This window comes from Mesoplodon mirus (genome assembly GCF_964341445.2).
Source record: "Mesoplodon mirus genome assembly, chromosome: 7".
Lineage (NCBI taxonomy): Eukaryota > Metazoa > Chordata > Mammalia > Artiodactyla > Ziphiidae > Mesoplodon > Mesoplodon mirus.
In genome coordinates, this window is record NC_138983.1 from 95288421 (window position 1) to 95432599 (window position 144179).

Sequence of the window (144179 nt, forward strand, 5' to 3'; positions counted from 1 at the left end):
CCAGGGGAGTTTAGGCTAGGTGTTAGGCACTTTCCTCTGAGCTATAAGTACGTGCTTGTCCTAGAGATAGGAGAAGTTGTCTTTCTCCTTTGGATAAAGGGTATTAACTAGCATGGACAACCACCGAGATGACCAGGTGAATTTAGGATGTACTCTGAAAGAATGTATGCCATTTTTATGGTGGTGTCAAGTCTATTCCCATGAGGCAAGTTCCCGTTTATCTTGAGAACCTGTATGCAACAGATTTTATCTGCTGAGCTATAAAAAAAAAGGTGAGGTTGATTTCATTTGCACAAACATTAGTGGTTCACCTGTGGGTGCACAGCACAGTCTGGTTTAATGGTTATTCAACAGTAAAACCGTTTTCTTTATCTCTACATTTGTGGAGAGGATTTTCTCGGTTGGCGAGAGATTTTATTTTTATTTTTATTTTGTGTGTTCGTTAATTAATTAATTAATGAGACTGTGCTGCGCAGCATGCGGGATCTTAGTTCCCCAACCAGGAATCAAACACGTGCCCCCTGCAGTGGAAACTAGGAGTCTTCACCACTGGACCACCAGGGAAGTCCCTGGAGATTTTATTTTTAACTTTTCCCCTAGCAGCTTTTAAGGAACAGTTGGCGAAGAACACAGTTATATTATTTCACCCCCAGTGATAAATAGTGATAAATCATTACCCTTCTGATTCCATTTTTGAAAAATGATATTTTTACCTAACATAAACAGTATCCTCTTTAAGAGGTAAGATCCCAGGTATCTGTTTTCTGTTTTCGGTTTGTGTGTACGTTCTGATTTTCGTAGTTTTTAATGTGTTGGTTGTGTAATCTAAACAGCTACAGTTTCTATTTTCCTTTCCTTCCGTGGGCAATATTAGTTTGTGTCATGGCTGGGCATTTATTGTATTCTAGGATTTGAATGAAAGTTGTAGCGTTTCAGTTAAGCGAACATGATACCCTCCTTCCCCTCTCCTGGTGGTGGGGGAATCTCAGATGTAACCCGAAATGTCCCAGGGCCGGGAAGGGACCAGGGACCCTGGAGACCATCACACAGCCCCCACTTGAGGCCACACCTTTCCTTGATCCCTAACAGGAGTGAAGACAAATGGGCAATGGAGTCCCTGGTCCAGGCGGCACACCCTCGCAGCACAGCAGCACTTGAGCGCCAGATGAGATGGAGACATTTCATACGCTCACTATCTTGACGGCACGGAGACTTCTGGGAGGCTTCTGGAGTCCGGGTACTTGTCCCGCGCTCCTGGCGGGCTTTGGCAGGCGGACTTCGGGCGTCCGCCTGCGCAGGTGCGCCTCATGATGTGTGCGTGTTGGCGCACGCGCACCGTCGCCGCCCCGCCCCCGCTTCCTATGCGTGCCCAGGTCGTCGCTGGCCGTGGTTCCCCCGTCTTGGCCTCTTGCGGGCGAGCATTTCGGGGCCTGCGGGACGGTGCGCTGTCCGGGCCGGCCGGCAGCCCGCGGGAGCGGGCTGTGCGGGCGAGGGTTTGCGTGGGCCGGGCGGAGGCTGGAACTGTGACCTCCGAGCTCGAGCCGTGGAGCCCGCGTTTGGGCCGGAGTGGCCGGGCGGCCGGCGGCGGTGCAGTGCCCGACCATGTGCAGCGCGGGGCCAAGCGAGGTCCCGGGAGGGACGTGGGCCCAGAGCCGGCTCCTCTGGCCCAGTGGTCTCGGGAGGCGGAGCGGAGGGACCCCGAGAGAGGAGCGCGCCCGAGGAGCAGCCCCCGGACCGGAGCCTCGGGAGCCCGCGGGGCCGGTGAGCGAGTCCCGACGGGGTAGGTGTTGCGTTTGCAGGCCTGTAGTTGGTTGTGGAGCCTGCGGCCCTTGAAGAGCAGGGCTTGGGGTAGCCCGCCCTGGGCCCCGCGGTAGAGCCACCTGGAGGGTTTGACCGCTTCCCGGAGGTGGAGGGGCCGGGCTGGAGGACAGGGCCTGCTGCTCCGGATGGGGTTCCCCTGGGACTTGTGAGCTCTGGGTGTCCTGGGGGAGCAGGGTCCACAGGCTCGGCCGGGACGTGCCGCGTCTTCCCCTCCGTCCAACCCCGATCCTCCACCTCCTCCTCGTCCTCCCCCTCCTGTCGCCCTCTCGGCATCTCGCACGTGTGTCTCGAGGCGCGTCAGCACCTTGGTTGTCTACTGTAAGCGTCTGCCGCCCCCCTGGGTTGTGCCCTGTGGAGTCGCCCAGTGTAATCGGTGCAGGACGAGTCTGCAGGGCTTCTGTCCTGCTGCCTCGGGTGAGGAAGGAAGCGATGGGGCCTGAGGAGGGAGATGACTTGTCCTAGACCCTCACCGGGTGTGCACGTGGGGTCGCTCACAGGACTCCAAACTCCTAGGGCAGGTGTTCTGTCCACTTAAAGTCAGTTTTAATAAAAGATGTTTTTGAGCGTTGCACTTAAGTTTGTAAAGTTTGTACAAATCATTGCAAGACTGAAACGCACCTGAGTGTGTTCCTTTATTCTGGGTATCCTGTGGATTTTCTGATCTAAGTTGTTAACAGACTGAGAAGAGATAAACTATAAGCGTTTTTTAATTTCATATTTAATGACGGAGGTTTATTTTAATAGGATTCAATGTACACTCGCTACGGAAAAATAAAGTATCCCCTCAGGTACCACAGCCACGTGGGAGCTACAGACCTGAGGGTGGTTGCTCCCTCCTTATTCTCACAGGCCCTTCTGAAGGTGAAAGGACGGGTCTCCCACAGGTGTCTCTTGTGGAGCGCGAGGCGGGTGCTCGTGCATCCCGAGCCGCTTCAGTCGTAGCTTCACTGCCTGCGTTTTCCTTCTCCAGGTCCGCCTCCACTGTCACAGTCCTGCACGTTGTTCCAAGAGCAGCGGAAAATGAATCAGCCTCTGGTGAGTTTGCTGTTTATGTGTTTACCTGCTGCTGTTCTTTTGTGATAACACCTTGGGAGGCGAATAGTTCAAAAGTTAAAATGGGAAAGTAGGAGTAGGTAAAAGATGTGGTTAGACAAAGCGTAGAGGAGCAGGTCAGCACCAAGTGTTTCTGGCACGTTCTACGTGTAGATCCCAGGATCCTCTTAGAGCCACAGTACAAGCCTCGTGTTCTTGACATTTGTGGCAAAACACCATCCCTTGCTTGACTTACACGGTCCTGCCGAAGCTCTTTTGTTCTCGAGCATTAAAAGGTTTCCTTGAGGATCCCGCTGTAGGCCGCGAGCCTTCCTGAGCAACAGCCCCTAACGTGTTGACGTTGGTGCCTTCCTTGTGCTTCCTGTAAGCCGAGAGCATGCTGTCCAGGGAGCACTCAGTGCATATAACTTGTCTGTTCGGTAGAACACCGTTGTCACATAGGTACATTGTTTTCAGTGCTCAGTCGAGGGATGCAATGAGGATCATCTGGAAGAACAGCCTTGTCACCCTTCCAGTAAATTGAGCTCTTTGTCTCTTACAATCTCAGAGGGTCGCGTTACACACCATGCAGTGAGGTCTCTGGCAAAGATTCTTGTTTCCCAGCTGAATTGTATCGTGCAGCCTGCGGTCTTGGTTCTGCCCCTCCACGGAACCTGATCCGGTTGAGGTGACCTGGCATCCAGCATACAAAGCAGTGGAGATTTGCCAGTCGTCACCTCAGACCACTGTCGCCTTGCCATCTGCAGAGTCTGCTCTGTTGGTTTCTGTGACAGATCTCTCCTTGCTGTCTTCCTGACTGATTCTTTCTTCCGCCCTCTTTGTGTGTTGTCTTTTCCCCCTTGGTTCATGACTCTTCAACCCGTCTGATCTCACCCTCTGGTGCTTTTCACCTCCAACTCTGTCGGTTCTCCCACCTGGACCAGATAGATGCCTCTGTCCAGCCACTTGCCAGCATCTCTATGGAGTTGGTCCAAAGGGCACCTCGGATTACTAGATCCAGTAGATCCAGAAATGGTTATTTACAGCTCCCCTGCCCCTTGCCTTGTCCTGTTGTCCCTGGCGACTCATCGTTGCATCATCCAGCCTGTCACCTGCCCAGAAAAATGAGTTCATTCTAAAGGCCTTCTCCATCCTCTGTTACCACGTTGTAGTGTGAGGCTTGTTAATGTCGTCTTCTAAATGGTTTTTATTCGTTCTCCTTCATCCCATACTTGCTACCATTAAAACAGCTTATCTTTTCATTCCTGTAGTTACAGAAACTTTTCTTCTGTGCCGCTACCTCTTTCGTCCAGCAGCTCAAGTGTATTCTCCACGCTGAGTATTTCTCCTAAAATATGAATCACAGCATTTTGTCTGCATGTGGGAAGCACTTTAGAGGTTCCCTGGGTGACTGGACAAACGAGGTTGCCGTTCTGTGGAGCCATGAACCATCGAGCCCAGCACTGGGGGGAGATCGTACCTCGCTGATGATGCGTTTGGATGGATCTGTGGGGTAAAATCCTGATCGGAGAGGCTTAGGAGAGAGGAGTGGGAGAACTGGGTTTGTTCTGGTTCCAACTTTTTCAAGACATTTTGCTGAGACGGGGAAAATAGAAACTGGACAGTAGCTGGGGTAGGAGCTGAGGTCCGGGGAGGATGTTGTGTTGTGTTGTGTTGTGTTGTGATGGGAGAAATAACAGTGGGAATGATCCAGTAGATGCGTGTGGGGGAGGGGAGAGCTGCTGCCCGTGGTCCTGGAGTGGGGAGGGGATGGCTGAGCAGGGTTGCAGGTGGGGAAGCCCTCCGATGGCTTCTCTGTTCTCAGGGGAGCAGCTCCTCAGCTGAGGGTGAGGGTGAGGTTGGGGGTTTGAGGGGAGAGCAGAGCTCTGGGGCCCAGCTCCGTCGTGACCATCAGCACACAGTGCGTCCAGCTGGGAAGACTGCACTTGCCTCCCTGCCTGAAAAGCCGTCTCCTTTCTTAAATGTGGGAGTAATTACTCTCTGGGGAGCCTGTGTAATTACATGGGTGCTTCTCAGCTCAAAGCGAATTGAGTGCCAGTTCTGGCCACGGACATTTTCTTCTCTGCTGATGGAAGGGTCCCCAGAGGAAGTGTCCTGCTTGCCTGGCTCTTGGCCTCGAGGACCCTTCACACCATCTAGTGTTGTGTCTTTTATCTTTGACATAAGCATCAAATGTCTTCAGGTTGTGCATGTGATCTTAAGAAGCAATTCCCTGCTTCCAGGAGCTTCTGTTCTCCTCGGGAAAGGCACTTCACAGACGTAATTACAGGAGAGGACGGGAATCCTGCCCGTCGATACGTAGGGAACTCCAGAGTGCTGACAAAGCAGAGCCTGCTTTTATTTATTTATTTATTCATTCATTTTAATTTTTTATTTGTTTACTATTTAACTTATTCAGTTTCAGCTGGGTTGGGTCTCTGTTGCTGCGCGCGGGCTTTGTTCTCTAGTTGCGGCGAGCGGGCGCTACTCTTCGTGGCGGTGCGTGGGCTTCTCATTGCGGTGGCTTCTCTTATTGTGGAGCACAGCTTCTAGGCATGCGGGCCTCAGTAGTTGCGGGTCGTGGGCTCAGTAGTTGTGGCACGCAGGCTCTAGAGCGCAGGCTCAGTAGTTGTGGTGCACGGGCTTAGTTGCTCTGCAGCATGTGGCATCTTCCCGGACCAGTGTTCGAACCCGTGTGCCCACCATTGGCAGGCGGATTCTTAACCAGTGTGCCACCAGGGAAGTCCGAGAGCCTGGTTTGAAATGCATTGTCAGAGCACGTGGCTCAGTGACTCGGGGAACGGGGACGGCCCTGAAGTGCCCAGGACTTGGGTAGCTGCAGAGGTTGGCGAGGCTCTCAGAGCAGCGTGAGGTGGACTGGATGAGGCTCCTGAGGTGCTGGTAAGGACCTCCTTCCTTAGAATGTGGGCCTCCCGTCAGGAAGAGCGGGACGTGAAGGCAGGCAGACCCTGAGTTTGACTGAAGAGCCTCCCCTCTGTGCTGGTTTTGGTTTCTTCCTGTGGAGAAACTGAAACCTTGTAATTGGGACAGTGAGTCATCTGATCAAAAGATGTCATGTGTAGAGACTGTGGACGGCATGAAACGCGGGGTGGGGTGCAGTGGGTGAAGTCAGGGGGACTCTGGGCTCCAGCGCGATGCCCGACAGGAAGGGGCGAGGCCGCGGCGTGTTCCCGCTCATCCTAGGCCCCGGTAAGCAGTATGGACGTTCCCTTGGGGTTTTTCTGAATCGTGAATGAGGTTGAGAGTATTTTCACGTGCTTAGAAGCTGTTTCTTCTTTTTAATTGGTAGACAGCCTTTAGAGCAGTTTTAGGGTTATAGGAGAACCAGAATCGAGCAGACAGCGCTTTCCTATACCCGTCCCTCTGGGTTCCCTCCCTTGGTAACATCTCTGGCCTGTGTGGCGTGTCATCTCAGTGATGGATCGGCATTGACACCTAATTCTCCCCTGGAGTCTGTAGTTTATATCAAGGCTCACTCTCTGTGTCCTACTGTTCAGGTTTGGACAGGTGTGATGACCTGCAGCCACCACTGCAGTGCCACCCAGAACCATTTCACTGCCCGAAACATCCCTGGGGGCCACCTGTTCACCCGCCCAGTGCCCCCAAGCCCCCGACAGCTGCTGGTCTTGTTACTGTCTGTGTATTTTTGCCCTTTCGAGAATGTCACGTAGTTGGAGTCCTTCATTCTGTGGTCTTTTCAGACTGGTGTCTTTCTGTTTTTGTATGAAGGGCCTGTTCATGTCCACTGCCCGTCTTACTGCCCCAATGCTTTCCTGTGGTTTTTTTTTTTTTTTTTTTTTTCTGTGCGCGCGCCTCTCATTGTTGTCTCCTCTCCTGCTTCGGAGCTCAGGCTCCGGACGTGCAGGCTCAGCAGCCATGGCTCAAGGGCCCAGCCGATCCGCGGCATGTGGGATCCTCCTGGTCCGGACACGAACCTGTGTCCCCTGCATCGTTTGGCACTGGAAGGCTTCCAGAAGCCTCCCCCTTCCATTGCAGCTGAGGAAGGAAGCAGCTCCTCAGCTGAAGGTGTGGGTGAGGTTGGGGGTTTGAGAATAGGCAGTTGGAAGAACTCCTCAGTCTGGAAGTCACGATGTGGGAGGGAATCTGAGTAGCTCATGTAACGTGTGTATAGATTATTCACTAAATCTTGAGTTAGCTCTTAAGATTGAGAAGAAGCAGCATTGGGGAATAATAAGCGAGCTGTCCTCCACATCCTAAGACACGGTACCAACTGAGACTATAAATCTGCAGGTCCAGATTCATTCACAGATGGTAGGCTGATGGGAAGCTGTTAGCCAGAGTTAGGGGGTTAGGGAGCAAATCCCCAACTTAGATTCTGTAGAGGGTAACAACCTGCCTCTCTCATGCAGGGGGAGATGGAATTCTCAGCTCAATGCCTCAGGACTCCGGTCCATTATCATGGCTGTTGTAATCTGTTTCTGAAGTGGTCTTTTCTACAACATTGAAAAAAGTGACTGCATTATCCTGAACATTTTTATCAAGTAACAAATCAGCTGATATAAATGCATAAAGTTGGCTGAAAGCAGGCCAGGATTTCAAAGCCCCTTCGGCATGTCTAGGTTGGGCACACGTCATGGAGCCTAAGAGTTTATTTAGATGGGGAATCTTAAAAAGCTGCGACTAAAAGTGACCATGAAATGATCCAACTTTTAAGTTTGAAAAAGGCTCATTCTTTTTCATATGTAAAAAAGCATTAACTGAGTCATTAAATGAGCTTTTAAAAAAGCCTCCTGTCAAGAGAGTGACAGATACAGAACTTTAAACCCATGCCTCTGGGGCCAGTGCTCTTTCTGTCATAAAATGTTTCTCCCTAACATTTGATGAATCAAAACATACACACACACACACACACACACACACACACACACACACACACAATGTTAAGACCCAGTGTTCACTCTTCAACTTGTTTTCAGCCATATGGAAACTTTATGGATTGAGTCTTTCAGATATTATTTCAGAGCAGATAAGCCAAACGCTGTTTCTCTCACCTGGCTCCAAGCCCTGTTTAGTCTTCTCCAACTGGGTGTAATTATTCACTAGGGATCTCACCTATTGTTCAACACTCAAACTTGTGATGGCCATGCTGTGGACTCCATTGTCTTGAGAGGAAAGTTTACACACCAAAACATTTGGGTGGGTGAAAGGAACACAGGAGAGGAGACTAGAGGAAAGGTATCGGTAAATATGTAGTGAGTTGTTGCTTTTCTACCTTGATTATGCCTGAATGGCTATTTTTATTAACATGAGCTTGTGCTACATGCTTGATGCATGACACACGCAGACTCCCTTAACTTAGAACATAATTGTGGCACATGTATCTCCAGCTACAAATATAGATACCAAAGAGCCTAAGGAGCTCTGAGAGTCACATACCTTCATTGATTTTTTTGACTTTTTCTTTTTTTGTGAGAATTGAATAGAAATAAAAGCTAAAAAATATCCCTTATTCACCTAGCAATTTCTTCTCATCTTCCTTTTCTCAGGTAACATCTCTAGGAATCCTCCCATACCCAGGAAAAGATAGTTTCTCCTGCTCTTTACAATCAAAACCCCCTGGGCAACCCTTTCTCATACCTTTTATAGTAGAGTGTTGAATTGTGGATTTACTTGTCTGAATCTTCTTTAACCTGTGAGAAAATTGAGTGCAGGGGCTGAATCTTCCAACAGTGTATCTTCCAGTGCCAAGCACAAAAGAGTCAACTAACATGTGGCTTTAAAAAAAAAGTATCTTGGGGCTTCCCTGGTGGCGCAGTGGTTGAGAGTCCGCCTGCCGATGCAGGGGACACGGGTTCGTGCCCTGGTCTGGGAAGATCCCACATGCCGCGGAGCGGCTGGGCCCGTGAGCCATGGCCGTTGAGCCTGCGCGTCCGGAGCCTGTGCTCCGCAATGGGAGAGGCCACAACAGTGAGAGGCCCGCATACCGGAGAAAAAAAAAATTATCTTGTACATATTGTAAGTGTTCAATACATTTGTACATCAAATACATGAAATAATCAAGGCTGAGAAATATGATAGGAAAAAATTAACATTAAGGAGGATTTATAAATTAGTAGAAAGGGGATTTTAGGGAAGAAATCATGATTTAAGATTATTGGTTTTTTTTAACCTGGTATATGTTGCGGATTGCTATAGAAGAAAAGGCAGTTCAATACTTTGAAAATGTGTGAAGTCTATATTCATTAGTTCATCAGCTAAAATAAGGTGGTATGCCCATAGCTGCTCATCTTTCAAAAATTTTCATAAATGTCAACTTGTTGAAAATATTTTTGAAACTAATTTTTCTTTACCTTTTAAATTCTCTTGGAATTAAACATGGTGATTTACCACTAAGACCTTCAAGATGTATTAACTTATTTAGGCCACCATAATAAATTTGAGAGAGTCTTTGTACAGAGATGCATTTTAAAAAACACAGTTAATCACCCAAAAGTAATTTATAAAGGAATGCAAATTTTAACCATTACTCATAAAAAAAGGTGAAAAAAGGAATTAAATTCATAAAAAGTTGAACATTCCTAAATCTTCATCCCCCTACTCAATTTTCTTGTAGTTCACAGTGCTGCAGAATTCCTAATGCAGAAATCCTCAATTATATCCAGCACTTTTTGGCTTTTCCCTTTTCTTTACAAACCCTCCATTATTTTCTTTTTCTGTTTTTTAAATATCTTTTTTGGAGTATAATTGCTTTACAATGGTGTGTTAGTTTCTGCTGTATAACAGAGTGAATCAGCTATATGTATACATATATCCCCATATCCCCTCCCTCTTGCGTCTCCCTCCCACCCTCCCTATCCCACCCCTCCAGGTGGTCCCAAAACACCGAGCTGATCTCCCTGTGCTATGCGGCCGCTTCCCACTAGCTCTCTAGTATTCTGTACTTGGTAGTGTATATATGTCCATGCTACTCTCTCACATCGTCCCAGCCTAACCTTCCCCCTTCCTTGTGTCCTCAAGTCCATTCTCTATGTCTGTGTGTTTATTCCTGTCCTGCTCCTAGGTTCATCAGAACTTTTTTTTTTTTAGATTCCATGTATATGTGTTAGCATACAGTATTTGTTTTTCTTTTTCTGACTTACTTCACTCTGTATGACAGACTCTAGGTCCATCCACCTCACTACAAATAACTCAATTTCGTTTCTTTCTATGGCTGAGTAATATTCCATTGTATATATGTGCCACATCTTCTTTATCCATTCATCTGTTGATGGACATTTAGGTTGCTTCCATGTCCTGGCTATTGTAAATGCAGCTGCAATGAACATTGTGGTCCATGACTCTTTTTGAATTATGGCTTTCTCAGTGTATATGCCCAGTAGTGAGATTGCTGGGTCGTATGGTAGTTCTCTTTTTTGTTTTTTAAGGAACCTCCATACTGTTCTCCATAGTGGCTATACCAATTTACAGTCCCACCAACAGTGTAGGAGGGTTCCCTTTTCTCCACACCCTCTCCAGCATTTATTGTCTGTAGATTTTTTGATGATGGCCATTCTGACCGGTGTGAGGTGATACCTCATTGTAGTTTTGATTTGCATTTCTCTAATGATTAGTGATGCTGAGCATCGTTTCATGTGTTTGTTGGCAATCTGTATGTCTTCTTTGGAGAAATGTCTATTTAGGCCTTACGCCCATTTTTGGATTGGTTTGTTTGTTTGTTTGATATTGAGCTGTGTGAGCTGCTTGCAAATTTTAGAGATTAATCCTTTGTCAGTTGCTTCATTTGCACATATTTTCTCCCATTCTGAGGGTTGTCTTTTCGTCCCGTTTATGGTTTCCACTGCTGTGCAAAAGCCCCATAGCAGTATTGTGAGTGTCACTGAAGCAGACTTGGGTCCACTTATCCACGTGCAATAAACCCAATCTCCTGACACTGGGTTGTGGTGAAAGAAAGTGCCGTGTTTTATTGTAAGGCACCATACAAAGAGTCCGGGACAGCTAGTACTCAAAAAGCCTCATTTTCCTGATGGGTTTCAGCAAAGTGTTTTTAAAGGCAAGGTGAGGGAGGGGAGTCGCAGGGTATGTGATCAGCTTGTGCACAGTTCTCTGTTTGGTTGATGGTGAGGTTTCAGGACAGTGTCACAGGGGTTAACGTCATCAATTCTTTGGCTCCAGTAGGCCTGGGGGCTATGTGCTCATGGTCATTAAGTAGTTAACCTTCCATTTGGTGGGAGTTTTAGCATCTGTAAAGCAGGAAATGTGCATCAAATACTGTTATCTATGTACTTCAGAGAGGAGCTAAAGTAGAGGATATGGGGGAGGGTTCTATCCTAGGAAGGCCCCATAGGGTCCTCCTCTGTTACATGAGCCCTGATGTTCTTTCCAAAATCCTCTTAAAGTTGAAGACAGACAGATTGGATTTCCATTTTTTTGCTACCAAAAGCATCCTAACTTATACACTTAGCATAAAAATACTCTACTAATTTGGTACCTGCTCAGAGGTCTTGCTCAGGGCTGTACACAACTCCAGCTTGTGTCATTCACATTGACATTATTATGAATGGTACCCACTGGAGTTGTGCAGTCCCCAACTTTCATAGTTGTAAAAGGCTGTGCTGCTTTGTATCTGCTCATCTTTCCAGCTCCCCTTCAGTTGTCTTACATATGTGAGCTACAGTTGAGTCAGTTCCAACTACTTTTGCTCTCCAGAGGAACCATGGTATTACTTGGGCTTTTTGTGATCACTTTGTTCCCAATGCCAAATACAGATTCTTCACAGTTTGTTCATCTGACAGAGTCGTGTTTATTCTTTGATGGTCTTCTCAGATATCACCTTTACTCTAAAACTTTTCTGGTCACATCATTTTCCTGCCATAGACCCTAGGCACTCATAGTAAATGACTTTATCAAATGTAAACATAGCACTTTGTGTACATTTCTATCAATGCATCTGATGATGGTTTTATGTTAGTCTTCTGTACTGACCTATGTGCTTTTTGAGCAAACAGATTTTTCTAATTGTGGCCTAGTAGAGGAAACCCTAGCACACAGCAGATGCTTAAAGGACTCTCTCTTTGTGGACTGTTTAATGTATTCATTAACACTCATAATTCACTGAATGAACCAAATCATTTAATATTTACAGTTTTCCACAGCAAGATCTTTTTCGACCCACCGCCTAGAGTAATGAAAATAAAAACAAAAATAAATAAATGGGACCTAATGAAACTTAGAAGCTTTTGCACAGCAAAGGAAACCATAAACAAAATGAAAAGACAACCCTCAGAATGGGAGAAAATATTTGCAAACAAAGCAACTGACAAGGGATTAATCTCCAAAATATACAAACAGCTCATTCAGCTCAATATCAAAAAGACAAACAACCCAATCAAAAAATGGGTGGAAGACCTAAATAGACATTTCTCTAAAGAAGACCTACAGGTGGCCAACAAACACATGAAAAGATGCTCAACATCACTAATCATTAGAGAAATGCAAATCAAAATGACAGTGAAGTATCACCTCATACCAGTCAGAATGGCCATCATCAAAAAATCTACAGACAATAAATGCTGGAGAGGGTGTGGAGAAAAGGGAACCCTCCTACACTGTTGGTGGGACTGTAAATTGGTACAGCCACTATGGAGAACAGTATGGAGGTTCCTTAAAAAACAGGATAGAGCTACCATATGACCCAGCATTCCCACTCCTAGGCCTATATCTAGAGAAAATCTTAATTCGAAAGGATGAATGCACCCCAATGTTCACTGCAGCACTATTTATAATAGCCAGCACGTGGAAGGAACCTAAATGTCCATCAACAGAAGAATGGATAAAGAAGGTGTGGTACATATATACAATGGAATATTACTCAGCCATAAAAAGGAATGAAATAGTGCCATTTGCAGAGATGTGGTTGGAGCTAGAGATTGTCATACAGAGTGAAGTAAGTCAGGCAGAGAAAAGCAAACATTGTATAGTACCATTTATGTGTGGAATCTAGAAAAATGGTAGAGATGAACTTATTTGCAAAGCAGAAATAGAGTCACAGATGTAGAGAACAACCTTACTGTTACCAAGGGGGGAAGGGGTGGGTGGGATGAATTGGGAGATTGGGACTGACATATATAACTACTATGTATAAAATAGGTAACTAATGAGAACCTACTGTATATCACAGGGAACTCTACTCAGTGCTCTGTGGTGACCTAAATGGGAAGGAAATCTAAAAAAGAGCAGATATATGTATATGTATGACTGTTTCACTTTGCTATACAGCAAGAAACTAACACAACATTGTAAAAGAACTATACTCCAATAAAAATCAAATAAAAATTTTAGAGTTTTCAATCCCCCATTATCACATATATCCAGATGCAGCAATATTTACTTCTTCTATCAGCTGCCAATGTCAACTAAAAAAACCCAAACAATAGCAGCATAGTAAGGAGAAACTTTACTCAAAAGGGTAAGTGCGAGGAGGGGCCTATTGCAATTGGGGGAGGAGAACTATTGCATTAGGGAGAATGCTGTGACCGTAAGATCTGCAAGCCTCTCAGTGGTTAATCAAAAGGGGTTTTTCTTCTCTTGAGAGGAAGTAACAAGGGTATTAAGTGTAGGGTGTGGGAAAATGGGATAAAAGAGTAGCTTGAGTGGATGGTAGATCAGAGAATATTTTACCCTGAGGTCAGATGTTCTTAGGAGAGATTATATGTTGACTCAGTCTGACAGTGTGTCAGAGTTCTGGAGCCTGGAGGAAGGAGTGAAACTTTACAGTTTGATTAATAAGCAGTTTGTTCCAATTGATTAGTAGGAATAAACACTTCAGATGATAATTTATGAGACAAAAAAATGGCAATTTGGAATATCTTTGTCTGGCATTGCCATAGGTAAACAAGAGGAGGCATCTGTGGTGGTTCTTAGGAATAAGCTGTTTTCCACAACACAAAGGGCAGAGGGATATCTTAACTTTTGCTGTTTTCCAGGATTCGAGGGCTCAGGTAAAATTCCACATTGTCACTAATAATAGTTTTCAGTATCGAAGGACACAATTAGACTATATAAAACTTTATTTTCTTTTGCAGTGGTCATCACACAGCCAAGCAAATGTATCCACTTGTTAAATTTAATTACCTTTTATCTTAGAGAGTTCCCCCAAATTAAATAGGTCGGAAATTTTTATAAAGAATCAAATATTGCTTTCCTATCTGAAAAGTGTGGACTGAGTATCAGAGACTTATCAGATTCCTTTCAAGCTAAAGTCACCTTCATTCACTTGATAAGACTGTAGAGGGGGCTTCCCTGGTGGCGCAGCAGTTGAGAGTCCGCCTGCCAAGGCAGGGGATACGGGTTCGTGCCCCGGTCCGGGAAGATCCCACATGCCGCAGAGCGGCTGGGCCCGTGAGCCATGGCCGCTGAGCCTGTGCGTCCGGAGCCTGTGCTCTGCAACGGGAGAGGCCACAACAGTGAGAGGCCCACGTACCGCAAAAAAAAAAAAAGACTGTAGAGGGCACAGTTGGACTGAAACAAAGCTTGAGTGAAAGAGTGTGAGAACTTTATTACACCTAGCTAATACCCAAATGTGTGCTGTCAGTGATTCATATCTGCCTTTCAGAGCAAAGATCTTTTAAAAAATCTTTTTGAAAGAGGGTTTTCTTATTTGTCACTTTACTTTCTTTTTAATTAATCCTAACAACATTTCATGTGAGAAAGTGTGTTTGAAGAGATAGAATTATAAATGAGTCCAGCATTATTGTTATAGTCCCTGTATTAAAATATTACTGTAAGCTAAGGCAAGGAAGTCAAAGATAGTAGATTAAGAGAAAACTGCTGGGGCAATGAGCAAGCATTATTAAAAACAAGTGACAGGTTTGTATTACTCTATTGGAAGTAGCATATAGTAGTGGAAAGACTAAGGAATTAGTTGGGCTATCCGTAAGCTATTTGAAGCACAGCTTTTCCAAAGCTAAGTAAAGTTTTCTCTAATCATCAGCTAATTTGTGGTTTCAAAATCCTGTAGTGTTCTTGATGCAGTTACCACCAAAATGAAGCATGCCCTTCTTCCTAATGGTCTAGTCCTCCCCTTCCTTGTACTATATGTGCAAAACAAATGACATATACGAACTCTTTATGTTCTCTTTTCACCCTGCTTTCATTCCACATTGCACCAAGATTTCATTTTCCACATCAGTAATGGCTTTATAATTTCCAAATTCAAAGGTTTTTCTTCTGTCTCATTTACCTTAAAATCTCAATTGCCTTTGATTTTTTGCTCCTCACAGATGACTCTTATCTTTTTGCTGTAATTGTGTTGACTATGTACTACCTGTTACTCTTTTCACATATTTAGCAAATCAGTTTGTTACTTTGAGTGCTTCTTTTTGATTTTTCCCATTCCACTATTTTGGGAATTCACCATACTTCTGTATTTTGTGTGCTGGTTCTCCTCTATCAGACTATTGATTCAATTTTATGTTTCCAGCTAAAACCTGCCATTGGATTGGCTATTACCTCAGTGGGAAATGGCTATGGTATCCATGTAATGTACTCTCACTAAAGCCCCAACTTTGTATTGCTAATTGCCTTCTAAATATTCATAAATGGATGTCTTGCTATTCCTTGAAAGATAGCTATTCAAAATCATTTTTCTCTCCAAACCTAGTCCCTCTTTCTGATTTTCTCATTCTTCTATCTCTGCCATAGCCTTTAGATAGAAAAAAATTTTGACTGTTTTTTCAACTAACACTCTGTAGGCTCCTTGCTATCCTCCTAGGCCAGGTCTTTGGGCCAAGGTAACTAGTCTCTGGATCCATTAGAAAGTCCAAGGGGGCAGAATTTTCTTTATGCTTTGTTCATTAATGTAGCCTAATCACAAAGGATGATAACTAGCTCAATTAATATTCATTAATAAATGAATGAGCCCAAATACCCAAAGTTAGGTTCTCCTATTATTTATTTTACATTAATTACCAGATGAATATTTTTAATACCACTTTTGTATTGCTGCTTTTCTAATCAGAAACTTCATTGAGTCTATTTTGTCTCTTTTTTTCTGACTTTTAAGATTGTCCATTTTTCTATTCTAAGGAGGTCCTAAGAAAGTGAATTAATGTTGTGGGTAAGAGTGAATGTACTGGAGTTAAACAGCCTGAGTTTGATTATTGTTCTTTCATTTACTAACTGGGACAGATATTTAATTTTTCTGTGCCTTGATTTCTACGTCTTTAAAATTGAGATAATGATCACTGGATTGATGTTAGGATGAAATAAGTTAGTGCGTCTTAAGCACTCAAACAGCGCCTGGTATTTAATGAATGCTCAATATGCATTATTATTATTATTATTATTAACCTCTACATTTGAAAAGCATCTGTACAGTCAGTGACATCCAGATGTTTAATAGAACATATCCCATCTTTCAAACAAAATTTTACATGTAATCCCAATAACTTTATGAAATACAAAATAAGTGTGGCTTTGATTATTTGTACCCTCCGCTCTTTCATAAACTCATAAATGTCCTTGACAAAATCCCCAAACTCCAAGAACTACAATTTAAAAACCACTGGTCTCAGTAACTTTTTTTCTTTTTTTTTAATATTTATTTTTTTGGCTGCACTGGGTCTTAGTTGTGGCATGCAGACTTCTTAGTTGTGGCATGCGGAATCTTAGTTGCAGAATGTGGACTCTTAGTTGCAGCATGCATGCGGGATCTAGTTCCCTGACCAGGGATCAAACCCGGGCCCCCTGCATTGGGAGCACAGGGTCTTACCCACTGGACCACCAGAGAAGTCCCTGGTCTCAGTAACTTTTGATGTAAGTATTTACTGATTGACTAAGTCATGTTGAAAACCATTAGATTGTAGAAAGAGCAGGCATTTTAATAATACATCTATTATATTGCCTGTCTCAAGTGAGGGTATTATAAGACAAGGAAGTTACATTTGAAAATATTATGTAACACAGACAATTTATATCTATTTTAGTAAATTTAGATCAAAGGAATAAACTTTTTTTATAATAAATGAGGGGTAAGTTTGAATTACAAATCATACTTAAGGAATCAAAGTGTTGTGTTATTATAATTGTCATATATAGAATAAATTATTTGCCCTTTGAGCATTTGGAGATGACTTAAAACATTATTTGTTTCTGAACTAAGCCTATAAGATGTAAAAAGCATTTTCTAAATGATAATATTGATACTAACAATACTTATCCTTTTACTTTCAACTCTGTAAGCTTAGTAAAACTTCAGCCTTTATTGATATCCCCATATCTAAAAGATATTTATCTCTACTGCTATACTCCCATGGTTTGTTACATATGTGTGTACTCTAACACCATCACAGTTTCCCCCACAAGCATATGCACTAACAGAGTTTGTATCCTATCTATCTAGTTTCCTTTAGGGTCTGATAAGGCCAGTTGAAGATGCTTCCTAAATGCTAATTGGGTGTATTGGCAGAACTCTTGGTTTTAAGCAACATGATATGACTTAGATAACTTTAAGAAAATGAATTTATTACAATGATATAGAGTAGCTCACAGAATGGTTTGGAGAGTCAGAGAACCGTGGGTCTAAACTATCAGCCAGGAGAAATGTCTAAACTTATTTCATGGTCTGATGTGGTGAAGATGAGATTGCCACTACTGCTGGATTACTTGATTACTCTGCAGATTGTAATGCTGAGCTCACAAACACAGAATTTAGATGCTGCTGGAAAGAGGATATTGCTTCCACTAGGGTTCTTTTGTGTGACCAGAATCGATTCTACAATTGCTGTTTTCCACTCACTCACTGGCAGCTTTTAATTGCAAATCTGGGGCATATGCATCCAACTGATAGAATTCCGTTTTTGCGCTAATGCCCTAGTTTCAAAGGAGGCTGAGAAAACAAGTACTTGAGATGTTTAGCTTCTATGGTGAAAGGTGGGTTTGCCTCATAAAGTGGGAGATTCCTAAAACATAGGGAATGGACAAGGTTCATGCAATTTATCTGTGACTTTCAGGCAGACATGGGTCTTGCCAAGACACTTTGGATAGTCTATTTACTGATCTGTAGGTTCTCTGAGCATGATGTCATTAAAATAGAGGATAAGTGTGATGTCAGAAGGTCAAGGTCCCTATGAACTAAGCTGTGATGTAGAATGAAAAAGTTGAGACAATACGGTGAAATTAATACTGCTGCCTAGTGATTTGCAAGCAAATTGTTCTGGTGTTCTCAGCTTTTTAGAGTAAAGGAATAAAAGCATGTGCCTAATCAATAACTATCGATTACTTAGAAAGCAAAGCAGGTTCCTTAGAACCTTATTGATTTGTTCTAGTGAAGAGACCACATATAGAACGGCCTCAATTTGCTGTCTCTAGCTGATCAAATTTATAAGTCTTCTGTTTTACTCCTGAATACTCTGACTTCTACACGAGACAAATTGAAATTTTAAAAGGGAATATGATAGAAATCACCAACCCTGAATTTGTAAAATCTTCAGTAGTGAAACTAATCACTGTGATTCTCTTAGGGATTTAATCATGCTTTTGACATATTATTATAATAAATAGAGGAAGCTCTTGGGGCTTTTATTGGGCTCTTCCTAATAAAAATACTATTCCCTGAGACATGCAGCCAAGATGGTGATTCTGCTTGTGGCTGAGTGTACTACTTTAATGATATACTAAGAAACTAATGAAATATTTATGGAATTTTGGGGCATCCTATTAGACCTACTGGGAGGCAGACTTAAGTCAAACTGCCATTTATCATTTCATCTTCATGTCTCCACCCTGACTAGTGGAGAATAGTGGTATCGAAGGTACCAAGAATCAATACAGGGAAGGGTAAAGAGGTTGGGATGGGAAAAATTGACTTCCATTTTCTAGGTAACTCTTCTTGGCTAAGTCATTACATGTCTCCAATCATGGCGAAAAAAAATGTTACTATATATCGTAAAATTGACTTCTCTTTAGAAAGATGGCAAGTGAGGGTTGGAGAGTCCTTTCTTTATTGGAATCTACCATTATATCCTCATCCCGCTACAAAGAAGTCCAGTTCTTTTTCAGTCAATGCCCCATTCCAAGATGCCAATTAAACTCTCATAATAAAGCAGTCATCAGAATTAAATGTTTAGTGTTATTCTATCTCAACCTGTGGATGCAAGAAGTAAGTCTTTTATCACATTCACAGAAAGTTAATGATATTTTGGCATTATCTTGAGCTGGGAATTTAAGACTGGAATATTACATTCTTATTACATTGGTTTATCCTGTTGTCTTTATTTTAAATTTATTTTATTAATTTATGAAAAGAAATTTTATTGTGGTAAGAAAACAATATGTGATCTACTCTCACATTTTTAAGTGTATAATACAGCCCCTGGCAACTATCATTCTATTCTTTGTTTCTACGAGTTTGACTATTTTAGATATCTCATATAAGTGGAATCATGCAGTATTTGTTCTTCTGTGACTGGCATATTTCACTTAGCATAACGTCTTCAGGTATATCTATGTTACTGCACATGGCAGGTTTTCCTTCTTTTTTAAGGCTGGACAATATTCTATTGTATGTATATATTACATTTTAAAAATGTATTCATCCATCAATGGATATTTACGTTTTGTCCATATCTTGGCTATCATGAATAATGCTGCAGTGAGCATGGTAGTGCAGAAATATCTTCTAGATCTTGGTTTCAAATCTTTAGACTATCTACACAGAAGTGGCATTGCTGGGTCACGTGATAATTCTATTTTTAAGGTTTTGAAGATCCTCCATACTCTTTTCCGTAGCAACTGTACCATTTTACATTCTTACCAACAGTACCCTGTAGTTCCAATTTCTCCACGTCCTTACCAATACTTTATTTTTTTATTTTTATAATAGCCATCCTGACAGGTTCGGGATGATATCTCATTGTGTGGTTTTTTTGTTTGTTTGTTTTTTGGGGGATTTTTTGGTCTGCACTGTGTGGCATGTGGGATCTTAGTTCCCTGACCAGGGATTGAACCTGCATCCTCAGCAGTGAAAGCACAGAGTCTTAACCACTGGACCACCAGGGAATTCCCTCATTGTGGTTTTGATTTACATTTTCCTGATGGTTAGTGATGTCGAGCACCTTTTCATATATCTGTTGACCATTTATATATCTTCTTTGGAAAAATGTCTGTTCAAGCCCATTGCCCATTTTTAAATTGGGTTATTTGGGGGTTTTTTTTGCTATTAAGTCATAGGAGTTTCTTATAAATTTTGAATATTAAGCCCTTATCTGATACAGGGTTTGCAAGTATTTTCTTCTCTTCCATAGGCTGCCTTTTCATTTTGTTGACTGTTTCCTTTGCTGTTGAGAGGGTTTTTAGTTTGATGTAGTCCTACTTGCCCATTTTTGCTTTGTTGCCTGTGCTTTTGGTGTCATATAGATAGGACATCATTGCCAAAATTAGTGTCAAGGATCTTTTCCCCTATGTTTTCTTCTAGGAGTTTTACAGTTTCAGATCTTATGTTTAAGTCTTTAATCCATTTAGAGTTGATTTTTGTGTATGATACAAGAGTCCAGCTTCATTCTTTTGCATGTGGATATCCAATTTCACCAACACCATTTGTCAGTTCTGAGAAAGAACAAAGTTGGAGGCATAAGAGTTTCTGATTTCAAAAAATATATTACAAACCTACAGTACTCAAAACAGCATGGTACTGGCAAAAAGACAGACGAATGGAACAGAATAGAGAGACTAGAAATAAACATATGCACATACAGCCAACTGATCATTGACAAAGGAGCTAAGAATACAATTGGGAAAGGATGCTCTCCCAGTGCCCTTAGAAGTAACCATGACACCCTACAGATTTGGAATATTCAGGGCCTCCATACTTTTTTAAAAGATAAATTTATTTATTTATTTTTGGCTCCATGGGGTCTTCGTTGCTGTGCACGGGCTTTCTCTAGTTGTGGCGAGAGAGGGCTACTCTTCATTGCAGTGTGCGGGCTTCTCATTGCGGTGGCTTCTCTTGTTGCAGAGCACAGGCTCTAGGCTCATAGGCTTCAGTAGTTGTGGCACACAGGCTCAGTAGTTGTGGCTCGTGGGCTTAGTTGCTTCCCGGACCAGGGCTCGAACCCGTGTCCCTTGCACTGTCAGGTGGATTCCTAACCACTGCACCACCAGGGAAGTCCCAGGACCTTCATCCTTTTACATGTGAGTTACTACTTGGTTTTCCCTAGTCAGGTCACTAGTAGGCTTTAAGTTCCAGGAGACTCTAAGGTTGATTTTTCTCAATTTGTTTCTTATTGCCAACTAGGGATTTACTGTCTCCAGTGCCAACCAGGCTAGATAAGTGATGGCAATTTCCCCTATATCCTCAATGATCTGTTGTCTCTGATCTCTCCTGGTATCAATTTTTATGTTAGAGCAATAGATGACTTACTCTGGGTTAATTAAGTAGAAAATAAACTACTAAAAAGATATTGGACAGTTTATGGAATCTCTAAATAAAAGATTCAAGAACCAGGATTGGTGTTTGGAAGTTTAAACTTATGCCTAGGAATCATGCTGTAGAATTGGTCCAGGGAACAACCTAGTGCAAGAGTCACTGGGCAGAGACACTTCAGCTAGAACTACAAATATCAATGATAGGGGATGCTAAATACAGTAATATGAATCACTGATACATTTGTTCTGGATACTGAAAACAGTGTGTGCTTTCCACTTCCCAGAATATATTCTAAGCAGTCTTTTCTTCTTGTCAGTAGCTTCTAGTCCAGTCTCCAGAATGGATATAACTGATTGTCAGAGCTAAGGTCATATGCTAGCCTATGGCTTTAAAGGTTACTCAGAGATTAAGTAGCTGGCATTTTCAATCTCAATAACGAGAGACAGATTCTTCCTCATAAGATGGGGATTTCCATAACTTATATATGGGTTCATACACTGGACAAAAACGAAGAGTAGAACTCTCCATTAGAGTTTATTCATGAATAAATACCACATAAGTCATAATTTTCTTTACAATAATATTTTGGAAACAAGAATAAGGAAGTTATATATATATATATATATATATATATATACACACACACACACACACACACATATATATACACACACACACACACACGCATATATGTATATATGGGTGTGTGTGTTTATAACTTCTGACTTTATATAAAGTAGGCCTTTGTTTTTTACTGTGACTGTTCTGAATGCAGAATGGGGATTCTTTTAGTTACAAAGAGGAAAATGAAAACTTTTTTCTGAACTAAACTACATGAAATGTGAACATGAAGATTAACATCATCTCTGAGGCAGGAACCTCAAAATTATACTCCTTCTCAATCAATGTTATTGTCAGTTCTTAGTTTTATTAATTATTAAAGGAAAATATATATCCAAGACATTACTGCAAATAAATATTTTAGAATATGTCTGGCTTTTCCTGTACAGTGAAAGCATTTGTATAATATGAAATGTAAGAACAGATATTTTTCCAACGTAAGTTCTCGTTGCTCATTCTCACATATTATAACCATATGTAATTACTGTTAAGTGAAAAGCCTGAATTAGATGAGTAAATTGTTAGAGCCAGTGGTAAGAAAATTATTATATATATTTTTTAGCACAGTATTTAAATTTTATATTTAAGAAACTTTTGAGGGACTTTTCATCTAGCTAGTAAGTGAGTTAATTAAAAACAGAGGAACGTTGTGAAGAGTGACACCATGGTGTTTTTAGAATCAGAGGGGTATGAATTCAAATTATTCAATGATAATTTTTGAGATCCTACCACAGCCAGGTACATGGCTTTTACATTTTCTCTAGGAATTTCATTTTCATCATCTAAACAATAGATATAAAACATTTAACTAATGAAGTTTTTGAGAGCAGAGCAAATCTTCAAGGCAAGACACAAAAAAGGTGAAAACCTTTCCAAGTAACTTGACTATGTTCCAGAGCAAAACTCAATAATATTTATAGAAATACAAAAATATTCATCACTACTACAAGGCAAAATTAATAAGTTATGGCATCCAACCAAAGACTACCAGGCATACAAAGGGTCAGGGAAAGATGAACTATAATAAGAATAATCACTTGAGAGTGACCCAAAACTGGCCCAGATGTTAGAATGAGAAGATAAGGAAGTCAAAATAGCTTTTATAATTGTACCACACATGTTAAAAAAAGTTATGTCGAAATATAGAAGATATAAAAAAGAACCAAATTTAACTTCTAGAGATGAAAGCTACAGTTATTGAGATCAAAACAAAGCAAACAAATCATTTGATAGGTTTTGTGTGTTTGAAAGTTTGTTGTTTGAAAATTTGTTACATTTTTTCTACCAGTTAGACCTGGTAGAAGAAACAGTGTTTCTGGGTAAGAGATGATAAAAATACCAGTCCTCCAGTTAGTTCACTGTCACTCTCAGAGAGCTTAAAAGAGAACTCAGTGTGGTCGAACAGTAGCCCAGAGAATAAGTTGGAGGGGGTTATTGCTGGAAGTGACAAAAGTAAGACATGGCTTCCACTTTGGGGTGTCTTCTGTTGTAAAAGAGGCAAGAATGAGGATGAACCTTAAACTCTTCCCATGCTGAAGCCACAGAGTGAACCCATCCCATGTTATTAGAGGCCACTGATATCAGATGCAGAAGACCAGGATCATAACTGCTAATGGGCAGCTAATTGTGCTTGTAGTCAGAGGAGGGTCTCCCTCTTTTCCCCTTTTTCTTTTTAATTCTAAACTCAGGGTTATAATTAAACAAAACAGGAATTTAGAGAAGAGCATGTGGGAAGCTTTTTGGCTATTTGGAGTTGTTGCTTTGAACAAATATCCCCCCAATAAAAATAATAACATAATAATAGTAGTACATGAAATGTCCATATATTGACTTAAATGAATTCTTTAAAATTAGATGTAGTTTTTGGTCTAGACTGCAAAAGCATTAAATTTCCCTTGTAGCAGTTACTGAAAAAAAATTAAACATTTAAATTTCTTTACTTCATCAAGATTGAATTTCTCAATCAAACCACATATGATTAACCTGGTTTTCCAATGTATCTTTTATAACAGACACATAATCTGCTAATAAACATGGCATTGTTTTCTAAATTATTTTTAATGACATACATGATAGAACATGAGAGGATCTTGGCCCATTTAGCAACCCCCATACTTTTATTTTAATGGAACATATAGTTTAGGTAGAAAATATAGCCTAGTGGATTTAAAAAAAATTATCTTTGGAAATGAAAACTAATGGAACTGAAAGATTATGTATAAATTAGAGACTATAAGGATTTGATTTATTTGAAGTACAGAGTCCTTAAATTGTGCTTCTGGTTAATAAACTGGCTTTAGACATTGGAGAAAGGTCTGTCATTTCTTCTACTACAGTCTGGTATTTCAAGAGCTACCAAGAAAACACTGCTGAATGGCTTTAGGTCTCAGAAGTTAAGACACAAGAGAAGTCAGATATCACCACTATGATGGTAAATTCCCTCTATGCAAAACAATTTTTAAAAATTCCACTTCTCTCATTAGAATACCACAGTGCAGAACTTCCGTGGTGGCGCAGTGGTTAAGAATCCGCCTGCCAAGGCAGGGGACATGGGTGCGAGCCCTGGTCCAGGAAGATCCCACATGCCCAGAGCAACTAAGCCCGTGTGCCATAACTACTGAGCCTGCATGGCACAACTACTGAAGCCCACGTGTCTAGAGCCCGTGCTCCACAACAAGCGAAGACACCACAATGAAGAGTAACCCCCACTCGCCGCCACTAGAGAAAGCCCACGCGCAGCAATGAAGACCCAACGCAGCCAAAAATAAATAAAAATTAATTAATTAAAGAAGAAAAAAGAATACCACAGTGTAATGTCATCATCTCCTCAAGAAAAAGTGCCATATAATTCTGTTCTCTGTCTTCAGTGTTATGCAGTAAGACAAGATCTGTTTTCTCCAAGTCCCCCCTCCCTTTTTTTGGTTATTTCCCCCTCCTAGAAGAGAGCCTTAGCTTAGATGAGAAAATAAAGTTTCTATTATCATAACACCAAATAAAGGCTATCAACATTTGCAAGGGAAATTTTGATTGTAGATGTTTAACTGCAAGATTAAAACATATTTCCGTAGGACCTTCAAGGTACCTGACCTCTCCCACAGCGTATCTTGCTGAGAAGATGAAAGGAGCCTATTGACTGCTGATCAAGCCTTGCAGAGTAAGAAGACAGCTGAAAAAACCAAGGTCATGGTGAAGAGGAGAAAAGTTAGGGAAAACCTACAGAGATGCAGCTTTAAGCTGAAACCTGTATAGACTTTAAATGGAAAAGAGGAAAACACTATCCATGCTCTCCACTGTTCTCTATGTGTTTTGTATTGTAAAGTAGGCTTTTCTTCTAGTAACAGACCCACTTTCATGCTCTTCCAGATATTCAAGTCTACATAAATAAGGATTTATATACTTGTGGTCTTGTCTGAGATTACTGTACTGTGACATAACATATGGCTGTGCCTCCATCTAAGACTCCCATAGAAATTAGCCAAGAAATACTCCACCGTTTATCTAAACTACCAGATTGTTGCTGAGGAAGGGGAGTGCTCACAGCTTTTGTAAATTGATGTAATGAATACTCTTTCAGCAGGGGAGTAACTTGAGAAAAGTAGTAATCTTGGCCTGGAAGCACTGGCCGAGAGAATGCCTGGTTTAACATGAATGCCTAGGTTAATGCTTTCTTGTGAGTTTATTAGTTTCCCATAGGAAAATTTCACAAGCTGTTATCAGGCTATGAAGAGAGGGAAGAAGTCTGGGGAAGGTCATATGTGTGTCTGCATCATCCAAAATGGATGATAGAAGGGAAATTAGATTGTTTATGAAGACGGAGGAAAAGTCCCTGAATGATATGGCAATATTGATGGGGGCAATGCAGTTGATACAGTATTTGGCTCCAGCTACATTTGAAACAGGGCTTGAAACTAGTGAAAAGACAGCCAGTAGGTACGTGAGAAGAAGAATGCATTATTTAGGAATTCATGATTCTCTGCCATTCTCAAATAATTCATTGAATAATTAATTGAGAGGATGGGTAAGGGAAATTGATTAAGCTTTAGAGAAACTGATATAAATTATTTAGTGGACAGTGTATGTTATGATTGATTTAAGAGATTTTCAAGGGTAATTTTGACTTTACTCCCTTAAACACTATTTTCCACTGATTTTAGCACCTAATCAAATATCAGAGTAATATTTGACTCCAATTTATGGACAGATTTGAATATACAAAATCTTAAGTAACCTAAGAATGGAAGGCAAGTTTAAAGAGAAGTTATAAGGTATGAATACAAATTTTTCCTCTCAATAAGCAGTGCAAAAGGAGAACTACAGCTGTAGAACCCTAGAGTTTGTAGAGCTTTTCAGTGTGATTGAGCCATCAGAGATCAATGTTTTATGGTACCATAGTAGGAAATCCTATATTATGATATCGTAGTATCGAAGTTAGTAATCTTATTCAATTGTGATGGTATTTTAAAAGACTAAGAAGATTAGGATGTGTGTGTGTTTGTACTAAAGGAAGTTGAAGAAGAAACTATTAATCATTAATTTACTGTATCCCAAATTCAGAATTCAGAAGTTGGCATGGTATCGATTCAGGAATTTTTTTGTCTGTGTTAGATTTAAGGAAGGAGTGAATATTATTTGATACCCATAGGAAGACTAAACCTAAAGAGAATATAAATACTTTTTTCTAGGGAGATTTTTTTTCCTTTGAAAAAATGCTTCAGGGTAACACTAGAGTCTAAACTCTTTGGGGACAGTGGCTATTGGTGAGAGTATTTGGAAGTGTAGGTATAGTTAAATAATAAACTTGATTCTTGGAGTTAAGGACTCTGAAAAAGCAAGAAAAGTTACTTCTCTAAGGGCAAGATCACCTTAAGGAAGTTAATTTGAAAATGTCATTTAACAGGTGTGAGTTTTGACACACTTCAGTGAATATGTGCACCATGTTGTTTATTGACAAGGGGAAAAAGAATTACTATGTCATTAACAAGACCACTTCTTACCAATCTGAAAGAACTAAAGATATTTGGAGAGTTCAGATGGTATTATAATTGATTCATCCAAGATTACTCCTAGAGTGAAATAAGTGGATTGGCATTCAGCATCTATTTGATCTATAGTCATTTCCCTTTATTCGAGGTTTCATTTTCTACTGTTTCAGTTACCCACGGTCAACCGAAGTCCAAAAATATTAAATAGAAACTTCCAGAAATAAACAATTCATAAATTTCTGAGTAGCGTGATGAAATCTTGTATCATCCATCCACCCACCGGGGTATGGACCATCCTTTTGTCTGGCGTATCTCACCCCTTAGTCACTTAGTAGCCATCTTGGTTATAGAACTGACTCTCAGTATCACAGTGCTTGTGTCCAAGTCCCCCTTATTTTACTTAATAATGGCCCCAAAGCAAAAGAGGAGTGATGCTGGCAATTTGGATATGCCAAAGAGAAGCTGTAAAGTACTTTCTTTAGGTGAAAAGGTGAAAGTTCTTGGTTTAATAAGGAAAGAAAAAATCATTTGCTGAGGTTGCTAAGATCTATGGTAAGAATGAATCTTCTGTATGTGAAATTGTGAAGAAGGAAAAATAAATTCATGCTAGTTTTGCGGTCACACCTCAAATTGCAAAAGTTATGGCCACAGTGCATGATAAGTGCTTAGTTAAGATGGAAAAGGCATGAAATTTGTACAATAAGATATTTTGAGAGAGGAAGGGACCACATTCACATAACTTTTATTATAGTATATTGCTACAATTTTTACATTTCATTATTAGTTATTGTTAACCTCTTACTGTGCCTATCTTATAAATTTTATCATAGGTATGTAAGTATAGGAAAAAAACACAGTATATATAGGATTTGGTGCTATCTGCTGTTTCCTGCAACCACTGGGGTCTTGGAATGTATACCCTGAGGATAAGGGGGCTACTGCATTTTCTAGTATACCTTCCTAAGGCAGAGGTTAGAAGTTAAGAAAAAAAAATCCCAAACCCTCTTTCAGCTTGGGATCTTTATATAAAAGAAATTCCACAAACTCAGTGCATTTATGTGAGACTTGGAATTTGAAAATAAGGAAAGGCAGTTATCCTGGTGCTTTAGCTTTTGTGGCCAGCAAGCATCGCTGTGGAGACATAAGTATTCATCTGTAGCATCATTCCTGTGTACTTAACTCCCTAGGTAGTAAGCACAATAGCTGTTTCTCTTTGTGAGTTTAGATGGAAAATCTATAGACTCTATGTACATTTAATGAAAATTATGAAGCAGTAACAATTGTTACAATCACACGGGTCAAGAAATGGAACATTGGCAACAACCAAGAATCCCCTCCATGCCTTGCATCATCACAAAACCCTCCCATAGCACAAACAATAACCACTTACCTAACTTTTATGTTAACCCATTCATTGTTTTTCTTTGTAGATTTATTACTTATGTGCACATTCCTGTAATACTGTTGATAGATATTTGTGTTGTTTTCTATTTATGGCTGTCATGAACAATGCTGAACAAGATACATGTTTATATATGTATCCTAGTACACAGGAGAACACGTTTCTCTAGGGAGTGAACTACTGGGTTGCAGGGAAGTTTCAGGAATGAGATGCTGAGTCACAGAGAAAATATGTCCTTAAACCACAAGATAATGACAAGTGGTCAAATCAACTTACACTTCCAACAGTGGTGGTGACTCATATTTAAATTCCTTGACATTAGTTGTTATCATTTATTTTAATATTTCCTATCTCATCTGTGTGTAGTGGTACCTCATTATGGTGTGAATTTTAGTTTTCATGATTACTAGTGAAAATATAAATATTTTACAATTTTAAATATAGTTATTGGCTTTTGGGATTTGCTGTTTTTTGAAGGGTCTATTGAATTTTTGGCCTACTCTTCTGTTGGGTTATTTGCGTTTTTATTCTTGCTTTTAAGAGTTTATTTCATTTTTTAATTGAAGTATAGTTGATTTACAATATTATATTACTTTCAGATGTGGAACATAGTGATTCAATATTTTTATAGATTATACTCCATTTAAAGTTATTATAAAATATTGGCCATATTTCCTGAACTGTAAATATATCTTTGTAGCTGATTTATTTTACACATTTTATACCTCTTTATCCCCTACCCCTATCTTTTTTTTTTTTTTTTTTTTTTTTTGCTGTACGCGGGCCTCCCACTGCTGTGGCCTCTCCCGTTGCGGAGCACAGGCTCCGGACACACAGGCTCCGCGGCCATGGCTCGCGGGCCCAGCCGCTCCGCGGCATGTGGGATCTTCCGGGATCGGGGCACGAACCCGTGTCCCCCGCATCGGCAGGCGGACTCTCAACCACTGCGCCACCAGGGAAGCCCTCCCTTACCCCTATCTTGCCCCTTCCTCCTTCTCTTTCCCCACTGGTAACCACTAGTCTGTTCTCTATAACTGTGAGTCTATTTCAGTTTTGTTATATTCATTCATTTTATTTTTTAGATTCCACATATAAATGATAACATACAGTATTTGTCTTTCTCTGTCTGACTTATTATTAATCATAATACCCTCCATGTCCATCCATGTTGTTGCAAATGGCAGGATTTCTTTCTTTTTCATGGCTGAGTAATATTTCTCTCTCTGTGTGTGTGTGTGTGTGCGCGTGTGTGTGTATCATACCACATGTTATTTATTCATTTGGCTGTTAGCAGGCACTTAGGTTTCTTCCATATCTTGGCTATTGTAAATAATGTACATAATGCTGCTGTGAACATTGGGTGCATTCATCTTTTTGGATTAGTATTTTCGTTTTCTTTGGATATATACCCAGGAGTGGAATTGCTGGATCTTATGGTAGTTCTAATTTTAGTTTTTGAGAAACCTTCATACTGTTTTCCATAGTGGCTGCACCAATTCATATTCCTACCAACAGTGTACTAGGGTTCCCTTTTCTCCACATCCTTGCCAACATTTGTTATTTGTAGTCTTTTTGATGATAGCCATTCTGACAGGTATGAAGTGATATCTCATTGTGGTTTTGATTTGTATTTCTTTGTTGATTAGTGATGTGTATCTTTTCACGTGCCTATTGGCCACCTGTATGTATTCTTTGGAAACATGTCTATTCAGGTCTTCTGCCCATTTTTAATTGTTTTTTTAATATTGAGTTTTATGAGATGTTCATATATTTTAGATATTAACCCCTTATAGGTCATATCATTTGCAAATATTTTCTGCCATTTAGTAGGTTGTCTTTTCATTTTGTCAGTGGTTTCCTTTTCAGTGCAAAAGCTTTTAAGTTTATTTAGGTCCCATTTGTTTATTTTTGCTTTGGTTTCCTTTGTCTTAGGAGACAGATCCAAAATAATATTGCTATTATTTATGTCAGAGTGTTTTGCCTATGTTTTCTTCAAGGAGTTTTATGGTTTCTGATCTTGTATTTAGGTCTTTAATCCATTTTGAGTTTATTTTTGTATATGATGTGAGAAAGTGTTCTAATTTAATTGTTTCACAAGTAGCTGTCCAGTTTTCCCAGCACCACTTATTGAAGAGACCTTTTTCCTATTGAACATTCTTGCCTCCTTTGTCTTAGATTAATTGACCATAAGTGTATATAGGTTTATTTCTGGTCTCTCTATTCTGTTCCATATGTCTGTTTTGGTGTCAGTACCATACTGTTTTGTTTACTGTAGGTCTGTACTAGAGTCTAAAGTCAGGGCGTGAGATACCTCCAGCTTTATTCTTTTTAAGTTCTTTTCATATTTTGAATAGTAGTCTCTCTATTGGTTTTCTATGTTGCAATGATCTTTTCAGGTCTGTGGCATGACCTCTCTTTTAACTATCTTTGTGTTTTCTTTTGTTGGAAAATATTTCTTAATTTAATGTGGGTAAATACATCAATCTTTTCCTTTAAAGCTTATACTTTTTTCCATCTTTCTACTTTGTGGCTTAAAGATAGCCTCCTATATTGTCTTTTAAAATATGTTTGGTACCATTTCACATATAGGTCATTAATCCATCTGGAAATAATTTTGTTTACAATATGATACAATTTTAATTATTTTTTCTTTATGGATACCCTAGTGCTCAGCATTTTTTAATTGAAAAGTTTGTTATGTCTTTGTTGAGGTGCTGTGATACCTCTGTTATACAGAGGTGCCATATGTATGTGTGTGTGTGTGTGTGTGTGTGTACATATATATACATATGATTTTGTTTTAATAATATATGTTTTGGTTTGTTTTTCTGTGTCTCTATTAAGTCTTCTTTTGGTTCATTTGTTTGTCTCTATATCAAAACTGCACCCTCTCTGTTACTGTAGCTTTATAAGAACACTAAATATTCAGTAGAACAAGTTTTCCCACATTTATATTATTCTTCAAGTGTGTGGTGGGCTTTTGTAATCTGTATAAATTTTTAAAGAAGTTTTTCAGGTCCAAAACAAAATCTTTGGCATTTTCACTTAGATTTTGCTTACCCTATAACTTAATTTTTAGAGACTTAACATCTTTTCACTATTAAGATATCCAACTTATAAACACAAAATATATCTCTATTCATTTCTGATTTCTTCAAGGTCTTTGAAAAACTATTATAATGTTGTCTGTAAAGGCTTTGTATATCTTATTGGATTTATTGCTACTTCAGCTTTTTGGTGCTATCTAAAAGGATTTCTTTCTTTTTAATATTACTTTCTGTTTGATGCTATTATATAAAAACACAATTTATTTTTATTGATTTTTATCTAGAAATCTTACAAATCTTACAAAAACTCTTACAAATCCTAGCAATTTCCTGTACATTATTTTGTATTTTCTCTGTACACAACAATATCATATATAAATAGAACAAGTTGTGTGTTTTCTTTTCTAATCCTTAGACATTTTAGTTCTTTTTCTTGACTTTCTCCACTGGCTAAACTCTCAAGTACAATACTGAATAGAGTGGTGACAGGGGGCATCCTTGTCTTCTTCCTGATCTTTAAATCTTTAATCATCTCACCTGTATCTATAATGTTACTCTATGGTAGATAGCTAATTTTCATTTAAGAAAGTTTCTGTTTCTACTTTGATAAGATTAGCTGCAGGTTTTTGTAAAATCATACATGACTGCTGAAATTATAAGAAACTTTGGATTTAATTTTGTGTATCTTTAATTTTATTAATTTTGTTATGTAAAATAATTTTGGTTGTCTGTCATGAAATTAGCTTTTTATGTTGGACTCAGTTTGCTTATATTATATTTATCATCTGTTTTCCTGGGTAAGGTCACCTCTAATTATCCTTTCTTATACTGTCCTTTCCTGTCTTGAAATGAAGAAAATATTAAAAAGTAGTTGAATAGTGTTCCCTCTTTCTATTCTCAAAGAGTTTGTGTACTACTGGAATTCTTCCTTTCTTTAGAACACACTAGTGAAAAATCTTGGATTTCAGCTTTCTTCATGGTGAGAATAGTGAGTGCTGATTCAGTGTCTGTAATGTATAAATGTATGTATAAATTTCTATTTCTGTTTGAATCTATTTTGATATTATATTTTTCTAGGGGACTGTGATTTTTATAAAATTTAAAATTTATTTGAAAACACTTTGTTCATTTTTTCCTTTGTAAAGTCTGTAACATGTATGTGATATATGACCCTTTTACCTTTCTGATATTGGCTTCTTGTCCTTTCTATCTTTTTTTTTTTTTTTTGGTCTTCAGAAGACTCTCAAGTAGATAGCCATTTTTATTAGTATTTTCAAAGAGCCAAGTGTTAGCTTTTGAATTTATATTGTTTATTTTCTATGTCATTAATTTCTGCTCTTGCATTTATTATTTACTTCTTCCACTTTCTTTGGGTATGTCTCTTGAAGATAGCACATAGTTACATGTAATTTTATACAATCCGACACTTATTTTCTTTTCATTTGGAGCAGCCAATCCATTTGCATTAAATGTAGTTACTAATTTGGTTTAAATCTTCCTTTTTTAACTACTTGTCTAAATTCTTTCATATTTTTCTTTTTCTTCTGGAATCGTGAAATATTTATAGCAGTCTACTTTGACTCTATTAAGTTTGAAACTGTAAGCTCTGTTTTATTATTTAATGACAATTTCTGTCAGAATTTACTAAATATTTATAAAAATATTTTTATTTTTATAAATATTTTTATAACAAACCTTGCTGGGAACCTGTAAATCAATACTTGTAATCTGTGTCTCTCTCTCTCTCACACACACACACACACACATATTTGAAAGGAAACTTATTAGAAATTAATTAAGTTTGCAACATAAGAATTAAATAGATTGTGCCATAGAAGAAGAGATAATTAATAAAACAAGTAGGACAAACAGAAAACAAACTGTAGAGGGTATCAATAATCTCCAACTTGTAGGAGGACTCACACTTCACACTATTTAAAACAATAGTGGTAGGACAGTAAAATGGCGTCACTCAATTGAAAACCATCTAAGCAGTTCCTCCAACAATTAAACATGAAATTACCATATGACCCAGCAATTCTACTCCTAGATGTATACCCAAGAGAAATGAAAACATATGTTCACACCAATTGAACAAGATTGTTTATAGCAACATTTTTCATAGTAGCAAACAAGTGGAAACAGCCAAACTGTCCATCAACTGATAAATGGATGAACAGAATTGGTATGTCCATACAATGAAATATTACTTCGCTATAAAAAGGAATGAAATACTGATGCATGCTATCACCTAGATGAACCTTCAAAATATTATGCTAAGTAAAAAAGTCAGTCACAAAAGACCTTATATTGTATGATTCTCTTTCTATGAAATGTCCAGAATAGTGAAATCTACAGAGACAGAAGATAGATTAGTGGTTGCTTAGAGCTTGTGGGAAGTAGGGTGGGAATACAGGGAGGTGATGCCTAAAGAATATTAGATTTGTTTTTTTAAGTGATAAAAATGTTCAAAATTGACTGTAATGATGGTTGCCCTTACATGTGAATATACTCAAAATCACTGAAATATATAAATAGGTGAATTCTATGGTATGTGAATTATATGTCAGTAAAAAATGGGATCTAAACTGACAATAGAGAGGATCAGTAAACTTCAATTTTGTTTCTTTGAAAATATAAAGAATGGTATTTTTTTATGTTCATAGAAGAGGAAGGCACAAACAAAACTATGAAAGAATAGGGGTTTTACTTACATATATTTGGAGTTTTACTAATTATAGGAATAAAGTAAAGAGTATCATGCCATTAATATGAAAATTTATAAAAACTTGAATTAAAAAATAAAATTAGCAAAATTGTCTTAAGAGGAAATAGAGAAACATAGTATACTAACAACTTTTACATGAATAGGATAGTCTGGTCAAATGTCTAGAAATCAGCAAACAAAAACACCAGGACCAGACATTTTAAAAGTGCTTTGCAAATCCTTCAGGGATCAAATTAACTTTTATCTTATATAAAATTTTTCAGAGAGTGAAACAAGAGGGTATACTCACTTTTTCAATAAACAATAGCCAAACCAAAATAAATAAATAAATAAAATATACAACACATCCATTTATAGAGATCAATAAAACTATTCCAAATAAAATATTAACACAAGATTAATTTATATGTACAGAAGCAAAAGCCAGTGGAAAATATATTTGAAAACAAAAAAAGAGGTGGAAAATGTCTGCATACAAAATACAAGAAAATCTGTAATCTCTGAACTTGCTGGATACAAGACTGACGTTCAAAAACCAATAAGAATTTAAAATATTAGCAACAACCAGTAAGAAAATGTACTACTATTAGTAAATACTATTCCATTAATACTTTTACTATTAAGTAAAAATATCATTCACAATAAAATAATAAATATCAGGTATTTGAGAATAACTATAATAATGTGAGTCAAATATTCATGGAGAAAATGATGCTTTCTGAAAGGATGTAAAAAATTAAATGGAACACTTTATAATATTCTTTGTAAAAATGAATCAATATCTTATACTTGACCATGCCACTAACTTGTGTATGCATTGCTATCACAATGAAAATTGCAATAGATATTTTCATAAGCCATGACAAGCTAAATCTAAAGTTTATATGGGAGAGAAGTGTATTAGGCAGAGTTCTCCAGAGAAACAGAAGCAGAGCCAATAGGAGATGTGTATGTGCAAAAAATCTGCAGGGCAGGGCAACAGGCTGGAGACCCAGGGAAGAGCTGATATTGCAGTGTGAGTCCAAAGGCAGTCTGCTGGCAGAATTCCCTCTTTCTGAGGGGACGTCAGTCTTTTTTCTATTAAGACTTTCAACTGATTGGGTGAAATGTTAATCTCATCTAAAAAAATTCTTCACACAAATATCATGAATAATGTTTGACCAAATGTCTGGTTACCGTGTCTTAGCCAAGGTGTCCATTACATATAAGTAGGGAGTTGAAAGTAGCCAAAAATTTTTGAAGAAGATATGAAAACATTAAGAAACATGAAGAAAGGGCAACCTATGCTACCTGATATAAACACTTAAAGTCATATTAATTAAAACAGTGTGGTACTGGCACAGCAAAGGTATAGACAAACAAAATTGAACAGAATATAGGGCCCAGGAACATAGATTGATTAAAAAAAAAAGACTAATGTGGTAACATTACAGATTTGTGGAGAAAGGATGAACCTTTTAATAAATGGTGTTGAGATTATTGGAAATTCATATGGACAAAGGGTTAGACCCCTATCTTAAAAAATGAGAAAATAAATTCCAGTTCAAATCAAAAATTAAATATGAAAGAAAAAACATGAATACTTTAAAAGCAAAATATGGATATAGCTTTATGAAATCAGGGTAGGGCAAGGTTTCTTAAAGACAACATTCAAACAATCACAAGGTATGAAGAAAAGCTGAACAGATTATATGACATTCATATTGAAACATTTCCACAGCAGTATAGACAAATGGACAAATAAAAACACAAAAGAATAAATCTGGGTGGCCACGAAACTTATAAAAGAAAGGTCAGCCTCTCTATCATTAAGGAAATTCTTATTTATCTACATTAGAAGCTAGGTGCATTGGAATCTTAATGTAGTGCTGTTTATAATAAGGTGGATGTTACCTAAATTCCCTTCTTAAAGGTAATAAATAAATTATGGTTTGTTCTCAAAAGTAATATTATACAATAGGTAAATTGAATGAAATGTTTTTGTGTGTATTAACATGGGTGGATCATAATAACATAATGTGAATTTAAAAAATAAATTGCAGTTACAAAAAGAGTATGTAGGTTTACAAATATATGAACTGAAGGGATGGGTGTGTGTGTGTTTGTGTGTGTATGTGAGAGAGCGAGCGACAGTGTTTACATGAGTTTTTGTGTGTGTTAAATAAGAATATATATGTAGTCAGATATGGCAACATGAACATAGAATGTTCACATACCTTTTGGATAGAGATCTCTCTAATGATTGGGGATGATCTGAAGCGAAATGCAGGAATCAGATCTTTGGAAATACCCGTCAGGCTCCACGTGAAGTTTTGAAAAATTTACCACTTTAAGTAAACATTTTCTTCTCTGAGTCTGTTAAGATTTATTGCAAGTTCGATCTAATGAGCTGTATAGTAGAATGAACTTTTCAAAGTATGCTTGGTGAGGGATAGATTTCAGATCATTGATTGTTCCCCTAAAGACTAAGGCTATTTGGTGAGGAGGCTCCAAAACAAGGATTTTGTCGATATATAAATCTGTTTTCTTGAAGAGCTAATTCTTTGTAGTTATGACAGTATAATTTATTGAAGCTTTAATTTGTGTTTGTTTTCCCCAATAACTCTATTACCACCACTTCAAGATGGTAGTCAACATTTGCTGTTAATTACTTCAGGGGAGATTTGTGTTAGGGTGAAAAGCTGGTGTTTCCTGGAATTGACCGATTTTCCTTTGTTCTTTGAAAAGCACAAATACTTTGAAAGAATAATGTTAGGTGAGAGAGAGAGAGAGGAAACAGAGGAGAGCCATTGAGACTCCAAAGGAAGAGGGATAGATGTCCCCGAGGCTGGAGAGAGGGACATATCTTCATGTAGCAGAAAACTTTAAAGCCACCATGAAAGTTCAACAAGATGTATCTTTTGTTTAAGGCCCAAATACAGAGCCTCTACCACACTTTCTAGGGTTATTTTAAGCCTCTAGAATGTTCATGTGACCTAACGAAAGAAATGGATTCTTGAATGATGACAAATGGTAGAGTTTCTTCTTTGCCTGATGGGATGAGGGCTTACATTATTATTAAATTTGAAATAAAAGAAGTAAATGAGCCTCTTCTTTTTTTTTTTTTTTAAGATGTTGGGGGTAGGAGTTTAGTAATTTATTTATTTATTTTTGCTGTGTCAGGTCTTCGTTTCTGTGCAAGGGCTTTCTCTAGTTGTGGCAAGCGGGGGCCACTCTTCATCGTGGTGCGCGGGCCTCTCACTATCGCGGCCTCTCATTGCGGAGCACAGGCTCCAGATGCGCAGGCTCAGTAGTTGTGGCTCACGGGCCTAGTTGCTCCGCGGCATGTGGGATCCTCCCAGACCAGGGCTCGAATCCGTTTCCCCTGCATTAGTAGGCAGATTCTCAACCACTGCACCACCAGGGAAGCCCGAGCCTCTTCTTGACCAAACACTTGAAATTCACTTTAATGAGAATACCAATATGGTGTTGTAGAATAACAAAATCTCATGCAAGAAGGGAGCCTAGTGATCACTCCATCCAGCCTACCATTTTGTAAATAAGGAACCTGAAATTGATCAAATGTGAACAACTTGCCCGAACTTAATATTCTGGTAATTAATCAAGCTGCGATTCAAACTCAGGTCTTTTGATTCCAGGTCTAGTTTATTTTTCCCATTATATTAGGCTTTGTTTAAATAGATACAATTTTTAAAGTACATGATACCTTTACTCACTGTGGGACAGTATTCCAACATGAAGGTTTTATTTCTATTTGCCTTTCCTTGAACCTAGGACAGTTGAGGAACACACACACACACACACACACACACACACACACACTCAGTAAATCTTCATTGCTTGGACTATCAATCCATTGGTATTTTAGCGTTTCCTTCAGAGATATGATGCATCCTAAGAAGCTATATTTTCAAATAGCATAGTTCAGATAAATTATCTAAATGTGTGGGGGTTAGTTCCTGAAAATCTATTTCTCAGTTAATTGCTAGTTAATGTTTTTCTATTTTTACCACCTTAATCTGCTGTCCGTTACCTGGACTCTTAAAAAGGGCCTTCTAAAGTTTCTTCTTGAATCCTTGTTTACTTGTCTATAGGAAACTCCCCATAGACAATCTTTTTTTTTTTTTTTTTTTTTTGTGGTACACGGGCCTCTCACTGCTGTGGCCTCTCCCGCTGCGGAGCACAGGCTCCGGACGCGCAGGCTCAGCAGCCATGGCTCACGGGCCCAGCCGCTCCGCGGCATGTGGGATCTTCCCAGACCGGGACACGAACACGTGTCCCCTGCATCGGCAGGCGGACTCTCAACCACTGTGCCACCAGGGAAGCCCTCCCCCCATAGATAATCTTTAAAAATTAAATTAGATCATTTTTCTCCCATGTTTAAGCCTCCAAACTCAACTCTGCATTGCACTATCCTATTGTAATTGAATAAAATCAATATTTCTCACCATTGACTAAAAAGCTTACATGATATGGCATCTCCCAAATACTCCTTTGTTTGGTCCGCTATGACAAAAATACCATAGACTGTCTTTTTCTGTCTTATATCACTTATATATGGAATCTAAAAAAGCCAAAGTCATAAAAGCAAAGAGTAGAATGGTGGTTTCCAGGGGCTGGGGGTGGGGAAATTGGAAAAATGTTGGTCAAATGATATAAACTTGCAACTGGTATTGATAGATAAATAAGCCCTGGAGATTTAATGCACAACATAGTGATTACAGTCAACAATACTGTACTGTAAACTTCAAAGTTGCTAAGAGACTAGATCATAATTATTCTCACCACAAAAAAAGAAATGATAATTGTGTGACATGATAGAGGTGTTAGCTAATGCTACTGGTGGTAATCATACTGCAATATACAAATGTACCAAACCAACAAGTGTACACCTTGCACTTACATAATGTTATATTTCAACTATATCTCAATAAAAAATACTATAGGCTGGGTGGCTTAAACACAAATATTTGTTTCTTATAATTCTGAAGTAGTATTTCCCCCAAATACTACTTCACTATTGAGTTGTAAGATCATCTTACATATCCTGGATGCCAGTCTATGTTATGTATATATCTATATCTATATCTATATCTATATCTCATGAATATTTTCTCCAATCTGTGGCTTGCCCTTTCATTTTCTAATGGTGTCTTTAAAAGTGCAGAAATTTAAAATTTTAATGTAGTTATAATTTTTTTATAATTATCCAAATGCTATTTTAAAAATTCTGAGGTAACACGGTTTTAATTATAAATTGAAAAGCAGATAGTATAGGTATGTGATTTTGTATCTCACGCAGAATTTGGCAGTCTGGTAGCTTGTGAATATTTTCTGTTTGTACTATTATTGCATGTGTGAATTTATTTACAATAAATATACTTATGTGATACATAGAGAATATTTAAATTGTCACGATTTGCTATTTCCCCATAACATTTCTCCTCTCAATACTCTGAAGACTTGAAATGTTTACTTTCTTAATTGGTACAAGGCCTTTGTTGAGGTGGGGGGTGGACGGGAGAGAGATATAAAGAATGTAAAGAATACAAATAATAGCCCAGGCTATTCTCTATGAGGAAGAATGAAAGAGGGCAGAGGGGTAAGAAGGATAGGGAACAATAAAGGAAGGGTGAGGACAGGAGAGAAGAGGTAAAAGGAAAGAGCAGTCACTATCAGGAATGGGATTTAGGAAAGGGAGTGTGTAACAAATCGTTCGGAATCCTAGCTGTGTGCTGCCTCCATCTTTAAAACAAATCAACATGATCTTCAGTGCTTTCTGGAGGTTGGTTTCTGTTTGTGTGCATTATCATACTTAGGCTGTGATATATTTGACATCTTAAATTTTCATGGAGTTTATTTCCCACTCTTTGACATCTATGTATCTTACTGACACAACTTGAGTACTCCCTACTTTTTCTCATGTCCAATCACCATAAACTCATCAATACAAGGGACTATCATAATGCTTTTGTGATATCCAGATGACTAATCTCCCTATGGACTATAATATTATAGACATCGGGAGACTTGGCATAGCACTCAAGTAAGACAGAGTTTGAGTGTACTTCTGTCTCTGTCAGATAGAAGTGAACTGCTCCATTACCTTTGCTGTTTGATGTGGAGACAACTATTCACCAGATGAATAGCTGTGTATCAGGAGTTAGAGATGTTTTGATTTGTTCCGGAAAAAAAGGCCCATAAAATCCAGCAGCTTTGATTAGAATTAGTACCTCATTATCTTATGATAATCAACAATCATTGTCCATGACTTATTTGCCTTTTTTACAGGCCAAACAGATTATTTAAATGGGGCAGGTGATGGAGATTCCCATCTGCATGGTTATTTTAGTCTCTGCCAATTCCCCAGATATGTGCTATTGCTATTTTTTGGTATCGTTTTCATGTAGGGACAGTTCCAGGAGCTTCCACTTGGCCCTTCCTATGTATTTTTTTCCAGTTGTGGCAAAATATGCATGACATAAAAGTGACCATCTTAACCATGTTTAGGTGTACCATTTAGTGGCATTAAGTCCATTCACGTTGTTGTGCAACCATCATTACCATTCATCTCCAGGACTTTTTTCATCTTCCCAAACTGGAACTCTGTACCCATTAAACAACACCTCTCCATTCATCACTGCACCCAGACCCTGGCAATCAGCATTCTATTATCTGTCTATATAAATTTGACTACTCTAGTACCTCATATGACTGGAATCACGGTATTTGTGTTTTCGGTTCTGGCTTATTTCATTTAGCATAATGTCTTCAAAGCTCATCCGTATCGTAGTGTGTGTCAGAATTTTTTACCTTTGAAGGGTCATTAATATTCCATTGTATGTATATACTACATTTTGTTTATCCATTCCTCTGTTGATGGACATTTAGGTTGTTTCCATCTTTTGGCTATTGTGAATAATGCTGCTAAGAACGTGAAATTACAAACATCTGTTCAAGTCCCTGCTTTTAATTCCTTTGGATATATACTCTGAAGTAGAATAGCTAGATCGTATGGTAGTTCTGTTTAATATTTTGAGGAACTGCAATGTAGAAGGGTTCAGATTTCTGCACATCCATGCGAATACTTGTTACTTATTATTGTTTTTAATAATAGCTATCCTAATGAATGTCAGGCAGTAGCCGTTCTTAATAGCACTGACCTTGGTTGAGAGTTCTGTCATTTTCCAAGTATGTGTACTCCAAAAATACATTCAGATATGGGGAAATATAGTGTAGGTCACTGCACAAGATTTCTAGTGAGGTGAACTTGTGTCAAAATTCCAATTATCACATGGCTTCCATAAGCCCTATTATGACCTGAAGACCACAGTGATGTTTTGGAACCTCAGGTGTGTAAATTTATCTTAATAATCTCTGAAAAATTCTGAGTTTTCCACTTTTCTTTCTAAACATTCCCCCTGGAAAATTGTAAACCCCTTTGAGGTAGACCTGGAGGAAAAAAATAATCACACTCTATACTTTTGACAGTGTTGCAGCAAAGTTCCTGAAGCTGTTGTAGCCACCTGATCTCTGGTTTAGGTCTGGGCGAGGCTGTAATTTTCATTCCTGGAAAATCAATGCAGGTTTCTGCTCATTGTGCTTGAATTTTATTTTCATTTATACAGTTCAAGCCTGCTCATCAATGTAATTCCCAGTGTAAATGTGATTAATCTGTTACTGCTGGAAGTCACTTTGGGTCAAAATACTGCCACTCTGCCCTGCTGACCTTTATGATAATTGCACTCACCTTGTTTCTCATATTAAATGCTACCACTTAACCTCTGCTACTTTGTAACCCAATGTTCCTGTTAAAAAGCACGGGGGGGCTTCCCTGGTGGCGCAGTGGTTGAGAGTCCGCCTGCCGATGCAGGGGACACGGGTTCGTGCCCCGGTCCGGTAAGATCCCACATGCCGCGGAGTGGCTGGGCCCGTGAGTCATGGCCGCTGAGCCTGTGTGTCCGGAGCCTGTGCTCCGCAATGGGAGAGGCCACAACAGTGAGAGGCCCGCATACCGCAAAAAAAAAAAAAAAAAAAAAAGCACGGGGGCCATTTCATTGGTGCTATCCCGCATTGTCATCTTTAGCCCACAGAAGACAGATGCCACAGAGGTTTAAAAGGATGCTTGTATTTCTCTCATCAAAGAATGTCTTAATGTCTTGAAGAAGAATGTTATCGGTGACCTCTGAGGGGGCATAACTATGGGATAGTTGAGTGGGTTTTACATAATTAATCCACTCCAACATTCTCATTTTAAGTACATGGATTCCTTTGTCTACATTCTGTCAGATAAATTATGGCATCTTGCCCTCTTTGAATGTTGCTGACTATTGAATCTATGTTTCAGTCAGCCAAACAAGCCAACGATTAGAGCCAATTCCATCAGCTAGAGCTAATACTTTGAATCTCAGGTAACGTCTTTATAATAAATTCAACCCCTTGCAACTTTATATTCGATCTTTCTCAGTCTAACACTTATAAAATATATGCCAGGGCTTCCCTGGTGGCACAGTGGTTGAGAGTCCACCTGCCAATGCAGGGGACACGGATTCGTGCCCCGGTCCAGGAGGATCCCACATGCCGCGGAGCGGCTGGGCCCATGAGCCATGGCCACTGAGCCTGCGCGTCCGGAGCCTGTGCTCCACAACGGGAGAGGCCACAACAGTGAGAGGCCCGCGTACCGCAAAAAAACAAACAAAAAAACCCAAAAAAAACATATGCCACACACACATTCTACAGGTTTCTGCTGATACACGTTAGCAGGATATAGCATTTCTTTTGATGTATATGCTGACTCCTACCAGGGTGGACATTATACTTGCCTCCTGGGGCCTGGTGGAATCTGACTGTAGTTATTAGGATGCAGTAAGTGCTGATGTGGGTGGGTCTTGAGAAAAGTAGAAATTTCCTTGAAAACTAACCTATTTAGATGAGGTCTTTAGAGATATGTTAAGTAAGGGAAGGTTAGTTTCCTCAAATGGGGAGGAAGAAGGGTGGCTTCCTTTGGCGAGGAAACCACAGGAAGATTTGGGTTAAAATTTTTCATATTAATCTGAGTCTGCCTACCTGCACTTATCCTAAATACTCAATATATCCTTATCTTAATACCCAACTCTTCCTGATCAACGTCCTGATATTAATCTGTGAGGCTTAGCACAGATGTACGTTGAACTTGCATTTTAATTCTGCAACCCACACTTTTAGATTTGAAACTTGATCCTCAGCCATGTCTGCTGTGTGGCTCTAAGACATGAGAAAATTTTAAGGCCCTCAGTGTGGCTCTCTGTGTCTTCCCATGCCTCGATCTGAGAGTTTAAACACCTAACACCTTTTAACATTAAGTGTAAACATTTTCATTTTGTAAGCTCTCTGGTGCTATAAGAAGCAGCTAATGGTCCCCGTGGTGCTTGTAGGTATTACTGCTGTAATAGACAAAATCAGCTGCCGCTTGAGATGTAAAAGTATTGTCTTCAACTGGCAATATGTTCAAATATTGCTGGTAATTTATTTATTGCTTCCACTACTCGGAAGAAGCACTTGTCTTTGCATTGGCAATGGAGTCACTACTACATTCAAGCTCAAAACCTTATTCCAGAGTCCCATCTTGAGCATCTTTTTCCTGGGATTACTCATGCAGGACAGGAAATCTGCTTCAGGAAGTTTAGAAAGTAGATTTTAATAAAAGGAGCTTGTTTCAAAAGTTATAAAAGCTGGAGTCAAATGAAATAGGAAGGCAACCTAGAGTTTGGAAAGACTGAATCCCCTAAGCAGAACTGGAATGAATGTAGAGACTGCTGGTGGGTGCTGGGAACATGGAGGGAGAAGCCCTTGAGCAGGAATTGGACGCATGAGGGAGACGAAGCCTCAGTTGTATGTACAACTCAAAGAAAGAGGGCATTCTGGGTTCTCCCCTATCCCCTTCCTCCAAACTCTCACCAGTCCTTCCTTTACTCAAAATTAATTGGAAGCTAATTGTCAGTGAATCCTGGGAAACCGAGTTTTCAGGAGTCAGTCCTCTAAAATAAAAATCAGAGCTGGAAAAAGAGAAATAGTCTTTAAAAATTATTCACACAAATATGCCATCCCTTTACAATAACTTCTCACATTCCAGTTCACTTGTTCAAATACCCCACCACTATGATAGTACTTTGACGCAAGTCTGTTTACTCCCTTGCTTTCTCCTGATACTGCCTTTGTATCTCCCCTTACTCTCTTACATTCCAGTGTCCATTATCTAATAGTGTGTTTGTCCCTAGCCCTGTTCCAGTGTCTTTTAATTATGCTGGATCAACCCAAACCATTGCTTTCTCTTTTCTTGATCTCCAGCTTTCAAAGTCTTCCCAAGTAAAGTGTATAATAGTTTAGATTGTTTGCTTTATAAATTCATGATCACTAACCTAAAAGGTCCTTTAATATTGCCCTTTAATTCTGCTACATTAATCTGGACCCATCATTTCCCACTCTTTACACTTTGTTCTCTCTTTCTGCACTATTCTTTTTTTTTTTAATCTTTATTGGAGTATAATTGCGTTACAATGTTGTGTTAGTTTCTGCTGTATAACAAAGTGATTCAGCTATTGCACTATTCTTAAATGGCATGTCCCCACCATTTGCTATAATATCAGGAGATAATCTCTTTTAATTCACAGAAAAGAAAAGAAAAAACATTAGAACTTTCCTGTTAATTAACATAATAGAGTTACTACATCTGCTGCCATCTTTATCTCCTTTGGTAATTTAACAGAACAGAAGCTCTATTCCTACTAAACCCAATTCCCTTACTCCTGATTTGGATTGCATCACCTTGCAGTCTCTAAGGATCCTTATTTTGTTCAATACCTTCTCTAATCTGGATCTTTTCCACTATCTTTCTTAAACATTCTAAAATCTTCCAAATTGGGAAAAATAATAAAGAAGAGTAAAGCAAAAAAGAAAAGCAAAACCAAACTCACCTTTCTCCACCTGACTTCTATTACTAATTACCACACTATCTCTTCTTCAAAGGCACAGTTTTTAAAATAATTCTTGAAAATGTTTTTCTATATCTTGGCAATTGTGAATAATGCTTCAATGAACATGAGAGTGCAATCTTTTTGATATCCTGATTTCAGTTCTCTTATACATATATATACACACACACACACACATATATATATATACACATATATCCATTCAGAAGTGGGATTGCTAAATCATATGATAGTTCTATTTTTAATTTTTCGAGAAGCCTCCATACTGTTTTCCATAGTGACTCTATACCATTTTGTATTCCCACCAACAGTGTACAAGAGATCCAATTTCTCCATATTCTCCCCAGTACTTGTTACCTTTATATTTTTGAAACTAAGCATCCTAACAGGTGTGAGGTGATATCTCTTTGTGATTTTGATTTGCATTTCCCTGATGATTAGCGATGCTGAGTACCTTTTCATATACATTTTGGCCGTTCATATGTGTTCTTTGGAAAATGTATATTCAAGTTCTTTGCCCATTTCTTGATCGAGTTATTTGGTTTATTTGCTACTTAGTTGTGGGAATTCCTTATAAATTTTGGATATTTACCCCTTACCAGATATATGATTTGCAAATATTTTCTCCCATTCCATTGGTTACCTTTCCATTCTGTTGGTTTCCTTTGCTGTGCAGGAGCTTTTTATTTTGATGTAGTTCTACTTGTCTATTTTTGCTTCTGTGGTCTGTGCTTTTGGTGTCATAGCCAATAAATCATTGCCAAGATCAGTATCAAGAAGCTGTTCCCAAAATGTTCATCAACAGATGAATGGTTCAAAGCATGTAGTATATATTTACAATGGAATATTTTCAACTTTAAAAGAAGAAGGGGCAACAGGGATGAACCTGGAGGACAATACGCTAAGTAAATAAGCCAGTCACAGAAGGACAAATACTGCATAATTCCATTTATAAGAGGTATCTAAAATAATCAGACTCATGGAAGCAGAGAATAGAATGTTGGTTGCCAGGGGCTGGGGAAAGGGAGAAATGGGGAGCTGTTGTTCAACAGGTATGAATTTTCAGTTATACAAGATGAATAAATTCGAGAAATCTGCTGTACAAATAGTGTCTGTAGTTAACAATAGTGTTAAGCACTTAAAATTAGTTAAGAGGGTCAATTTCATGTTAAGTGTTCTTACCACACACAGAAAAAATGGGACACAAGGAAGCTTTTGGAGGGGACAGATATGTCTATTACCTTGATTGTGTTAATTGTCTCATGGGTTTATGCATATGTCCAAACTCATCAAATAGTATACATTAAGCATGTGCCATTTTTTGTGCATCAGTTATACCTCCATAAAGCTGTTTAAAAATGTTTCTCTATATTTGATATCTTCACTTTATGACTTCCTTCTCATGCTTCAACCCACTCCCAATAGAATCCATCTTTTATTACTCCAATAAAAAGGTACTTCATAAGCTATTTCCAAATCCATGGATGCGGCGTGAAAATTTTATCTCCTAGTTACTTGACCTGTAAGTAGGATTTGCTTCTGTCTTTGAGACTTGATTTTCCTTGACCCAAAAACTCCTCTGGTTTTCTTCTCATCTCTGCGGCAGTTCATTCTCTATCTTCTTTGCAGGTACGTATCCTTCTCCTCAGACATTAAATGTTGAAATTCTTCAAAATTCAGTTTTAGGCCATTATGTCCTCTCACTCTGGAACTCATAATATGATTTCACAGAAACACACAGCTTCAGTTACCAACTCCATAAAGTTTGGACATTTGTGTACCTGAGACCTCTAATCTGAATTCTGTAAATCCAGTTGCCTAATTAACATCTAAATCTGTTCATTTAAAATATACATAAAGCTAAATACTCATGGTCTCCCTAAACTGCCGAATCTCTCCTCCTTCATTTTCATTTGTCTTAGTGTGTAGTGACATCATTCACCCAGTTGTATAAACCAGGCACCTAACAATAATCCTTGAGTTCAACCTCTCGCATCAGCCACTATATCCTATCCATTATCAATCTTATCCATTTTACTTCCTAGATACTTCCTTAATCTATCTAATGTCCTCTATCTACTCATCGTTGTAAGTGGTAAATTAATGCATGAATATACATTTCCTCTAATGTCCTCTACCTACTCATCGTTGTAAGTGGTAAATTAATGCATGAATATACATTTCCCTGATTGCTTTGCTTGGTACCTATAGTTTTTATGGCAGAAAAATTTATATTAAAAAAAATCCGTTCATCTTCCGTATATTTTCCCTTCTGTTCCTCCATCCTCCTGTCCCCATTTCAAGCAAGTATACAGGACTCCCTAGAAACCTCTTCCTCAGGAAATATGCCATTTCTAAGCATCAAGGTGCGAAGGAGGAGATTACAAGGCAGTTGGAGGATTAAAAGCCAGTGAGTACAACAAGCACTGCCTGACAGTACCTTGTTACTGGATAGAGCCTTGGAGCTGCACCAACTCATTAGAGGGATGTAGTTGAGAGAGATATAGGGAAGGCATGTAATAAGCATGAGGTATCTATCTCATCAAATATTTCAGCATCCCAAACATTATAGAGGAACATTTATAAATGGGACATAAAGGTACAGGTGTCCCGGTCTCAGAAGACCAGAAGGACCTCCACAACACTTTCATGTTACAGGGTTTTTATACCACTTTGGTTGTATAAGGTACCTCTAATAATGGCTGAGTCTAAATTCTCTACTTGCTCAGTTATTTAAAGAATTAAATTCATTTAAATCAAGTAAAGAAACAGTAGGTTTATAGCAGCTCATAACTGCTTACTTTTTTAAAAAAATGTATTTATTTATTATTTTTGGCTCTGTGTTGGGTCTTCGTTGCTGCACGTGAGCTTTCTCTAGTTGCGGAGAGTGGGGGCTACTCTTTGTTGCAGTGTGCGGGCTTCTCATCACGGTGGCTTCTCGTTGCGGAGCATGGGCTCTAGGTGCGCGGGCTTCAGTAGTTGTGGCGCATGGGCTCTAGAGCGCAGGCTCAATAGTTGTGGCACACGGACTCTAGAGCGCAGGCTCAGTAGTTGCAGCCCATGGGCTTAGTTGCTCCGCGGCATGTGGGATCTTCGGGAACCAGGGCTGGAACCCGTGTCCCCTGCATTGGCAGGTGGATTCTTAACCAGGGAAGCCCCTTAACTGCTTACTTTATGTAGAAAAGCTGTCACCAATATATGGCAAGAACTTTGCTTGTATAATTTACACTAACTGGTATAATACACCTTCTACAAGAAAACTGAACAAGAATGAACTAGGGAGCAAAACATTTTTATCCTTTGAGCCATTCTGTTTTTAAGGGTTCTTGTAAGCTCTGATGTTTTATCTCTGAGAGAAAGAAAAAAAAATTTTTTTAATTGGAAATTTAGAGATTTTTTTTTAAAACTTAAAATGAAAGATCTTGGTAGTAATTGAGTGTATAGTATTGTGTCATATGTTTTATTATTCATTTTATAGAACTAATTGCCCATGTGTTCCTATAATAGGAGAGGAAAAAATAACGGTTTTAGTCCCAGTATAGATATTGCATGATAAAAGGAGAATGATGACCATCTCCATTTCCAAAGGGAGAACAGGAATTCAAAACATGCTATGCCATAAATCGTTTAATTCAGCATTTTAAAATATTTTGAGCATTTTGAACTCAATGTTTTGCAACTTCTAAAAAAGTATAATGTATATACATAAGTTCCACACATTTAAAATGAGTTGTTAAATTGTTAAGACCTGACTTCTTTCTCAAAATTAAGGTATGCTAGTCGGACCTGAGAATAGCCTCCAGAGGGCGACCAAGTTTCATCCCTGCACACAACTGCATCAAAATTTAACATTGCTTCCAACAAAAGCAAGGACTTTCTAAAGTTAAAATTTGAAAAGCCAGTGATAATAGTTAATCCTTGAAAAAATACCATGACCCAAAGTCTGAATAGCTCTGCAAATATTGGTTGTTTCAGAAGGAGACCACCTCTAATTTGATGGTTTAGTAGAGCAAGGGCCTTTGAATCTAGACAAATCTCACAAAGCTACTAGATCAGCAAAACTTGTCATCAGTTCACGCATGCTCTGATTTTCCTGCTCACTGAAGTCTACCTCTTCTAAGCACCTTGTATTAGCAGGGTTTGGCTCTTGCATTTCCACAGACGTAAGGCCTTAAATTCAAGGGTCAGCTCTACAAATGGTTGATATATTACTTTGTAAACGGAGTTTCATCTATGGAATGGGATAAATATCTTCCTTATGTCTCATTGTTTTGTGAGTATTAAATTAGAGAAATATATGAAAACACTTGACACAATGACTGGTAGGTAAACTTACTTCCTGCCCATTTCTTTTGCCCTCCCTTTTTTTCTCCTTAAATTGAGAAAGATAGGATCTTATTATGTCATTCACTTCAATGTTTTAGTGCTATATCACTCTTCCATTACTTTTCCCCAAAGTATATTTTTAAAAATCTCACAGAAATAAAGTAGTGATTAAGTTTAAATAATTGATATTTCTCAATCCCTAGACAGAAGTATATCTAATAAAAGTAGGTTTGTTAATCCTTGACTGATAATGACTAGAAAATAAAGAAGTATTTCTAATTGGGCAGTCCATCCAATTGGCTCTCACCGTGTACCAATGGATTATTTTTTTTCTACTTATTTCATCTTTATTAAAGCTACAACACAGAGAACATTAGTTGAGTTTACTTTGTAACTGCCCTTTCTCATTATTCCTGACCTGTATCTAACTAGCAGACAGTTACTTTTCATTCTTCTGAGAAAGTTCCTAAAGCATTGCTTTTCTTTATAAAATAACCTTCCTGAAGGTAATGCTAATTTTAACTACTGATCAAGATGGCCTTAATGTGTCCCTCTGTTTGGCTAAACTTCAGACAGGATTTTTCTTTACCATAGGCCCCTAACCTCCCTTTTCTGAAAACATTTACTTTAAGAAACTTGAAATTATAAATTCTTTCTCTGCCCCTTTGAGATGTAAATTTTCTCCTAGTCACTTGATAATTTTCCAACCCAGAAATGTCTTTCTCAAGGACCTGGGAGTCAGCTCTTTGAAATATAACCTTCAAGAAAGGTATTGCCCCTACTTCCCAGTCTCTGTGGGGAGTATAGGAGCCTAACTTTGATAAGAGCCAAAGCAAACAGAGATGGTCTGATTATATTGACCAACCTCTTCCCCAGCATCCTCTACTATTTTTCCTACAGCTCATCCTGGCATCTAAAAACTTCCATGCCTTTTGTTTCAGCAGAACGGAGTTCAGTCTCTCTCCCCTATTACAGAATCATCTTGAGTAAAGTACTCCTTGCCTGTTTAACCATCCGGTGCAATTTTTCTTTGACATCACTCCATCGCATACTCCAAACTGCCTACCACTTTCAGATTCATCTTATAAAACTTTGTGTATGTGCTGCTGAAGTGAGCACAATCTTTATAGAACTTTGAATCACTCCCTATTTCCTGTGGCATGAAGCCCACCATTCAAACTTCTCCACAGTCTTATACCTTCCAAACTCATTAGTGTTATCTTCCAATTCCTGCATTCTCTCCTCCAATAATATTAGTACATTTTCTTCCTAAACGTGGCTAACGTTTCCCCATTTTGAGATTTCATGTGTCTTCTAATTTTTTTAATATTTGGAAATTTTATTATACTGTATTTGCCCATAACAAATAAAATAGAAATTGTTTCAAGTCTTTGCAAATAAGTTTAATACAGGGTATTAAGAACACCAGTGATGAAACTTCTGAGAAGTAAAGAAGGGCCACCTAGATAATGGAGTGATTAGTAGGAACAGGAATTTACTTGTACCCCTATGCTGGAAAGGCAAAGTTAAGGAGAGGGTTGTAAAGGCGTCCAGGGCCAGGTTAAATGATCATCAATGTCAGACCACACCAGTTCTGTCTCATTGGAGTTGGAGCCGTGGAAGTTACACAGTTGCTGCTGGAGAATCTTCACAAAGTAGAGGAAGAAAGGGAGAAATCTCATAGCTTATCCCTAAACTCCCATATACCATCAGTTGCTTCTCTTTGGCTGCGCCTGATCAGAAGTAAGCTGCCTGTATGAGTCTGCTATCATGTGATAGAAAACAGATTCAAGAAGGAACAATGACTAAATTCAAGAAAAAGCAGTCCCAAACTAGTATTTTTGCTTGAATGTTGTGCAACAGTCTGTTTTCTGTATTTTTTCTAACTTTATTGAGATGTAATTGACATATAGCATTGTGTAAGTTTAAGGTGTACAACCTGTTGGTATGTTACATGTTGTGAAATGATTACCACAGCGGAGCTAGTTAACACACCTCCGTTACCTCGCATAAATACCATTTTTTTTGGTGAGAACATTTAAGATCTCTCTTAGCAACTTTCAAGTATATAATACAGTTCTGTTAACTGCAATCACCATGCTGTAGATTAGATTCCCAGAAATTCATGTGCTAACTGGATATTTTACCCTTTGGTCAACATCTCCCCATTTCCCCCAACCCCTAGCAACAACCATTCTATTCTCTGTTTCTCTGGGTTTGGCTGTTTTAGAGTCTACAATTTAGTTACATCATACAGTATTTATTTTTCTCTCTCTGACTTATTTCACTCATCATAATGCCCCAAGGATCCATAAATGTTGTTGCAAGTGGCAGGATTTTCTTCTTTTTCATGGCTGAATAATATTCCATCTATGTACATACCACATCTTCTATATCCATTTATCCATGTATGGACACTTTGGTTGTTTCCATCTCTCGGCAATTGTGAATAATGCTGCAATGAACGTGCGAGTGCAGATATCTCTTTGAAATAGTGATTTCTTTTTCTTTGGATATATATATACCCAAAGCAGGATTGCTAATGTATGGTAGTTTTCTTTTTAATTTTTTGAGGAGACTCCATATTGTTTACCATAGCGGCTGTACCAATTTACATTCCCACCAGCAGTGCACAAGGGTTTCCTTTTCTGCATCCTTGTCAACATTTGTTACCTCTTAGTCTCTTTGAGGTGATATCTCGTTGTAGTTTTGATTTGCATTTCCCTGGTGATTAGTGATGTAGAGCATCTTTTCATGAACCTGTTGGTGATCTGGATGTCTTCATTGGAAAATTTTTTATTCAGTTCTTCTGCCCAAGTTTTAATTGAATTGTTTGAAAATCTATATCTATCTATATCTATATATCTATATATAGATATAGATATAGTCATTGTATGAGTTCCTTATATATTTTGGATATTAACACCTTATCACGTACATGATTTGCAAATATTTTCTCCCATTCTGTAGCTTGCCCTTTCATTTTGTTGATTGTTTATTTTTCTGTGTAGAAGCTTTTTAGGTTGATGTAGTTATATAACAAGTTGTATAACCAGTTGTATATAACAAGTTATATAACAAGTTGTATTTCTCTTGGTGATTTTAAGATTCCCTTGTTATCTTTAACGTTGACATTTTAATTTTAATATTTCTTGGTATGGATCTCTTTAGGTTGATCTGCTTTGGAGCTCTCTGGGCTTCCTGTATCTGGATGTCTGTTTCTTTCCCCAGGTTAGGAAAAGTTTTCAGATATTATTTCTACAAATGTTTTCTGCCCCCTTTTCTCTTCTCCTTCTGGAGTTCCTATAAGGTGAATGTTATTCCATTTGATGTGCCATAAATCCCTTAAGCTATATTCATTATTTTCATTCTTTTTTCTTCCTTATTCTCTGATTGGATGAGTTCCTCTGACCTGTCTTTGAGTTCACCTATTCTTTCTTGTGCTTCATCTACTGTATTTCTAAGTTCAGTTATTGCATTCTCCAGTTCTGTGACTTCTATTTGGAACTTTCTTATATCTTCTATTTCTTCGTTGAAGTTCTCACTGTTTTCATCCATTTTCCTTCTGAGTTCAGTGAGCATTTTTATGACCATAATTTTGAACTCTTTATCAAGTAAATTACTTATGTTCATTTCATTAAGATTTTTTCCTGAGGTTTTATTTTGTTCTTTTTTTGGAGTATAGTCCTCCCTTTCTTCATTTTGCTTGACTCTCTGTGTTGGTTTCTATGCATTAAGTGAAATAGCCACATCTCCCAGTCTTGAAGAGCTGTGTGACAGATGAACCTTGTCATTTAACCCTGTCTACTCTTGGTTGCCTCTCAAACCTTTGTGATTGTCTAAGCAGTTTATTTTTAATAGACCTGGCACACCATCCCAGCAGTTGAGGGTGTGCCAAGACAAATGAGCAACCCAAAGTGGAGGATCTCAGGCAGCACCTAGAGTCAGGTTGATAGGAAGCCAGAAAACTTGGTAACAGCTTTTAAAGAATGCAAATGTATTTAGTCTTGTGAGATTGCAAGTGGAAGCCCTGCTGCGCCCCAGAAGCAAGCAATCTGAAGGTGTTCCCTGGGGAGCAGTCACAAGAAAACAGTGCTTCAGATAAGTGTACAAGCTCCATTCTGGGAGATACCAGTGAACTGTAGTAAGGCAGAGTGAGGGTGGAGAGATGGCACCCCCAGTGTACCTTCCCCGAGAGCACATCCGTAGCTCTAGATGTGTGCTGAACCTGAAGCCTGCTCTTAAGTCTTGTCCCTACTAGCAAATAGGCCTTTTTCATGTAAAGGCTGGGGCTGTGTCTCAGTCTGATGTGTAGTGGTACATCCTGGGGGTGGTATCCTGCCAAGAACTGTCTCTCCAATTGTTACAGTCCCATGGGACCCAGAAAAGAAATCCCTCCTGGCCTCCAGAGCCAGGTGGTCAAGGAGCATCCCCTGAGTGGAGGCCACAAAAATGGGATCTCCTGTCTTGGAGATTCTGGCTCTCTGGAGCACATCAGAAGGAAAGTGTGAAGATGATGCTTACTGGCTGAGTGAGGCGATGGGAAGACTGCAAAGATGACACCATTTGAATAAAGGGAAAGAGGGAAAAGAAAAAAAGAAAAGAAGAAAAAAATATATATATATAGCAAGACAGAGGAAGAGCAGGGAAGAAGGAGCCAGCTGGCTGGAGCACAAAGCTGTCACCTGCAGGAAAGGAAAAAGGGGAAAAAAGATGGCACCTTTCAGTTTTATCAAGGCAGAGAGAGAGCAGGAAGATGGCACCCGCCAGCCTCTGTCCCTGGGGAGTATTCCAGCAGGCCCCTGTTCCTCAGATTAATGCTTTAAAATTGGGAAGTGAGTCTCTTTCACAAAAAGTCAGAGTGCTTTTCAAAGGGCTGCTTCTACACTTGGCCCTGGGACAGGTGAGTCTGTGCACAGGCCCTTTAAGAGCTGTTCCTCAGTTCACCACAGCCCTGTGGGTCTCATGGGATGTGCCTTGTTGGTCTTCAAAGTCAGATGTTTTGAGGGTCTATCTCTCAGGTGCCAGCCTTAAAATTTGGAGTGCCCAATGTGGGGTCCATACCCTTCACCTCTCAGGAAGAAGCTCCAGGTTTTGAGTTCCTTCCTAATTGTGTGTCTCCACACCAAGGATGGGGTTTATGGCAAAATTGTGTCTCAGCCTTTCCTACCTGTTTTGATGTGGTTTCCCTCTGTTTTCCTGATGTGAAGGGGTTGCTCCACCATCTTTTAGTTTTCTTCAGAGGAAATTTTTCCATATGTAGCTGTAGCTTTGGTGTGTTTGTGGGAGGAGGTGGGTTCAGGATCTTCCTATGTTGCCATCTTGAACTGGAACCTATTTAATATGTTTTAAATTTTGGTTTTCAATCGTTCAGTTTGTTACTTGTATGTGGAAATATGATCAATGTTGTGTATTAATGTTTATGTATTGATTTTATATTCTGAGATCCTGCTAAAGCAAGTTATTATAATTTATTATGAGTCTACTTATACCTTCCTTGGCATTTTCTATGTAGACAATTATGTCATCTGTAAAGAATGACAGTTATATTTCTTCTTTTCTAATATGTATGCCTCTTTTTTCCTTTTCTTGCTATACTACACTAACTAGAATCTAAAGTACTAAGTTGAAAACTAAGATAAGAGTGGACATTCTAACCTTGTTTTTGAACTCAGGGAAAAGCATTCATTCTTTCACCATTTCATGTGATGTTAGAAGTAGGTTTTTTGTAGATGTTCTTTATTAGGTTGAGGTAGTGACCTTCTATTCCTAGTTTTCTGAGCATTTTTAATATGAATGGGTGTTGAATCTCGTTAAATGCCTGTTCTGTATTAATTGGTGTGACAGTATGTGTTTCTTCTTTAGACTCAATATGGTAGATTACATTGATGATTTTTTACCATTGAACAAGGCTTGCATCCCTGGAATAAATTCCACTTGGTCATAGTCTATTACTCATGTGGATTCTGATGGTAGGTATTCTTGTGGATTTCTTCTAGTAGGGTAAATTATGGTTCCCCAAAAACGTCCGTGTTTAACCCCTCCTATGACAATATGTGAACGTCACCTTGTATGGAAAAATGGACTTTGCAGCTGTGACTAAGTAAAAAATCTTGAGATGAAGAGATTATCCTGAATTTTCTGGGTGGGCTATATATAAACACAAAGAGCTGTATAGGAGGGACACAGGGAGAGTCAGAGCTGGAGAGACCATGTGATGAGGGAAGCAGAGATTAAAGTGATGCACTTTGAAGATGGAAGAAGGGACTAATTCCAAGGAATGCAGGCAGCCTCTAGAAGACAGAAAGGGAAAGGAAACAGATTCTCCTGTAGGGCTTCAAAAGGAACAAGCCCTGAGACACCTTGACTAATATCAGACTACTAAGCTGCAAAAACTTTCTTTCACAAAGGGTCAAGGAGGGCTGGGAGCACATATGTGCTGCCCACCTGGACAGAGGGGGACCTGTGAGGCTGACCTACGGATTCTGTGGAGGTGGAGAGACATGAGCCCCTTTCTTCTCCAAGCTCTTTGCAGGGTCCAGCAGAGAGTCAGGCCACCTGTGGAAGCCTGCGGCCCCAGTTTTGCATGCTGGTGGTGTAGGGGTCATGTTCAGGGAATCTCTGTTGTCCTAACACCTGCCTGGGTCCTGGGGAAGGAATCAGAACTCAGAAGCAGGAGAAGAGCCTTTGGCCAGCAGGGAAGGGGGGGTGAGGCCCAGGGCAGGTCCATAAAAGATCAGAGCATCTCAGTGCTTTAGGAGGAAGGGGCTTCAGAGGTGGGCCAGCACAGGCTGTGACAGAGGCTAAGCAGACTGGGAGGGGAGGCACTTCCGGGAGACAGCAGGGGTCTACTCCCTGCCCCTCATTGTTTGCTCATCTCACTCTAATGAGGGGGTCATTTCCCCTGCTCTGATGATTCGAAGCCTCTGCTGGCACCCACAGGACGGTGACTGAGGCCTTCACACTCCTCAGCATGGATCCCAGCTCCCACTCAGATCTGGGGCCACAGACACCTCTCCCACACCCTGCCGCCCCTGTGAGCAAGCTGTTCTTGTGAAACGTGGTCATAGTTTGTTAGGAGGATCTGTTTTCTATGGGGATACAAACCAGTGTTGATACCAGTACACACACATGTCCAGCCATGGGTGCAAAGGGAAGGGACAGTAGTTCTGGGGTGTCTTTGCAGACCCGTAGGCCCCTAACGCCAGTCCCCACAGCCACAGCCAGATGGGTCCTCCTCCCTCAGTTGAACGAGATGCTGCTGCACAGAAATCCCACAAGTTCCACAAAGGGGCCCAACTGTCCTTTCCCTTATACAGACCTTTAACGGGTGCCCCATGAATTTCCCCACACCCATTCCCCTTGTTGCATCCTCATTGGGATTAAGAGGTAGCTGCCTCCACCACTCTCCACATTGCAATAATCCCAGTGGAACTAGAGGATGCTCCCGCTACGATGAGGCAGACAGTCCTGTCCCCATGGCCAAGACTTTTCGTCTCTGGTCAGGCCACCCACACAGGAAACCCTAGATGAGCGGAGGGTCATCCCAGCGCCGTTGTCTGGCTGCTTCAGGAAAGCAGAGAGAAGCTCCATAATGACAAGGGCCGTCTCCAGGCTCCATGCTAGAAACTGGTGAGTGTCCAGAGGGCTGAAAGGCACAAGAGCAGCTCTGCCTCCCCAGAAGGTCCAGGGATGCAGAAGACGGTACAGATGCCCCAGAAGGGCCCTAGCCAAGCAGGCGTTAGAGAAGGGGCTGATGAGGGGGTCCCTGGGGAAAGTGAGAGCTGTGCGTTCCCAGGGGCAGCCTGAGGAGTCCTTGTCTATGTGGAGGAAAGGTGTGGCCACCTGTAGACCTAGAGCTCCTGTGACCTCCCTCATCCTTCCTTCCTCTCAGGATCGCTCTCTGTGGAGCAGCTCAACACCAACAAGATGACAGTGGCCTGAGAGCATTTCCCACGAAAACGATCTTTGTTCACAATTTACATACATCACTCCAAAGGTCCTGCTCCCACCCACACCTGGCCACACCCACCTCCCCCACCTCCCTAACCCCCCACAATCCCGCTCCCCCTCCCCACCCTGGTGGTCCTGCCCCCCTCCCTTCCCCCCACATCATCCAGGATCAGCACTGGGAGGAGGAGGAGCCCCTAGGCTCCCCAGGGGGCTGCCCTGGGGCCTCGCCCTGGAGGGCCGGCCCAGCTGTTCCCTACCGGCTGCAGTGCTTCTTCCTCCTCTTCCCACGCTTCTTTGTGTCAAACGGGTCACGCTTTCTCTTTCTCAGCTGTGAGGGGCGAGCCAGCCCCAGAGCCAAGGCTGGCCTCCCAGAGACGCCGAGGCCAGCCCCGGGGATGGGCAGCTTCTCAGCAGCGGCTGGGCGTCCACACAGAGCCCGCTTCCTCGACTTGGGAGCGGCTGGTGGAGCTGGGCTGAGGCCTCTTCTCTGAGAGGAGGGGGACTGGGGAGCACTCTGGGCCCCACAACCTCCAGAGGAAGCCAGGACTGAGACATGCTCAGGACTGAGGGACATCCCAAAAGGCACCAGTATATGCTGAGAGTCTACGATGAAGACGCTTTGGAGCACCTCCTCGTTCTCACTGGACCCGTCCCTGGGCACTCGGACCTCCCGAAGAGGAGAGGCCTTTCTGAGAACAGACGCATCCCTGGATCTCAGTAGAGGGCCGGTGCGCCTTTGAGCCTGGGGAGGGGAGAGCCGTACGGGCCGGAATATAGAGAACTCCTGACGTCCTCCAGAGGGAACAAAGACTTTGGGCCTGCACAGGGCAGTGTCTGTTTGGATGAGCCTATGAAGAGCTTCAGAATCAATCTCTGGTGGGCAGGCTTCATCACTGACCCCTAGATGGGGGTCTTGGTCGTGCCTCTGGGCACCTTGGCCGGCGTCGGACTCAGAAGGACTTGAGGCCATTCCGGGTGCACTGTGACTCGGGGCTGCCCGCACACCGTCGTCCTCTTTCAAGGCCAGGAGTCGTTTCTGCACCAGCTGGTAGGAGGGAGGAGGACAGTGACGGCTCCACACACACGTGTGAGAGGAGGAGCACTGGGCAGTGGGACAATGGCCCTGGGGGGGAGGAGGGGACGGGCGACCCCAGGACTCGAATCCAAATACAGACACTGTGGCAGTCCTGCCATCCTCCTGCAACTGATTCCCAGCTTTGTGACCTTCCCTCCCCTCCCGGCTCCCTATCCTCTCCTTCCTTTCACCCTGCACTGCACCCACCCCAGAATGGGCCCTTCCCCATGCCAGGCGTCCCAGGCAGGGGAGGGATGGACAGCGCTATGTGGCCCTCCTGTTCTGGGGCCCTATCTCTCCCCTATTCACTGGGGTCCCTCCGTGCCCTGGTCTTCCTGGGTGTCCCTTGTGTCCCCTGTTCTACTGGGGATCCCTCCCTCCTCTGGCTCCCCTGGGTCATCTGGGTTCCCCGTCCCCTGGATCACCTGGGGTCCCCCTCCCGTGGGGTCCCCTGGCTCCCTGAGTGTCCCTCTCCCTCCCCTGTCTCACTTCTTCGGGGGTGAGCCCTTCCTCCTGCTCCAGCTCCTTCTCTAGGGCCAAGAGATCCAGCTGTGGGTCTGGGGAAAGCAAATCTGCCAGGAATCCAGGGTGAATGACTGCCTCCACCTAGAACAGAAAGAAGAGGCTGTGAGCATCCTTGGCCAGGAGTGGCCTGTGAGACAAGAAGGCCAGGAGGGAAAGTGAAAAGCAGAGACCCACCCCACTCTCCTCCACAAGGCGGGGATGGTCAGCGCGCGCACACACACACACACACACACACACACGCAAACATGCACATACACAGTCACACGCAAAAGAGCACATATACAGAGGCACAAACACAGACACAAAGGCATACACACAGATAGACACAAACATATACACACAAACATCTGCGTAAACCTCCCCTAACACCAGGCTCAGGAACAAGGAGCTGAGCTTAAGTCCCAACGGCCTGAGCAGAACCCAGATCTTGGGTGCTGAGAGTTCCATGCCCTGGCATCTTGCAGACCCCAGTCTCCAGGCCTAGCCTACTTTGGTGACAAAGTCCTCCTGGGAACAGAGCTTGTCGATGTAGCTTAAGAGATCCGGGTCCGAGTAGGTGCCGTCCTCTTCCTGCTGCAGCTCATTTCCGTCCTCTCCCCATTCTGCATCTGAGTCGCCTGTGGCTGAGTGGACGGGCCCCACCAGTGCCTCCATGATGTCCATATATTCCCTCACAGCCTCAGGTGGAATCTCCTCGGGTGCCTTGGGCTCCGGGGGTCGCTGGGACCCGTGTGGCTTCGGGTGGGAGGGCTGGGCCCTGGGGCCGGACATCCTGGGAGCACAGGCTGCGGCAGAGCAGGAGGAAGGGAAGGAAGGTGAGGGGCTCCGGTCCACCTCCTGACCACCGAGCGCACGCTGGTGAGGGCACTGTTGGGGGACATTGATGTGGGTGTGGGGGGGTCAGGACCACCTGAAGCTTCATGCACAGTTAGAGGGGGGAGGTAAGGGGGCATCTAAGAGAGTCACATGTAAGGAAGTGGGGAACCTCCAATTTTCCAATGGGTGTTCCCATCAAGCCCACTTCTTAGGCAGACTTTGTGTGCAGTCCTTTGACAGGGAGGCGTGAGAGAAGTTACAAAATTGACCAAGTCAATACCCCGTAGTGACAAAGGGCATCTGAGACCCCACCCCCCACCCCCCGCCTCGGTGGCTGTTTTGCTTGAAGGACCAATGCCCCTGTCTTGAAGGAAAATGATCCACATGGGAACAGTGGCCAACCCTGGGCCCCTGTTACCTGTGTGTTCAACTCCAGTGGGAACCTGGGTGGCTGGCTGAAGGCCCACTTTCGGGGCTGGGGGCCCCCGAGGATCCAGCTTCGGTGGGGCTGGAGGAGGCAGGCCCTGCGCGCACTGCATCCACTGCAACTGCTGAACCTGCATCTCCTCCTCGGCCTCAAATTGCATGAACCTGGGGGGTGACGGAGGCACAGGCCACCCTGAGAAAATGGCCTGGGTTCTAGAGCCCAACAAAGGCAGCCAAGAATGAGGGATTGGGAGAGGATGTGCCTTGGGGCTGTCAAGGCCCTGTGAGGTGCTGTCCACAGCAGAGAGCTGCTCTTGGAACTGATACAAGATCTGGGACCCTTCCGGCCTCACCAGCACTGGAGAGCATTCAACAGCATAGAGCCAGGTCGCTGCACTGAACCAGGTCAACGGGACACGTGGCTGACCCAGGGGGCACCCTCCTCATGCCGCCCATCCAGAGCCACATGAAGGGCTGACAGCCGGAGGCTAGAACAGGCATGTGTTCCCCACAGGGGTCCTTGCCCAAATCCAGGACCCTGGGTTGGGACTGAGAGTTCTGGAACGTAGACCTGGAGACAGGGCTCAGGAGAGGCTGGACGATGTGGATGCTGAGCTTAGAGGACAGGCCTTCCTTTCCTCTGAGAGGTGCTTGTTTGTTTGGTTTTGTTTCTTAAACCAAGGGGATTACCGTGGAGCAAACACTGGAAGGGCCAGAGACCCCTGGGCTGATGACAGCTGGCTTCCCCAGCCTCTTGAGGGATGCCAGGGTACCCACTCAGGCCACTTTTCGTGAGGAGAGGGGGTTCCAAATCTATGTCAGTGGCCGCCAGCCAGCCACCACTAAGGAAGCAGCAGGCTGGCGGGTGGAGCTCTTCCCCCGGCCCAGCCCATATGGCCGGAGTTGGACCCCTACTGGACTCACAGCTTCACCCTGCCCTGTCCTGAGACCTTCATGTGAGGGCAAGGGTAGGTCAAACTCAGGGGAGGGCAGAGCTCGTGGTGGAGGAAGGACAGAAGACCCAAACTGTCAAGGTGAGGGAGGGGTTTCTGGAGGACTGTAGGGCCTCTGGGCTGCGGGCCCCCCGTTCCGAGCGACAGCCCTTCTCCTTTGTCCTCTCTGATGAGCACCCCCACGGCCAGACCCTGCCCTCACCCACTCGCCTCACCCTCCACGCAGCCCCTGGGCCCAGGACGCTGACTTACTTTTGCGCCATCTCGTAGTAGATCATCCGGTCAGAGTTGCTAATGTGCTGCCATTCCTGCACGGCCCTGCACAGTCCCTCCTCCAGTGTCATGGTGGGCTTCAGGCGGGCCAGGGATCGAAGCGCTGGGCTGTAAGCACTCGGGGTCAGTCTCTGTGCCCAGCCCAGCCCCCACCTGCCTGACCCCACCCACCAATGTGGACCACACATCACTCAACACAGCATGACTGAGCAACAGGAGAGTGAGAGGCAGATGTCCGGGAGAGCAGAGACAAGCCTTCCCGGCTACGGCTGTCACCACCTCACACTCCCTCGAGGATGACCATCCACTCCCAGGCTAGAGCTGGGACACTGTGCCTTGGGGAGCTCTTTTCCTCTTCAAGGCTGCCTTTTCATAATAAAAATCACCATCATCAATGAGGCATGGCATGTGCCAGGCAATCCGCTCACACTTCATAGATTAGCCCAAGGAGTCTTCTGCACGGTCCTCTGAATGAAGTGTGATTGTCCCCTTTTTACGAGGGACCGGAGGTTTAGGATGGAAATGCCTGCCAGGCTCACAACTCTAGTGGGAGAGAGCCCATGCCCTTAGGAGAGCTCTCCCATCACCCTGTTCCTAGTGGAATTCTCCACATCAACAAAGTCGAGGCGTGCATGAAGCGCTCTCCTGGGCCCCGCGCTCCTCCCCCTTCTCCGAAGTGACCCCCCCCCCCCGGCCATGTACACTCAAGTGCTGTATGAAAGGAGACGGCAGCACAGGAGAGTGTGGCATCCACTCCTTGGCTCCTCAACGTACACCACGACCCTCTCTGACTGCAAGTCTTCAGGCCGTATTACCAGGAGAATCATGGAAGAGCAAGCTGGCTAGACTCACAGGGGGGTGGGGTCAGTTGAGATAAGGCACATTTCAGTCATGATGTCATGGACTGGCAGGCTCGCCCGTATGACCGACAGTGTGCCTTCTCGTGGCGTGGACATCGCCCTCACACCTCGCTTCCAGTATCCCTAGAAACCTAGCCTGCGAGTCCATCCCCAGTTCCTCTTTATCTAAGAGCTCCGATAAGCTCATGACCCCCTGAGCGTTCACTCACATGAGAAAGCAGGAAAGAGCTTCCGCATCAGGCCTCTGGGGAAGGTGTCTCCAGGCCAGTGGCTTGAGGCGCTGCCACCGTCGGAAGTTACTGTACACGCTCTGGTGGTTAGAGCAGTCCTCCTGCGAGGCATAGGGCTGGTTGGTGTCCAGGCTGCCCTCCCTGGAAGTGCCATGTGGCCATGGCCCAGAGTTCACTGGGCGAATGTTAGGGGCCATCTGGGCAGCTGGTGGTGGAGTTTGAGGAGGAAAGCCTGGGGTCCAGCCTTCCTTGCCAGCCTGAGTAACTCCAACAGCTGGAGCAGTCACAATGGTCTCCATCGCAGGGGTTGCTAAGAATATGGGTGCAGGACATGCAGCACTCCCGCTGAGGGCCCCTGGAGCGCTCCAGTTGAGGGGGCCCTGAGGAACGATAAAGGTCTGAGTCTGGGGGGCCTGCACTGGCCTCCCTTGTGACCTGACTTGTACAGTGAAGTTGCAAGCCCCAGGGGCACTGGGGCCACAGCCACCATTAGCCACCAAAGGCATCCTGGGGAAAGCTGGCAGCAGCAGGCTGCTGCTGGGAGGGAATGCGGGGGCGATGAGAGGTGGCAGGTGCTGCTCCCAGGGTGGCCAGTGCTGGGCGCCAGGAATGGGTGGAGGAAAGGACACTGCCATGAAAGTAGACAAGGAGGCACCGGGGTTCATGGGGACATCCGTTCCCAGCAGTGCAGATGCTGTTGAGGCAAAGGAAAAGAGTGAATGGAGGAGGAGAATGGGCAAGTGGGACTGAGGCTTTCTGCGGCCTCAGAGTGTAAATCTCCACAGATGAGAGACTCTTGGACAAGGGAAACTGCAGCGTGCAAATGTCTTCAAGTGATTTTCATGCCCTGACCTCCAGTTGAGAATTATTCCACTGGCCACGCCCATCCACCAAGCTCCCTGACCCCTGCCTGCCGAGAAGAAATTGCCTCAGCAAGCACTCACTTGGAGAGCCTCCCTAAGGCACACCCTGGCACCTAAGCCTCACAGGCTGTCTCCCAAGACCTGGAGCTGTGTGGACATCCGCTCTGTGAGAAATGCCCCTCAGCCGGCGTACTAGCAGGTAGGGGCCTTCTGCAAGGTAAGTTCTAGGCCCCCAAAGGCCCTTTGTGGACAGGCACTGTGTAAAATATTAGGGCCCCACCTCCTCCTCAGTCCTCCTTTTCCTGATGCTCAGTATAAATCCCCTCTTTCTTTCCTAGCCTCACAAAACAAAACAAAATGCTGGAAAATATCTCTAATGGAATCCTGATACAAACCCATGACACTGGCCCAGAAAGCACCTGCATCTCCGAACAACCCACAGCAGATACGTAACATGGGCCAGGTCCTGCCACCCCTTCCCCAGTGCCCAGAGTCACTGTCATCAGTCAGGAGTTCTGTTCCTAGGGGCTTGGGGTGGTCTGAGAAGTAGGCGCGTGTCCCTTAGATTCTGTCATTTCACAGCCAGTGATGGCTGCAGAGGATTAAACAAGGGCCAGGGAATTGTCATGTTACATTGGTCGTGGGAGTATAGACTGCCTGTGGTCCTTCCCCTTCCAGCTCCCAATAACGGAGAGACAATCTGAGATGCAGGCATAAGCCAGATGCCATGGCGATCAAGTTGTCTGAAACACATCCCTGTTCAGGAGAACAAGGTACACACCACGGTGCACCTAACTCACCAGAACAGATGTCATAGGACGTTTAATAGTAACACAGAAGATCATCTTCCTGATCCTGGGCTACACTCCTTCCCCCTTTAAAAGAGGAAGCAGCCTTCATAGACATTCCACCCGAAACAACCCCACTCCACATCTGTTCCCTGTCCATGAAGGAGTGACCTGAAATAGGAACAAACTCTTCCTCTCAAGGCAGCCTGAGGGTCCACCATGAGATACTGGCCAAGATGAAGTAGGTCTGAAGTACTGCCATTCCATAAAAGGAAGAACAATTCAGAGCAACTCAGGAACCTGAGCCCTCTCTTGGCTGAAGTTACTCGTAATGGTTGCCCATCCCCTGTTGAATCCAAGGCAACAGTTACCTGAACTGACAAGTGAGCTCTGGGCTGGGAGGAGTGGACGAGGTGTGGGCTGCGGCAGTTAGAGTAACCCCCTGCCTAGCTCTCGGAGAGGACACTTCACTGCAGGTGTGGCCACACACAGCCCCACTGAATAGTTTTCTCACCAAGACCATCTCTCCCCACGGCCCCCTGAGATACAGTATGCTCCTGTTCAAATCCCTTTGAAAGATATGGTGAGGCAAGCTTCAGGTGCCTCAGGAACACAATACAGCTCTAGGCTTTCCTCATGACCCTCCCTGTGTCACCACCAGGACATCACACACATCCTTACACACACGTTTCAAAGTGGCTTGTCTCCCTTCTAGAAAGAATCAGACTGTCTGCTGCCATCCTTTCTCCATAGCCAGGGCAATTCCTCTTGATCCACCTGCAACGACCCCTCCTCCCCAGGGCAGTCTCAGGTTTCTTCAGGCTCCCCAGTCTCCCCAGGTGAAATGTCCTTGTGCGTCCAGTGCTCTCTTCTCCCTCTACTTCAGTCCAACTAGGTGCCCACAGTTAAGTGTAACGTGTGAACCTGAAGGATGTGAGGATGGCAGGGTCTCTGAGAACACACCCCCAGCCTATAGGCTTACCTCCTATTGAAGCCATCCTGCAGGCTTGGGCACGGACTACTGCTGCCTGGTAGCCTCAATGAGAAAAGTCAAGACCAGGAGCCAGAGAGCGACCTGCTTCAGCAAACGCTCGGGATCCAAGTCAACGAGGGACACGTTTGAAAGTAAACCGGAAAATGCGGGCTGAACCGTTCTGCGGTGGGGGAGGGGCAGAGGGCACGTGGGTCGGGGTGGGGTGGCGTGCGCTGGGGGGACATTCCACGAGGGCTCTGGCAGGTAGGCAAGAACCGGAAGTTCCTTCCACCTCCCACAGTGGCAACACAATTGGCGTGTGCCTCTTTAGGCAGTTTATAAACTGTTGTTTTGATTCACGGCACCGAGGTTGAGCATGACAGTTCCTTCCTTTCACGTCTTTATCCATCAACCTAGGTTTTTTTTTTTTTTTTTTTGCGGTACGCGGGCCTCTCACTGTTGTGGCCTCTCCCGTTGCGGAGCACAGGCTCCGGGCGTGCAGGCTCAGCGGCCATGGCTCACGGTCCCAGCTGCTCCGCGGCATGGGGGATCTTCCCAGACCGGGACACGAACCCGTGTCCCCTGCATCGGCAGGCGGACTCTCAACCACTGCGCCACCAGGGAAGCCCTGGAGCTTTTATAATGAAGGAAAACTTAAATGATTTGCAACCAATAACTTCATACTAGAGGAATGGTGAGGCAAAATATTGTACCCAGGCACTCGAGAAAGGCAGGCTTCCTTGTTGCTTCCTCCCTTTGTTCATTCATTCAACCAATTATTTACAAGATTCTCACTCATAATTCTGATACAGTATTTGAAGGACTCTTCTCAAGGCCACTGATACAAAAATTGCACTGTGCAAAAATTAGCCAGTCCCAATTCTGCAATCACCTTTGTAATACTTCAAAATCCTACACCCCACAGACAGAGATAATCAAATTAGCCCAAATGTAACTTGGGAAGACCAGTCACAGAAGGGAGTATCTAAAAGTCCTTTGGATCATGATCTCTGACTTCCTGCACAGAAGGTGGGGGCGGGCATTGACTACTGAGAAAAAACATCTCTGGACATGCATCACAAGCCTCAGAAGACAGTTCATCTTCCACTCAATCACGAAACATTAAAGAAACGAAGAGATACCATGTTTGTGTCTTGTGGAGTTTTCAAGTCTGCACTTGGAGGCGCTTAGTGCTGTTACATGGGAGGGGTCTTCAGAGGCATCCTGTTGAGTGAGAAATGCTCTAATCTTGCATTTGACCAGAAAGCGGATCTGATGACTGACGTCTCTTCGGGAAGTATTACAAAGTCAGGGCAGTGAGTCGATCCCGCTACTGTTTTTGTTGTTGTTTTATTGTCAACTGAAATCCTGCAAGATATTATAAAAAAGGAGGGAGGGAAAATAAAATTGTTCCCATACTACCTGTTGAAATTGGCCCAGATGGTCAACCCTTTCTCAAAATTATTTTTTAAAAAACCCCAAAACCGTACAAAGGAAACACCTGTGAACACTGAGAAAAAATATTCTAGTAGAGTAAATGCGTTGGAAAAACTCTAGGAACGGAGTCAGGAGACAGTATCTTAAGAGTGTTTCCCAGGTCTGAAATTCTTTGCTAGCATTGTTCTTTAACGGAAACTGCAGGTGTGCTAGGAAAAAGGACCTACTGTTTTTTGAAAGACATTAACAAGAACCAAGGAACGGCAGTCCAAAGGACATGAAAGTACTTGCCCCAATTTGAGGCCACTGTGCTTACAGCGGAGCTCTCCAGAACTCTTTGTAGCTAAGTGCATGGGTTTCACGAGTGCAATATAAAACTCACGAGTGCACATTTCCCAAGAGCTGGTTTTAAGAAGAGACCGTCACGAAGGTTCCCAGCGAGGAGCGTCGCCAGAGAAGTTCCGCAGCTTGCCCGACCCTCCATTTCTGTCCTCTCCTGCAGAGACCTCCTAGGCCCGCGCACCCCGCGCCTGCACGCCCGCGCACGCCTGTGCACGTCCACTGGGGCGGGGCTCTCGGGCACGCGGATCGCCGTCCTTCAACAGCTCCCGGCGTCTGCTGGGGCAGTTTGCTCCGGAAGACAGGAGCGCATGCGCGAGCGCGGAGGGTGGGGCCCCAATGGCTGTCCGGCGGGGAGGGGCCTGTCATGGCGGCCTGTAGAGTCAATTCTAGGAATCCTGAGGTAAGGGGTACGGGGACTTTTCACCCCTCAGGTGTCACCGCTCTGCCCTGTTGTTCACCCTGTGGGTTATTTGTGCCCTTGTCCATGTAAGGAGACTCCCCACAATGTGGATTCACGCCCCCATAGAGCTCGATTCCCTTGAGATGTTTACCCCAGGATTATTGGCACCACTGGGGAGCCGGCTGCATGAAGGGTTCAGTGATTGCGGGGCCTACAGTGGGGGCTAAATAGTGTGTGCGAGCTATTAAACAGGTGCCGTTCTAGTCTGCGCGTTGTGAAGAGTATAAAAGCTAGAGGGAAGTTCTTGCGAGTTGAAAACCCTCATCTGGTTCCGAAGGTGTAGCTCAGGTGATTGGAAAATGAGTGAAGATGGAAGGAACACACTCATCGTTTCACTAGTGTCTTCCTTCTTATCATAAAAACATCAGTCAACACTTACGTTCAAACTGCATTCTTTTGTCAGTGATGCGAGCAACTTTGCTGAATGTGGTAATAAACATGTATTTGTAGTCTGGTGTCAAATCATGATTGATTTGCAAGCATAGATGGGGTCTGTACATACTTAATTGGTTGGTGGGAATCTGATAGGTAGTCAAATGTGTGGGTTGGTTTTGTCCGTGGATATTTGTGTTTGAAGGGAGGTCATGCCTGTGTTTTTGTGAGAGTGTGTAAGAGTGAGTGTTGTATTTGGAGGGTGTTGAGATGTGACGCAGGCATACTCAAGGAGTTGGTGGTTAGGTGTTTGTAATTTGGTGTTTGGGGAATATGTTTACATGTGTTTTTTTCACCCATGAATTTGGGGATTTGTGTGTGTCTAATGGTGGATTTGGAAGGATTATCTGCATATGCGTAAGGGCAATGTCAGGAAAAGTAGTGGTGTATATTACTTTGGGTGTCCAGTCTGTTAATTTTGTATATTTGGGGAATGTAGGCTGATCATTTGTGTATTCAGGGCATGTTGTATGGTTATGGGGTGTTTGTGGGTGTGCATGTTCAGGAGCTGTGTATGTATATTTGGATGTGTAGAGGGCAAGTCTGTGACTATTTTATGGGGCTGGTGGATGTTGAATGTGTAGGTATGTTGTGTTTGTATGATCCTGTATTCTGCAAGATGGCAGAGTTCATTCTGTGTGAGAGGTTGGGACTATGGGGTTATGTATACGCCAGTAGTGTGGTACTGTATGTGTATTTGGAACAAAGGGCGTATAGGGTGACATTATTGCCTATTTGTAGTGTACTGGGTAATTGTGGTTCTATTTGGGACTTGTGGAGAGTTGTGTGTTCAATGAGTTTGTGTGTGTATTCAAGGGGCATGGCCACTTGGAGGAATATTTGCTGAGGCTGTGCATTTGTAATTTTCAGTAGGAGCTTCTTAGGCTTATGTATTTTCGGAAGTGAGTGTATCTGATAGAGAGGTAGGGTTCTATGTTTCTACAGGGAAGATGGACAATTGCATTTGTATGTATTAGAAATATGTGATACGGGTATTTGTTAGTACTTGCATATGTGTGAGCTGGCTCCTGATAGCTAGGGATAATTTGATATATGGAAGTTGTTTCATAAATGGTTTGCTGGAGATATTTTCATGTATCTTACTTGTGTATTCTAATCCGTGTGCGTGTCCATCATCAGGTGCATGCATTATCAGAGTTTGTTCATAAGGTATGGCGTTGTTAGGAGTATTCAAAGTGTATTTCTTTGGAGAACGCTAGGGTGTCTATACATGTGTTTGGAAGGAGTAAGAGGTGGTCTGTCTATATATTCAGGGTGAGGGTAGAAATGTATATATACACACACACACACACCTATACAGTTTGTATGTTGGAGTAGTGGTGGGGAGCTTGTATTCTGGAGAGGTAGCATAATGTATAGTGTTTGGGAGGGGATCCATATGTTCAGGGGTTAGGAATATTTGCATGTGTGTGTCCATAGGTGTGTGAGAATTGTGTATGTATCTTAGTAAGACTGCAGAGGTTGTCGGTGTTTTTCTGTTTTGAATGTGTCTGAGCATTTGGGGTGTATACTCATGAGTAGTTTGTGGATGTGTGTATTTGTGATTTGTGAGTGTAGCAGGAGGCTTCGAGTCCTCTATGTGTCTATTTCAAAATGTAATGCCTGAAGAATTTAGTGGTGTTGCTTGTATGTGTGTTCTCAGTATTAGTGAGGTGGACTTACATGTACAGTTGACCCAAACATGGGTTTCAACCACACGGGTCCACGTATAGTGGATTTCTTTTTCAGTAACTACTACAGGACTACTACAGGATCCATGGATGCAGAGCCACTGCATGGAGGGTTGGCGCCCTAACCCCCAAGTTGTTCAAGGGTCAGCTGTATTTGATAAGTATAGATTATTTGTGCCTGTGTGTGTTTTTGAGTTCCTGGGGCTTCTGGGGTATGTATTCTGTGGGATGTGAGAGTTTAGTTTGTGTGTTTGGAAACCAGTGGGCTGTGTAGGTTATGTGTGTGTGCAGGAATCCTGCAGTATATGTATTTTAGGGCTGTGGGATTGCATATGGGTCTTTTTTTGGGTTGCACATGAGACAGTTGTGTACTTGGTGACCCTGTGTGCTTAGGTACTCAGTGTGTACATCTGGATGGCATATTGGTTGCACATGTTTGTTTTCAGGCCCATGTTGTGTGTGTATATATAGTTGTGAGAGTGGAATGTGAATATTCAGGGTGAGTAAGGTTTCATCTGTAAAAATTTAGGTAGTAAGAGGTGGTCTGTTTGTGTATTTATTCAGGGTGAGGGTGTGTGTTCAGGATATATATATATATATATATATATATATATACAAACACAAATGTATATGTGGTATCCTTTTGGTTATATATCTGTGGTGGGAGTTGAGAGTTCTCCTTGGGGTGTAAGTGGATTCTGTGCACATATTCACAGGAAAAGTTATGGGATGTGCTGGAACTGGTTCATACTGTCTTGGGAGAGTCAATGGTGCATATCTCTTCCCATCTGTGTGTTTAGTGATGTCAGGTGGGTAGCTTGAAATTGGTCATGCTGGGAATATTTATACCATGTAGATACCATAAGTGAAGTCTTTCCCGCCTTTCTCGGAGAGCTTTTTATCAAGCACTTAGCAGCGTACCACTGATGTGCGTGTTTGGATTGTGTATGAATGAAGCAAGAATATTTGGGCATCGGTGGGTATGTATGGGACACTCATGTGAATTGTGAGTGGGGCTTCTGGGGCTATGGGCCCTTGTATATGTGCATTGACCCTGGTAATTGTGAATCATTGCATTGCTCCTATCAGGTTGGTCTGTTCTTTAGGGCCAGAGAATCCCCATAAATGTTGTTGATTCCCAGTAGAAATCATGCAGATGGATACAGGGGTGTCTGTACCTTAGGCAGGTGGACACTCCTTCAGCATTTGTGTGGTCCTAGCGTCTGGGTCCCTAGAAGGGGGCGCCTGGCGGACAGATGGCCATGCAGAGCAGAACCTTCACAGGTGTGTTGTTGGCATGACAGGCAGCAATCAGAAAGTCATGGGGCTTCCTGGATAGGAGGTCAGGTGACCAAGGGTTCTCCCAGGAAAACCCCCTGAGAATCAGTTGGACAGCTACAGGCATTCCTGGCTCTTCTGTGGCACAGCGGACGTGCAAGGACACCCTCCACATGGGGTCCAGAGCCATGTGTCCCTGAGCCCAACTGCCCCAGGGTGGTGGGAACTGTTGCATATCAGGCTGGTCAACTGTATCACTAGGTCTCAACCAACCTGTCTCATGGAAACCTAAGTCCTCACGGATAGGCAGGACCTCTAGGGATCACTGAGCTGACAAGGACAGAGGTAGGGAGGCTTTGTCACTGAGGGAGAGTTGGGGACTGAGACCTGGAGAGCCTGGGGAGTCCCACTCTGAGGAGATACGGCTCTGATGTTCCCAAACCCTTTAGACATGTTCTCTGTTCTTTTCTGAAGGCTCAAGATGCTTCTAGCAGTGGGAAGCTTATCTCAGTTTCATGTTTCTCTGATAGGATGAACTGACCCTTTTATTCACTCTTCCACATCGAGCTGCAAACCCATCAGAGGGAACCATGTGATCGTTGTAGCCACCAGCTGACCCTACAGCCACCTTGTGCCTCCCTTGGACCCACCCAAGCATTTCTGAGCCTTCTTTATGGTGAGTCTTGTGGCCTTTTCTCCCTCATTGTGACTCCTCCTGCCAATAAAACATGCTGTGAATGTTAACAAAAGGAAACCTGCACTAGAATTGGAGTCTGGAAGGCCCGTAGAGGGAGCTCTCATGCCGTGCCACTCATCATCAATTACCCCAACAGGAAGAGGTCATTTACTGACCCCAAAGAGGAAGTGCAACCACTTTACTACCCCAGCTGGAGGAGGGAAGACTTCCTTCCTGGCCAGCAACAAGAAATAGAAAATAGAAATAGCTAATAGAAAATTCCGCAGTTTAGCCAATGAGACGCCGTTGTCACCTGAAGTTTTACTTTCCTCCAGTGAACTTCCATTTTTTCCCTTGATGATGACTTTCTTTCCTTGTCCCACCCTCCTTACTATACAAGTCTTCTGGGACTTCCCTTGTGGTCCATCAGCCAAGACTCCGCGCTTCCAGTGCACGGGTTTGATCCCTGGTCGGGGAACTAAGATTTCCACATGCCATGTGGCATGGCCAAAAAAAGAGAAAGCCTTCCATGTTGTGTAACCCGTTGGAGTATCTCCCTTTCTATCAGATGAGATACTGCCTGATTCATGAATCGTTTAATAAGGCCAATTTATTCAAAATTCAAAGTAAATCTTCCAATTTACTCCGTTAAATTTTGTTTTTTAATACATTGGGGGCATGCAGAGGTGGCCACTAACAGTTTAATATGTATCCCTCCAGAAATGTTCTGTATAAAAATATGTATGTGCACTTTTCTAAAATCCACTCTTATGATTGCTACTGCTAACAAGATGATTTTATGATTAAATGCTTATCTTTTTAAAAAGAAAAAGGTAAATATATTGGTGGCAGTGATGGGATCTGAAGCAAATTTCTGATTAACATTTGGGACAAGGAGAAACAGGTGTGGTGCCCACAACTCCTTTGAGTTCACTGTCTTTCTTGCCATTCCTGAAGGTTGTTGGTAAGCTCCTCTTGGTTTGAGCTCCATTCTCTTTGCGTTTGTGCTCCCAATCTAACTGGCTTTCCTTTACAGGGCAGGTCAGTTTGGCTGGTAGAGGATTCTCCTTGAGGCCAAACCCCTAGCCTTTCAGATGGAAATTCCCAGGACACAGTAACATCTCTTGGTTATTGCCAGTATATTTTTGAGTGGTAAACCGTAGCCCCTAATTTTGTTCCCTGGATTCCACACTGGGCACTGCTGACAGTGTAGTCTGCACTTGCCCATCTGTTTGGAATCAGCCCCCAGTTTCCATGCTTGGAGCTGTTGGTGGTGGCTATAGTTCTCCATTTTGTTTGGAATCAGTTTGCAGTCCCCCTTCCTTGGGATTTGCCGTTTGGATCTTTTTCCTCAGTCCAAGGATCCCTGGGAATCGGTGGTGGTGCATACCAGGCCTTCTTTTGTCCAGGACATAGTAACATCTCTTTGTTACTGCTGATATATTAAGGCGCAGGTTTTTTGTGTGTTCTTTTGGGTTGACAAAGGCTAGCTAAGGAAATGAGATCCTTTATCGCCAAAGAGTTGAGAATGCCAGCTTCTGGCACACCTGCTTATTTTATATTTAAGAACTATGGTCCTGGAGGTTGTAGATATTTAGAAAGATGGAAAAATTATACTAATATTGATCTAGAATTACAGTGGTCATTGTGGGGCATGTTCCAGTTAGACAAGATTGTACATTTAAGGAAAACACTAGAGAGCAAGGGTTCACAGATTGCACAGGGAGAATGAGATGCCTGCTTTACTTGGTATGTAAAAGTTTACAGACGGTTTCAAGATTCCAAAATAGCTTCGTTGAGAGACTTAGAACAAAAAGCTAATGAAAAATTAAAGAGACAAAAGGTACCTGAAACAAAAGACCATAGGACGGATGTGACTGCAGATTTAACTCCTACTGTCCCCCCCTTTCCTTTTTCACCTGAGTACTCTTGTTTTACTCATTTTCTGTCTGAAATACTTTTCTATTCCAAAAAGAATATTTAACAATTGCCATTTAAAGTAAAACTACCTGAGATTGCAGGTGAGCCCCCTCAGGTGTCCTTTACCCCTTGGTCAAAGACTGAACTGAGAGCTGTAGTCAAAGAATTCTCTAAACCTTGGAGGAACCCCCAACATTTTTTAAAGACTTCAGAGTCACTGTCAGGGCGTATGTCCCCAAACTGCTAGATCTTTATCCACTTGTACACATGTTGGTAGGACTGGGGGAAGCCCCAGAATGGATGTGGGAAGCAAAATGACATAATCCCTAGGATGATATTCAAGATCCTCAACCTAAAAAGGCTTGCAGAATAACAACTAACCTTTTATAAGCTATTCCTAAAATCTTCCCTGCTCACACTTGGTCTATTATTAATTGGCCTAATAATGATTGATGTATTATTCACTTGTACAAACAAAAGAGGGATGAATCTGTGGAAGACTTTAGAGCCAGTTTGGAAGCTCTCTTTTTACAGCAGTTGGTGTTCCAAGGAATAAAAAGGCCACTCAGCCTGCTTTAACTGCCCTCTTTGTAAGTGGATTATCTTCTGAGATTAGTGGATTGATAAAAGGGCAGAAAAGAGGGTGGGAGGCTATAGGCCTGACTGAACTCGTGACTATAGCTGAGCATTTTGAAAGGACCTTGGAGCAAGATCACAAACAGAAATCCACCAAGCTCATAGCCTTACAGTTACAACAGCTCTAAGGCAAGGGACACAAAATGACACCTGGGCCTCCCCCATTACAACCTCCTAGGGGTCCATGATCAATTTGATGACCCAAAGTTGATGTTTCATTTGTAATCAGTGAGGACACTGGAAAAAGAGGTGTCCTCAAAAGTCCTATGCAAACTCTTCACAATTGCTCTCATATCTGTCTCAAAGGGAGGGCCCCCCGTGACCCTCTCGCCTAGTTGGCAGAACTCCAGAGGTTCTCTGGTAAACTATTACCAGCAATGACCTTAAACAGCCCAGAGGAAAATATAATGAAAAACGGCCAAATTTTAGTTGATACTGGAGCTATGCTTTCTACTTTAAACCCCACTCTCATATTTTACTTTGAAATCTACATTAAACTCTAACCCTAACTGTAAACATAATTACCTAACCGTTCAACACCCTACCCCTAGCCCTAACCAGAGCTGTGCTTTCTACTCTAAATCCCACCCTCAAAGAACAACAGGTCCCTCTGAGTAAAGAGGATGTTTCCATAGTGGGAGTACCTAATACAGTTCAGAGAGAATTTTTTATCTCAACCAAGATTCCTTTCTGCTATGCAGTATAGCCCCAGTTAATCTACTCAGTAGAGATCTCTTTTCTAACTTCAAAGGGCCAGTACATTTTGCCTCCAGTGGAGATCTCACCTTAAAATTTCCTGATCAACGTGAACCTGATCAGTTATGTTCCTTACAATCTGTCCTGGACCTAAAAGTGGAAGTTCAACAAAAGTTCCCTAATTGGATGGAGATGCCTGCAAATTTGGGGGCTACTTCTGACAGTGTTAACACGAGAAGAATAAAAAAATGCAAACCTATAAAGATTCAGATAGATGTAGCTAAGCCTCTCCCTAGGTTTCCTCAACAGCTATTAAAGCCTGCGGTCATACAAGGTCCCATAGCTATTGTAGAAGACCTAATTGCCCAGGAGGTAATCATTCCTGTACTCGTCCCTGCAGCATGCCAATCTTGCCTGGTTGGAAACCTGGCAGGATGGCGATTTGTCCAGGACTTGGGAGCTGTTAATAAAAATAGTTTTTCCCTGTTTTCCTGTTGTTCCAAACCTAACCACCCTTGTGTCACAAGCTTGAACTGACTTGAAATGGTTTACAGTTGGAGACCTTTGTTCACCTTTCTTCAGCATCCCGGAGACCCAACAGCCAATATCTACATGCCTTTACTTGGAACAATCAACAATATACCTGCACTTTTATGCCTCGAGGGTTCACTGGGACTCCTTCTTTTTTCCTCCCAAGTACTTCACCAAGATTTAAGTACCCTCTAGTTCCCTGAGAAATCAGCCTTTTTACCATATGGAGATAACCTCCTGCTGTACTCAGCTACTGTAAAGGTTCCATAAGGCATTCATAAAAGATTCCATTTATTTGCTGCAACAGTTAGCTGAGAAAGAACACAAAGGAAAAATTACAATTATCTGTAGACGCTGTTCATTACCTAGGACGTAATCTAAGCACTGAAGGAATTCCGCTATCTCCAGAGAGAATTAGGCTGATACAGGAACTTCCTAGACTCACAACTAAGTGCTAGCATTGTGGATTTCTAGGTTTAGCTGGTTATTGCAAGCTCTAGGTTCCAAATTTTTCTGTTACCTCTTCCACTCTGTGAACTTATTAAAGATTTAGTTCCTGAAGCCTTTGCTTGGGAAGATAAACACAAGCAGGTTTTTATAAGGCTAAAACAAGCAGTGCAGGAGCTGCCTGCCTTAGGGTTACCCAAATGATCAGGTTCAGGTTGATCCGGAAACTTTTTTTTTTTTTTTTTTTTTTTTTTTTGCGGTACGCGGGCCTCTCACTGTTGTGGCCTCTCCCGTTGCGGAGCACAGGCTCCGGACGCGCAGGCTCAGCGGCCATGGCTCACGGGCCCAGCCGCTCTGCGGCATGTGGGATCTTCCCGGACCGGGGCACGAACCCGTGTCCCCTGCATCGGCAGGTGAACTGTCAACCACTGCGCCACCTGGGAAGCCCGATCCGGATACTTTAATGTGAGATCTCCACTGGAGGCAAAGTATATTAGCCCTTTTAAGTTCGAAAAGAGATCTCTACTTAATAGATTAACTTTAGGTTATTCAAAACCTTTTACTTTATTTGTGCATGAAAGGCATAATCAGGCCGTGCAGAACTGTGTGAGCATTGTAGTAAACACAGGCCCATTGCCTGTTATAGCATACAACTTGATTCAGTTGCTTTTGCCCGTCTCAGGTGTCTTAAGGTTATAGCCACAACTGCAAATTTAGTGGAAGCCTTGGCAGATTTGACTCTAGAAAATGAAGTTTATTTGCAAACTCCACACCTTGTCCACAGTCTTCTTAACGCTGAATTGACAACATTTCTCTGCAAGTATCACTAGATTAACTTCCTGTGAAATCCTGCTTTCACCACCTCATCTTTAAACGTCACAACGTTCTCAATCCTGCTACACTACTATCTCTGTCTCACAAAGGTGAGGGCCGTGACTGCCAGGTAACAGTGTCCCATGGGAATTCCCTGGTAGTCCATTGGTTAGGACTCCGAGCTTCCACTGCAGGGAGCGCGGGTTGGATCTCTGGTCGAGGAACTACGATCCCACGAGCCACATGGCACGGCCCAAAACAAAAACAAAACAAACAGAAAACAGTGTCCCGTTTTGTGACACCGTGTCCTGAGTAAAGATGTTACCAAGTCCAAGCTTGCTCTGCTTGCCGCACGACAGGCCATAAATCGGAGATGAGGTGTTGAGGCAAGGAATATGAGTTTATTCAGAAAGCCAGCAGACCGAGAAGATGGCAGAGTAAAGTCTCAAAATAACCATCTTATCGGGGTTTGGGTGCCAGTTTCTTTTATAATACAGAGATGGGGAGGAGATGAGGAGGTAAAGTAAGAAGGCCATAAGTTTTGCGAATAGCCCCTGGAATGGCCAGCCTCGGGGAGGAGATGTGTTAATTTCTTCTTAATTGTAGCCATCCACAGGTGGAAGGAGTCCATATGTTTCCCTGAACAAAGGCACTTTGGTTTAACATTCAGACAGAGGGACAGGGTTCCCCGAGGCAGGCCATTATGTACAGGTACAGACAGTATCCTTTTAGTGAACAAAAGCAGCAGAAGGCAAAGGTTAAAGTAAAAGGAACAGATCCAATGTGGAGTCCGATATGGCTCTTCCCTGTTACAATTCCCTACTGTCAATGTCCATTCCACAGTCTTGTGGATAAAAGGGGGTGATGGCCCTTCTAATTGCTTCATCAGATGGATCTTTCCGGGAGTGTCCACCATTGGTGCCAGTGTTCCAAACGTTGGGTTTTTGGTTTTTTTTGTTCCTCTCTGGAAAGTGTGTCCTTTACACCTGTAGCCTTAAAAAAATATTCTCAGCCTAAAAGTTGAGAGTTACGATCTCTTTGATGGGAACTTTGAGGGCTTCAAGCCTGGGAGGCAGCATCTCAAGTTAAGGAATTCAGCACTTTTCTATGGACGGGAAGATGCAAGAGTCTGGGCTCACTGAAGTCATTCATTTGATATGTGCCTCAGCTATCCGGGGCCTGTATCCTATATTCTCATATCCTGAGTTTCGTCAGGGCTCACCGGCTCACGTTGGGGGGCTGCAGTCGCTAATGACTGATGTGTCAGGAAATATTCCATTTCTCAGATCCTCTTCTCTTGGTCAGGATTTTGACCCATATTTGGGAGACATTTCAGGATCAAATTTTGTCCCACAGCGCTGGGAGGCTCATCCCAGGTCAGGGGAGAATTCTTGATATGCCACTCCAGGTGCTAGTCTTTGGATTAGGCCCTATTGCTAATTAAAGATCTTCTGGATCCTCTATCTAATTATGATCCAGGAGACATTTTCCCTTGTTGCTTCCTCCTGTACCTAGAATCACACTATTACAATTATTTCATGTTATAAATGTGGTCTATTTCCTCAAGATGTTTAGCCATTGAAGTATTGTTGGAGGCCTGGTTCCATACTGGGTACTGTAAGAGACACCAATCTTATAAAGTAGACAGGATATAAGTAATGCAGCTAGTAACGTTAACAAAGACACAGTACAGCAGGGAGACACAAAGAGCAAACAATCTGGAAACAAAGAACAATGATCAGTATAACTACTTGTAATCCAATTGCAATAGCGAGCGACCAGAGGTACCCTAACTGATTTAGTGAGCCATCCGCTGTTTCAGTGTACCAGCGGTGCGGACTTAGACGTGCATGGCTTAATCTTTGAGACAAGCATATGCTACTGGCAGGATCACCCAGGTAGAGAGAAAAAGATAAATGTTTCAATTCTGCTTACAAGGGTATAATTTAACAAATGACTGTAAATCATAATGAGTTTAAGGGGAGCGTTTTGCTTACACCTGGAAAACACAGATTGAAAACAGTCATTTTTCAGATAGAAACCATAAAAATTATAACCATAATTATAACCAAAATTATAACCAAAATTATAACCCTTTTACCCAGGCATGTGCAACTAATCGTTTTTGTTAACAGCTTTATGAAGCCATCAGGTTTCCCATTAGAATTCTTCAAGTTCTTACCCAGTTCACCTTTATGGTTTGAAAATCAGAAACTTGTATTTATGCAAAGGTCCTTTCTATAAATCTTGTTGAAGAGGAAGCATTTTTGCAAAGGCATCAGAGTGAAACCATGACTGTGTACAATGGTGAAAGACTTAAGAAGGCACGTGTAAATCTGATTACAGTGCAATTGAGAAAGTAACGTGGTTACTGCGGTGACATGCAACACTTTCAGCTAATAAAGAGAATTCTGACTGGTAACATTTTACCAGGACATAGCAAATTTTAGGAACTCCATATAATCTGTAGAATACCTGTGTCATTTGGCATACAATAGAACCTAAGAAGATTTATTGCTTATTTGACAACACTTCCCGTGTCATTCAACCTAATTAGTTAATATGTCTCTTGGGGTGTTTCAGGGGCCCTTTGAAGCACCCCAAAGTTAGCTAGAGGTCAAAGGAACTTCATTATAATTTGAGTTGGGAAGTTTTGTCAAAAAAATAAGAAAAGGGTTTAAAACAGATAGGATGCCATGTCACTGTGAAACAATAGTTATTCACTTAGCCAAAGTAACAATAAAAGATTTCAAAGGCAAGTACAGAACAGATCTCTTAAAAGGTAGAAAAACTTAAAATCTGGTATCAAAGGCAGTCCAAAATCTTAAGAAACCTTGTCTTCTTAACAGAGAGAAAAGCGAAATTCAAGTTGTGCACCAGCTTACTTTTAAAATGTATTTACCCAATTAAACTTATTTTAAACTTAGTCCTGACCACGTACAGAACTCTTTTTTTCAGGGTCCACTTTCCATAAACCTTCTGTCACTTACTTTAGCACAATTCTGACTTTCAAGTGGTCAAATATGTGGAGAGATTAATTTTAGATAGACCTTCCTATAAGTAATTTAAAAAGTTCACCTAAAGCTCTTACCTCATTTGCATTTTCTTTCCTTAAAAGTTTCTTCACATCAAGTTATTTCCTTGCTGACAAATTTGCAACAGATATAACAAGATTTTATTTAGCTTATATTAAACCTAGGCACAATAAAAGTATTATACTTAATGTTGATGACTCTAACAGCATGTCTATATTAATTAGATCAACAAACGAACGTTAATACCAGGTCTTAATTAATACTGAATATTTCCCAGTTCACATGAACCTGAAGCTCATGTAGCTCAGTTTCTCTTGTATTTAGAATAGTTTGGTGTGTAAGTGCTTACTTTTCTTTAAGCCAATTAAATAGAGCTCATCCACAAATCAACCTCAGCAATGTTATCCAAAGACAAAGACACATACAAGGACACAAACATACAGAGACGTCATGGTTGTCATTTCAGAATTTCAGCACTGAGTCAGGTACAGCCATGTGAAGCCCATCAGTTTACAAAAAGAGGTTGGATTCAAATTAGGTTTCTGGCAGATGGAACAAATCCAACTCACTTGTCTAGATGGCTGAATTTTTACAGAAAAGACACTTAGGTTTTTTATTTATCCTTGATAAGTCAGTTTCTAAATTACTTTACCCTCTTTCAAAAAGGTGCATTTTAGAAAGATGGCAGAGATGAGAGTTCCTGAGAAGACCAGAAAGGACATTTGCATCTCAAAGATACAGGCAAGTTTTTCCTAGGATGACTTTGTTTCCCCTTTGTTTAATATTTACAAGCCTCTTAAGATAAACAGGGAGGGTTTGGGGAGTGGTATCTATTGGAGAGTCAATCAACTCGTTCCCCACTGTCAAAGTTCCCCGGGGCTCCTGTGGGGAAATTAGAATCGGACGCCTCAAGGCCAAGGGAGTCCCCTGGCCTCTTATAGGATGTCCGCACAAGGGAACTTGCCCTGCTGTGGATGTGGCTCCCAGTCCAAATTGGGTGGCTTGTGGAGTCTTAGATGGTGATACTAAATCAGGCTCCTGTCCTCTGGGGGTTAACACAGAAACTTCTATTTGATCCCCGTGGGTAGGGGAAACAGGAGGTGGTGAATATGATGGCGGCATGGGGGGAGGGTGGGCAGGTGGAACAACTGCCGGTGCAGCTTGCTGTTTTGCAAAACACTTCTAACTGCGAGATCCTATAAAAATTGAGTGAGCCATTTAGGGGCTACCGCCCTTGTGATCCTATATTTTGGGTCCACACCCTATTACAATAGTATACATGTCTTTCTTAGTCATAGGCTCAGGGCTATGTTACACCCATTTATCTACTATAGGCCCCACCCAAAGGGCTCTCCTTCAGGGTTGATGGAGTATTTCCCATTTTGTACACCCAAACGCAAAAGACGCAAACAAAGTCTGGCATCAGTGCACACAAAACCAAGACCAAAACCAAGGAACCAGTTCCCAAATCGGTTCTGAGGGGGTGTAGTGGTGTCGAGAGCAGCCGTCTGGTGCAGAAGCCCACAGGCAGCTAGGAGGAGCTGTGTTAGTCCAAAGGGTCCGGGACACATAGTCCATTCTCAGCCCAGAAGGAGCAGCCAGGGGGAACCAGTGGGAGGGCTTGACTAATTGAGCTTTGTGCCTGCTATAAAGCTTATTGTTTAGCTCTTGGCCAGTAAACTATGGAGGGTTTGTACGTGGCTGCATAAATGGGTCTAAGAATGATGGACAAGTGTGGTATTCGTTGCTTCCAAAGTGTGGAGAGACCTAAGTAAGATGTGTTGGGCTTGCTATAGTGTGTTGGGGGGCTGAATAGTTAACAGCTGAGGTTTAGCTGCAAAAGGAATTAGCTGGCTTTTAGAGGATCAGTTAATGCCCAGAAATTTAGTAGTTGTGGACAGCCCTTGAATTTTATGTGGGGCAATAAATAGCCCACCTGTATGTTATAGATGGGTCATCAACCATGTTAGGGCCTTGTGCACCAGTCTCCTGAGGGGCTGTGGATTAGAACCTCAGTATAGTGCCAGACGGTGCAAGGGGACACCAGGTCTTGCCAGCAAAGACTGTGGGCAATAGCTGGGCTGTTAAGATAGCCAGTAGGCAGACAGGTTAAAACATACTGGGTGCTTTCTGAAGTAAAAGTAGACTGCAGCTGGGACTCCTTAATAACTGGTACTGAATAGAACATAATAGCTAGATTGTCACAGCAAAGTAATTCCCTGGAGCCCTTTGGATATCCTTAATGAACTGGACAGTGTTGGAAATGGGAGCCTTAATAGTGGGGATCAGCACTTATATTTCAGTAGTTGATTATAAGTCACCACTCATTAATAGCAGGCTTTAATAGCAGCCAAATGGGGAAATTGAAAAGGAGAAATGGTGTGTTTAATGACTTCTTCTTTTCCTAAAATCTGAATTATGGGCTGCAATCCCACAGCCCCCTGTCATACATGTTATTGGGAGATATTTACTGTCTTAGGTGGCAGTCTTATGGGCTCCCAGTTTCAGCTTCCACCAGGAAGGCCAGGAATTTGGGTTTGTTCCAAATGGCGTTGCAGTACATCAAGGCATCCATAGCTGTAACGGGAAAGGGTAGGGCCAAAGGGGCTACCACCACTAAAAGATTTTTAATAAAGATTGTTTCAATAGTGACATTCAATGGAAGTTGAATGCTTTCTACTCCCCTGACTACTATGCCTTGTAATCTAAAGTGTGGCCCTTGCTTATAATTGGAGGGGTTCCCAGGAGGCACTGTAATTTGAGCTCCCGTGGTCAATGAGAGCCATAAGAAAATTTGTTTATGTGTGTCCCAAGGAAAATTAGAGAAGTATATGGGCAAGTGTCCCAGAGGAGGGCCACGCTCCAGGGATCTGCCAGGTCCCTAAGGCAGAGGTGTTGGCAGAGGTCAGGGTACAGGATTCGGAGAGGTGACAGCTACCCATCACTCCAGTCTCCTGAAGAGTCTGCAGCGCCTGAGCAAAAATTTCTAACTTGTGCTTGGGCGGTCTCAAGTTGACATCATTAGGGACCCCCGATCTCCAGAGCTGCCAATACAGGGAGGTCTGTTAGTCATCTCATGAAGGATGGAGCTGTGTGATGGCACCACCCCTTGGTGGAGATCAGTAAGGGTCCCAGAAGTCCCTATATCCCTTAAGGGTCCTCTGCTGGGTTCCTGGCCAATGGGGCAGCAGGGCCCATGTGCCTTTACCGGCAAGCGAGATTTGGGGCTTCCGAAAACTTATCTTTTTCGTATCCAGATACAACATGGATGCAGCCCCACGCCTGTTGGACTGTATCTGCCGTTTCTTTGAATCGTAACCGCGTGGCTCTACAATTAGGGGGAGCACCCTTCTCCCCCTTCCCTTGGACAAATGTTTTCTAGAAAAATTTGCCTTTCAACCATGGTATAGTTACATGTCTCTGTTTCTTGTTCATGCTGGTCATCTGATGTTTTGGTGCAATGGATGGTGACAGGGAGCACCTGGAATGGAGTTTCCTCTTCCTGACTCCTATGCTGCCACTTCCTGTTTAGGGTGTCCCAGTCAGCCTGGGTGGGGTCAAGGGATGATTTGCAACAGCAGCAAGAAATGCAGCAACATAGGAGGCACTTACCTCAGCGGCATTTGCCCGTTCAGGGTACCGTGATGCCCCTGGTACAGCTGCCTCTATCATCGGTTAGGGCTGTGTGGGGAACTCTTGGATGTATGTTTCGGGCATAGGATGGTTTGGGGTAATAGTAAAGCTGTGTAGAGACTGTGTATGTGTGATCTGGGGAGAGATGAGGGGCGTGAGTGCCTTTGTGAGTGTACGGTTGGTGTAGCATGGTGTGGCTGGGTGGTGGGCGGCTTCTGGGTGTTTTGAGGCTACGTGTGCAGGCATTTGAGAAGAGGTAGGGGTGTGCATTTTAATGCTTTGTGTGTTGGATCTGTGTGTATTCAGAGTGCAGGGGTTATACACATGCTCATCCTGTAGGGTAAGAGTCCAGGGAGTGTATTTTTGATGTGGAGGAATTTGCAGAGATTGGGGTTGTCAGTGTAAATTGGGGCTGCCAGCTGTGTGTGTATAATCAGGGGATGTGACAGAGGCTGTTTATAGTATTTCAAGAGGGAGATGGGTGTATGTTTGTATTGGGGGTGTGAGGTCATGGTGTGTTCTGGGGGGAGTATTTAGGAGAAGGTTGGAAACATTGTGTCTCTCTGATGGTATTTTGTGTTTGTCTCAGCTTCTGAGGCATTGTACATACGTGGATGTTGACAGCTGTGTGCGGACTGTATGTGTTCTGTTTGGATTTGGGGGGTTGTGTCTTCTATTAAGAAGTATGTGAGTTTGGTTTGAATATATTTGGCTCTTGTTGAAGGGTTTGTGTGTTTGCATTGAGGGGTTATATGGGGTTGGGTGGATTTTTGTGGGGTATGAGGATTTAGGTGTTTGATTATCAGGGGCCGTTGGGGGTGTGATTTTGTATTCAAGACTGTGGCTGTGGTTTTATTGGGGTTTGTAGTGCATGTATATTGGAGCAGGAGGGTTCTGGGCACACAGGCATTTGCTTATAAGTAGGGAGTTTGTGTGTTTGAGGATGTTTGGAGCTCTGTGGGGCTCTGTGATGGTGGCACAGGTGACTGTGGGCAGGTGGAGTGTGTGTTGGGCTGGAAGGGAAACTCGAGGGCCTGTTGGGGACTGTGAGGCACCCATGTGAACTCCCACGTGGACTGACCTTTGTTCCTTCTGATCTTCTGTGGCTTGTCCGCATCCTGATCTTCTGTGGCATCTACTCCCCTGGAGTGGTCAGCGATACTCTGCTCATTCTTAGCCAGATGAGTCAGGAAATGTCACTTCCTCTGGCAGCTGGATGTGCCTCTTGCAAGTGAGTGGTCCTGGAGTCCAGGGTGCAGGACTGGTGGACAGATGCAGAGTGAAGCTGATTCCCCCATGAGCCCTCTCCTCAGTGAGGTGGCCAGGAGGTCAGGGCTGTATCTCCAGAAGGTCAGACCTGGCCAGTCCTCTGTAGAATGTGCTGGAGCGGCCAACTCATTGAACGCACCCTGCCAGGAGATAAACAGACCCTGAGGACAATTCCTAAGGGAGAAGTCTATACCTACCCATCTTCCACTTTCTCCTTTGGATGGCCTCTACCACAACGTAAAAGCTAAGCCCCCTCACACGGCCTTTCTTGGCCTGGTCTTACTGAGCGGCCAGTCTCTCCCCACATCCTGGCTCACTATGGGCCCTCTGGTGATACCAGCAAGAGGGCTCCCTGCATGTCAGTTCTCACCTCCTTCCCTTGGCCCACGCTGCCCTTGCTGTTTGTCCTGCTCTTACTCTCCCAAGGCTGTTATGTTAAGTCACCCTGTCCAGGTGGGAAGGATCCACTGAAAATGCACATTTGAGTAATTACTGCATCACCTGAGTCTCTAGCATGTACCAGGCACTATGACGCTCGCCAAATCCCTAAAAACCCCACAAAGCGGATATGCTATTAGTTGAACTTTGCAGGTGATGAAGCTGAGGTTCAGAGGTGAGCAACCATGACCAAGTACCCTGTATGTACCAGAATATCAATCAGACTGGTCAACGTATCCAATAAAGCCAAACATTAGTCTGATCAGTACGCCTAGATGCAAGGCTGTAAAGGCGCAAACTATGTCCCAGCACGAGAAAGAGCAGTGCCAAGTACCCCAGCAAAGAAGCAGTGTTCATATCTTGCTTTCTTAATCGAAATAACTGCACATCAACCCACAATTTCCTACTCTGTTAATAGGAGAAAAATACCAATGTGTGTTGTCCTGTAAAACTACCTTAAAAGAATATGTATGATCCCGAGTGCTTTAGTAATGACCCCAAATCACCATCATGAAGTTGAGATACTTCTTGAAACACTGCAAGTCTTACACACTGGCATATAGAATCTGTAAAGTCAGTTCTTTGGGTAATGATGGTAGATAGAAGTGGCCCAGAAGGACAGAAGACAGAAAATAGAGCAGAAACTATTTGTCCAGAGGTGACAATGGGTCATAGCCAAGGTTCAAGCATTACGAGGGAGGTGGTGAAAATAGTAATGGGCATAGAGTGTAATAAGTCAAGGATATCTAATGTAGTTGTGGCTCGCAGGCTCAAGAACGCAGGCTCAGTAGTTGTGGGGCACGGGCTTAGTTGCTCCGCGGCATGTGGGATCTTCCTGGACCAGGGCTCGAGCCTGTGTCCCCTGCATTGGCAGGCGGATTCTTAACCACTGCACCACCAGGGAAGCCCCTCATTTACTCTTAATGCTTCCCCCTGTTGAGGACAAACAGGAGGAAAAAAGAAAGGGCAGGGCTTCCTTGGTGGCGCAGTGGTTGAGAGTCTGCCTGCCAGTGCAGGGGACACGGGTTCGTGCTCCGGTCCGGGAGGATCCCACATGCCACCGAGCGGCTGGGCCCGTGAGCCATGGCTGCTGAGCCTGTGCGTCCAGAGCCTGTGCTCCGCAGCAGTAGAGGCCGCAACAGTGAGACCCACGTACCGAAAAGAAAAGAAGAAAAAAAGGCAATAGCAAGGTTCCAAATGAGCTGAGAAATGACCTTCTAAAAGGGCTCTCAATCTGGCCTCTGGTAGATGTCTGTCGGGGTTTCTGCCCAGCCTAGACCCTCCTCAGGAGAGAAGACGTTTAGGGCTTACAGTGGGCTGACTGGTGGCCCCAAAGATCTCAGGCTCTAATCCCTGGGACCTGAGAATGTTACCTTACAAGGTAAAGTTTTGCAGATATAAGGATTTTGAGTTGAGACTATCCTCGCCCTAAGTGCCATCTGTAAGTGTACTTATAAGTGAGAGACAGGAGGAGATTATATACAAAGAAGAGGCGGAGGCAGTGACCACAGAGGCAGGACTAGAGTGCTGCACCTACAAGTCAAGGGATGCCAGCAGCTTCTGTGGTTAGAGTCTTTTGAACTCCTTGGCTTTTCAGCTCCTAGGCTGTTAGATTTGAATCCGCAAATGCCCCAAGGAGAAAAGCTGCACCCAATGTCAAGCTTGCGTCTGTGTTTCCCTTCTCTCCAGAACTTGGCCCACATGTCTTGGTGTCTCTCTAACATTCAGATGCCAGCGAACAGATGTTTTCTTACTTTATCCAGGTTTTCTAAAATTTCTTTAGACTTCACCTGATCTTATGTTATTATTGAACTACCATCTCAATTACCCCTAGGAAGAAAATTTACAATTTTTAGAGAAAATGGAACCCTGGTACAGTGTTGGTAGGAATGTAAACTGGCACAGCCACTGTGGAAAACAGTATGGAGGGTTCTCAGAAAACTAAAAATAGAACTACCATATGACCTCGAAACTCAACTCCTTGGTATAAATCCGAAAAAAACAAAAACACGTGTTTTCAAAAACATGCATTTGAAAAGATACATGCACCCCAATGTTCAGAGCATCATTATTTGCAATTACCAAGATATGGAAGCAACCTAAGTGTCATCAAGAGATGAATGGATAGGGGCTTCCCTGGTGGCGCAGTGGTTGACAGTCCGCCTGCCGATGCAGGGGACACGGGTTCGGGCCCCGGTCCGGGAAGATCCCACATGCCGCAGAGCGGCTCTGCCCGTGAGCCATGGCCACTGAGCCTGCCCGTCCAAAGCCTGTGCTCTGCAATGGGAGAGGCCACAACTGTGAGAGGCCCGCATACCGCAAAAAAACCACACAAAAACCCCAAAACAAAACTAAAAAACACCCCGTGGGTAGTCAGAGGAGAGGACCGTCACAGCTCATCCCCCTGTGCCGTGTGCCAGGCATGATCTGAGCACCTGTACACATGTTAACTTATTAAAATACTGCTAACAATCCTATCAGGTTGGGACTACCATCACCCCGCGTACAGACTGAACAAAAGGAAACAGAATATGGTGTCCTCCTTGTGTTCACAAAGCCCGTTAACTGGCAGAGGCAGGACTTGAAGGCCACAGTCCGGCTCCCGAGTCCATGCCATGCTTTACAGCCTCCAGCTTCTCACGCTCATTCCTAGAGCCACCTGGGAAGGAGGAACCAGGCAACTAAGGACTGGGTTTGAATCAGACTCCACGTCTGACCAGCCACGTGATCCCGAGCAGGGGGCCTCGCCTCTCTGAGTCTCAACCTGGCTCCCTTGCAAAATGGGCACATTAATGGGAACGTCAGCCTTCAGCAACGCTGTGACGAGTATCAGTGTAGCATGTGTGAACGGGCTCTGTAAACTCTGGAGTGTTCTGTGAGGTATAAACTACCCTCTATTCTCATTAGAGGGAATTCATTTCATAACCTGCTCCCGGCTCTTGAACTTTGCTGTGCATCCAGTCAGTGCTGGATGATCTGGAACCAACAGCTGGTCTATTTATGGCTGAAAACCCACAGGTCATAGGAAGACAGCAGCACCCGAGCCCCTGGGTGGCCACAAAGATAAGGTCCACGTCTCGAGGACCGATGACATGGTGGTCACTGAAGGAACAGGCCCCCTCCTGCCCCTTCCACTAGTGACAACTGAAAACCTTGGTTTCCCCAACACCCCGATCCAAGATCAACCCGACTCTGCCCAATGTTGGAGAAGTACCGGCGTGTCCTGCAGGCCTGGCTGGCCCCCTCTGACTGTGTGTTGCCTCTTTCCACAGATCAGTGCCCTACAGCAAGGCTACAACCAGGTGCTGTGCCAGACCCTGTCTGAGAGAAACTTAGAAATCACCTCCCTGAAGCACGAGGCCGAGAACTTAAGGAGGGAGGCCGCCATCACGTCAGGTGAGGCCCTTCTGCATTCAGGCCCCAGAGCTTCTGCCCTCCCCCTGCAGACATCACCAGTCAACCAGCACACCTGTGCCCGTGACCTGGGTGCAGCCTCAGGGATCACCCGTGTCGGTGCATTAGAGTTCTCCCTCAGTGGAGGTTTCTTGCCACCCAGTTCCTAGGGCAGGGCCTGGTAAATATTTGAGAGAATGGTATCTCTTGGCTACAAGGTCTCCTGAGCACTGGCCCCACCAGGGAGAACACAGGTCGCCTTGTGGCTTGGGTGGTTCCACAAAGCAGCCTGAGTGCAAACTAGAGCGTGGACAAAATGGGGTCACTCCTTTAAGGCACCCATGGTCTCACCCATTTCAGCCGAGTGCACTTGGGCCTAAGGGAAACCATTTTCTAATTTGATCAGAGGTGGTTGCCTGATAAAGGGCTTGGGTTGGGAGAGGGGCAGCCAACGCACAGCTGTAGCTGAGCTTTGATTCCCTGGATTCCTTCATTGCTTCCACATGTTTCTTGAGCTCCTACTAGGTGTCAGGCCCCGTTCCAGGCTCCGGGGAGGGAGAGCCAAGCAAGACAGTCAGATTCCTGTACTCACAGATTCGGGAGGGGGTGACAGACAATAAAAGTAAACGGATGAATAAACAAGCCCACTTCAGAGAGCAGTGGTGCTGTGGAGAAAATAAACTGTGTGTCGTGGTGGCCAGCGCTTCAAGGGGGGAGGCCAAGGGGGACCAGCTTAGTGGGTGTGCAACCATGGAACTCAGGTGGGACTTGAACCCGTGGGCTAGGACTCGAACCCAGTCAGAACCCACTATCTTTTAATCGAGATCACGCATCTGGTCTCGGGACTTAATAAAGCTCACTCAGGTTCTTTATGTCTCATCGCAGAAAGCATTCAGTGAGAGACAAAGTAAGAAGTGGATTTCTTTAGAGAGAAACACACTCCACAGAGTGTGGGCCATTTCAGAAGGCTAGAGGCCCCCAAATATGGGGCAGTTAGTTTTTATGGGCTGGGTAATTTTATAGGCTAATGAGTGGGAGGATTGGGACAACTCTAATATTTTGGGGAAGGGGCGGGGATTTCCAGGAATTGGGCCAACACCCACTTTTTTTTTTTTTTTTTTTTTTTTTCTGTACGCGGGCCTCTCACTGTTGTGTCCTCTCCCGTTGCGGAGCACAGGCTCCGGACGCGCAGGCTCAGCGGCCATGGTTCACAGGCCCAGCCGCTCTGCGGCATGTGGGATCTTCCCGGACCGGGGCACGAGCCCGTGTCCCCTGCATCGGCAGGCGGACTCTCAACCACCGCGCCACCAGGGAAGCCCCCCCACCCTCTTTTTGACCTTTATGGTCAGCCTCGGAACTGTCCTGGTGCTGGTGCGTGTGTCATTTCGCTCATGTGTTACAATGAGCCTGTAATGGGGCTCCAGTTCCCCTGGAAGTCGAATCTTATGCCCCCTTGGACCTAGCCGATTCTAACCAGTTCATATTGTATCCTCCACCGCTATGTCCTTCTTTTAGAGTGGACCTGTTTCAGGTGGGAAGGGACAAGCCAAGGGCAAGAGAGGCTGCATGGAGTGAACAGGGGATTGTGGGGCTGGGCAGGGTCGGGGGGTCTGGGTTTTTATTCCAAGGGTGTTGGGAATCCAGTGGAGGTTTTTAAGCAGAAACTGACATGCCTAGAGACCTGAAGAGGATGGGACCACTCACAGACGAGGGGAGGGAGAGAAGCAGGTGACAGGGAGGAGGCAGTGAGCCTCGGAGGGGCACATCACTCTGAAAGCAGCCAGCGCGTGGCAGGAAACATGCCCACAGCTGTAGAAGCCAGGCATAGCATTGAGTCACACGTGAATCCCCATCTCTGTATGAGTCTGTGCTTCTCTTCTGCCTCACTCTGCAACTTAATCACACCCAGCCCCACCCCCTGCTGCCCCCAGGTCTCTGCTTATTCTCCTCCCTCACTTGGGATGTCCTCAGATATTTTCTGAGCCCCTCCCCCAGGCTAGGTGCTGTTCTGGGCACCAGGAATGGAAGGATGAACTCGCTGGTCCTCACCTTCCTCCCGTATGTCGGCCAGTGAAACCTCATCCAAGCATCAAGCCTGTCTCAGATCCCACCTTCTCCGATCAGGGAGTCGGACAGACCTGGGTTGGGATAACGCTTGAGATGGGCTGGACCCACTCAAAGTGTGGCAAGCCCCAGAGGGATTTCCAAGTAACTGAACTGTGTCCTGGAGGCAAAGCTCATTTTTAAAATGAAATTCTGGAGCATTTTGTGCTTTATTTCATAGACATTCTTGATTGAAACCTACCACTAAAACTGGGCCTGATGTTCTTTCAAGAAAAGAACCGTAGGAGATAACCCAATACCACTGCATTTATGCACCCTTCTTCCCACTTTTATTCAAAATGATACTACAATGCAAGAGGGAAGAGATATGGGGAGATATGTATATGCATAACTGATTCACTTGGTTATAAAGCAGAAACTAACACACCATTGTAAAGCAATTATACTCCAATAAAGATGTTAAAAAAAATGATGCTACAGTAATGGAGTAGTTATCTATTGCTGCATAACAAGTTACCCCAAAATGTAATGGATAAACCCCCAACCAATATTTATTATCTCCCCCAGTTTCTGTAGTTCAGGAATTTGAGCGGGGGGTGACTTAGTTCTCGTGAGTTGCAGGCAAGATGTCGGCTGGGGCATCAGTCATGTCATCTAAAGCCTCGGGGGGAGCCGGAGGATCCCCCTTCAGAATGGCTGCTCATGTGTCTATTGGCTGGAGGCCTTAGTCCCTGAGCACACATGCTTCTCTCTAGGGCTGCTTGAGTGTCCTGACAACACAGCAGTTGGCTTCCCCCAGAGTGAGTGATTCAAGAGGGAGCAAAGAGTTGGCCACAGTGTCTTTTATGACCAAGCCTGAGAGGAAACAGTCCGTCATTTCCACAGTATCATATTGGTTACCCATGGCAGCCCTATTCAGGGTGGGAGGGGCTACACAGGGCATGAATTCTAGGCGGCAGGGATCATTGGGGCCATTTTGGAAGCTGGTTGCCGAGAAAAATCATAGGCGCCATGGAACAAACATAATTTAGCCACTTTGTGTTCTTGGGACATACCGTCTCATTTGACCCTTACAATAACTCTGTGTGGGACAGACAGTGGGAGGTGAAATAGCTTGTTCAAGACCACCAAGCTAATAAGTGGTAGAGAGGGGTCCAAACTCAGAGGACTGTGAAAACAGCCACCCCATCAATAGTGTCCAGCAGTGCCCTCTGGCACACGCCCGTCTCCTGGCCTCTGGAGAAGAATTCCTGGACCTTCCGTGTGCTGGGCCTCTGTTTCCCAGGCCCATGGTGTGGCCCCTCCTCCCAGCTTTGCCTGGCGTGTGCGCACAAGGGGCCCCCAAAGGTTTCTCCTCTCGCTGGTGCTGACTGCCCCTCATTCTCACTGAAGCCTCAAACCCTGTTCCGTGGACTTTGCTCTCATTCCCATTCCTGCTCTGGGACCCTTGGAAAAAGCCTCCCCAGTTCTAAGCGGGCACCGGTGGTGGCCCAGGCTTGGAAGGTCTTGTCCGAACGTTGGCTGACAGCCACGGTGTTGCCAATAATCCTTCCTGCCTCTTTGACCTCCATGAGTCTTTTGTTTTGGTTTGTTTGGTTCTTTTACAGAGATGGTGTCATCTTTGCAAAGAGACGTGTTAGTAAAGGATGGTCAAGTTCAACAACTACAACAGGAGGTGAATCAACTGAAAAGTGAGAACAAAGAAAAGGATCACCAGCTCGAAGCCCTCAGCTCCAGCGTGAGTGTCGGGTCATCAGCAAATTGTAGCTGCGAAAAGCAGACACAGTGGAGTCACATGACACACGGTGGTGAGATGAGGCCAGTGCACAAGGACACAGGGAGGGTAGCTGCTGGGCAGGTGGCCAACTTCTCTGAAGCCTTTCAAAGGACAGCGTGTATGTGGCTCAGAAGAAGCATAATAGATTTTCAAATCCAGCAAACATTTTCTAAGCCCTATTATAAATGAGTTTGTTTAATCCCAACAACAAACCCACCTATGAGCATATACTGCCATTGCAAAGTTTAACATTAAGCAGAATACGATCTCCCTGTGAGCACGGATGACCACACGGCTGCATCGTGGTCCCAGCACCGCTGGTTCTCATAACTGTCTTCACAGCAGAACGTCTGAAGATCCAGATGCAAACACGCAGACGCTCATTTCTTCCTTAGACTCTAGTGTGTAGAATGTCTCTATGGAAGATGAACGTGGTAGGCAAGCAAAGAGCTTTTTACATGTAACTTTGACTCTTTGCAAATCTTGCCTTCAATGCTAACTTTAGAATCCTGCCCCTATAGGATAAGATTTCTCAGTATTTACATGATGTGCCTGTTTCTGTGAGTCAAGGTAAAACCTCAAAGCTTTCATCTCAGGTGGCAACTCAGAGATTCCCAGAGGCTACCCGATAGCTAGGTCTGCATGGGGGTGGGGTGAGAACAGATCTTGAGGTTCCAAGGAAAAGGCACAATAAGTAATACCTGGTACGTGGTACCATACCCAGTTTGGAGCTGGTGAAAGGCACTGCATGAGCTTTGGGATCAGACAGACCAGGGTCCCATCCCAGAGCTTTCTTTTATTGTAACTTATTTGGCCTCCATTTCCCCATCTGTGAAATGGGGATGACAAAATCGTTTTCTGAGAAGTGGGAGGCTGGTTTTCGTTGTGCTCTTCTGCCTCTGCCTGAGGTCGGCTGCCTGGCCAAGCCCTCTGCATTCGTTTCTCCCAAGCAGAGTGTCTTCCCAGGCATGTGCTATAGCTGTTTAATGTGGTGTGTGTGTGTGTGTGTGTGTGTCTGTGTGTGTGTTGGGGACGGAAAGGGGATGCAGAGCTGGTGCTAAGTAGAAGGAATCTGCAAAGACAGCACCTGCTTGGCTCTTCTACCTCCTGAAATGCATTTGGATGATTTATGTCCCCGTTTCCCCTTCCTCGTTGACCTTGGAATGAGGTCCCTTCTCCTCTAGACTGTGCTGGCCAATAGCACAAGGGTTCATTACCACCAAGGGTACTGCTCTTGTGAACATTTGAGATGCCTTTTTTTTAATGACATACATCATGTGTGTTAATTTTAGAAAAATAAGTAGATGACATTGAGAAGAAAAAATAAAAAGAGAGGAGAGGAAATGCTACCTTGAGAAATCAGTGTTAATATGTTCATGTCTGTTTTTCCAGTCTTGTTTCTATATATTGCCTAGAAATCAATCAATCAATCATTTTATAGTTAATTTATACTATGCACATTTTTTAAATTTTTAAATACTTATTATTTTTCCATTCTAATAAATCAACGCTCTTATCATTCGTCTTAAAAGCTACATACTTTCTCCTGGATGTACCCAGTGTTATAAGTGGTCTGCTGTTCTAAACAACACTTGGGTTGTTTCCTCTTTTTTTTTTTTTCTTCCACTGTTACTGACAATTCTGTGAAGAGCATCCTTGAAACTACAGATTTACTTATTTCTCCAGTCATTGTCCTTAAGGTACATTCCTAAAGTGGGAATTGCTGGGTCAAAATAAGGCACATCCATCCTTATGCCGTTAATGCCTGTTGCCAAGCCGCCCTCGGGCAAGACAGCTCCTTTTACCCCTCCACACCAGTCGGGGCAGTTGTGTCTTTGAGATGCAACCTGCACAAAAGCCCTAAGATGGACCCCAGCTCACTGCCTCGGCCCCCTCCACCCTCACCAGTCACAGCGTGAAAACATCCCAATTCCTGCACCCTAAGTACCCAGAGTCTACAAAGCTGGATTTCCCCTGCAGTGAAGTTTGCTGGCTTTTGAAGAGGAATTTAGACGCTCTGTTCCTCAGAACTCATGAGAGGCATGAACTGGGAACAACTGCAGGATCCCGTGCTCCCATCACACAAATGGTCTCGCCTCTCAGAATTCAGAGGTGTGATTGGGTTATACAGCAGGAAACACTCCTGGGCGTGAACACAGGTACTTGGGACCCCCAGCCAAGCCCCCGTGGCCTTGTCCTTTTTCTCCACAGTGCTCAGTGCTGAAAGAAGAGTTACAGAAGGAAGATGCCCAGAAGGAGAAGTGGGAAGCCCAAGAGAAAGAGTTAAAACTCTGCAAAACCGTGCGTTGAACCTCCTGACCCCTCGGTGTCCACTGAAAGCCTAGATTGTGGCCTTGAGGGTTTTGGAGTGGTTCCTTGGCCCATTAGCTAGCACAAGCTCTGGGGCTTTCTGGGTGTTTGTCTGTTAATGTAGTCTCCTAATTCTTTGATTTGCTGGCCTCAAAGAGATGGGTGAAAAGACCATGGAAAACACACTCTCCCCAGATTTTCTGGGCAGTTGGCTCAAGGCCCCTCATCAGGTTTCCCCTGGGGAAAGGGACGGGAGGTGGCCACCATATGCTGCTGGAAATTCACCGTGGTCCCTACCCCTGGACTTGTGATGCCCAGACTTTCATGATCCACTGTCACAAGTTTTATCACAGCCCTGAGCACTGCTATTAACACAACTCTTCTTGAAGTATTTTTGCTTAAATACATTCAATTTTACAACAATTCATAAAACCAAAATAAAAAGCAAATGTATCACTGGCCTTGTATGGAAGGTGAACATAAAAATGAATACAATGAAAAGATGACCACTCAATGTTAATGTTCACCCCCTGTACCGGCCCGAACCCTCGTGCACATCACCAGGCATACGTTTTCCATCCGTTGGGAAGGACGGTGCCTGGGACGGGGGCAGGAGACGTGTGTTCTTCTCTCTGGCAGGAGCACACTTCTCTGCCTCAAATGAGAAAAAAGAAAAATGTCATTGTTCTTTTCTTCCAAACTGTGCCCATTGTGTCTTCCAAACAGCCCTTATTTAGATTGAACTCAAAAATGTGCCCCAAGGAAAGAGACTCTAATGAGTGGATAGGTATCTTGTACTGTTTAATCCAGGATCCATGCTGATCTTCAAAAGAAGCTCAAATTTTCCCTCACCCAGCCCTTTCATTGCATCCGTTGAAAGAAAGTCTACTTTGCCTCAAAGATGTGGAATTGTCCCCCAAGGGAAGGAATGAAGCGAATCCCAGACTAGGTTTCTGCCTTAATGAACCGGATGAAATGAGTTGTGAAGTTGACTTCCCTGTTGTTGGAACTCTTTCAGCAAATCCATGACATGGAAAAAGAAATGAGGAAGCTCAGGGTGGAGCTGAAAAGGAGCAGTACCGAGCAGAGCCTGATCTCTATGACGCTGCGGGAAAAGAGCAAGGTATGGCAGGGACAGGTCGGCCTGGGAACCACTCTGGGGCCAGCACTCCACCTGCATCATCTCTGTTCATCCTCACAATGACCCCATGCGGTCTATACTGGTATTAACCCCACTTTACAGTCGGGAAAACTGAGGCTCACAGAGGTGAAGGAAGTTATCCAAGTTCACTTGCATAAAGTAGTTGTGGCAGAACTTGAATCCAGGTCTGCCTGACTCCAAAGCTCCTGTGTGTAACCACAACCCTAGACTGCCTTCAGATCTTAATTGTGAAATTATCTAAGAAAGAATTGATCCATTAAACCAAGTTTGCCAATGATGTTGTTCCAACTTAAATTCTCATATTGATTTTTTTTTCTTTTTGTTCCATCATTGAGAATGTTTTTAAAAATCTCAACATGTTTGTCATTTGTGTGTTTCTTCTTTTAATATGAACGATTTTTGCTTTATATATTTTGAGGCTGTGTTACTAGGTGCATATAAGTTTAGAATCCTAATACTTCCTGTAGAGCAAAACTTTAGATCATCATGAAATGTCCCTTTTCATCTCTAGTAGTGTTTCTCCCTTAATGTCTCCTTTGTCATTTAGCTTCATCACTGGCTTTCTCTTGGTTAGAGTTTTCATACCATATCTTTTTCATATGTTCTCTGTCAATTTTTGTCTTAAGGTTTAGACATATGCCTTCAAATAGCGTATCATTTTTACAAAATCCAGTTTGACAATTTTGACTTTTAGTCCATTTATATTATGTAATTACTCGTGTACTGGGGTTTAAATCTATCTTCTTGCTCAATACCAGATGTACCATCTGTGGTATGTTCCTTTTTCTCTCCTTTCTTGCCTCCTTCTGAGTGGATGGTTTTCTCTTATTCCACTTTCCCCCTCTATTAGCTTGGAAATATTTCACTTTTTTACTATTCTTTTAGTCATAGTAAGACAATAGCATTCATCCTTGACTCACCAAAATCACACATTAATTAAGTTTTTCACTCTTCTACTATTTTCTTAGTAGTCATCCTGAAGACTATAATGTGCATTCTTTTTTTTTTTTTTTTTTTTTTTTTTTTTGTGGTACGTGGGCCTCTCAATGTTGTGGCCTCTCCCGTTGTGGAGCACAGGCTCCAGATGCACAGGCTCAGCGGCCATGGCTCACGGGCCCAGCCGCTCCGCGGCATGTGGGATCCTCCCGGACCAGAACACGAACCCATGTCCCCTGCATCGGCAGGCGGACTCTCAACCACTGCGCCACCAGGGAAGCCCTGCATTCTTAACTTACCAAGAGGCAATAGTAGTTGATAATTATGCCCTTCTCCTTGACAGTGCAAGGAGTTTCAAACACCTTAACTTCACTTACCCCCTCCAGATTTATAAGCCATTGCTGTCATTTTCTAAACTCCTCTTGATAGTTAATACCCCACAAGACATTATTAGTGTTTTGCTATAGTCAGTATCATATCCACACATTACCCTTACTGTTGCTTATCTTTTCTGCATCTCTGATCACCCACCTGGGTTCATTTTTCTTGTGTCTGAAGAATACCCTTTAATGTTTTCCCTCATTGTGGCTCTGCTGATGACAAATTCTCAAATGTGCCTGTGTGTCTGTCTGGAGATGTATATTTAACCTTCATTCTTAAAACACATTTGACTGCGTATTGAATTCTACAATGGCAATTCTTTTCTTTCAGCACATTAGATACAGCATTAGATATGTCACTATTGTCTTGTGGCTCCTATTATTCCTATTTAGAAGTCATCTGTAAGCCTAACTGTTGTACCTTTGCATAATCTGTCTTTTTCTCCGGTTGCTTTTAAGATTGTCTTTTCCCTTGATTTCCAGCAGTTTTATTATGGTTTATCTAGGGGTGGATTCAGTTTTATTTACCTCGTTCAGAGTTCGTACGGGCTTCTTGAATCCCTGGTTTGGTGTTTTGCCTTACTTCAGGCGCTTGGGCTCTGTACCACACAGGCAGTGGGGAGCTCCTAAGGCTTCTGAACAAGTGACTGATGCAATGACATTCGTGGACAGTAATCAGGGTGAAAATGATAGTTAAAATTTCTCACGTACTAGGCGTTCCCTTGAACATTTCAGCTCTTCATCTTCACAACAGCGCTGTGATCTAGAAATCATCCTCTCCATTTTACAGATGAGAAAGTCAAGGCTACTAGTTACTAGTAAAGTAGCCCAGTTGCACAGTCGGTTTTGTCTGACTCCAGGTTCGTCTGACTTCAGTGACGCTGGCGTAGCAAACAGCCACATGCTACTGTTTACACTGAAATTAATGAAAATTAACTAAAATTTTTAGTTCAGTTCCTCCGTCACACCAGCCACATTTCGAGTGCTCGATCCCCAGATGTGGCTGGTGGCTGCCGTACTAGACAACACAGCCTCGCTCAGAGTACCTGTACGATTGCAGAAAGTTCTGTTGGACAGAGCTGCCTTACAGCTGGGTAACTCTCACAGTACCGTTAAGATTGCACTGGAAGAAACTAAACTCGAGGCGAGGAGGCCAGTTGTCACAGTCCAGCTTGCATGTGAGAGGGGTTGGTGGACAGGCGTGAGACCCCCGAGTGTGAGAGAGCGAGCAGGGCGGACGCTGAGGGTGACTCTGAGGCTTGGGGACGGGAACGGGGGCTGTTCATGCAGAACACAGACAGGGGCAGAGTCCAAGGCTGGACTTGGCTTTTGCAGCACATGAAAAAGGCTGCTGAAATAGAAGTCAGAGCATGTTTAGACCTGGGAGAAAACTAAGGCCCAGAGAGCTTAGATGACTTTTCCAAGGTAACGGAGCTGGGTAGAGGCTCTTCCACTGGACCACACTACTCAGAAGAAAGCTCTTAAGGGCTTTTCTGGGTCTTTTATTACATCCCTGTGATCCCCCTCTTCAGATCCCTAAAAAAACAGCCTGTGAATTTGTTTCAGCACAAAAACGTTCCATTTATTTACGAGAGTTTGCCTCATTTCCTGTTAGTGCCAGGGCCCAGGGCTCAGCAGGTGCATCCAAGAATTGAGCAGCTGCGAGGCCTACACTGGCCAGCCAAGGGTAGCGTGGAGCACTCCCAAGCTTACCGTGCGTTGACTGTTACCTAAGCAAGGGGGGAAAAGTAGGCAAGCTTCTCCACTTTAAATGCCTTCGTTTGCAGGCTGCTATTCTTAATAGACATTGCTTTAGCAAGCCTCCAGAGAGGTTACCACCAGTGAGTGTGCTCAAAGTGGTGACGACAAACAGTTATGATAATAAACCCAATCATAACATTTCCAAGTACCCATCACGAGTTATTAGAACGAGACTGTACGGCGGACATTCCCGTCCACCTTTCATAGGTTACAACAGTACTTAACACTCTCACAGAGCCCTTAAGCACTATTCCAAACATCGAATCCCCACAATGACTCTATGCAGTGATACTAGTATCATCATCCCCATTTGACGGATGAGGACACTGAGTCATGGAGCAGTGAAATAACTTTCCGAGTGTCGTACGGCTTGTTAGGGACCGAGCTGGGATGGGTGTGTGCGGTAGAACATAGTTGAGCCCCGGGTGCAGAGCTCGGCCCTTTCCCATAGGGGGCAACTCCCTGTGAGTTTGCCTCCACCCTGTGCATGCCTGTGACCCCTGCTGCTGGGCTGCAGCTGTCCTTACCCCTCAGGGGCTCCCCCACTGCCATTAGCCCCCCCAGAAGAGTTTCCCCAGAGGGCATGATGATCACATTAGCAGCAAGCCCACGCTTTGATCATCCTTTCAGGTGGAAGAGAAGCTTCGGGAGGATTCCAGAAGGAAATTGCTTCAGCTGCAAGAAATGAGGAACAGAGCAAAACTCATTAAAGCCAATTTGGAAAGGGCAGTAGGTCAGGTAGGCGTGCTGCAGAGCCCCTTCACGGGCCCGTGCTCTCCACGGAATCCCGCACCCAAGCGGCCGGCAGGGATGAAAGAGGAGGAAGACGGCCTGCCTTAGTTCACCCGCTTATTTTCTATACGAAGAAGTGTCTAGAAAGAACTAGAGCTGAGATTCTATCTAGATCTAGAGTCTGAGCTCTTAACCACGATGCTCTACTACTTCGCTATTAGTTACTAAGCTAAGCATCATTTTTCTGTGTTTTGAAGAAAGTTTCGTGAACCTTTGTCCCGCCCCCAAAGGTAGTGGAAATGACTCCTGCATTAGTCCTGTCCCCCATCAGCTGCAGTTCCCCTTCCCCTCATTTCAGATGAAGATCAACAGTTCTCGGGAAACTCAGCAGTATTTGCTGCAAGAAGAGTTAGGCAGCATCTGGCAGAGAAGGGGAAGCTGACCGAGGAAAGGCTACAGCAAGAGGAGAAGCTGAAAGCCAGAGTCAAGCGGCTAATGGCAGAGAAATCGGTAAGGTGGTCCCCGTCCTTCTCTTTACTACTGGAAACTGATGAAATGGGCTTTCCTATGAGAAACAGAGGGCATGTACTTAGATGGAGGGATCTCAGCAACTCCTTGTTGGGAGCTGAATTAATTAAAGAGGGTGAATGATGTAGGAGGAATTAACATGAAGCTTGAATCCTAAAACTCAGAGATCAACTTGAAGATCAACTTGAAGAGGCAAGGTTATTGAAATGTCTAGAAATGGTACTTTGTTTATATACCGCAGCTGATTTTATTGATACAAATCCCAGTCGTTACTGCGGGTCCTGGTTTGTGTCTCAGTGAGTGCAAGACCAACCAATAGTATTTCAGACTTTTGCTTTCTCTTCATGCATATCAGGGGAAACACATGGCCAAAACGGCTACTTACTTTTCCCGAAACCAGCCAATTAGAGGATAGTTTACAGTGGCGCATCTCAACTCAAAGCTGTCCACAGATCATATGGGGATGTTGAAATGCAGATTGTGACTCAGCAGGTCTCGGGTTGGGGGAGCCTGGGATTCTGCGTTTCTGAACAGCTCCCAGCTGGTACCGATAGCACAGCTCTGCAGACTACATTTTCAGCCACAAAGTCTTAGAAGAAGGTTTTCCCCAAGTTGGCCGATAAGAACCACCTGGGGCTTCCCTGGTGGCGCAGTGGTTGACAGTCTGCCTGCCGATGCAGGGGACACGGGTTCATGCCCTGGTCTGGGAAGATCCCACATGCCACGGAGCGGCTGGGCCCGTGAGCCATGGCCGCTGAGCCTGCGCGTCCGGAGCCTGTGCTCTGCAACGGGAGAGGCCACAACACTGAGAGGCCCGTGTACCGCAAAAAAAAAAAGGGAGGGGGAGGGGGCTTTTTTAAGGATATAGGGTTGAGTGCCTCATAAAAACTGGGAGCTGAAAGAGAGCCTGGCCTCGAAATAGAACTGGTAAGCCATCAGATCTCAGGCATCATCTCTTTTACACACACACAAGCATGCGCACACGCACACACAGGCCGTATCTCCTCTCTGTGTCTCTGTGTGGCTCCCCTGATCTCTGCTCTCTCCAGTCATGTGACAGGAAGGAATGACCTCATGGTCCCCCAGTTCAAAGGACCAGCCCAGGAAGCAAGTAGCATCTTAGAGCCCATAACCCCAAATCCTGGGAGTGACCATCTTAAAAGCCCAGCCCGTGCCAAGTGCCCGATCAGCTATGACCAGGGACAGAGTCACACACATGGCTGCCTGGATCCAGGAGTAGTGCTCAGAAAAGGGTTAGACAGACCCCCTAGAGTATGCTGCATTTTACCCTCCTAAGACATCAGAGACATAAGGCATTCAGTTCAGTAACAGCTTTTCGAGAGAGAGTCCATCCCAATGAAATTGCCTATAATCAGAAACTCCTGGTTCAAAAAAAGATGCAAATGTCAGAAGAAAACGTTATCTGTGTATCTGGAAGAGTGTACACCAAAATGTGAATAAGGTTACCTGTGGGTAGTGTGATAATGGTGGATCATTTTTCCTTCGTTTTGCTCACGTCTATGTGTGTATATAAATATTTTTTACAACAAAGATTTTATTTTGAGTAAAAAAAAATGCCATTTGAGAAATATTTGGGGGTCTTCCTACAATTATAGAGTTTGGGCGTTTGTTGCTCTTGCTTGTTGTAGGTTGGAGCCAGAAAAGGCACCCCAAAGATGGACCAAGGAAGGGAGATGCTGAAGAGAGAAATGTCCAGCAAATCCAGCCAGAGCCTTCTGTTTTCTAAACCTGGTGGAAGGAACTAGAAACGTCGTCCCGCTGGGCCTCGCGTGATCCTCCGTGAGTCAGTGTAACTCTTCTGCGTCAAACTACTAAGATGCTTTGTTAGGACATTAAAGGTTGCTACCCTAGTGTGTTGCTTCCTAGACTGGTATTTTGCACAATACTGTATTTTGGAGTGTGTGAGGAGAGGGGTCCTTTTCACAGATATTATGAATGTAAACATACGCAGGCGTATGAAGAATAAGTTTGAAATTCAGACTCCTAGGCCTGGTAGATGCAATTATGTGTTTGGGTAGTGACAAACCCAAATGTCACACCTCCAAGGAGCTCTGAGAAGCCCGCAGTTGAGAAAACCCAGGGCGTGTACTGGGGCCACAGGACAGAATGGTAACCTCAGGGCTGTTGGGGCCATGGTATAGTGCATTTATATCTGAATTTATTATAATAAGTGTGAACAGCAACCAGTTTTATCGCTTCCATAACAGTGAGTCATGTTTATAGGGCGCTCTGCGGTGTTCAAAACACTTCTCGTCTAATCCTCTCTCAAGCCCTGGGAGGTAAATAGCATTATGTTCCCCATTTTACAAATGAGGAAGCTGAGGCCCAGAGAGGTTAAATGGCCCGTCTAAAGTCACACAGCTAGTAAATTCAAGAATTGGGTCTGGAACCCAGGTTTCTAACTCCATCTCACGCTGCCCATTCTGCCGCACCAAGACAGCCCAGTAGGTCAAGTCCCAGGCCATCAGGACAGACCAAGTACCCAGTCATCAAAGAACACACACTGCCCAGGTGGACACACCCCTTTCCCGTGGTGTTTGAAGAGACCCTCATTTTTGCCTTCTCTCCAGCCATCTGTTCTCTCCCTGCCTTTCTTGTACGGCCAGAGACCACCAAACAAAACAGGAGGAAGAGCCAGAAGCCATGAATATCATTTATTTTTTATTTTTAAAAAGGCACAATAAAAGTATTTTGATATTTTAAAACCAAATGCATTCTTTATACTGATTAAAACTAGAAGGAAATGGGAAAAATGATTTGCATGATCTTCCACTAAAGGTACTTCTTACACAGTGAGAAGGGGGAGCATCACCTGACCTTAAAAATAATCTTGAAAATCCCAGTAGTTTTCCATAAAGAACATATTACTTATACTGTACCATATCCCCAAAATCCAAAACAGCAATCTCCAGCACCAGAAAAGATCACTTGGTCAGGCAGTAGTTAAGTAGCTGGCTCATGTTTGGAAGCCAAATTGTGTGGGAAAAAAAATACTTTGGTTGAATACAAATATTTGAATTTGCATAAGTTAAATGTAATGCCTATGTGACTCCACTGTATTTGAGGTCTTTCAAAGGACGTGTTAATCTTTATCGTATCAACATTGCAACCCACAATGGCAATGTCCTTTCTTCACTCCTTGAACTAGATGGTTCTTTAGGTGTCTCCTCAGCCACACACCCCTTTCTCTGAGAATGCACATTCCCCAACCAGGTTTACCCTACATACTGCTGCTCTCTTGGCCACACCTGACTGGCTGATCAGTAGATAGTCTACCCAAGCCAGACCAATCAGGTTTCTCTTCTAACCCAAGCTGGGCCAATCAGCACCTGTGCCCTTGATATTTGGAAGTGGGACACGGAGTTACCACACAGGTCATTAATGGCCCGGAGCTGAAAGTCTTGATGCAGTTCCCAGCTGGGGTGGCCATTTCTCCCACTGTGTTTGGAGAAACAAAGCCAGTCTTAGAAAGAGATGGCCAGGATAGATAAGCAACAGGTAGAGACAAGAAACCAAGCCCCAGGGAATTCCCTGGCCGTCCACCCTGCGCTTTCACTGCCAAGGGCCCAGACTCAATCCCTGATCAGGGAGCTAGGATCCCATAAGCCACACTGTGTGGCAAAAAAAAAAAAAAAGAAGAAGACACCAAGACGACCCCCAGAGAGACAGTGTAGCAGACACTACAAGCCCCTTAGTCATTGTCTCCCTCTACTGTATAAGCAGCACGTGAAATGCCCTCATTTCCCAGCCTCCCTTGCAGCTAGACCTGGCTGTGTTGTTCAGTTCTGGCCAGTGACATGCAGGTGAAGGCCCTGGGCAGGGCTTCCCTTCTGGAACTAAAGGCAAGGCTTTGCTAGGAGAAAGTTTTTCTCTTTGTCCCTTTGCCTTGTCTCCTTTTCCTCTCCTGGAGCTCGGACTAGGAGCTGGAGAAGCCATGTTGGGGATCACCAGGTAACAAGCAAGAGACCAAAGCCCACCTCAAAGGACAATGGAGTGGAAAGACATGAAAAGCCTGGGTGGGAGCCTAGTGGCATCACTGTGCTCTGCACTGTACCTGAACTGCCTACCTCTGTACATCCTGTTGTAGAAATAAATCAATCCTATCAGTTTAAGCCACTGTGGTCAGATGTACCTGTTTGTGCTGTGGAGCAAACCACTCAAAAGTTAGTGACTTAAAATGGCGACTATTAGTTCTCATGATTCCAGGCGTCAAGCTGGCCACTTGTACTGGTCTGGTTGGTTTGGCTGGGGCTAGTTTAGGGTGGCTTCGTGTACATGCCTGCCTGGTCATTGCCAGGCAAGCTGGGTTAGGACAGTGGTTCTCAACTCGGGGCATTTTGCCACCCAGGGGGTATTGGGCAATGTCTGGACACACTTTGGTTGTTAAACTGGGGTGGGGGTGATACTATCATCACGGGGTAGAGGCCAGGGATGCTGCTAAACATCCTGCAGTGCACAGAACAGCTGCCCAGAACCAAGACTTATTTGATCCAATATGTCAATAGTACCGAGAATGAGAAACCCTGGTCTAGAAAGGCCTCAGCTGGGACGTCTGATTCTGCCTGGTGTGGTCCCTCATCACCCAGCAGGCCAGACCAGGCCACGTGTGGTGGGTACAGGTTTCCAAGAGCAACAGGAGAGAGAAAGCCCCAAAGCACACTTTTCAAGTCTCCACCTGCCATGTGTTTGCCAACATCTCATCAGACAAAGCAAGCCACATGGCTAGAGTTCATTTGGGAGGGGCTTCAAATTTTTACCATCTACCCACATCCAGGTTTCTGTTATTTAAAGCTGAAGGCAGCGCGCGCCCAGAGCGTTAACGGGCGGGGGCGGGGGTGTGGAGTTGGGAGGTCAACTGGGCCTCCTGGTAGCCTCCCTGAGTTCAACCAATCCAGTGAGGAGAAGCCGTGGGCGGGGCGAGCTCCGCTGCCAGAGCGGCGTGAAAAATTTCCCAAGGCAGAGCGAAAACTTCCTGAGCGACTGAGCATGCCCGCTGGTGAAAGGTCCAGCCCAGCTTTCACCACATCCCAGACTCCAGAGGGACTTTTCTGAAACCCAGAGAATTGACCATGTCCTCAAACAGCTTAAAAATCTTCCAGGGCTCCCCCATGCCTCCTCAGGAAAAAAAGATCACACTTCAGTGGGTTTTTTATGCTTCATCCTCAACCAATTTCTTCAGCCACGTCTCCCACTACTTTTGCAAGAACTCTTTTGCTCCACGGATGTTGAAAACTTGCAGCTTCTCATACATACCATGTTCTCTGTGCACACAGGTTCACCTACCTGCGATTCTCTGCCCAGGCCCTCTCTACCAGGATAATTGCATCTGTGCTTTCTAGGTCTATGAAGACAGTCATGCTTCATCCCTCTGGCATAGCTCTTGTTTTTTGTTTTTTGTTTTTTTGCATCTTTGTTGGAGTGTAGTTGCTTTACAATGGTGTGTCGGTTTCTGCTTTGTGGCAGGGTGAATCAGTTATGCATGTGCATGTGTTCCCACGTCTCTTCTCTCTTGCGTCTCCCTCCCTCCCACCCTCCCTGTCCCACCCCTCTAGGTGGTCGCGGGGTGCCGAGCTGATCTCCCTGTGCTGTGCGGCTGCTTCCCACTACCTATCTATTTGATGTTTGCTGGTGTATATGTGTCCATGGCATAGCTCTTCTTATTCTGTGTTGTGAATATACTCTATGTGCTCACATGTCTTATCTTCACTAGAATGTGAGCTACTTGAGGGCAGGGGTCTTGGCATATTTTATACCTGTATGGAACTCTAAGACCGACCAGGGTGCCTGGCACAGGATAGATACTCAATAATTGTTTATTGAATAAATGAATGGATTATGAGCTCCATGAAGGAAAAAAAAAAAAAGCTGACGGCATTCCAACTGATGCAGAAAGTTGCCCTGATTCCTGATGACTTTCTGGTTCCTGGTTTCTTTCCTTGGAAAGGCCCATTCCAATGCCTGCCCTTGGGTTCCACTAGGACTTTTTGTATCCCTCAAGATTCTCTGGTTGCAACCAACAGAAATCTCCTGTGCCTAACTTAAACAGAAAAGGAGTTTACTGAAAGGAAATGCGGAAGGTTAGAGAATCAACGGGCAAGCAAAGCGGAGGAGTCTGGACAGTCAGGAGCCATCTTTTCTTCCCCGTAGATGTCCCCTTTTTTGCTTCAGCGGGTTTGAGTTTCTGTTATTTGCAACCAAAATGGCATTTACTAAGACGCTCTGCACAGCCCCAACTGGTAGCTCTGAGAAGCTACCAGCGACCTTTCTTTCCCCTGACGTTGTACCAAGGGACAGCAGGGTACCTGCAGTCCCCCCACCAGAACTCCCAACCTTCTGATCCCCCAAGAAGCTAAGCCAAACAACTTCCTTCCACCCTTGCCAATGGGGGCCCATTTGGATTCGTGACTTTGCAGATAAGGTGCCCTTCTCCAGCAACTTGGCAGAGCCAGCAGTGCCTGCTGTTGTGGAAACCGGGGTCATGAAGTGTCTACGGAAGAAAACAGCTTTCCCCGGATCCGTGTTGCAAAGTGTGTTCCTGGTAAGTGGAGTGGTTTCTAATTTTTTAGGGTCTTAGGAATGAAAGCAATACACTAACGATGAGAGGAAACACAAAATCTGCTAATGCATTTATTTTTTTATTATTATTTTTTTTAAAGTTATGGCTGCATTGGGTCTTCGTTGCTGCACCCGGGCTTTCTCTAGTTGTGTCGAGCAGGGGTTACTCTTTGTTGTGTTGTGCGGGCTTCTCATTCCATGGCCTTCTCTTGTTGCGGAGCACAGGCTCTAGGCATGGAGCCTTCAGTAGTTGTGGCTCGCAGGCTCAAGAACGCAGGCTCAGTAGTTGTGGGGCACGGGCTTAGTTGCTCCGCGGCATGTGGGATCTTCCTGGACCAGGGCTCGAGCCTGTGTCCCCTGCATTGGCAGGCGGATTCTTAACCACTGCTCCACCAGGGAAGCCCCTCATTTACTCTTAATGCTTCCCCCTGTTGAGGACAAACAGGAGGAAAAAAGAAAAGGCAGGGCTTCCTTGGTGGCGCAGTGGTTGAGAGTCTGCCTGCCAGTGCAGGGGACACGGGTTCGTGCTCCAGTCCGGGAGGATCCCACATGCCACCGAGCGGCTGGGCCCGTGAGCCATGGCTGCTGAGCCTGTGCGTCCAGAGCCTGTGCTCCGCAGCGGTAGAGGCCGCAACAGTGAGAGACCCACGTACCGAAAAGAAAAGAAAAAAAAAAAGGGCAATAGCAAGGTTCCAAATGAGCTGAGAATTGACCTTCTAAAAGGGCTCTCAATCTGGCCTCTGGTAGATGTCTGTCGGGGTTTCTGCCCAGCCTAGACCCTCCTCAGGAGAGAAGACGTTTAGGGCTTACAGTGGGCTGACTGGTGGCCCCAGAGATCTCAGGCTCTAATCCCTGGGACCTGAGAATATTACCTTACAAGGTAAAGTTTTGCAGATATAAGGATTTTGAGTTGAGACTATCCTCGCCCTAAGTGCCATCTGTAAGTGTACTTATAAGTGAGAGACAGGAGGAGATTATATACAAAGAAGAGGCGGAGGCAGTGACCACAGAGGCAGGACTAGAGTGCTGCACCTACAAGTCAAGGGATGCCAGCAGCTTCTGTGGTTAGAGTCTTTTGAACTCCTTGGCTTTTCAGCTCCTAGGCTGTTAGATTTGAATCCGCAAATGCCCCAAGGAGAAAAGCTGCACCCAATGTCAAGCTTGCGTCTGTGTTTCCCTTCTCTCCAGAACTTGGCCCACATGTCTTGGTGTCTCTCTAACATTCAGATGCCAGCGAACAGATGTTTTCTTACTTTATCCAGGTTTTCTAAAATTTCTTTAGACTTCACCTGATCTTATGTTATTATTGAACTACCATCTCAATTACCCCTAGGAAGAAAATTTACAATTTTTAGAGAAAATGGAACCCTGGTACAGTGTTGGTAGGAATGTAAACTGGCACAGCCACTGTGGAAAACAGTATGGAGGGTTCTCAGAAAACTAAAAATAGAACTACCATATGACCTCGAAACTCAACTCCTTGGTATAAATCCGAAAAAAACAAAAACACGTGTTTTCAAAAACATGCATTTGAAAAGATACATGCACCCCAATGTTCAGAGCGTCATTATTTACAATTACCAAGATATGGAAGCAACCTAAGTGTCATCAAGAGATGAATGGATAAGGGCTTCCCTGGTGGCGCAGTGGTTGAGAGTCCGCCTGCTGATGCAGGGGACATGGGTTTGTGCCCCGGTCCAGGAAGATCCCACATGCTGCGGTGAGGCTGGGCCCGTGAGCCATGGCCGTTGAGCCTGTGCATCTGGAGCCTGTGCTCTGCAACGGGGGAGGCCACAACAGTGAGAGGCCCACATACCGCAAAAAAAAAAAAATTTAAAAGAGATGAATGGGGCCTCCCTGGTGGCGCAGTGGTTGAGAGTCCGCCTGCCGATGCAGGGGATACGGGTTCGTGCCCCGGTCTGGGAGGATCCCATATGCCGCGGAGCGGCTGGGCCCGTGAGCCATGGCCGCTGAGCCTGTGCGTCCGGAGCCTGTGCTCCACAACGGGAGAGGCCACAACAGTGAGAGGCCCGCGTACAGCAAAAAAAAAAAAAAAAAAAAAAGAGATGAATGGATAAAGAAGATGTGGTACATATAACCAATGGAATACTACTCAGCCTTAAAAAATAATGAAATTTTGCCATTTGCAGCAACATGGGTGGACTTGGAGGGCATTGTGGTAAGTGAAATAAGTCAAAGAAAAACAAATACTGTAGGATATCACCTATATATGGAATGTAAAAAATACAACAAACTACCGAATATACCAAAAAAGAAGGAGAGTCACAGATATAGAGAACAAACTAATGGTTGCCAGCGCGGAGGGGGAGGAGGGTACAATACAGGGTGGGGAGGTGAGAGATGTAAATTTCTGGGTGTACGATAGGCTCAGGGATGTATTGTACAACACAGGGAATATAGCCAATATTTTGTAATAACTGTAAATGTAAAGTAACCTTGAAAAAGTATATAAAAATTTTTTTAAAAGAAATCATATTGAAAATTGGAAACAATTTAAATGTCCATCAACAGGAAAATGCACATATAAATTATTGTATTTCCCTAGATGGGAATCCTACATAGCGAGAAAAAAAAAGAAAAAGAAAAAAGGGATGCCAGCAGCCACCAGAGCTGGAAGAGGCAAGGGATGGACTCCTCCCTAGAACATCCAAGGGAGTTTGGTCCTTCTGAAAAACCTTGATTGCAGCCCAGCTGATGCTGATTTGGCGCTTCCAGCCCCCAGACCCATGAGAGAATACGTTTGTTGTTTTAGGCCACTAAGCTTGTGGGAATTCATCACTGTGTTTAGCAAACCAACACGGGGCTCAATCTTCAACTCATTAGAGACCAGCCCCCCACTTTGATCTGAACACTTCTGGACTCTTCCTATACGGCAGGAGTGCTGTGGGAATTGCACAAAGGACCTTAGTTGTTTTGTATGTGTGGAAACAATCAAGTAGAAAATTATTCACGTTATTCAGAGAATAGCTCATGGATGTTTAGTACGTAAAATATGGAGCATGGATGCACCTCCGTCTAAAAGGAAGGCAGGGAGAATGTTAGCTGGGAATGGTAGCAATAGGCTGGAGCCCTGAATAGTGCCTAGGAAGACAAGGAAGTTATCTGCAAGAGTAAATTAAAACCAAAGCAGGAGGTCACTTTCACCTCAAAATTCCCGAAGGCACACTCGTCCTGCTTGTTCACTGGTTCAGACTTCTCAGAGCTCTCTATCTTTTCACTACAGAAAAAGCTAAAAAGGTAAAAACCAGAAGAAAGACCCTGGCCCTTCCTTTCCTCTCCGCCGTGTTTTTGTTCTTAGACTAAATATAAGAAAGGCAGAGACAGGGGAGAAAAATCAAAAGCCACCCACCTCACCTGTTCTTGGGCCCTAACTGGCCCCAGGGCTATGAAAGAGCAAAGAAAATTCCCCCCAGCACTCCCACCCCACCCAAAAGGAGGAATCTCAGCAGCCATATTGGTGCCATGTGACCTCCACCCTCTCAAGTCACAGCTGATAGGTATGTGTTCACCTGACCCAGGAGAACCAATCAGAAGCTGGGCTGTGCTAGGCTCATCTCTCCCAGGTCCTGGGTTGGGCAATGTGGTACCAGGGATTAAGGGGCCACAGGTGAGTGAAGCAGGGGATGTACCTCAGCACAGAGAGAAGCTGATTGCTGAAAGAGGCCGACATGAGGATGAGACCTCAGACATAGCTGTGTCCTGATGACTTTCTGGTCTTTGGTCCTGATGCCTTGGAAAGCCCAGCTGTACTTCTGCCCCTGGGTTCCACAAGAAATGCTGTGTCCTCCCAATAAATTCCCCTTTTAAGGTCGGATCCTAAATGTAGTCCATGTCCTTGAAGGCGCGCCCTGCCTTTGCATCATATCAGGCAGTGCTGGGCCCACAGTGGATACTCCACCTGGTCTCGATTTTGATTTTCACTTTTCTCAGACCAGTTACAGTTCTGAAAAGGGGAGCCACAAGCAGATGATTGAGATCAAGATCGTGTTGGAGCACAACTGTGACTGCAGTGCAGAGCGCTGCCTGGTGTGTGTGTGCAGCTAAGTCAGCTGCTTCCACCCACAGGTAAGTATGGAGCTCCACAGATATGTGCCAGGGTACTGTTCTGGGTTCTGGGGACAAAGCATGAAGCCCCGCTCTCCATGGGAAGGGTCCTTGCTTGAACAGTGTTTCCCAAAGTGGGTCCCGTGGCCTTGGGTGACCATGACCATGGTCATTGTGGACTGGCTACTTGCACTGGATCTAATCAACTTGAAAGCCACCAGGGAGCCACGTGCACAGAGAAAGCTGCTCTGCAAGAGGAGACTCGTGAAGCAGAGGTTCACGGAGAAAACAGTCCTTCAGAGAAAGAGGCAGTTCTGGGCTCTCCTTAGCCTGGCCTCACTCACTGTCCTGTAGGATGCCCCAGGCTACTTTCAATAAAGTCCTATCTTATGCTTAAACGAGTTGCAGTGGGTTTCTGTTGCTTGATGCCCAATGTTCTGAGACGCCTTGGCTCTGGATGAACACGTGTGAGATGGGAAATCTAAACTAAACCCACAACTGTGGAGCAAAACTGAAAATGGGACACAGCTTTATCCCTGGAAATGGATGGATCAATCAAACCACAGGCCATAAATGGGCAGTACACGAAGAGCCCTTCTGAGGATTACTGGTCTCATTTGTTGCCTTAAGGGCCCTGGCCAGGCCCATTTAGCTCCTAGGACAAATTGTGCTGAGTATTTAAGTGTGGAGGTACAAAAGGACAGCCCCTGTTCTGTATGCAAGCGCAGAGGGCGAGAGATGGGCTTTCAACTGGGGAGGACTTTGTTTTAATCCAAGCACTGCTGCTTCCTAGAAGGATGATCGTGAGCAAATAATTGGATCCCTCTGAGCCTTCCTCTCTACACCACCAAAATGGAGTTTCCTAATTGTTTTTTTTTTTTTTTTTTTTTTTGTGGTACGGGCCTCTCACTGTTGTGGTCTCTCCCGTTGTGGAGCACAGGCTCCAGATGCGCAGCTCCAGCAGCCATGGCTCATGGGCCCCGCTGCTCCGTGGCATGTGGGATCCTCCCGGACCGGGGCACCAACCCGTGTCCCCTGCATCCGCAGGCGGACTCCCAACCACTGCGCCACCTGGGAAGCCCTGGAGTTTCCTAATTTTGAGCCCCTGAGGAAACCACAGGCAATGTGCCAAAGCTACACCTGACACAGAGTGGAGGCGGGGGTGTGGGGGGGAGTTGCCACGTGGTGGCTGTGACTAGACCACAGTCTCCTGATGGAGAACTTGAAGATTCAAGCACTTCCCCAAGTGTGAGCCTCACACTCATTTCTGAAACCGTGTTTTGGGAAAATTCACCAGGCGCCACCAATAGTTTGCAAGGAATCTTCATATAAAGCCATCTCAGGAAAACGGCAGCAGGGCCACGTAGGTAAGACCAGTTGAGGCAGCCCTGGGGTCAGCCTTGCACAAGGCTTGGTTCCTCAAGGCACGTGATGGCAACTCTCATGACGTCCGTTTTGTTTGTTTTCAGTCTAACGCCGAGTTGTCTGTGTACTCAGAACTAAGTGGCTGGTACTAGGAACCACGGCCCTCAGGATTTTAGCCACCCTCTTCCTGGTGAGTCCCCAAGCACATTTCCCAGGGTTTTAATGGGAAAACGTCCCTGATAAGCTCCATTTGGGAATCTCCAAGTTAAACAGTCTATTCATTCAACACATTTTTACTGAGCACCTACTATGGGTCACATGCTAGGGATAATCTGCAAACAAATGGATCAAGTCCCTGCTGACACAGAGGGCACATCTTGGGTGGAGGGGGGACATAAAATAAACCAATAAATAAAAATATGATGCAATGTCAGAAAATGAGAAGTGCTGTGAAGACAAATGAGGCAGGGTAAAGGACAGATGAGAAGGGATCACAGATCTGGGTGATCAGGAAAAGTCTCGAGGGAAATCACATTGCAGAAAAGTGACGAGTGAGCCACATGGACACCTGGGTGCAGAGAATTCCGGAAAATCTCTCAAATGTTTGTGCACATTATGAATCTCCAAACAGATGCTGTATGACGTCACATTTCCCAAACCCATTTGGCCACAAAACTCTTTTTCCCCACAGAGCATCTTCCAGGGTCAGCTTTCACAGAACACCCTGCAGGGAATGGTGATGGAGCCACATGTGATATTCTGCAGGGGGAGAAACGGGCCCAGAGCAGACAAGGGTTGCCCATAGTCCTACAGCTCATTGATGAAGTCGTCCATCAGCTTTCTCGCTAGGTGGCATTCAGATCGCAGATCACCAGTAAGGGCAAGCCACTAAGATGGCCCAGCAGCGCCTGGCAGTGGTGGCGGTGGGCAGCGGGGTAGAACCAAGTTCATGGGTGCAGGATGAGCCAGGCACAGGCGCCTGGAACCTCCAGCTCAGACCCCCCTGTGTCCACTCCCCGACAGGGAAGCGTGTGCCTCTGATGGGAAGCCTGCACCCCCTCATGACAGCCTCATGGCAGAGGGGTGGATGCTTTCCAAAGTTCTTGCCACCTGTGTGGGTGGTGGTTCGCAAGGCACCGTCAGACCATTCAGAAGCACCTTTCATGCTGAGCCGACAGGAGAAAGCCATTCCCCGGTTTCTTTGTAGCAATGCAGCTGGCCTAGGAAGCGATGTCCCAGAGTGCCTGAAGATGGGATGGTACGTGACAGCGAGCCACAGCACATCAGGCTCAGATCCTCCAATAACTGAAGGAGAGTAATGGTCAGGAAACCTGCTCTCCTTGGACATTGCGAAGCAAGCTGACCCAGAGAGGGAGGGAAAGATAGGGAAATACGAGCACACAATACACAGATGCAAATTTCTCCAGAAAAGCCACTAGAGAGAACATGTATACACGTGCACCAGACACCTTTAAAACGTAGCCCTGGCAACAGGAGTTTCCTTGGGACCAACCCGCCTGACTGCCATGTGTCTCATCAGACCCCTGGAACTCTGCACTTTCCAGGAAGGCAGTTAGGTGGATGACATGCTGATACAAGCCGACCAGCTCCCAGATGCAACATGTGACAAAACGTTCTCAGCTTGCAGTGACACTGTTAAGGATTCAAGCCAACGCCAGAACTGAATGTTCTCACCTCAGATCAGTGGTTCTCAACCAGGATTGGGTTTGCCCCCCAGTGGACATTTGGCAAAGTCACAGTGGCCGGAGGGGGAGCTGCTGCTGGCATCTAGGAGAGCAGGGATTCTGCTAAACACCCACCAATGCATAGGACAGTCCCCACAACAAAGAACTGTTCTACCCCACAGTCAATGGGGCCGAGTTTGAAAAACGCTGCCCTGAACAAAGGAAAATCCATTCTCTTGGGCAGTGAGGATTCCCAGCAGAGAGCCTGGACACCCGGTGTCAGTTCCATAAGAAAGAAGCAGGAAACAATCATCCTTGGAGACCAGTCTGAGTGTGGTACTTACCATTTTCCTTTAAAGAAACAGTCTTTTACAAAGACTGTTTTCCTATCCCTCCCCAGTCCAGAACTATAAATCAAATTCTCCATGGCATGATATAAACAGACTTCTCTTCCCTTTCTCCTTTTCTCTATCTCCAGTCCCAACTCTGTGCATTAAAACCTGGAGTTTAATTGTAATATAAAAACTGTGGGAAAGAAAAGAGTCAGTAGTAGTTAGAAACTCAAATTGATTGGGAGAAATTTTAGATTATTTAAAAGCATACTTGGAACTAATGGAGGGTGAATAACCACAACAAAACCAACTAGAATACAATTTGGGAAGCAAAAGTTATGGCAAAAAGCCTTCTGGGCTATAGGTCTTCCTTATCAGAAAAAAGAACCAATGTCAAACAATACAGCATGCATCTCAGAGATCACCTAGGCTCAATACTGTATAAAATTGGAGAGGTGCATGGGAACTTTAAATGCAAGAAAATGTCCTTAGTGTTTATCATCAAGATGACTTACTTCAGAAAGCATCCTTGATGATATGTCCAGTCAAGAAAAATCATCAGCATCTACTTTAACAAAACACAAAAGAGAGAAAAATCATATAATAATGGGATAGCAAGCTTTTTCCTTCACTTTTTGGGTAAAACTTGACAAGCTGTGAATATATGTGTTGGAAAGAGAAATTGTGTGAATACTTGATATAAACAAGTGAATAAATGTACCTGCCTGGGCTTCCCTGGTGGCACAGTGGTTAAGAATCCGCCTGCCAATGCAGGGGGCATGGGTTCGAGCCCTGGTCTGGGAAGATCTCACATGCCGCGGAGCAACTAAGCCCATGTGCGACAACTACCGAGCCTGTGCTCTAGAGTCCGTGAGCCACAACTACTGAGCCCGCGTGCCACAACTACTGAAGCCCATGTGCCTAGAGCCCGTGCTTCACAACAAGAGAAGCCACTGCAATGAGAAGCCCGCATAGTAGCCCCCGCTTGCCGCAACTAGAGAAAGCCAGTGCACAGCAAAAAAGACCCAACGCAGCCAAAAATGAAAATAAATGTACCTGCCTTATCTAAATGCTGCCTCTTTCAAAGCTGAACAACAACCACAAAAAAAGATAAAAGCTGCATTTTTTTTTGTTTCTGACAAATTAGTTGTCTGTTTTGAAAATCAGAGTCAAAGTATGAGCCCACGAATTGACTTTTTGATTAGGAAAGGAAACACCATTCTAGCAGTTGCCGATGATAAATTCATTTTAGCACCAAGTGGGTTCTTTCAAATCAGCACAAAAGCATGAGAGAGAAAGATTCAGGAATACACATCTCACAGGAGATGCTGTGAGCAGAAGAGAGCAATAATTTGAAAGGTAATGCTAAGTTTATTGAAAATATCCACTCAATCAATTAAAATGGCAAAGAGGAATTGGGACCAAAAATATCTAACTGCTATTTACGATAAAAGTTGATTTTGATGTTTATTTCCCGAGTCTAAAAAAAAAAAATTTAAGACCTAAGATTTTTCCATTGACCTGAAAGCAGTAAAAATTGTCCATTAACCTTCCCTCAGGCCAATAATAGAAAGGTCTCAAGGGGTAGAATAGGAGCCAGAAATAAGATTGAATGGGAAACAGTAAGGAGATGCACATCAAATGACTAAATTCTATGGGTAGGTTAAAAAAAGACGATCTCATTGTCCTACGTCATGTATAGCCGAATTCTCAGATGTGTACGTTTTTATATGTACTTCCTTTCACTGAAACATATAAGTAAGAGGAATATGATTTTATCTCTATGGATTTCTTCGAGTCAGGGTTTCTCAGCTTTGGCACTAATGATATTTGGTGCCGGAGAGCATTTATGTGAGGGGGGCCGTCCTGTGCACTGTAGGATGTTTAGCAGCATCCCTGGCCTCTACCTACTGGATACCAGTAGCTCCTCCCTGGTGTGACAATCAAGCATGTCTCTAGACATTGTCAAAAGTCCCCTGGGAGGCAAAATATCCCTAACTAAGAGGTACAGCTTTAAGTCTACTGGGGGAAAATGCAGGTTGGAGAAGTAGACTAAAAACAATATCAGCAGGGTGGCAATTTTCATGTTTCTGAAAGGAAGGTGTTGGTAACTGCATTCAGTCACAGGACTGGAAGAATCCAATGACTAAACCATACTGTTCTCTGTAATGAAAATGCTACAAAAGGGAGAGTTTTGAACAGGAATGGTGCTCGAGCTCATTTTGTCCAACTTCCTTGTACAGCGAAGGAAAACTGAGAGGCAGAGTTGTCTGTCTAAAGACCACACCAATGCAATACAAACATAGGTGGTTACCAGTAAATACTGCGTAGTTTCCACCTGGAAAAACAAAAACACGGGAGCCAACCTGCATGAACCCCTGAGGTGGCATAGTACGAGCCTCAAACCACATAATGAGTTCAGTGGATTAAAACACATCTACACTCTTTAAATCAAAGACTCCTAATGATATTTTTTAAAACTCACTGGTCACTTTGGCAGTTGCTTCTTTGAATAATGACACATAGGAGGAAAGAACCAATCTCTTATTCTGCCTTCCCTGAACCAACTGTATTTTATGATAAACAAATAAATGGTTGATGAAGGATTCTAGCTAATAATTACCAAAGGAATAACAATCAGAAAAAAATCACAACTCTGTGACCCCACAAGAAATACGGATCCAGGGAATGATCCTCAAAGGATGCTAAACCTATTAGGTAAAAAGTTGCTGGATGAGCTCCAGTGCCCATTTACAAATGAATGGATAAAACAAGGTATATACACACAAGGAAATATTATTCAGCCTTAAAAAGGAAGGAAATTCTGACACATGCTACAACATGAATGAACCTTGAGGATATTATGCTAAGTGAAAGAAGCTGGTCACTAAAAAGACAAATACCATATGATTCCACTTATATGAGGTCCCTAGCGTAGCCAGATTCATAGAAGTAGAAAATAGATGGGTGGTTGCCAGGGGCTGCAGTAAGGGGAAAATGGAGAGTAGTTGTTTAAGGGGTACACAGTTTCGGTTTTACATGATGAAAAGTTTTTGGAGGTTGGTTAAGCAACAATGTGAATATCCTTAACATTAGTGAACTGTATATTTTTAAATGGTTAAGATGGTAAATGTTATGTATATTTTACCATAATGAAAAATTAAAAATGTTAATTATTGGGGGAAAAAAAGCCCTTGGAGACGTTGTAATGGATGGCTCAGTCTGTTAGCATTGGACCTCCCATTCAATCTCAATATCGTTAAAAACAGGATGACCAGACATTATGTGCTCACTGTGTGATGCAGGATGGATCACACAGTACCACCTATGAAGGCGTCTGGACAACAAAAAGACTTTGATCTCCTCAGTCCTCTAGATCTAACTATTAGTTTACAGGAAACATGGGGAAAAGAAGAACAAGTTAACTGAAACCAAGAAGAAGTGATCAGCCAAATCCAGGATGTGAATATTCTACAGGACACAAGACCCAGTTTCTACAACAAATCAGTGGCTGGGGGATAAAAAAGGTCAGGGGCGGGGAGTTGCTGTTACAGAATTAAAGACATGGCAGAGACATAACAACCAAGTGTAATGTGTGGACATTGTCTGGATCCTGATTCTAACAAACCAACAGTAAAAAAGATATTTCTGAGAGAATCAAGGAAATGTGAGCATGGACTGAATATTAGATGATATTCAGGAATGATTATAAGTATTTTTAGCTGTGATAATGTCCAGGCGGGGATAATGTAAAGGAACAAAAAGTCCTTTCAGTTAGGATGTCTTTATGGGTGAAATGACACAACTTGCTTTAAATTAACCTAGAAAAAAACTCAAAAAGGAAGAAAAAAGAATGAAAGAACACTGGGAAAATGTTGAAGCTGGATGATGAATACATGGAGTTAATCGCAGGCTTCTCTAGTTTTGTGTGTGTTTCCAAAATCCCATAATAAAAAACAATTTTTATGTAGGCAATCTCAAAGGAACATACAGACACACAACACAAACAGAGTGAGCTACAATCAAAGCGTAAGCAAATGAGGAAGCCATTTGCGTTTAATAAGTGCAGGAAACGGGAGATTAAGCCTTGGGCCTTGCAAAGTGAGCTAACCAAGTCTAAGATGCCTGTATTAAGGCACCCTCAAAGATGCTCCACACCCTGGCAAGAGGAGGACTTAAAAATTTTTTTTTCTGGTCTTTCAGAAAGTGGAGCCTATGAAAGCCTGAAGTTTTCAATGTGGCTCTGGAGGGGAAAACTAATAATGGCCACAATACTGATGATGATGATGATCACCCTGAAGGTTTGTAACCACGTGGGTCTGGGGCTCAAGTTTACACTCCATGTATTCAGTGGGAAAACTCCAAGTTGAGGAAATAAATGTCAGTGTTCAGAGGTTATTAGCATCCCTGGCATCCAGGTGAAACAAACAAGAAAGACTTCCGAGAGAAAAGCAGCCAGGAATCAGACCCCTCAGGATTCCCACAGATTAAGTTCAATCAAGAATGAGATCACAGTCAAATTACTAAACATCCAAGCAATAAGTCAGTATGAGCCAGAGTAAGCAGACACAACAAACAAGACATTGAGACCCCCCCCCCGCCACTCCCACCCAAAGACTTCAGATGTTGGAATTATCAGATAACAGATTCTAAAATCACTATGTATTCAATATTTTTTTTTAAAGAAGGCTTTTAAAATGAGCAAGGAATGAGACTATCAAAATGGCCAGGCATTTGTCCTCAGGAGTTTGTGGGAGCACAGGAGAGCTATTTGACCCCTGTACATTTGGCTCTTCCATTCTGGTGGGGAAAACAGATTTCTTTACAGAATCAAATTATGCTGGCAATAAATATTCAAGTGCTTCCAGGAGCCAGAGAGGAAATATGAGCAGTGCATTGGGCAGGCAGAACATAGGCTGTATCTAAAGAGGGAGCCTCTTCTCAACCCCAGCAGATTGTTGATCTATATACAAGAAGAGTGTCCAGGTATTGCCAGATATTCCCATTTTCCCAAAAAAAGGCATAAATCCAGATGTCAATGATCTGTACATGTTGGCTACTGTGGTAGACATCTGGTTTTTGTCACCTAATAACAATTCACCTCTCTTCTAAAATATTATGGTGTTATGATCCCCCTTTGGGGACAACACCTTTCTCCTAGTCTCAGTCCAGTTTCTCAGAGATGGTGTTGATTCCACCTCTGGCTTCAGGGATGGGCATGTTGGGTCAAGCTCAGCCAATCAGAGCAGTCTCCTGGGCCACAATAATTGGCTCAGGAATGGGCTTGTGACCCACCCAGAGAAAATGAGAAGCAGTGAGGCCATTGGGGGAAGCTTAGGAAAAAGACTCTTATCCTTCCCTATGGAATTCAAAGCTGAGAAGATGTAAGGGCTGGAGCTTCGGCCGCCTTTTTGTGACCATTATACAGAGATTCTGTCTAAGGTTGGATCCACGTGGTTCAAAGATACCGTGAGAGCTGGAGAGAGGCCAAGGCCTCATGAAATCATCTGAGCCTGAACCCAGAGGTTCCCTCTAGACTTTTCATTTTTGGTAACCAGTGAATTTGCATTCGTGCTAAAGACAATTTGAATAGGTTTCCCTGTCACTCCACAGAAAGAGGCCTCTCCATTCAGCAACTAATTAAAAGTCTTTTAACACGCTGGGAAAGCTAGACAAACATATCTGAGGGCTGACCATGGACCTTCAGTCTGTGGTCTCAGCACCTGGCCACCCCTCTCCTTCTGTACTCCTGTCCCTAGCTTCTCTGATGACTCATCTTCTAGCCTCCATTCCCACTGCTCCTGCCCTGGACCATCCTCTTCTCTCCCTGCTCTGCCTCCGGAAATCCTACTCATCCTTCAGAACTCAAGTCAAATGGGTCCTTTTTTCTTAGCGCTTTCCTGACAACCCCACCCTAAGCCCTACCCGAGGCAGAAGAAGATACCTCTCCCTCCATCCCCAGGCCCCTGTGACCCCCCCGATGAACACTCAGCCCTTCTGCTGAGGATCCTAATTACGCAGCCACGTTCCTGTCTCCCCTGCTTCTTGACCGTGATCCAAATTCAGACGCAGATTAGAAGGGATGATATTTAAGGCTTAAGTTTCAAAAAACAATCAGTTCTTAGGAGAAGTCAGAAAACATGGTGAAAGATGAGGATTTGGGTCAGGGATTCGAAAGAAAAGAACAGTTGTTCCGGGGAAAAGAGAGGGTCTATGTGGAGTGCAGTGAGGAAGGAGGAAACACTGGACATATTTAGAACAAACGAAATGATTCAGAGGAAACCTGAGAAGAAATGTCTAGAGAGGGATGAGATTGATCTGCCTGTAAAGGAATACAAAAAATGTGTGACGGGAATGACCCAAAACAACAACGACAAAATGCCCCAAATAGGTGCACTGTTCACATGAGAAAAGAATGCAGAGAGCAGCAAGACGCTGAGCAACCTCCAGAAAACAAGAGAGAAGGTGACAAAGGATGAGGTCATCTCAAACCAGATAAACTGGGAGGCTTTCTATGGATTGAAAGGGGTTTTTCAAAAGCTAGGGCTCATGTTGGCTTGCCCCTGATGGAAACTCAGGGCACCGAGGCCTTCTGGAATTTTCTGTTCAACAGACAGACACAGGGAGGGTCCCAGGAGGCCAGGCAGTTGCTAGATGTAGCAAAAGAGCTACCATGGGTCAAAGGTCAAAACAAGCAAGGTCTCAGTTTATGAGCCACCCCAGGCAAGCACTGTCTCGCTTTTTACTTCTAAGGACCATGGGACCTTGTCCACAGTTCCCATGCCTCCTACCGTGGGACCAGTTTTTTCTTCATGTGATAAAATACCTAAGCCGGACAGTAGCCAATCACAGCGGCCTTTAACCTTTGTTGGGGACATACCTGGTTGAGGTTCTGAGCCCTCTTCCCAGAAAAATGCACACAGCCTCAGACACAACAAAGTTTCCTTCCCGTTTAAGCAGCTTATACCCGCCCTGGGGCCCATCTCTTGAACAATATTTCCTAAACTCATTCACTTAATCAAAAAAACATTTATTGAGTGCCAGCTCCCTGGTACCTGCCAGGTACTGCTGCCGGGTACTGCTCCGGGCACCAAGGATACAGGGATCCTCGCCTCATGGAGTGGACCTTCCAGTTTGTATCTGAGCCCTCAAATGATCAGAATGTCTGGCGAAGCGGCCCGGGAATTCAGTGATTCTGACATGGGGCTAGAATTAGGACCTGTCGTCCCAAAGAGCCCCAGCTCAAACACCCCTTCTGTAAGGAGAGAGGGGAGGAGTGTATTGAAAGCATGTGCTCTAACTGGGAAGCTCATAGCCTGCTGAGGGAGTGTAGAGGGTACCTGCACTTTGGAAAAATGTTTGGCAGAATCTCGTAAAGCGGGACGTATGTGGGACCCAGAAATTCTACTCCTAGATATATACCCAAGAGATATGTGCACATGTGCAGACCAAAAGGCATACACAACGGCCCCCAATTATCCCTGGTGTTCACACCTCTGTGTCCCCTCCCCTTGCGAGTAGGCAGGACTGTACCTTATTTCTAATCAGTAGATGCTGCAAAGGTGATGGGCATGTCATTTCTGTGATTATGTTACAGAAGATTGTAACTTCCATCTTGCCTGGAGACTCTCTCTAAGGACTCTCACTGGCTTTGATGAAGCAAACCACCTTATGGAGAGGCCCACATGGCAAGAAACAGTGCAGGATCTCTGGCTAACAGCCAGCAAGGAGGTGAGGCCCTCAGACTAACTAACAACCCTCAGGAAACTGTATCCTGCCAACCACCACATGAACTGGAAAGAGGATCCTTCCCCAGCTGAGCCTCAGATGAGACCCCAGCCCTGGCCACCTCCCTCATTGCAGCCTGGGAGAGGCCCTGAGCAGAGAACCCAGCTAAGCAGTGCCCGGATTCCTGACCCACACAAACTGTGACATAAGTGTGTGTTTTTTGGATCCGTTAAGTTTGCCATAATTTGTTCTGCAGGAATAGATAACAGAGTGTAATGCAATGCAGCAGTGAGAATGAATGAACCACAGCTACATCAGACAACGTGGTCGAACCTCACATAGTTGAGTGAAAGAAACCTGGCAGCAAATGGAATCTGTAAGATTCCATTTCCATGAAGTTCAAAACCAAGCAGAACTAATCTATGATTGGAAGTCAGACAAGCGGGAGGGGGTAACCAGAAGTGAGCACAGGGAGTCTTCTCGGAGGGGCGGGGGCGGGTGGTGATGTTCTGCTTCTTGTTCTGGGTTCTGGTTAGGGTGGGTGCATACACTTTGTGAAAATTCTTCAAGCGTACACTTATCAGTTGTGTTCTTTTCGAGATGTATATTATGTTTTGAAAACAAAAGTTTACAAAAAAGACAATATGCTGGAGTCCAACAGCTAGGGTTCGAATCTTGGACCTATCACTTACAAGATTTGTAACTGGGCAAGTTACTTGACTTTTCTGAGCCCGCCTCTGTAAAATGGGTTGGGCTAAGAATTAAATAAAACAGTGCATGGCATAGCAGCTGGTACCTAACAAGCCTCAATAAATATTAGCTAGTTTGGTTCACCTCATTCATAATGGTTCATTGTTAATCTCAAAAAAAAAGAAGTAGTGGAGGTTGATTTGCCTGGATGCCTGCAAGTCGAATTTATGGAGTTGTCCTGCAGGTGCCACCCCACAGAGACCAGCTGGATTCTCAGAATCCCTCTAGCAGCGATCAGGGGAGCTCAGCCTGCCTCTGACACCCACACCCAGAAAGGTCCCTGGGCAACAAGCAAGATGATATGCGAGTGTTCTGAGGTCAAGTTTGCTCTGGGTTGGGACTGAGACGATGCAAATCAAAGCTCTCCCAGGATGGCTGTGATCGGGTTGAGATGGTGCTGTCCTCCCACATCATCAAGAAAGCAACAAAAACAAGCAAAGAGACAGACAGCAACGCGGACATTCACAGAAGGAGTGTGTGGTACCGGGCACAGTTTACTACTTCACACATATTAACCCATGTGGTCTTTACAGTCAATGCTGTTATTACCTCCATTTTACAGGTGAGAGAAGTGAGGTACAGACAGAATAAAACAAACAAACGAAACCAGGCCGATCAGAGGTGGGATCAGCACCCTTCATCTGCAGCTTTCAAACAGAACATACAGACTGACCTCCCTGGCAAAGCTTTTTTTCTGTGTTGTTGTTTTTTTTTAGAGAGAGTAGTTTTTTGTTTTTGTTTTAATTTTTAAAAATTAATTAATTTATTTATTTTTGGCTGTGTTGGGTCTTCGTTTCTGTGCGAGGGCTTTCTCCAGGTGTGGCAAGCGGGGGTCACTCTTCATCGCGGTGCACAGGCCTCTCACTATCGTGGCCTCTCTTGTTGCAGAGCACAAGCTCCAGACGCGCAGGCTCAGTAGTTGTGGCTCACGGGCCTAGTTGCTCCACGGCATGTGGGATCCTCCCAGACAAGGGCTCGAACCCATGTCCCCTGCATTGGCAGGCAGACTCCCAACCACTGCGCCACCAGGGAAGGCCCCTGGCAAAGCTCTGATTTGCAAGAGATGAATGTCCCAACCAGCCTTGTCTCTATCTGAGAAAACACCTGGGTGACTTCTCATTTTCTGACAGGGGAAGGGGGTGAGCACGGCTGCAGAAGGCCTCAGTGACCAGCTGTGATTTTGTGGTTTGAATTTATTTTTGTGAACCTGTGTGTGTGTGTGTGTGTATAAAAACCTGCATTTCCTTAGCCCATAGCGTCAGGTTATGAATGGACTGTGGAGCCTCCAATGGCCCTTTGCTCTCCCATCTGACACCTACTCAACAGCTTAGCTACTTCCTGATCTTCGAGCGCTCTCTCTCTCTTTTACACTCCCTTTCTCCTGTTCCAGCTCTTTCCCTGGCTCTCTCTTACCCCTTAAAGGCTGGGCAAGCTCCCTACCTCTTCCAGGCAGGAGGCCAGCATTCATTTCTTATTGGAATGCAGGGGACAACAAGCAGATCTGGGGAGGGGGCACAGTGGATGGGCTCTCCCAGTCAAGGACAGCCCAGGGAAGGTAACTGCGGCCCAATGAGATTTTATGGGGCAGAGGTCCTGCAGGAAAGAAGCCCAGAGGGTGGCAGTAGAGGTCCCTGGCAAGCTCCAGCTACCCCCTCCTGGCCTCAGCTCCCTCCCCCTCTTGCTGCAGGCACTGCCAAAACTTCAGGACAACCAGAAGCCCAGATTGTTCAGGGCTGAGGGAAAGCAGGTGGTGAGCATGGGTGTCTCGTGGCTGTGACACCTGTCACCTGTGGTCCCCGGGGAAAATACCTTCCCATCACAGTCATCTAGATTCAAATCCTTTTCTGGCTGTGTCACCTTGGTCACATACCTCCATGTCTCTTGAGCCTTATTTTCCTGTTCAAGTGGGAGTGATGTGATAGAAATAATACCCATCACGACATTTTTGAGCGTTTCTCTGCAGAGCTCCCTGTTCCAGGTGTTTCACACATACCTACTGCCCCAGGTTATGGTGAGGATTAAATGAGATGATCCACAGGAAGGACTGGGACAGTGCCCTGCGGGTGGAAAGCCCGGAGTTAACATCACTCGCTCCAGTATTAGGAGGACAGCTGGGAATGACAAAGCTGGGACATGGACCCAGGCCTTTCAGACACCAGCATCCTGATGTTGATTGAGATACAGTACAGCCTTGGTAGCCACCCAGAGCTCAATAAGATTGATTGATTACAGGCATCACCAAGGAGCCCATATAAGCTAGAAACCTCTTTTTTTTTTTTGGCCATGCCGTGTGGCTTGCGGGATCTTAATTTCCCCACCAGGGATTGAACCCGGGCCATGGCAGTGAAAGCACCAAGTCCGAACCAGTGGACCGCCAGGGAATTCCCCAGGTGCAGTATTTTGATCACCCTATCATTGCAAAGTACAACTCTCACTCAGCCCAGGACATGCTATGATAAAGCCATGAGTTATTGGGGTATTTTAGTTTCTGTTTTTGAAATTTAAGTGGATGACATTGAACTGGGTTTTTAGACTTTCACACACCCTTTGAGATGACTGTGGCATCCTGTGGGGAGCGGCAGGATCCAATCAAGATTGGCAATTTCTGCTCCAGTGAGCCTGAATGTCAGCTTTGTTCTCCGTTTAGTATTTCCTCATGGAGAGATGGACTAATGGCAACATATGCTCTCCCAAGCCTATCAGGGGGCCATGGGCGGCTCCGGCTCCAGGCTGGCCTGGATGGGCTCCGTAGGGTCTGGCTGGCAGTGAGCAGGGTTGCATTCTGTGCTCATGTTGATGACACTGAAGACAAGCATGGAGATGTGGGTGGGGCTGGCGAGGGCCAAGGCTACAGAAGCCTAGGTCCTGGGGTAAGGACAGTTCAGCTCAGCAGCTCAAGAGTAGGAGGCAAGGCTGTGGGCGGGTGGCAAGGGCTGCCCCTGTTCATTCACTCATTCGTTCATTCAGGCACTGTTCTATGTACTGGTGATACAGCAGTGAACAAAAGAGAAAAAAAAAACCCTGCCCTCATGGAGCTTAAGTTGGGGGGCAGGGGGGAGTTGGGAGTGGGGAGACTGACAACAAATAAGAGAAGGAAACTAAATAAATAGCATGTTAGAGGAGTGGTAAGATGAAGGGAAGAGCAATAGAGTGAGGTGTTTGTTTTGTTCTTCATGTTTTTTGGGGGGTGTTTTTTGTTTTGTTTTGTTTTCTTGGGTGGCATCATGGGGCTTGCAGGATCGACCAGGGATCGAACCGGGCAGTGAAAGCACTGAGTCCTAAACACTGGATCGCCAGGGAATTCCAAGACCCTTTTAAATAGGGTGATACTTGAGTAAAAATCTAAAGGAGCTGAAGGAGATCCCTGGGGGAAGTGCCTGGTAGGGAGAAGAAACAGTAACTGCAAAGGCCCTGAGGCAGAAATGTGCCTGGAGAGTTGAGCCTGACCCTCTCTGTTCCTCTGAAGTTACCACTCAGGGCCCCGGCCTCTGTGGTCACTCCTCATACATTCCTAAGGTCTTTCTGGTCGAATGGAACTAACCCAGGCAGAACCTTCCAGGCTGACTGAGGGCCTGGAAGAGATTTCTAGGGACAAGTGCTGGGAGGGCTCTGCGATTCAACTGCAGGGTTGAATAAGTCCTGAGGTTTTGCCAAGCTTTTAACAAATGCACAAGGAATTTGCAAGAATGCAACAAATTCATTCCTGGACCATGCTCCAGAGCTGCTTAATCATAATCTCTGAGGTCTGTGCCAGGGAATGTGCATTTCTAAGAGCCTCTAGGCATGTGGGAGCATCTTTACCATATATTCCATCCCATATCGATTTCCATGATTTTTCTCTCTTATATCTTCTTCTAATTGACTAGAGTGGAGTCTGCCATCTTTCATCTTTCTCAGATGAATATTTTGAGTTTGTCTTGGGGCACCTTGTCAGTCATTTCCTGGCAGGGAAATGAGGCATTCTGTAGGTAGTCAGCGGGGCTGTTCTGCTCCCAGACAGAAGGGGCTGATCTGAAAAGAGGTTACATGGGGTGAGGGGAGATAGTTGGCATTTGCATGTCTTCTCCACACGCTCCATCCCCCCAGCCCCGTGCCCATGGGGGGTGCGGGGGGATTTCTTAAGGATCTGATCCAGGTCAACACTGGGGCCACCGTCTGACCTTGTAGGGACTCAGGTGATGTTTGTAGACGTAAAGAACACATGAATGAATAAACGCGAGTTTTGACAGGGAAGGACAGGAACAGTAAGGCTGTGGGCTTGTAAATACGCCTTCCCTAGCACGTGGGAGAATCTTCCATTCTTTCAGAAGTGTTCCCTCCACCGCACCCATCTCCCATCTCCACCCCCATCCCCAGAAGTGATGGTCCCCCAGCTTACTCTGTTTTCTCCTCCACAACAGAGAGAACTAGAGATTCTGGTGGGACGGGGGAACTAACCTCCAAGCTTCTCGTGGTTCAGCTCCATTACCCTCCCACGCCTGACCACCCCCTCCTCAACGCACCGAGCCTAGAGCTAAGGTCAGTAGGAAGGATTCTCGAGTCTGCTCCTTCCCCGCTGTAAGACTTGGAGCTACTTCTGTGAACACTGAGCCTGTTTCCCCATCCTGGAAACGGGGCTGGGGACCTCTAGGGGGCAGGTCGGGGAGGGCTCGCAGCGCTGCAGCGGGCTGTAATTGGCCGGGTGCTGCCAGCGCACCTCCCCCTCATCCTCGGGCGCCGCGCACGCCACGCCCCTCCCCAGCTCGGCCGTCAGAATGGCGTTGCCGTGGCGACGTTCGTACAAAGGCCGGGCGGGCGCATGGGCTGCGGGCTGTCGCCTGGAGACTCCGCGGGAGGGCGGCAGGGCGGAGGTCAGGGCTTCTTGGCAGAGGACGAGGCGTGGGCTTCTTCCTCAGGCCAGGTGAGAGCGGCGCGCGAGGAGGCGGCGGGAGGAAACCTGGGCCGGAGGAGGCCAGCCCTGCGAGGTCAAGGGTGTTGGGATAGGCAGGGGACCCGGCGCCAGCCGAGTCCGAACTCTCTGATCCAGGCTCGGGTCGCCAGGAGCACCCCAGAAAAGGTGCCCCAACACCAGCCGTTCCTTCCTAAGTGCAGCCCCTACCTCGCCCCCCAAGGGAGGCGGCACGGGAGCTTTAAGCCTCTCCTGGGCACCAGCTCTTGGATGTCCTGTGGGTATAGCTGGGATTAAGAGAGGAACCCCTGTTTCCCCTGATTTATGGACAACACCCACCCAATGGTCAGACACACACACACACACACACCCGCCCCTTACCTGAACTCCCCTTCTTTAAGGAACTTTGAGGCCACTGTAAACCTCAAAAGAAAGTTTGCTCCTATAGCCCAATTCTGAGCCATCCAAAGTGGTCGGGGGAACGCAGATGACTGAAGCCCTTTTGCTCTTTCCTGTGGCTGGTGCTCCATGGCACTGAGTAAGAACGAATTCACAGAGCTCCACACATTCAAATTACTTTGACAGTGTTTTCACGCAAGGAAGTGATGCACAGGGCAAAATGAAGGTGGAGAAATATTGTCCAATCCAAAAGCTAAAGAGATAGAATTTAGGTTTTCCAAGGAGTCATCTAAGCTAGATACTGACAGGAAAAATGAAAGGTAGTTACTATCAAAGCTTCCTAGCCAGCTCGCTGTACTGACTTGCTTTGAGGTGCCCTTTGTATTTTCATTCACTCAGCAAGTGTTTCCCAAGCACCTACTATGTGTCAGGTTCTGCCCCCCCGCCGCCCCCTAACCTGGAGAAGGGGTAATGCACAGAACTGGCAGGAACTGCAAAGGGTCTGACATTTGACCCTGTTTGAAAGTTAGTAAGTTAGCCTGCCCAGCTTATAGTTCCTGGCAGAAGACAAGAGACTCCTGGGCCAGAAACAAAGAACTTGATTACTCACAGCACAGCCGACATAACAGGCAGCAGAGCTGCATATGCGCATTGGTTCCTGTTGCCCTGAAAGTCCCTCGGGGTGGTGCAGAGCAGCCAGTGTGGATGCTGTGCGCACAGTGGGTCTGTGTCCCAGGTAAGGAACTCCAAACTCAGGAAACTGCAATCTTTGAAAGGGGCTGCTAGCAAACCTGCCCAACTTTTGCCCCAGAAGGAGCCGTTATCTTTATTAGAAACATTACCTCTATCCTCCCAGGCTGTTTGCCATACAAGCATCCTCGGAAAGTGAGTGCAGGACAAAATCTTTCAATGCCTTTGCTCTGAAGATGGGTACAAACACAAAATACCCATGAAGAATTGCTTCTGAACAAAATGAACACAGTCCTGGTTTTCCAGGAACATATATGTTAGTGAAAGAGAAACCAACAGCAAGCATAACTAAAGAAAGGAACAAGAACATGTCAGAGAATGATAAGTACAAGGAAGGAAACACAGCAGGGGAAAACTAGCAGGGGAATAACATGACTGAGGGTGCCTTTAGCCAGAGTGGTCAGTCAGGTGGTTGCCCCGAGGGGGGACGTCTGAGCAGAGAGAAGACCCCAGCCTTGGGGACGTCTGGGGTGAGAGCTAAAAAACAAATATGCACATGATCCAAGTTTAAGTTTTCGATTAGTGGCGTTTCCTGTGGTTTTCCTGCAGAAGAGACATTTCTTGGAAGTTTCCATTTTAGCTTAATTAGACTTGAATGTGTTGCGTGCTAACATGGTCCTCTGCAATTGAAGATTAATAACTGAAGGCAGCAGAGCATGGTTCTTTGGGAAGAGGAAATGTCTTTTCCCCTGTATACATGACAGCGAACTTAATCAAATGTATTTCTCATTATCTGAAAGCATCAATATTTGTGGGACATCCACAGGCCTCAAAGTTTACAAATATAAACTATGCTGCTTATTTTTATTTCTCTTACCCCCAGGTAGGGTCTCGTCTTCCTTTCAGAGGATAGAATGCTGGTTTCAAGGACTTTCTTTTACTACATGTCCCAAGTGTCAGCAGACAGTGCAATTCCCCCACCCCTACTCTGCCCCACCAGCAGCAATGGAGGTTTGTACACTGGTTACATGCAAAGGCTCAGAGTTGTCACACACTTACTATTGTGTGACCTTAACTTCTCTGAGTCTCAGTTTCCTCATTTGTAAAGCGGGACAATACTGACACCTGCCTCGCAGGGTGGTTCTGAGGATGAAAAGAGGCCATGTGTGTAAAAGGATAGCCCAGTGCCTGGCACTTAGTAGGGATTCAGTGATGGAATGATGATGGAGATGTTGATGGAAAGCAGAGCCAGACCGGAGACCCTCTACGGTCAGACCTAGATGATTTTTGTTTTTATCCACAGTCTAACAACTTCACACTTCAGTGACCTTTCAGTTGAAAAGAGACTTTGGGGACTTTCCTGGTGGCTCAGCGGTTAAGAATCCGCCTGCCAATGCAGGGGACACGGGTTCGAGCCCTGGTCCCGGAAGATCCCACATGCCTCGGAGCAACTAAGCCAGTGCACCACAACTACTGAGCCTGCACTCTAGAGCCAGCGAGCCACAGCTAGGGCCCGCGTGCCGCAACTACTGAGCCCACGTGCTCCAACTACTGAAGCCTGCGCATCCTGAGGAAGAGTAGCCTCCGCTCGCCGCAACTAGAGAAAGCCCGCATGCAGCAACGAAGACCCAACACAGCCAAAAAAAAAAAAAAGGAAAAAAAAGAAAAGAGACTATCTTTGACATGGCACTGAGATGGATCAGAATTCAAATATCATGTGAATTATCATCAACGTCTTGGAACCAGCTGAAGTAGTCACTGACGTTTTTATGTTTTCAAAAACATGTACAGGGCTTCCCTGGTGGCGCAGTGGTTGAGAATCTGCCTGCTAATACAGGGGACACGGGTTCGAGCCCTGGTCTGGAAAGATCCCACATGCCGCGGAGCAACTAGGCCTGCGAGCCACAACTACTGAGCCTGCGCATCTGGAGCCTGTGCTCCGCAACAAGAGAGGCCACGATAGTGAGAGGCCCGCGCACCGCGATGAAGAGTGGCCCCTGCTTGCCACACCTAGAGAAAGGCCTCACACAGAAACGAAGACCCAACACAGCCAAAAATAAATAAATAAAATTTAAAAACATGTATAGGATTTACTTTGAAATGCATTAAAATATAAAATGTATAGATGGGTAGATATGTGATAAAGCAAATAGAGCAAAATGTTGATTGTAGAATCTGGGTGGTGGTTCTATAGAAGTTCACCATCCACTTCTTTCAACTTTTCTGTGTGTTTGACATTTTCCTAATAAAATGCCAGCAAAAGATACGTACAGAGTCTTGACCGTACAGCCAAGGTATAATCTTGATATTTTGTCTTTGGAAATCATTTTTTTTTCAACCTAAATATATGAAGGAATGCGGTGACTTAAAAAGAAAGTATCTTCTAATGCCCATTTCCTTGATGACTGACTCTTCCACACTTTAAGAAGCTCTGTAGAAGTTGGGGTTTCTTGAGTCAAAGTTCAGAAGCCCAAGATTAATAACAGTCACAATCACAGTAGGACAAATGGGTGTTTAGTGTAGCAATCACCATTCTAGATGCTTCACAGTTAATCCTCACAAAACTCTTTGGGATACAGAGTATTATTAGCCCCATTTTACAGATGAGGAAACAGAAGCATAGAGAGAGAATAAGTAACTCACCCAGAGTCACAGAGCTAGTAAGTGGTGGGTTAGTAACACTGAGTACTTGATTCTGTCAGATAACTAACCCCAAACTAAGCTTAATGGGAGGTGGAGAGCGGTTATCAGTGGAATTCAGATTTGTTTGGGTTTTTTTTTTTTGCTATTGCTTGTTTGTGCTCTGAGTTACATAAAGGATGTCCTCTTGTGATCAGAAGCAAGCTCATCTATGCCGGCTATCACTGTTAAAAGGACAGTCTTAAAAATGTGCGGAATTATCATTGTGATCATTGTTAAATTCAGCTATCCACTCCTACCTCTGCTGCCTTCTCCTGTGGACATTATGGTGTATTCCATTCATTCTAAATACGACATGGAATCATTAGAGGACTGTATTTTTCTAACAAAATTCTTTTCTGAAAACTTTTTATAGGGAAAGCAGAGAATATGAAAGCCTATCTAAAGAGTGCAGAAGGCTATTTTGTCCTGAATAAAAGCACTACGATTGGAAGGCATGAAAATTCAGACCTTGTTTTAGAGGTAAGACCTCTTCCTACCCAGTCCCCGACCCTCCCTACCCCTCACACCACCAAAAGTCCTTACTGTTCTGTGGACTCCAGTCTCTTGTAAAGCACAGCCTCTGGCTAACAGTCCCAGCCTTCCTCGGTGTGCCACCAATAACCAATCCCCGCATGTGCTGGGTCTCCCTGGCACATGTGGTGAGAATGAGCACAGTGCAAAGTGCGATGGGCCCTGTGTCCTTTGCTGACTGTGTGTGCAGTGTCCCACCCTGATGGCGCGGTTTGGAAGGTGGGCGTAGAGCTGATGCTTGACCTTCACCTGCTCTGCATCTGGCAGCCACGGCCACCTGAAGTGCCCAGCTTGAGCCATGGCCTCTCGCCCTTTCCAGAGCTTCTGGAGACTCTGGGCCCCTCAGAGCCCTCCCCCGCCCCCGTACCTCCAAGTAGTAAATTAGGGTAAGTCCTGGGCGTGGCCTCAGCGCTCTCTCACTTCATTTCATTCCATTCTCTGAATTAGCTGTGGCTTGGTCCACAGTCCCAGCTCATTGACAGCCAAGGAAGTTGGAAGAAATTGTAAGTAAGGAATTATAAAAACAGTGGCTTTGAGCCTTTTAACATTTTGAAAGGGATTAAAATATTGAAGCAGAAAGAGAAATGCAATGGAATCCCTTTAGGACTGTGAAAGGCAGACCTCTCTCAGACTTCCCTCAACAGATTTTTTTAAACTTTATTTTGAAATAATTATAGATGCACAAATAGTAGAGAGAATGGCACGAAGCATGTGTGGAGTCCTGTGCCATTTTACCACGTGTGGATTTGGGTGTGGCCCTCAGGATATAGGAGTATTCCATCATCAGAGATGTCCCTTGTGATGCTCCTTTTATAGTCACAATTCCTCCTCCCACCATCATCCCCACGCTCCGAAAACCACTAATGTGTTCTCCGTCTCTATAATTTTCATCATTTATCTATGACCTTTGTGATTGAATTTTTTTTTTTTTTTACTCAGTGTAATACCCCTGACATCCATTTAGGTTATTAGCTTGTTCTTTTATTGCTGAGTTATAGTCCACGGTATGGACGTATCACCTATGTTTAACCATTCACTTTTTGAAGGACATTTTGATTCCATTTGGGGCTATTACAAATAAATGTACTATAAACATTTGTGTACAGGTTTTTGTGTGAACATAAGTTTTTATTTCTCTGTGATAAATGCTCAGGAGTATGATTGCATGGATTAACATATATGTTAATATATATTTGGTTTGTAAAGAAACTGCCAGGCTTATCCAGCGTGGCTGTACCATTTTTCATTTCCACCAGCAATGTGTGAGATACATCCTCACCAGCAATTAGCCTAAACACTGTTTTTCATTTTAGCTGTTTTAGTAAGTGTGTAGTGGTATCTCATCATAGTCTTAACTTGCATTTCCCAAATCGATAGTGATGTTAAATGTCTTTTCATGTACGTGTTTGCCTTCTGCATATCCTCTTCAGTGAAATATCTCTTCTTATCTTTTAAGTATTTCTAATCGAATTGTTTGGTTTTTTACCATTGAGTTTTGAGAATTCATTATGTATTTTAGATATGAGTCCCTTGTCAGATAGATGGTTTGCAAATATTTTCTCCCATCCGTAGCTTGTCTTTTCATTCTCTTAGCAGAATATTTCACAGAGCAAAAGCTTTAACTTTTGATGAAGTCCAGGTAGTTATTTTTTTTTCTTTTATAGATCATGCTTTTAGCGTCATGTCTAAGAACATGCCAGCAGGTCCCTGACCCTGAGGATTTTCTCTTATGCTTTCTTCTAAGTGTTTTATAGTTTTATGTTTAAATCTATGAACCATTTTGGGTTCACTGTCGTTTATGATGTGAGATTTAGGTCAAAGTTCATTTTTCTTGCATGTGGATATTTAGTTGTTCCAGAAGCATTTGTTGAACAGACTATCCTTTCTCCATTGAATTGCTTTTGCAAGTTTGTCAAAAATAATCTGGCCATACTTTCTATGGGGGCTACTTCTTAGTTCCCTATTATGTTTCATGGATCTACTTGTCATAATGGATCTACCATTATGACATAGCCTTGATTACTGTCACTATGTAAGTCTTAAATCAGGTAGAGTGATTCCTCCCACTTTTCTTTAAAAAATTTTTTTAAAGAAAAAAAATTTTTAATTTTTGATTCTAGTTCCTTTGCCTTTCCGTTTACATTTTAGTGTAAGCCTGTCTGTATATACAAAATATCATGCTGTAATTTTGATTGGAATTGTGTTTAATCGTATATATCAATGTGAGAATAATTGATATACTCCTACATTGTCTTCCAATTCATGAACATGGTATATTTCTCCATTTATTCAGTGTCTCTCATGAGTGTTTTGTAGTTTTCAGCATACAAGTCCTGAACATGTTTTGTTAGATTTACACTTAAGTATGTCTCTCTTTTTTTTTTTTTTGAGTGACTGTAAATGGTATTATATTTTTAATTTTGGTGTCCACATGTTAATTGACAGTATAGAGAAATACAGTTGATTTTTGTATGCTTCTTGGTAACTTTCAACCTTAACTGCACTTTCTTATATAAGGGCTTTTGTAGATTTCTTGGGATTTTATACATAAACAATCATGTCATCTTCAAATAAGAACAATTTTATTTCTCCTTTCAGAAAAGGAGATGTGAATGCCTTGAATCTTCTTTTCCTTGCTTTATTTCCCTGGTTAAGACTTCCAGGACTCTGCTGAACAAGAGCAGTGTATAAATCCTTATATTCGCTTGTTCCTGACCTTAGGGGAAAGCAGTCAGTCTTTCACCATTAAGTACGAGGTTAGCTGTAGGGTATTTATACATGTTCTTAGGAAGTGAGAAATTTCCCCCTTTATTCCTAGTTTTCTGAGAATGTTTATTGTAAACGCAACAGATTTAAAGATAACTCCATGAACGTCCCCGTGAGATTCTCCTCCATGATATGGTCTCCCTTCAAGGACACAGAACATCTGTGCAGTGTGCAAAGTGGGAGGAAAAAGAAGAACTGTAGTTTCTTCTTTATCCTAACAAGGCATAGATTTGGGGTAGTTTTATTTCCTGTCTGGCTAAAGTAGAGACAGAGATCTCTGTTTTGAACCTGACTATGATATTAGAAAACTGTAGTAATTTTTAAAAGCACAGGCTTTGGAGATAGACAGGCCTGGGTTTGAATCTCATTAGGCTACTTTGTGGCTGAGTGACTTCAACCAAATTACTTAATCACTCTGAGCTCCTTTCCCCTGTCTGTAAACCTCTTACCTCACAGGGTTATTCTGAGGATTAAGTGAGAAATGCACATAAAGAGCCTGGCATGTGGTGCTCAGTGAATGACACAATGATCATTATTATGGTCCCCTAAAACAGAGACTGAGAAGAATCCTCAGAGGTGCACAGGGTTGAGATGAGGATCCACTGACATTAATAAGCCATTTGGAAAAGGGAACCAATGAGGACAGTTATTAACTAGACAGAAATTGAGTTGCATTCATTGTATAGAAATAATTGACTGCTTACTGCTCCTCGGACTTAGCTTAAGAAATACGTCACTGGGCTTCCCTGGTGGCACAGTGGTTGAGAGTCCGCCTGCCGATGCAGGGAATACGGATTCGTGCCCCGGTCCAGGAAGATCCCACATGTCGTGGAGCGGCTGGGCCCGTGAGCCATGGCCACTGAGCCTGCGCGTCCAGAGCCTGAGATCCGCGACGGGAGAGGCCCGCGTACCGCAAAAAAAAAAAAAATTCAGGGATTTATATTACTAAAAAGTCATCCTTGCAATTACCCAGAGGTTACATCTAGCAAATAAAAAATGATTGTTTGTTTTATTTGCCTGGATCAATCCTAAAGAATAGGCAGTCATGCTTCTAAAGATTTCTACTCATCAGCAAGGCTGACATGTTGTTTTGACTATTGGTATCGTAGTATTTCAACATCATTTATTTTTTCCGATAATGGAAGGTAGTTACATGCTTCTTGTTTTTAAAAATTGGGAGAAAGGAAAATATAAGGAAGAAAATAATAGTCACTTGTAATCATTTGGCTCAGGGAAAAATCAATATTGATATTTGCAGGGTTTTACCCTCCAGACTTTTTTCTATATCCTGTAAGGAGTTTGGTTCCCTAAGGCAATAGGAAGCCTGTTTATAGCCAGGCTAGTGAGAAGTGTTTATAGTCAACAGTGATAACTGTTGCTATCACTCATTCATTGCACAGTATTTACCCAGAGCCTCAGCACCGAGCCAAGTCTAGGGGTACAGCGATGTCAGAACTGGACATGGTCCCTGCCATCAGGAAGCTGCCAGGAGAGAGAGAAATAAGTGAAATGATCCCACAAAGTGTGGCTAATTCCATTCCAACATTGGGGCTGGAAAGGAAAGGAATATGGAAGACAAGGAGGACTTAACTAGACAAAAGGAGAAGGGAATGGCATGTGCAAAGGCCCTGGGGTGGAAGAGCATATTGTGAACCCAAGGGACTGAGAGAAAACCAGGGCGTCCAGAAGTCAGAGTGGGAAGGAGGAGGTCTAAGGGACAAGTCGGCCTCCTTCATGTCACCATAAGGGTTTTGATCTTTATCTGAAAAGCAGTGGGAAGAAGGCTTGAAGGATTGTAAACAAGGGGGAGACCTGCCAGTGAACATCCCAGCTGCTGTGTGCAGGCGAGCCATCAGGAGCTCTATTCACAATCTCCCCTCTCCCATTTTACACGGCTCAAAAGCCTCAGCCTTGCTCATTTCACAGCTAAACCTTGCAAGTTATAATTTATATGATTTGATGTGCCTTGTAAACTGTATTTTTTAGAGTTGGATATGGCTGTTATTTAAACTCTGCTGAGAAAGGGACTCAGTTCTTCCAGAATGAAGAAACACCAAAGCCAGTGGTTGTTGGATTTTCCGTATGTTTAAGAGTGGTTGTTCAACATGAACTCCTAGGCATTCTGACCCAGTGGGTTTGGAGTAAGGCCCAGGAATCCTCATATTTATATGCTCCCCAGGTTCAGGTCGGGGGAATGGAGTCCCCTGGAGTTGGTTCCAGGACCACACTTTGAGAACCCCACCATCAGTGCTCCCTCCCTCGCCCTTCTTGATCAGCAGAGCTCCTGCTTGTGTGTGTGTGTATGTGTGTGTGTGTGTATTATGTCAATAAACTTTGTTTTGAGGAAAAGAGAAGCAAAGGTTAAACAATGAAGGGCTGACTGACCCTAACCCCTCCCCAGGGACTCCCCCAGTCCCACCCTAGGGAGGTTCCAGGATCCCTAGAAGACTGAGCTCTAGGACAGCCCAAGTCAGCGCAGGACTGCAGCTGGGAGGGTGGAGATGGAGGGGAAAAAGAAAGAACAGACATGACAGGGGGCTGAAATGCTGGTGTCCGCACCTCCACCTTCGGTGGTCAGTGTCCTGCCAGCCGGCTCCTTTCTCATGGGTGGAGCCATCTCTCCAGCCTGTGTCAGCCCTTCTCGCGTGGGATCTGAGGGTCGTGAAGCCAGACTGATCTCACACACACACACCAGATCCTATCCAGCCGGATGACTCTCGTCCCTTTTCCTGGCCCCTGCCAGTTCTGGGCTGCCTCTCAGGAAGAACCAGAGCCTACACCATAATCTTGTTTATTATTATTAAACAAGGCTGCTGGGATTGTCCTATTATTTGCATCATTTCACGGATGTGCAGGTATGTCTGCTCTGTCAAAGGACACACACAGCTGTAACTCTGATGGGCATGGCCAAATTGCCCACCAGAGGTTTCCAGATGTGGTGTCCTGCCAGAAGTGGACGCCCGTCTGCCACTCACTCCCCAGCCTTCAGTGCTGACCCCCCATTGGATCTTCACTGATCTACGGGGTGAAGTATGGTACCTGTGTCATTTTAATTCACATTTCTCTTATTCTAAGCGAACACCTACATTTTTAGACATAAAGTGACAGGTGGACTCTCTGTGGGGAAATCCACGGAATGAAACAGGCCTGGGAGGGTGCACTTGCTGGCTCCCCATCTGCATCGCGCTTGTCCTCCCGCCTTGGTTGTGCTCCCGTACCCCCCGTCACCCCCTCCTCACCCCTGGCTTCTCCCCAAGTGCTCCTCGCTCTGGGGGTTCACCTGTTTGGTCTCGCCAGTCCTCAGGGAATGTTTTGTCCCCTGTTTGGGAACTGGCGGCTGATTTCATTGCTCAGTTCCCACCACAGCAATTGATGGGTGTAGTTTCTCACCGGCAGATGGAGGGCTTCCAAGAGGAAACGTTCAGAGGAAAGGGCTAGATCGTGGTCTCATTTTTCTCATTTTTTTATTGTGGTAAGATATGCATAACATAAAATTTACCATCTTAACCACTTTTACTAAGTGTGCAGTTCAGTGGCATTAAATGTATTCACACTGTTGTGCAGCCGTCACCCCCATTATTCTCCAGAACTCTTTGAATCTTGCAGAACTGAAACTGCACCCATGAAAGAACAACTCCCCATGCCCCCCCGGCCCAGCCCCTGGCAACCACCGTTCTGCTTTCTGTCTCTATGACCTTGACTACTCTGGGTATCTCATATAAGTAGAATCATACCAGTATTTGTCTTTTCGTGACTGGCTTCTTTCACTGAGTATAATTTCCATGTTCATCCATGCTGTAGCATGTGTCCAAATTTCCTTCCTTTTTTAAGGCTGAATAATATTCCATTGTGTGGATTCACCACATTTTGTTTATTCATTCATCTACCAATGGACACTTGGGTTGTTTCCACCTTTTGGCTGTTGCAAACAATGCTATGAACATGGGTGTATAAATATCTCTTCAAGCCACTGCTTTCAGTTCTTTGGGATATATACCCAAAAGTAGACTTGCTGGATCATATGATAATTTTACTTTTAATTGTTTGAGGAACCGCCATGCTGTTTTCCATAGTGGCTGCAACAATTTACATTCTCACAACAGTGCACAAGGGTTCCACTTGCCCTGCGTCCTCACCAACACTTGTTATTTCCATTTTTTTTTTTTTTTTTTTTTTTTTTTTTGCAGTACGTGGGCCTCTCACTGTTGTGGCCTCTCCTGTTGCGGAGCCCAGGCTCCGGACGCGCAGGCTCAGCGGCCATGGCTCACGGGCCCAGCCGCTCCGCGGCATGTGGGATCCTCCCAGACCGGGGCACGAACCCGTGTCCCCTGCATCGGCAGGCAGACTCCCAACCACTGCACCACCAGGGAAGCCCTTCCCTTTTTTTTTTTTATAGTAGCCATTCTGATGGATGTGAGATGAAAGAAATTTTCGATCATAATCTTTTGAATAGCATACATAATACAAAGAGCTACAGCATACATTTATGGACTACTTACTGTATCTCACATGGCTTTATACATCATCTATGTATTTTCTGTATATATATTTATAGAATTATATCCTCAAAACAAATCCTGTGAAGGTGAGAACTACTATTATCATTATTATCCTCATTTGATGACATGGACATGGGACTCAGAAAGGTTAAGGAACTGGCCCAAATCACACAGCTAGACGGGGGAGGTGAGGCTGAGTTTCAGACTGAGCTGACTCAAGCTTCTAAAAACAGAAGCTTCACTTTTTGAGTGTAAATTTAGCTTTGGGAACATCTAATATCTAAATTGGAAATTCTCAGTTAACTGAGATAACAAGATAATTGAGTAAGCTAGGGAAATTCCACCCTGTGGAATCCAGAATGAGGGTTGTCAGTGAAATGTGAGATCAATGTTCTTGTGATCCTCATTCATGCAACAGACTGAGGTGGCGCCATCTAGGGGGCGATTTGGGTAAAGAGGAAACGTTGACCTGGTGCTTTCCCAGGAAGAGGAGCATTGGGGCTGTTAAGTGGGGGCCCAGCAAGAAACACCACTTATCTCTCCAATCCAGCCAGAGTAAGTTCTCTGCTTATAAGGACTGGTGGAGTTCAATTAGTCCCACCTGGATAACCCAGGATAGTCTCCCACTTTAAAAAAAATTTTTTAAAAGTTTTTGGCTGGGTTTGGTCTTCGTTGCTGAGCACAGGCTTTCTCTAGTTGCAGCGAGCGAAGGCTACTGTTTGTTTTGGTGCACGGGTTTCTCATTGCAGTGGCTTCTCGTTGCGGAGGACGGGCTCTAGGCGCGCAGACTCAGTAGTTGTGGCACGTGGGCTCAGTAGTTGTGGCTCGTGGGCTCTGGAGTGTAGGCTTGGTAGTTGTGGCACATGGGCTTCGTTGCTCCATGGCATGTGGGATCTTCCCGGACCAGGGCTTGAACCCGTGTCCCCTGCATTGGCAGGCAGATTCTTAACCACTGCGCCACCAGGGAAGTCCCTAGTCTCCCTCTTTTAAGAGCACTGATTAGTAACCTTGACATCGGCACAGTCCCTTTGGCCACGTCATGGAGCATATTCCCAGGTTCTGGGGATCAGGGCATGGGCATCTTTGGGAGACCATTCTGCCCACCACATTAATACTACCACCTGACTGGACCATTGCTTTGGGACTGGTCTGAGAGCTTTCTGGAAGAATCAGTAGGATCAATGCCACAGGCCATGGAGAAAGATGGCTGGATGAGCTGGAAGGTGATAATCCCGTTACCAAGAGGGCAGGAAGCAGGACTGGTTGAGTGAGCACCTCAACATCCCGGAAGCGGCCAGGCAGTTTGGGGCCTGGAGATGAACCAGGGGTTGGAAATACACACCTGCAAATCGAGGGGGTGGTACAGTGGCCCCAGCCCATGGACAGAGTGCAGAGGAAATGGACATCTGAGGGGAGAGGAACCCGGCGTGGAGACCTGGAAGCAGTCAGAGAGGTGAGGGAGCCAGAGAGCTGTTGCCAGGCTGAGGGTATTCATCACAGAGACAGCTTGCTTTGTGCCAGGTACTGTTCTGGGCACTTTCGAGTGTATTAACTCATTTCATCCTTAGGAGGTTAGTGTTGTTTGCCCCACTTTACAGATGAGGGCGTTGAGGCACAGATAGGCTGAGTATCCTGCCTGAGGTCACAGAGGGAGGCTGGGGCACTGGGCACCACGCTCGGGCAGTCTGATTTCAGGACCAGCCTCTCCTGAGGCCTTGCCGGTCCACAGGGCTCTCCCGGGGAGACCGGGGAGGAAGGATCCAGCTGACAGGGAAGCAGAGGAGCTTCTTCTTTCCTTCCAATCCCAGACTCGTCGTCTCACCAGCGCCTGGCCGTTTCCTCATATCCTTATTCTTTTGAAAACCCCATTTTTTTTTTTTTACTATTTCTGCACTACATCCCTTTCCTGAGGCAGTGGGGGGATGGGGCTGGGGGATGGGATAGCCTAGAACCAAAAGGTTAAAAGAAATAGATAAAACACACACACACACACACACACACGAGTTAATTTTAAAAATGTTATCCCACTCCTTTGAACATTTCACCAAGCAGTACCTTTTGTCAATCCTATGAAGCCCAGCTTATCAAACTCATTTTTGCTGCTCAGGGAGCAACCAAAGAGAAGCAAAGAACCATGCCCCAGGCTGCACAGCTGGAAGGTAGCAGAGGTGGGACTTGAACTCAAGGCTTTCTAACTCCAGAGCCCATCCTCTTGCTCATAACAGAGAACATTACCCATTTGCCCTATGTTCTCTTCTAAGTGCTTTAGTATGTATTATATCATTTATACGTCACCAGTAACTTATAAGATGGTCCTTTTGTTACCTTACAGATGAGGAAGCTGAGGTATCACTTGCCCAAGGTCACCCTGCTAGGAAGTAGGAGAGCTGGACTCGAGCCCAGTCTAATAACCACCACGTTGCCCTGCTCCCCCAACCCCTGAACCACCAGGCCACGTGCCTCTCTCTGACAACTGTGTCACATGTCACAGGGAGGCCGAGAGCCCGAGGAGGCCCCCGAGGGCAATGGCAGTGGGTTGAGGACCCAGGGGGAAAGGAACCTCTTGAAGCCATTTGACAATAAAGGAAAGGAAGGGGGAAGGGGCGGCATTTCCAGGCCGAGGGGGTGGTGAGCACGTTCACAGGTTAGACGGAAGTTACACTGTCAAGGTGAGGATGCAGAAGAGGAGATGGTTGAGGAGAGGGACCAGACCAGGGTGGGATGAAGGCAGGACCACCCGGAGGCCCTTGGCAGCTAAGAGAAGCCTTGAAGGTCCCATCTAAGAGCTTCTCCATGCCTGGGAAGTCCAGGTCCTGGCAGGGAGCTGAAGGCACATTCAAAGGGGTGTGGAGTGATGGAGGGGAGTTTCCTGAAGGGACTCCATAGGGAGTGGGCAGGGCTCAGAGAAACCACAAAGGATAGTGCAGGGCCCAGAGCTAGTATGAGTGAGGACTGTTCCCACCCCCAGAGCTGAGGGGTGAGGGGCAGGGGCATTTCCTGGTACCCGGAGACCCCGAGGGCTGGGTAGAGTCCTCTGAGGGAAGCTGTGTGGCCCCAGAGAAAGGAAACCAGGGGAGTAAGTACCCCAAGCTCTCTCCTCCCTGCTCTGATCTCTAACCCCCCATTGGCCAAACCCAACAAGAAACCAGAGACAAGGAGCCCATCAGCCCATGGATGTAGCTGCACAGGTGGGCCTGCTGGGCAGAGGGCACCGTGTAAAGGGATGGAGGAGGGTCGGGAGAAGCAGACGGAGAATGCCGGCAGGTGCAGGAGGTGAAGACCTAGGAGGCTGTTGTCAAAGTAGAATGAAAAGCCTGAGAGCAGGGACCTGCTGGCTGGGGGGCCCAAAGGGCACTGGGCCAGCCTCAGGACAGAAGTGTGAGGGTGGAAGGAGGGTTTGGGGGCCGGGATGGACTTGAAGGAGCTGGTGAGCTTGAGCAGGGCCCAGGGTGGGTGAGCATAGGGCGTTACCCATAGGGAGCAAACAGGGAGCAAAGGCTACGTGACTCAAGGAGAGGACGAGACAGAGGATAAGGAAGGCCGGGAGTGGGAGGTTATGGTCTGAGATGGGGCTTCCCAGTGCCAGGTGATGCAAGGTTGAAACCTAGCTCCAAAGGACGGTTCCAGGTACACGTCGAACCTCAGCGACAATGTCAGCGAACCTCAGGGCAACATCATAACTAAGTCAGCTTCCCGAGGAGGCTTCCTTAAAGCACAGGGGTCATCAGAGCAGATGGTCATTGTTAATAGAAGTTTAAACGTCTCAATATTTTATGGACTCACTATATACTTTTTAAAGACATTTTCAATGCAGGAGCCTTAAAAAATGCACTTGTTTTGTATATTAGGTCCTGCCTGTCTCCTCTCTCATTATTAAATCACTCTCTACTCTGAAGATCACAGGGTACAAGTCAAAGGTACAAGTTTTGGAATTAGACTTGGGTTCAAACCCTGACATTGCCTTATGCCAGCATCCTGATGTTGAGTGAGTCCCTTCATCTTAGCCATTTTTTATATCGTGGTAAAATACATATAAAGTTTACCGTCTTAACCACTTTTAAGTGTACAGATCAGTAGTTGTAAGTTATTCACATTGTTGTGCAACCAGCCTCAGAATTTTTCATCTTGCAAAACTGAAACTGTACCCATTAAACAACAATTCCCCGTTTCCGCTTCCCCAGCTCCTGGCAACCCCCGTTCTATTTTGTTTCTATGAGCTTGACTACTTTATGTACCTCACACAGTGGAATCATACAAAATTTGCCTTTTTGTGACACTTACTTCACATAATGTCCTCACGGTTCATCCATGTTGTAGCATGTGTCAGAATTCCCTTCCTCCTACACTGAATAATATTCCACTGTATGGATGGACCACATTTTGCTTATCCAATCATCAGTCAGTGGGCACTTGGGTGGCTTCCACCTTTTGGCAACTGTGAATAATGCTACTATAAACATGAGTGTACAAATATCTCTTTAAGTTCCTGCTTTCAATTCTTTGGGGTATATACCCAGAAGTGGACTTGCTGGATCATATGATAATTTTATTCTAAATTGTTTGAGAAGCCGCTCTACTGTTTTTCCTATCAGCTGCACCATTTTACATTCTCAGCAGTGCATTAGTGTTCCCCTACTCTACATCCTTGCCAACACTTGTTATTTTCTGTTGCTGTTTGTTTGTTTTTGATAGTAGCCATCCTAATGGGTATGAGGTGGTATCTCACTGTGGTTTTGATTTGAATTTCCCTAATGACTAGTAATGTTGAGCATCTTTTTATATGCTTGTTGGACATTTATATATCTTCTTTGGAGAAATGTCTATTCCAGTTCTATGCCCATATTTGATCAGGTTATTTGGGGTTTTTTCCTTGTTGTTGTTGTTGAGTTATAGTTCTCTATATATTCTTCATATTAACCCTTTTTCAGATTTGTGATTTGCAACTATTTTCTCCCATTCTCTAGATGGCCTTTCACCCTGTTTATTGTGTCCTTTGATTCACAGAAGTTTTAATTTTTGATATAGTTGAATTTATCTATTTTTACTTTTGCTGCCTATGCTTTTGGTATCATATCCAAAAATGCATTGCCAAATCCAATGTCATAAAGCTTTCCTCCTGTGTTTTCCTCTAAAAGTTTTATAGTTTTAGACTATGTTTAAGTCTTTGATCCACTTTGAGTTAATTTTTATACATGGTGTAAGGTAAGAGTTCAAATTAATTCTTTTGCAGTCTTTCCCAGCATCATTTGTTGAAAATACTGCTCTTTCCCCATTGAATAATCTTGGCACCCTTGTCAAAAATCATTGGACCATATATGCAAAGTTTTATTTCTGTGCTCTCTATTCTATTCTATTGGCCTATGTGCCTGAGCTTATGTC

At 44.2% G+C, this 144179-nt stretch overlaps 3 protein-coding genes across 3 annotated transcripts; 1 reads left to right on the forward strand and 2 right to left on the reverse strand.

Annotated features, from left to right (window-relative positions):
• Positions 1-1307: 1307 nt before the first annotated feature.
• LOC309808888 (uncharacterized protein) lies at positions 1308-94072 on the forward strand (the record flags this gene model as incomplete). Its single annotated transcript, XM_082629460.1, has 5 exons — positions 1308-1761; positions 2792-2856; positions 88074-88197; positions 91866-91996; positions 94064-94072. The coding sequence occupies 5 exons, from the start codon at positions 1308-1310 to the stop codon at positions 94070-94072; spliced, it is 783 nt and encodes a 260-aa protein (XP_082485586.1).
• LOC309808071 (NUT family member 2G-like) lies at positions 57228-63307 on the reverse strand. The gene is made up of 4 exons (XM_082628078.1): positions 62423-63307; positions 59231-59294; positions 58850-58966; positions 57228-58330 (listed from the first exon to the last, which is right to left on the reverse strand). Exons 1-4 carry the CDS (start codon positions 63106-63108, stop codon positions 57539-57541), a joined length of 1659 nt encoding a protein of 552 aa, XP_082484204.1. The 5' UTR covers positions 63109-63307; the 3' UTR covers positions 57228-57538.
• On the reverse strand, positions 58875-62031 carry LOC309807660 (NUT family member 2G-like). The gene is made up of 3 exons (XM_082627491.1): positions 61333-62031; positions 60120-60292; positions 58875-59670 (listed from the first exon to the last, which is right to left on the reverse strand). The coding sequence occupies exons 1-3, from the start codon at positions 61539-61541 to the stop codon at positions 59366-59368; spliced, it is 687 nt and encodes a 228-aa protein (XP_082483617.1). The 5' UTR covers positions 61542-62031; the 3' UTR covers positions 58875-59365.
• Positions 94073-144179: the final 50107 nt, after the last annotated feature.

Bases quoted from the DNA above. Each gene is read 5' to 3' on its own strand.
- LOC309807660 (XM_082627491.1), bottom strand. From the start codon at position 61,541: ATGTGTGGTCCACATTGGTGGGTGGGGTCAGGCAGGTGGGGGCTGGGC. The intron at 60,293-61,332 runs GTAAGTCAGCGT...GTCACCCCCCAG, and splicing joins TACTACGAGATGGCGCAAAA to GTTCATGCAATTTGAGGCCG. The intron at 59,671-60,119 runs GTAACAGGGGCC...GCTCTGCCGCAG, and splicing joins CACTGGAGTTGAACACACAG to CCTGTGCTCCCAGGATGTCC.
- LOC309808071 (XM_082628078.1), bottom strand. From the start codon at position 63,108: ATGAACCCCGGTGCCTCCTTGTCTACTTTCATGGCAGTGTCCTTTCCT. The intron at 59,295-62,422 runs GTGAGTGAACGC...GGTTCTGCTCAG, and splicing joins GCTCTTTCCTGCTTTCTCAT to GCCGTTGGGACTTAAGCTCA. The intron at 58,331-58,849 runs GTGAGACAGGGG...CCCTCCTACCAG, and splicing joins AAGGGCTCACCCCCGAAGAA to CTGGTGCAGAAACGACTCCT.